The following is a 144179-nucleotide window of genomic DNA, read 5'->3' as shown; positions in this document are numbered from 1 at the left end:
TGTCAAATCAGGGTCTCCACCAACTGGCAGTAATAGCTGGAAGAACAAGAGCTTTCCATTGAGGTCAAGGTGGGGCCAATTACATGTGGTCTTGGACCAAAGCCTTGCTGCCAAAGCAAGAGCAAGGTTAGGAACGGGCTGAAGACATCCCAGTCTGAGAGTGAGTCCTCATTTCTGTGACTGTCCCCAAGTGCCCACGTGGTTTTGCCTCAGCTTTCCTGGATAAAGGTTGTTAAAGTCATTGCGATTGGGATGTTTCTACTTTCCAGAAGACTTCTCCAGTACCTTCCAGAATTTGTCTTGTTCCTATGGAAGAAAACCTAGGAAAATGAAGAAGAAAGAAAGAAAACATGAAACCTGCCTCTACGTATGTTCTCTGTCCTCCCAGTTTGTGATTGCTTTACTTCCGGTCTTATTCCTATTTCTGTTCCTTCTCCCTGACTTTTTTCTTTCCATTCTTTTCCATTCTTCTACTTTGAAGGAAAAATAAATTTGCACTAATAATTCAAGAAAACAAAGTCTAATATTATGAAAAACACTGGATGCACAATTTTGAACCCCAAATTCTTATCCCAGAAACGTCCGGGAAGAGCATGACAAACCTGTCACCTTCCTCTCCTGCCATTAATTTTGTTTATTTGTTTATTCATTTTTTGACAGAGAGAGAGAGACTGGAGGGAGGGGCAGAGGGAGAGAAAGAGAGAGAATCTCCAGCAGATTTTCCGCTGCACGTGGAGCCTGACATGGGGCTCGATCGCACGACCCTAGGAACACGACCTGAGCCAAAAGAGCTCGAGTCGGAAGCTTAACCAACTAAGCCACCCAGGTGCCCCATTTGTTTGTTTGTTTGTTTGCCATTAATTTAGATTTGAACTTGAGTATTAACCTATCCATTTCCTTGCCAAGGAATCACAAGGGTTTCGGGGATATATTAACACTATGTATTCTAGGAACTTTTTTTCGCAGAGTGGACAGCCTTCAGCCCTGCGACTTCCCATAGTACGGTATTCCAGGAAACATGTAACTTGTCTCTTCTCCAATTCCATCACAGCTGTGACAAGACCCAGTTGCCCTGTCTATGTCATTTATTGCCAGGTTGACATACAAGGATGAACTCCAGGGCTTAGACCATGCAGAGATAATAGGAGTGTCTGAGAGAAAAGGAAGTGAGGGATTAACCAAGGAGATCTATTAAATAAAGAATTAATTATTTTTTCTGACTTATTACACATGGTATCTTTCTCCCCACTCCAAGCTTCTCCCCTAAGCTGCCCTCAATCAAGCCAGGAGCCTATGAAAGGGAGAAAAAGGTCTCTTTTATTATCCCTAAAGTTAATATTTTCTACCCAGAATTGTGAATGTTAGTTAATGACAGGCAAGGTGCTGGGTTGTAGGGGCATTTGAAGCAGAGTGTGAAGGACAGGGAGACAGAATGGATTTGCCGGTTGCTTTGGTTATGCATCCAACAGAAATTCTAAACACGTAATATCTATCCTTTTTTTTTTTTTTTTTTTTTGCATTTCACCAAGTGATTAGCCCCTAACATAGTGTCTTATTTGGGATTTTTCTTTTTCTTTTTTTTTTAAGATTTTACTCACTTATTTGTGAGAGAGAGTGTGCTCACAAGCAGTGGGGAGTGGCGGACAGAGGGAGAAACAGATTCCCCACTGAGCAAGGAGCTCAATGCAGGACTCGATCCCAGGACCCTGAGATCATGACCTGAGCTGAAGGCAAACACTCAACCGACTGAGCCACCCAGACATCCCTAGGATTTTTCTTTGAACCGAGCCTGAGTAAGGAATCCAGAAGCCTGAATACACAAATGAGGGAATGGAAAGAGGAAGACAGGGAGGAGGGAAGGCCAGGAAAGTGCATTTCCAAAGTCCCTGGGCAAGACAAGAGGGTTGGGCTCTGCAGGGAGCCCTGGGGAGTGCACACAGCACCCTGCAACTGAGCACTGGGGCACATACCCCTGCCTCCCATCCCATCTTGGATAGGGCCACTGTGAGAGGTATTGACTGCCTCCAACCCCACTCCCAGCTGCCTGGAAGAATGCCTTGACTGCAGGTGGGATGCAGTGGCCACCACTCAAGCAGATACATGACTGTCTAACTCAGCCACAGCTACTACTAGAGATGGATCCACCGGCATGTGACGAGCAACAACAAAAGGGTCTGCCACACACAGACACATATCATATCCCCCATCTGCTCCTCTCACCTTGTGACTTTTGGGCAATCTCCATGGAGAAGAATTAGCAGGTGTTTCCAAATGAAAAACGTGCATACCACTTGATCAAGAAGTTCAGTGATTTGCCCTATGAATACTCTTGCTCATGTGCGAAATGTCATACGTACAGTATTTACTGAAGCAACATTTGTAATGGCAAACACACTGGGAGGAAAATAATTCAGCATCAATCAATACGGAACCAATCAAATAAATAATGATATACCCACGGAACAATGGAATTGTGACGATAGTTAACAATGCTTAACAAGCTGCATGAAATGGTAACTGACAAATTAGACTGGACACTCAACTGACAAAAAGCCAGGTGGCACACCTGTAAGGATGCAGAGTAGCTGAATGTCAGTCACGAATGGCAAGCCATGTGACCTCCCTCTAGTCACAGTTCTGCTCCTACTTTAAAGTTGATTTTAGATCATTGTTCAGGTAAGAAGCTCAGGCTGCAAGAGCAACCATCTTGCCCTCAGTTCCCCTGGCTCAATTCTTCCACCCTGAGCACAGCACGGCCTTCCTAAGCACTGAATGTCCATGCTTAATTAAAGGGTGAATGGAAGAATCTACTCAGTACACTAGGCTTATGATGCATTTATTAGTAGAGTTGATTTTTTTTTTCCTGTTCTGCTCTCCATTTTATTCTAGATTTTTAAGCAGCTGATTGAATTATAAAGCCAAAGTCCTGCATGTGAAAGGCCAGACCTCACAGAGTTAAACTAATTCCCCAGCAGGACCACTTCATCAAGAAACTGATAAATCATGCTCAGCAGGGTTATTTCTTCTTCCTGATAGCTTTCCTCTCAGGTTTCATATGCAAACAAAATTATACTAGCCTGAAGAAGAAATGTCCAGAACCTGGAACACTATTCCGTCTCCCCAGTGGGAACTAAGAGCCTGGAGAGCTCTGTCCAGCCCCATCTGAAACCAACCTCCCCATCTGGCTTCCTGCATTCCCTGTCTTTGAAGGCAAAGAAAATTCACCAAACTGCACCATGGCTTTTAAATCTCAATAGAAGCTCACCTAGAATCCTATGCCTAAAATCGTGCCTTATTTTCAAGGTGAAAAATAAATTCTGGTCCTGGATTGGACCCTCCTGGGGAGTGAGTTAACCCTGCAGGGTCCCTCCTGCACCCACATATGTGGTCATCCCACTTTCAGCTTCAACATGTGTTCAGCTGTGGACAGGATATCAAGAGATTGGGATACATCCAGAGCGACCAGTAGGATTTAGACTGTCAAGAAAGCAAAAAGCAGTCCCTGTCTCATGTCCTGTCTGCCATTCTGCCTTTTTTTCCCAGTGGGAAGAAATCCTGAAGATAAGAGGAAAACTTCCCATATCAGGATTAATTCCAGGAGAGGTGCAAATTCCACACAGTGTAGGAGAAAGTCTCTGTCCATTAAAAACATCTTTCTTCAGCTGGACGTTTTATGAAGAACTGTGAACAATCCCATAAAGCAAATGCTTCCTCCCCCCTCCTTTTCCCAACCTTGGAGACAAGAGTTGGGATTCAGAGCAGCTTACAACAAAGCACATGATGAGAAGGCTCATTCATCACACTGACAAGGACTGAGGTAAAATTTTAAAGAATTGGGCACCATTCAGCAATGTTCACGGGGGCTGAATATGATGAAAAACTTGTTGAATTGAAAGACATAGCTGAAAGACGATGGAGCCCAAAGAGCCATGGGGAGGTTGGGAGGTGCGGAGGGAGGTGAAGGGGAAATGAATATACAAGCCAAGAAGAGAGGGGCATGTGCTGACATCTGGTTGGAGCATCAGTTTCCAGACAGGCTCATCCTGTTTCCCTGTCTTGTCTCTGAATCTTGCCCAGGACTGAAACAGAGACAGAGATGCTGAGCTCATCTCATGAACTCAGAAAAGTCCAAAGTGTAGAAATACAACTTAGGCATTTCCTGCCTTGATCTTATAGCTAATGGAAGGGAAACATGACCGTTCTTTTTTTTTTTAATTTTAAAATACTATTTAAATTAGTAGAGGCAATGTCCCCTCATTAGGACCCTTATTTTCCATTAGTCATTTGGAATATTTCAGATTACATAAAACAGCCCTGTTCTCACCCATTAGATTCTCTTTCCTCCCCATATCCCCCATGACATTTACTCCCCATTTAGTGACTTTTCCCACGTATGCAACCATACTTCAGTTACATAGGTATAGACAGTTGACCCTCGAATAACATGGTTTTAAACTGCAGGGATCGCCTTATGGATGGATTTTTTTCTCTTTTGAGAAATGACAGCAAAATCTACAAGGCATTTATTCACAACTGCCCACCTCAGTGTCCACGGAATCAAATGGAAGGCCACTGCCATGGAGGTTGTACCTGCTGCCCTCTGAGCACCTGGGGAGGCCCCTCAAGGCCATCAGCACCCCTGGGGCTACCACCAGTCAGAGCTGCAGGATCCCCTTGTCCGTGCAAAAGGGGTGGTGGAGTCAAGCATGGGGGCTGACGGGCAGGACACTGGGCTGAAGCAGAGCAATGTGTCCAGAGGGCAGAGGTGGTACTGTGCGGGGACCCCAGCAGACCCAGCTTCCCTGCCCTCTCTCCTCCCAGTGCTCCATGCTGGGCTGCACAAAAGGGGCCAGGGCCCCAGATCCCTCCTGGATTAGGCTTGTTCCCCTCCCTGCTTCTGCACCCCACCCCCTCAGCCTTCTGGAGGCGAGCATGCTCATGAGTGGCCATAGCTGTCCACGGCCACAGGGAGGGGGTGCACCTCCAGGCAGAGGAGAGAGCTGTACTGTGCCTCCATGCCCTGCAGCCACCTGTGGGTCTGCCCCCCAGCTGCCCACTGAACCAAGACCTCCAGGCTTAGGAAGATCTCCATCCCAGGCCCCCTGCTACCCGCTACTGCCCCTGTCCAGCCCACCCAGTTCGGCCTGCCTACAGGCAGATTTTCTTTTCAAATAAATATGCACACATGTATTTTTCTCTTCCTTATGATTTTCTTAGTATTTTCTTTTCTCTATCTTACTTTATTGTAAGATACCAGTATAGAATACATGTAACATACAAAATAGCTGTTAATGGAGTGTTCATGTTATCAGTAAGGCTTCTGGTCAACCGTGGGCTACTAGTTAAGATTTTTAGGGAGTCCTAAATTAATCCCGGATTTTTGACTGCAGGGGCATCAGTGCCCCTAACCCATGCATTGTGCAAGGGCCAACTGTACTACTAACTAATACCTCGTGTAATTTTGCAGGCATTTAACTTTTAAAAGATACACATACTTCCTTCTGCATTTGATATTCACCCATATTGATACAACTCCTCTAGTTTGATCTAGCTACCATCACTTCCCCTGCTGTGGGTATTTAACTTGTTTTCAACTTTTCACTATTGTGATAAACACACTCAGCAGGGACCCCTCCTTGGGGCTCCATCTCACCACCCTGAGATCATGACCTGAGCCAAAATCAAGAGTCAGACGCTTAATGGACTGAGCCACCCAGGCACCCCATTGTGATATGTTTTTAATGAAACAGTACATCTTGGAGATATTATCATGCCTGTCCATGTTGTTTAACTCATCGTATAACATCTTCATAGCATTCTAGCTTAGGAAAGCACTATTTCTAATCCAGGTTTATTGCTGGACATTTATTTTATTTTTATCTAATTTTTTTTAAGTAGTCTCCACACCCAGCACAGAGCCCAATGCAGGGCTTGAACTCACGACCTGAGGATCAAGACCTGAGCTAAAATCAGGAGTTGGGTGCTTAACCGGCTGAGCCACCTAGGCTCCCCCATTGCTGGACATTTAGATGGCCCCTTCCTTCATTTGTGTTGTTAGCAACCATGCTCACACATCTCTGTGGACACATGTGATGTGGCTCTGGAGGATGTACCTACAGCTGCAATCACTTGGTCACAGGGTGCATGTACTTGCAACTTTGCTACATATTGCCAAATCACTCTCCAAAGTAGCTCTACTCAGTTGCACAAGCACCAGCGGTACATAAGGATATCCACTGTTCTACCACCTCACCGTCTCTTAGCATTGTCGGTCTCCTATGTTTTTACTGATGGATGGATTTAAAATCACATCCCCTAATATGTATTTTCATTTATATGATTAAGACTGAGGATCTTCTCATGTGTTTATTGACCATTAGGTTTTCCTCTTCCATTAATTGCATGTCCATATTCTCGGTTCCTTTTCCTTTTGGATGACCCTTATAAAAGTCTATTCCAAATAATTCCTATATTCTATTTGCTTTAGAAAAAGATAGTCCGTGGAAAGCTTGATTGAGAAAAATCTAATAAGTGAATGATAAATAAAATAAGTCTAATTAGGTAAATAATTGAAAAATCCAATAAGTAAATACAATTAATTCACATCTGCTTCTCATAGCTCTGGAAACTCAACAGTGATGACTGTACTGAATGTGAAAGATAACCCCCTGAGGAATGTGGGTCTCTGGTTACAGTGGGAACTTGACACTGCTTCATGCCCTTTGGGCTAAGGAAATAGGGAAGGAACTAACATTGTTGAATATTGACTCTTTACTCAGTTTAACAGATAGCACCTCATTTAATCTTTGGAAAAAAAAAACTGTGAAAGAAGTATTATTTCTCTCCCTTGAGGATGAGGAAATGGAGTCTCAGAAAGAATAAATGTTTATCCTGAGGTCACAGACTTTGCATTCAGCAGAGCCAGAATTGGACCCAGCTGTTTCTGCCTCTAAAGCACATGCACTTCTCACTGTACAAAAGGATCATAATCTTTATGGATATTGTAGTTTGAAGAGGTTAGTATGTAGAGTGGCAGCCATTCTTTCAAAAATAATTATTTGGGGGAGGGGGCGGAGCTAAAGACTATGCCTAACCTTTTCTGAATCTAACCATTAGAGATTTTCAGAGTCGCATTCTCTCCCCACCACACCCCCAAGAGGAAACTGGCCATTGCATTATTTTTCAAATATTGTACATGCTGTGGGGAACTGATATGCATTCCTTTCTTCTCCTTCCCTTAGACTACTTGTCGTCCTGCTAAGAAAAGAGTGGTTAGTTTTTCAGGAAACAGCATCAGTTACTTCCTCAGGGGGTTGATGATTTGACAAGGCATGCTAAGGGGGAGAGATGAATCAGGCTTTGAGAGAATATAAAACAAGTTTTAGTTTCAAAAAATGCTAGAATTTATTCTGAAAAAATTAAATCACACCCAATGAATATATTACACACTTTTTAAAACCAGTGGTTTATTTCTCAACTACAATTGTTGGGTGGCTACTGAAGGAAGGCAGACTGAGCCCGACAGTATGCAACTGTGGGAAACTTCAGGAACTTCTGAAATGGTTTTCATAGTTCTTAAGATGTTTTGAACCCTGGGAAACTCCCCATGAGGTTTAGGGCAAGGCATTCTTTTTCACCCCAATGGGTAGATGGCCAAAGCTCTCTGCATTGTACACAGTTACCTTCAATGTGATTTCAGCTGAAGCTCTGCTGGACAGTTCCCACTGCACCGTCCCACCTCCCACAAACCTTTCTCCACTTTCTGCCATAAGATTCTTTCTGAAGTCAGGGACACCTGGGTGGCTCAGTCGTTAAGCATCAGCCTTCGGCTCAGGTCATGATCCCAGGGTCCTGGGATGGAGCCCGCATCGAACCCTGCATCGAGCCCCGCATCGAGCCCCGCATCGGGCTCCCTGTTCAGTGGGAAGTTTGCTTCTCCCTCTCCCACTCCCTCTGCTTGTGTTCCCCCTCTCGCTGTGTCTCTGTCAAATAAATAAATAAAATCTTTTTTAAAAAGAGTAAAAAAAAAAAAGATTCTTTCTGAAGTCAAAGAAGCTGGCTCAGCCTTCGTACAGAACAAGAAATTCGAGAGAGTTCATGTCTCTGGAGGTAACCCTCATCCAATAGAAGACTGGGCTGATAAATAAATGCCCCACCTCTAGCCCTTCAAAGGGAATTTGTATGGTGTATTCTACATCTCATTCACCAGAGCAGTACTCAGTTCAATCTTACACCTTTCTTGGCTTTTCTTCCTTCCTTCTCTCATTCTCCCTCCTCTCTCAGTCCTGGGATCAACTCCCAAATAAACTAGTTCTTTTCTCGGGTTCTGCTTTTGGAGGAACCTAAAGCAAGATCCTCAAATTCTCATATGTACCCATGATCACTTTATATATAACCTCCACCTCCAGGAAGCTTTCTCTGACCTCTTCTAAGTATAAAAAGTGTAGCTGAACTTCCCTTTTTACCAAAATACATATTAATTTACTTTTTTAGGATATTTATTTATTTATTTGAGAGAGAGTGAGTGAGAGAGAGAGAACATGAGCAGGGTGGAGGGGCAGGGAGAGAGAAACAGACTCCCTGCTGAGCAGGGAGACTGACCCAGGGCTTGATCCCAACACTGAGCCGAAGGCAGATGCTTAACTGACTGAGCCACCTAGGCGCCCCTGTGTTGATTTACACTTCATCCATATTCTTCACTAGCCTGTGAGCTTCCTGAAGATAGGGATTGCATGCCTAGCTCCTAGCATAATATCTGGCACATAGCAGGCACTCAGTAAATATCTGATGAATAAACAGAGACAGTAATGTATAGGTACTGGGCTAGGTACTGGTTAGTCATATACCAAGATGAGCAATATTCACAGCATTCCCTTTAGTCAAGAGGATTCAGTGCACTTTGGAAGTGACAGATTAAAAAAATAAAACAGATAAATTACAAAGCAACATGTTCTTTGTTTGTTTGTTTTTTAAAAGATTTTACTTATTTATTTGACAGATAGAGAGAGAGACAGTGAGAGAGAGAACACAAGCAGGGGGAGTGGGAGAGGGAGAAGAAGGCTCCCCGCTGAGCAGGGAGCCCAATGCGGTGCTTGATCCCAGGACCCTGAGATCATGACCTGAGCTGAAGGCAGACGCTGAAAGACTGAGCCACCCAGGCGCCCCACAAAGCAACATGTTTTGAGCTTCAAGAGACACATGAAACATTGCCTAAGCTGTACCTTGAAAGGCCAGGAAAAAGGTCTCAGAAAAGATGTTTGAACAAAGACTTAAAGAAATCTGATGTATCTTAATGAAGTGAATAGATAAAAACAATTAAAATAACTCACATTTGTTGAGCCCTTATTCTGTGCCTGCAACTTGTACAAAGGGCTTTCTAGGCATTATCTTATTTAACCTCCATAGTTAGATACTGAGCAATTCTATTTTCCAATTGAAGGCTGCGGTTCATGAAGTTAAGAATTTGTCTGGATTTGCACAGGCAACAAAGATAAAACCATCATTCTAGATTATTTAATGCCCAGACTCTTAACCTAGCATTTATTATAATAAAACTTGTTAATGGAAAAAAAGAGTCAAATCACAGGTTATTCTTCATATGCCATGAATTCTCATGTGAAAGAGCCTATAGCAAAGATAAAGAAAGCCTCAGGCAAAGAAGTATGGTGTTGTCTTTGCGGAATGACAAACACTCCCACGCACTCCCACTTATCCCCAGCCACATGCTCACCCCACACCAAAGCTCACATTTATCCTTCTGTAGTTGGAGAGTTTCAGGGTCTGCTTCCCTCTCTAATTAGAATGGGGTGTACCAATCTCTTTCCACAATCTCCCTAAAATGTGGTTCTACTTGGAATCAGCTTGTAGTTCTTCAAGCCCTTCTCAATCATTTGAAATCAGTCCTCAGAACCTCCCTACAGGTGCATCTGTGCATACTACACACATACACACACAAGTGCAAACACATACACAGAAAGATGCACCAAAAGAATCTCCAACAACCACCTGAGTTATACATATAAGGTGTGATTTAGGAATACTAGTCACTAATTAGGACCTGCAAATTAAATGCAAAATATTTGAAGGTGAAACTCTCAAATCAAGATTTCGAATTTCCTCTCAAAATCTGATCAACCCTGCTGTAGAAACAGATTATTTTGTGTGTTTCATTCTCTGTAGATTCAGAGTACTATTCTGGCCACTCCTCAGAGGTGAAATTATGCTTAACATGATCTACGGAGAAGTCACTGTATAAAAGTGAGAAAAGGAAAAAGAGAGAGAGAAGGCAGGAGGAAGGGAAGGAGCCAGGAAGGGAGAGGAGAGGAGAGGAGAGGAAGCTGCTTGTTCTCTAAGGGGATTAAGTGTAGCTACTGAATAAAAAAATAAATGGTAGGAAAACAAAATCCATTTTCGAGATTTCTTTTCCATGAAAAAAAAGGAGGAAGCTTCTTACATTGCCTCTGTTCTGCAGCACATCAGACCGGAGGGAAAATTCCAGAGGAGAAAAAATATCTTTGCCCTGATTTGAAATGTAGTGTGAATAAATGAAGAAATTGAGATCTTCTAATGGCCCAGGGATGGCAGAATTGATTAATTGAGGAGACCAGGATGAAATGAGTGCCTTCACTTTATATTCTTTAAAGGAACTGACCCAGACTCAGCAGAGAATGGGGAGACCCATCAGGGAGTGGCAGGCAGTGATCACTACCGTTGTATCAAAGGTTTGTGAATCGGATCGTGGAATGAGAATGGGACTTCACATTGGTCTAGCTAAGGACGGTAAGAAGCTCTTCCAGTAAGACTCTAATTCCCACAGGATTGAAGAAAGTGATGGCACTGTGTAAAACATGACCACAATTTATGGCACACTTTCTGGCGAAGATCTCAGGCAGCCCCTGAGGGACCTACAAAGCTATGATTCCATGTTAATTGATGCAAAGGGTGCTGCTTTCCAGATGACCTCACGCCTAATTGAATGAGGCAGACACACTTACCACATGTGATCATGTTTATTGCATGCATTATCATCACGTAGCATTTACCGCCCTTTACCAGTAGCATGGAATGGTTAAGAGGAGTGGGTCTGAAATCCAACGGACCCACACCCTATAAAAAAAAAATTAGCTCTGTGAATTCAATCATCTTCAAAATGATGGCAAAGCACAGCATCCACCATGAAAGGTTGCTGTAAGTGAAGGAGACAAATGTGTGAAAAATATAAAATCAGGCATACACTAAACATTTGTAAGTAGGACTATCATTTGCATTTTCTGAAAGCATTATGGATGGGTGTATTAGCTAGACTTCGCTCCTTGGGCATATTCAACTGATATTTTTCAGGCACCTATTTTGTACATAATGCTAAATTCTTTCACACATGAGTTTTAGTCCTCACAGCATTTTGGTGAGGTAGGCATTATTATTCCAACTTAAAATCTAGGAAAATTAAAGCTCAGGTAGGACAAAATAATTTTCCCTTCATCACTGGGCTGTAAAGTTGTAAAGCATTTGATGTGTGCTCACGTCTCTGACACATGGACACTTGCACTCCATCGTACTGTGTTCAGACCTTTGACATACATGAATTTTTATAGCCCCTGCAAATTCTATCCATCAGTGTTCTGATAAACCAACTCTCCAAAGAACAAGTCCTGATTTGTCACATTTGCCAATTTTGGTGGCATAAATACTCTCCCCATGGCTAATTTCAAGCTACCACCAGCCAACTTGGAAAAGTCTTCAGGGCTTAACAATCTGCTCTCACTAGCCATTATAAGGGGATGGACAGGGGCTGGATAGGGAGAGGTTGGTAAAAGGGTATAAACTTTCAGTCATAAAATGAATAAGGCCTGAGGATCTCATGAAGAACATGGTGACCATAGTTGATAAAACCATATTGTATCATTGAAATTTAAGTAAATTTCAATGTTCTTACCAAAAAAGGGGGGGAAGGGGTAAATATATGAGGTAATGGATGCGTTAATTAACTCAGTGGAAGGAATCTTTTGACAATGTATACATACATCAAATCATCACACTGTACAGTTTAAATATCTTACAGTTTTGTCAATTATAACTCAATAAAGCTAAAAAAAAATTAAATGGGATAATAATAAAAAAATAAAAAATTAATTATTATCCATTAAAAATAATAAAAACAGGGGCATGTGGGTGGCTCAGTCGGTTAAGTGTCCAACTCCTGATATCAGGTCAGGTCATGACTTCGGGGTCATGAGATCAAGCCCCGCGTTGGGCTCCATGCTTATCGTGGAGTTTGCTTGAGATTCTCTCTCTCTCCCTCTTCCCCCACCTCCGTCAAATAAATAAATAAATCTTAAAATAATAATAATAATAATAACATATCCATTTAGCACTAAAATTTGAACTTCCAACCAGTAGTTCTCAACCTCGACTATACAGTATAATCACTAGTCACCTGACAAGCTTTCTAAAAATGTTTGTTGCCAAGGCTACACCCCAGACTAGTTGTATCAGAATCTCTGCGGATGGGATCTGGTCATCCATATTTCAAAGTGCCCACAACCACACCCTCAGGAGTTAAAGCCTGACCCAATTGATGCCTCTTTCTGCCTATTGCTGGCTGTGTTCTTTCTTGCTCCAGCCCCCCGACCTTGGGAATGCAACACTGGAGCCACTTTGGTGAGGCAGAAGTGTGTTAGGGGGCCAGGCCAGCACCAGGGCAGAGCTAGCTCATAAATCAGGCCCAACCGACAGCAGAGAGGAAGGAGGCAGGTGACATGAGGAGACCAGTGACTCAGAAACAAGACAAGCACCAGAGAGCAAGGGAGGAGTCCAACTCCAGACACAAGGAAAGGGCCCAAGGAGCTGAAGAGGCACAGATGCTAAGTGATGGGTGATCAGATGGGGGCTGCCAAGACTCAGGGTGGGAATCACACAGACTGGAGTTCAACCCCCTGCTCATCACTCCTCACGGTGCACCTGTGGGCAGCTTTTTAAATTCTCTTTGCTTCAGTTTCCTCTCCTCTAAATAAGAGCAATGTTATCTCATGTAAAAGATCCAACGATGTAAGACCACCTCTCATGTGGTTGAATTCAGTAAGATTAGGCCTTAAAAATGGTCTTATCACTGCTACGCAGGCCAATTCTGCCTCAAGCAGGAGAGACTGTGTTTGTTTTACTTGACCCCATTTTTCGCGCTCAGGTACAGATCATTGAATTGATCATCTTCTTAAATACGTGGCACACTGTTATCCGTTCTGCAGGGCACTCTTTTCAGATTGTTTTCCACCTTCTTTCTTGCCCCAATGCCATTCTCTTTCCCACGTAGACACCGCCACTCTGGTAATTAAATCTCTAAGCTGCACGTACGTTTATTCAACTGCCTTCATATCTATGGACAATACAAATATGGCTTTATAGTTACATGAATACCATCGTCTTACCTAGCTCGGGCTGCTAACACAAAATACCACAGACAGAGTGGTTCCAACAGCAGATGTTTCTCACAGCTCTAGAGGCTCGAGTCCAAGATCAAGGTGTCGGCAGGGTTGACTTCTTCTCAGGCCTCAGGTTTTGGTTTACAGATGGTGGCCTTTCGCTGTGTCCTCACATGTCCTCTGCATGTGCACATACCTGGTTTCTAAATTTCTTCTTCTCGTAAGGACCTCACTCAGTCAGATTGTATCGGGGCCCAGGCTAAAAAACCTCATTTTAACTTAATTACCTTTTTTAAGTCTGTGGCACTAAATATGGTTACATACCGTGGTCCTGGCGGTTAAGTCTTCAACATATGAATGTGGGGGGAACACAGTTCAGCCTATAGTAATTATTGTTCTGTTGTGGTGGATTGTTGCAGTCCTGGCGGCCAGGGAACCACACACACCTCCTTGTGTCCATGCTTTCATGTGACTCCAGGGGCGGCACATAACTTCTCTGGGTAATAGGACATTAGCAAACACGATTAAGCAAAGGCTTAATAACACCTTGTGCTTTGGGGCTTGACCTCTCTTGCTGCTGGCAAGTCTCCTGCTACTATGTGAGAAAGTCTAAGCTAGCCTGCAAGTTGTAGCAGACCTGAATGAGGCCCTCCCAGACAGAAGGAGCCAACATCAATGCCCAGATGGGCAGGTGAAGCCATCTTAGATAACCTTGTAACAATTGTTCCAATTGCCAGCCAACTGCAGAGGGATGAGCGAGCCCAGGAGAGAGCAGCAGAAACGCCCTGCGCGTCCCCACCCAAAATGTGGACTCCCGGCCTTGCGAGCTAATGAGCAGTTGTTATAAGCCAGTGAGTTTGAGTTGGCTTGTTAGCAGCAACAGATCTCATTCTATTTCCTACTATTTTTCATTTAACATTATGTATTTGAGACGTTGTTATTTGTAGATCTGCTTCACTCCTCCTGGCTGCTACATAGCATTTTGTCACATACACATGTTATATTATACATACTCATTCTTCTAAGGATGAACAGTGGTGCTGCCTCCAGCTTTTCATGCTACATTTCTCATCATCCGCTTGTGCAAGAGGTTCTCTGGATACACTACTCAGAAATGAAGTTGTTGAGTTGCAGGGAAAATGATTACTTAATGGCACTAAATATTGTTGGATTGGTCTTCAGAATAGCTATAGCAATTTACACTCCTTCCAGAAGTGAAGGAGGGTCAGCCAGGGATTTTTATATTTCTTATTAGAGCAGGAATCATTCCCTGATGGTGGCTAGCTTTCAGCATGCTAGAGAAAGTAAGTACAAGTCCCTAGCTGGAATAGCAAAGAGTGGTCCAGAAATCAAAGCCCAGCCGCGGCCACAAGCAGATCTTAATACTCTTTCCCTCTACTTCTCTTCTTCACTAGCTTTCCTTGGGATGGACATACTGTTGGGTTTTGTTGTTGTTGTTGTTGTTGTTATTCACCTGATATATTATCAAATTCAGTTTCTGTTCTCTAGTGTTAGATTATAATTTTGTGATTTTTAATATTTTTATTTCTCCATTATAAAAGATCTAAAAGGTAACCAGAACTTACTGGTAATAGACAATTCTGCTAAGACAATTTGTTCAAGTGCTTGATATGGCTGAAATCATGTGAAGATTTTTTTTTAAATGCAGTTTTTGATAACATTCTAAAAATTATATAATATTGTTAAAAGATAAATATCAGGATGCAGAGTATATGGAAAACAGTCATAATGTCAAGAGAAAAAAATCAGGATACAAAATATGCAATGAATAATCACAAGTATAATGACTGGAGCATTTGCTCTGAGGTTATTTGTCAAAGCAAACTGCTTAGACTCTGGTCCTAAGACTTTGCTAAGCAAGAGGGCAGAAGCTCAGGCCAAAAGCCTGCCTGAGGTTGGTATTATAATAGGGCGTTATTATATTATTATTATATTATTATTCTTTCCCTCAATAAGCATGACCCTGAAGGATAGGGGCAAACCAGATCAAAACCATCTACAATCCTCTCAGACCATAGATATGCATAGCCTAGCATAAGCCAGGAAGCCTCAAGCTTCTAAGGCACTCTGGAGGAAGATACATTTACCTTTGACCTCAGGGAATCCAAACAAATATTTTTCAAGCGCAATGACCAGGAAGTTGGCAAAGGTAACCAGCTGTACAAGGAAGAAAGGCAATATAAAAGAAAACCAACAAAAGGAATAGAACAGAATTGCATGCTGATTATAAAAACCATGACCATTACACCTACAGAAATAAAAAGCAAGCTTGAAAACATTCAGTGGCAACAGAAAACTGTAAGAAGTGATGCAGTAGATCTGAAAAAAAAAAAAGACCAAACAGAACTTCTGAATATAAAATATACAGTAAAAGGAATTAAGACTCATGAGTTGTATTGGACAGCAGATTGGACATAGCTGAAGGGAGACTAGGAAAGAAGATGATATTTTCCAGTGTCTAAGTCACTGGGGCTATTGTAACAGAATACCACAGACTGGGCAGCTCATAAGCAACTGAAATTTATTTCTCACAGTTGTGGAGGGTGGGAGTCCAAGGTCATGGTACCAGCAGATCCAATATCTGCTGAGGCCCTACTTCCTGGTTCATAGATGGCATCTTTTTGCTGTGTCTTCACATGCAGAAAGGGTTAGCTAACCCTCTAGAGTCTCTTTTATAAGGGCAGTGTTCCCAATCACAAGGGTTTGCCCTTATGACCTAATCACCTCCCAAAGGCCCCACCTCTTAATACCACCAACTTGGGGTTAAGATTTCAACATATGAATTTGGGGGGAATGCAAGCATTCAGACGATAGCATACACATCCAACACAGAGACAGAAGGAGAGACAGAAAGACTGGTGATTATAGTCTCAGAAGGAGAGGAAAGAAAATGGAACAGAGGCAATATTTGAAGAGGTAATATCTGAGAATTTTTCAGAATTGATGAATGGAACTAACCCACAGATTCAGGCTCAGAAAACCCAAGCAGGATAAATAAGAAGAAATTACTATCTATATGCAACATAGCCAAACTGTAACAAAAGACAAAGTGACAAAAATGAAGAAAAGAAAGAAAGAAAAGAAGGAAGGAAGGAAGGAGTTGATAAAAGATGAATAAAGATAGATTAGTCTCAAAGTTTAGCAATGGCTAGAAAACTGACTTCAACAGCAACAATGAAATCCCCATGTACTGAAAGAAAATTAACACAAGCCTAAAATTCTACCCTCAGCAAAATTATCTTTGGAGAATGAGGATGAAGTAAACACTTTTCAAGCACTCCAAAACCAAATGCATGATCAAACATCTCACTGACAAAGGACATATTTCAAACAAAAGGAAAGGGATCCCAGATGGAAAGCTGATATTACATATCAGGGAATGAAGAGCCAAGAAAGTGATAAATATGTAGGTAACTACACACAGTACTCTCTGGTCACATATATACATATAAATACTGTCACACATATATGCATAAGCATAACCCACAAAAGCACATCCCTGGAGAGTTAAAATACCATATAACAATAAGATAAGGGGATGGGAAACTGAAGTTGAAGTATTCTAAGGTCTGTCAAGGAGGAAGGGAAAAAATTTTATTAAATTTCAATTTTTAATAAGTTAGGTGTGCATGTTGTGATTTCTATGGTAATCATTAACATAGTCATGGAAAAATAATAGAATGAAAATAGAATATCTAGATTAACAATTTGATACTTCTATGCATATAAACAGCAGTTGAACAATTAAGTAAATGGATGGATACTTGGAGTCAGGTTTCTCACTGTTGGAGTCTGAGTCTATGGATAAGCAAGGGAAGAAGCTGGAATGATCCATGCAGTAATGCACAAAAGCTGAAGACACCAATAAGAATTCACGTTTAGCTTAATATACATATGTTTACATAGTAGCAATATTTATAGATATGTGTACACCAGCTAATATACACACACATATTTCTTCCTTGCTCTGTCAGCTAAGAGGAAGTAAAAGAAATGATACTCCAGTAGCAATAAGTGCACATAGAGCCCAGATTTTCATTCCTAATATCATTCTCCATTAAGAGGAACAAGGGCTGTTTGGAGACATGATCAATTCTAGGATCAGCAAAGGAAATACATAAGATGAACCTGGAATATCTTCTATTGCCAAGAAGTAAGGAAGTGTTCAAACACACACACACAGAGAGACACACACACACACACATTGATAAGAGCATGTTAAGGAGACACAGGAGACAACTGAAAGGGCTCCCAATGGCCAAAGATGCATAATTTGAGCAATAAAGTAGTATCGTATTATAGTCCAAAATACAAAATAAATATCCATGAATCAATACTGACATAAAGACATAATTGAATAAATTAATAAATGGAAAATAAGAGATAAATCTGTACAGAAGAATTCCAAATAATGTCTGTGGTTACTCAACCCTGAAGGAGGGGGGAGTATACCTTCTCACTGTTTAGGTGTGAACTGCCCATAATATGTTTCTTCCAAAGAAGACAGTGTGGAAAGAAGGGAAAAAGAGTAACTTTACAGGGGTAGAATGATGAATACTACCTTAGCCAGGTGACCAAGGTCAACATCAACGGTCACAAATCACCTGAATGGTGTATACTTTTTTTTAGATGACATGATGATGGTATCACTTTGTGCAATCTTCCTCCCCAAAACCCATAACTCCAGTCTAATCATGATAAAAACATCAAAAAAAGTTCCAATAGAGGAATGTCCTACAAAATACCTGACCAGGACTCCTCAAAACTGTCGAGGCCACCAAAAACAAGGAAAGTCTAGGGGTGCCTGGGTAACTCAGTCGGTTGAGCAACCAACTCTTGGTTTCGATTCAGGTTGTGATCTCAGGATCCTGAGATGGAGCCCTACATCGGGCTCCACACTCAGTGCAAAGTCTGCTTGAGATTCTTCCCCGCCTCTCTGCTCCTCCCCCCTGCTCACTCTCTCTCTCTAAAATAAGTAAATGAATAAAAACTTTAAAAAAAAAAAAAACAAGGAAAGTCTAAAAACTGTCACAGCCAAGAGGAGCCTGAGGAGGCATGACAATTAAATGTAATGTGGTGTCATAGAAGGAATTCTGGAACAGAAGAAGGACATTAGATGAAAACTAAGAAAATCACAAAAAACTATGGACTTTAGTTAATAATAATGTATCAGTATTGGTTCATTCATTGTAACAAGTGTTACAATTAATGTATAGTTTAGGGACACCTGTATAGATAGTAAAACTATACAGAGATGCTAAAAAGTTACAGTGATTATCCAAAAGGAAGGGAGGAGGTTGCAATCACAAGAGCCATAGAGGTATTTTCTGGGGTGCTTATAATATTGTATTTCCTGACCCAAATGATGGATATTGGTGTTTAAAAATACTTGATTTAGTAATATGCATTAAGTTTTATTACTGTATGTTAAGCTATACACATACGTTTTATATACTTTTATCACCATAAAAATTTTTTTAAAAAGTGGTATGAAATGCACTGAAATCACAAAGGATATTTTCTCTGAATGCTGAGATCATGAATATTTTTTCTTTTTCTTATGTTTTAAAATATTTTCTAATTTTTCTGCAATGCTCCTGAGTGCCATTTATTATCTGAGAAGAATAAACTCTACTTGTTAAAGAAGGAGAGAAAATCAGACTGTCAAGGAGTATCTGGCTAGGAATAGTCTTTTTTTTTTTTTCCATGTACAGCTTTTTGTTGTGCTAAGAGTCGACTAGAAATATGCCAGTTATGATCATTTAAATTGCATACCAAACGGAAATGTAAGGTAGAGTACAATGCCTGAAAAATCTAGAAATGCTACATTATAGTTTTCCATAAGTCATTCTAATGCCTTAAAAGATTGTTTTCATAATTCCCAGTTTGGAAATCAGCTAACAAACAACAAAAATACAATGACTTTGGAGGAGACACAATGACCCACAAAAAAGATGGCAAAAAGTTGCTTATCATTTCCCAGCCTCCATTTAGAAGCAATTAAGCATCTGGCCTTGTGCTTTAGTTTGTAATGTCAAATACCAGAGGGGAAATTATATGTGAAATAGACAACATCCTCAGCTTGATTTTGTTCAGGCATTTCAAGGGAACCACTCCACAAGATGTTCATCCTTACAGAAGTCCAATATTGAATTAATTTTTTTTGATTATATGCGACCTTCTGCAAGTCACAGAGGCCTCCCTGGGCCTCTGTGTCCTCATCTGTAAAATGAGGGTTCCAAGAAATGACCTCTAAGGACCCTCCCAGCATTACAATCTCTGGCTGAAGCCTATCCAACATACAGGAGGATAGGTCTTATGCTAAAATCAATGGTGATGGTAACAGCATGGAAGATTCTGTAACATTTTAATCTGTAACAGTGTTTTTCAATTTATGTTCATTTTATCTTCAACAACTTCTTTTTTTGGTAGGAACAGAAATGTCTTTGTATCTGCCTTGAAATGAGAAAGCTGAAATGAAGTGGATATTGACATAATGCAATAGAAAGTAATATCATGCAACATTCCAGTGTATTCTGAAAACTAGGACCTGGCACTAAATAACTGTGGGCTCTAAGCATTCTGGATCTCAAGGTTTGTTTTTGTTGTTGTTGTTGTTTTTCCCCATCTGTAAAATGAGCAGGTTGAATGAGGCTAGATGATCTCTACAAATCTTTATATTGTGACTACAACAAATTCACATTTGAGTAAGTAGAGGTGTTTATGCCAAAAGCAAGGTCCTGATTATAAAAATAGCCTTCTAATCAATGTACACCTTACAGATAGCTCAGAAAACATTGATGCATGTGGAAATCAAAGCAGAGTAATGATACTGGCTCATGTGGTTCTTAAAGTTCTCCAAATTTGCTTAAAAAAAACAGTCATTCTACCCCACTCTTTATTGCATTATTCTCTGTTAATTTGAATATGTCTTCTCTCCCCAGTTTGATTATATACCTTGCATTCCACTCCACCACTAATTATCTCTTGACCCTGGACAAATTCTTTAAACTCTCTGTGCCTCATTTTCTTCATATGGTTGTTGGGGGGACCAGAATGAGTGTGCATGTGCCCATGTACAGGATACAGATCAGTGCAGAGGGCAAAGTGAGCCCTGTATGTGTTTACTATTATTGTAAACTTCTTAAGGAAAAGGACACTGAATAGATATGTTTAAATAAATGGTTATCTTATAAAGGAATTGATTTCTTGAAGTAACTAAATTCAATTAATAATAGAGGCATATAGCTCATAGAGTTAAAAACCTACCACTGCTCACTTCCTAGGAAAATGGACTGACCTGACTTAGCAGAACTAATGAATTCAGTGTTTGCTCACAAATACATTGACAAGTTGCTGGTTTTCATGCTTATTTTTCATTTTCTCAACACCTTCGCCCTTCTTCTGACAACCACCTCCTGCCATCTGACAACTCCATCCAGATGGCTACCAGGAGAGCCCCGTGAGCCAGGCACCTCTCCTGAGTTAAGCTGATCGAAGGGCTGGCACGGGAACCTTGCAAACTAGAACCAAGAAAGAAAGTCAGTCAGTCCTTGAGTGGTTTACTGTAGGATGGGGTGTGCAGGCTGGATTTATATTCTACTTTCCTATAATGGAGACTAAAGAAATGAAGGGACCACTTACACATAAAAAGGGGAAAGAAAGAAACTGGCATGTAAAGAGAATCAGAAGGAGTTTGGGTGGTGTAGTCAGGTAAATGTCCAACTCTTGATTTCAGCTCAGATTGTGATCTCAGGGTTGTGAGATCAAGCCCCATGTTGGGTTCCAGGAATACTGAGCATGAAGCCTGCTTAAGATTCTCTCTTTCCCTCTCCCTCTGCACCTCAGCCCTTCTCTCCCTTGATGAGGGAAGGAAGGAAGGAAGGAAGGAAGGAAGGAAGGAAGGAAGGAAGGAAGGAAGGAAGGAAGGAAGGAAGGAAGGCTGGCCAAAAGAGAGAAAATCAGAGATAAAAAAAAATAGAAATTGAATTTGGAGAGCATCTGTGTTTCTGATCCCAGGACCTGGTCATATTTGTGTTCCTGGGTTCTGTGAAACATCCCAATATCCTTAAAATAAATCCCTCTTTTGTCTAATTTAGCTAGAGTGATTTTCTTCCACTTGTACCTGAATGACCCTAAATTAAATAGTGTGTCCACCCAAGGCAACTACTCCGAAGGTCATCGTTCATGTAGGTGTACTTGAGACTATATCCAGCATTCTCTAGTTACTTAGGTTTTGTTTTTACTTTAAAAAGATAGGGCCATAAAAGTCTTCATCTGAGATGTAATACCCAAGATGTTCAGTTCTTGAAAAAGAAAAAAAAAAGGGTTTAGTGAAATTGCAGAAGGTCAAAATGTAAACCTTTCATAAGGCCCGCAGTCAGTAAGAAGAATTAATGAAAGAGACAGGCTAGCCCAGGCACAACCCAGCTTGTTCTCTAGTTCAGCTCTGGGCTTCTGGCTTCAGGATAAAATGATACCTCAGCCTCCAGTGAGTGCTGCACATTCAAGGACTCTACCCTATCACATGAGGGCGCAAGACCCCGATAGACAACCGTGACCTCAGAAAAAGAAGTCTAAGACAAGGAAAAAAGAAAGATGAATAAAAAAGACAAAGCTTCTTTTGGGCTCTTCTCAAGAAGTCTTAAGCCACATTTCCACAGTCCCAACCAGGCAATCAGAAGACAAGCCTCTAGGGTTAGTGCCGATGGAGGAGGAAGATCCACGGGCCAGGCTTGGAGCTGCTCCCAAGAGTGGCCCTGTGTCAGCCCTTCACAAGCCAAGGTTATGTTATATTCTCCACTGTCCAGAAGAGTGTTAGATGCTGCTTTAACAGGCGCTTCCTAGAACTAACAAACCATAATCTGGGTTTAATGATTTCCTCCTTATCTCCACAGTAAAGTTACCAAAAAAAAAAAAAAATCAGGAAGACTTGCTAATATGGCTTTAGACTCCAGATTTCAAAGGGAAAACCAGGCAGCCTATCTCCTTCGGCTGATACGTTCTATCTCACTGCTCCCTCCGACTGAAGACCTAAAACTTAAACCACCCTGAGATCAAGAGTCACATGGCCTTCCAAGTGAGCCAGCCAGGTGCCCCCAATTAATTTTTTTAATTGTCCTTTTGTAATGTGTAAAAGCCCAAAATTTCACAACATAACAAAAGAGAAGAGAGAAAGGGGTGGTCTGTCTCAGGAAAGCACTAGAGTGGCGGGGGCCGGGGGGAGAGTGATCATGAGAGGTTCTATAGCAGGACCTTTGACTTAAAGACCTCCAGAAGATACACTTATTTATCTCAACTAGTTATAAAAAGAATACATTATGACCATGTGGCCCCTTGATATTAACTGTTGAAGTGGCTAGAATAGGCGGTGGTTATAAACTCTATGATGCATATAAATAGGAAGTTAGAGCTACTTTTTTAATTCACTCATCTTATAAGAGTTCTCATGTTAAGCTCATCAATCCTGCCTTAAAAGTCATACTCCTTCAGGGAAGAGCCTGAGTAAAGAGTCTATGAAAACTGAACTCATCACTGTAATTCTTCTGGGTTGGCGTTCCTAGTTCCTAAACTCAAGGCTGAACCCCCAGCTCCACCACTGACCGCTTATATGACCTTGGACAAGTCACTGAATCTCTCCAAGCTTCATGACCATTCAAAAACATGAAAACAAAAAGCAAGCAGGAATGAATGCTTGCCTAAGAGAGCTGCTCTTTGCTCCTCTATTTGTTCTTTTAACCAGCAATTATGATTCAATATGATAACTTCAATAAATAGATTTGAACAAAGAAGGCACAAAGAATTGATACTGTCTGGAGGAACTGTATGGGTATTCAGGGAAGGCAGGGAGCACTGTGCAAGTTGAGGCTGGAAGTTTGGGCCCAGATCTGGTGCACTTGGAATCAAATGGGAAACTGCATGGGGAAACATTTTCTAAATTGTAAAATGAACACGAACATCTGCTATTATGATGACTTCTTCTCCTCTTTCCTTCCCTAGTCTTTCTTAAGTGCTGCTGGAAATGCCAAAGTCTCCCATCAGGGTTTCACAAAGAGAAGCTTCAAAGCCTTCAAAACTGTGCTTGAACCTTAGCTCCCCATACTCGCCCCAGGAACCTCCATCCTCTGGGGATGATAATACCGACTCTGCAAAAATGTTGAGGATGGTAAAGATCACTCACTTATATGAAATGCCTGGCACATTCTAGGTGGTCAATAAATGGTAGCTATTAGCATATTTTTATTAGCAATAATGTATCCGAAGTGCCAGGATCAATGACTGGCACAGAGGAGATGTTAATAAATCCCCTTCATTTTCCTTGGAGGTGAAAAGGGCAGCTTCTGAATTAGCATTGTTTGAAAAGAGATCAGAATTCTACTTCCCCTGACAATTCTCCTCATCTGAAATTTCCACTCTCATTCAATAGGTTATGGGGAAATGTTTCCAAAGTGTGTTTTTCAGGCAAATTAGCTCTATGGTCTGAATATGTATTAGAAACACACACACACACACACACACAGGGAGAGAGAACAATGCAGCATTTCCCAAATTTAGGTGACCTCAGAACACTTTCCTCTGTCAAGCCACTCAGTTGGAGAAAAGGCAGATAGGGCTTTATCTGCTGGAGGCCCCTGTTAACACTCAGGCATCTTATCCAAAAGGAGATAAAACTTGAACATCTTATAGTAATAGTGATAATATCTACAATTCAATGTCCTTATATGCTTAGAATGGTGCATGCATTATCTCATTTAATTAATGTTCATTAAGGTATTAAGATAATAATGGCCACACTTAAAGATTTTATTTATTTATTTGAGAGAGAGAGAGCATGAGCAGGGGGAGGGGCAGAAGGAGAGGGAGAAGCAGACTCCCTGCTGAGCAGAGAGCCCAACACAGGGCTCAATCCCAGGACCCTGAGATCATGACCTGAGCCGAAGGCAGATCCTTAACCGACTGAACCACCCAGGCACCCCAATATTGGCCACATTTATATAATACTTTATACAATTATATAACCATCATGTCATTTATCCATTGACACAGGGATCCACTGCGGGACATGTAAATCGAGGCATGAAAACAGAAGAAATGCTTCACAGGGAAATTGAAAGATGCTTGTGAGAAATATGATGAATACTCAGAGCATCCTCTGAATTTCCTGGACAGACCTGAAACAAGGTATAATTACGTCTGGAGAGCTGGTTATACAGTAGAGGTTGGGACACACAAGAAGCCAGTCTCATGTCCACAAGACCCTGGGCAGTTCACAATAAAATGTTTATCAGACAACCCTAAACAAAAGAAGTCCCTTTTCCTGCCTAAACTGAGTCCCTAATTTGACATGAGGCCTCTGGAATCTAGTGATGGAATTAGTCTTAGCAATAGTGGCTTGCCACATGATTCCCCCCGACCAAAGACCAGCGACTTGCTGCCCAAACTGTCCCTAATTGGACTAAACTTGCCCAGGGAATGGGGTTCACCTGCTGCTCACCACACTTACTTAGCTACTCCCTTGTTAAACCAATTCTAGATCCACTTCACTTACTGCTTTTCAATTTAACAAATGAGGCAATATGGCTCCTTCATCGGATTTGCAAAGCCACACAGATTCAGTCCTACATCTGGCTAAAATATCTTAAAGCACAAAATCAACTCGGTGGGGCTGCAGCCGGGTGCCCTGTGTCATTGTCATTGACAGTACCTGCAGATGGCTTTGTTTTTCGTCCCTCAGGCACAGTCACATTAATATAACATTGAGGACTTTATTACTTTTCCTGCATGCTTGCTTGTCTTCTCAGGGAAGAGAGGATTTATAGGAGCTCAAGAACCCCCATGCCCTGAGACCTTCCCTGCCATCACTCAGCAGGTGCCAATTCTCCGAAACCAACAGGACACCAGCCCAGATAACTGATGCTCAGGCTAGAGGCTGCAAAACCTCTCCATGAAATCGTTTACCTCATGTGGTCCAGCCGAATGATAAGCTATCACACAGCCTCCAAAAGGGATTATGAGGAAAAGAGTGAAAGAAGTGTAAAACAATGTTTTGATGTAAGAACATTTAAAACAGCAAAATTTAGAGTGTCTCATAAACTCTGGATGCAACTATGCAAAAGTGTCTATGCAAGTAGTATTTAATAGGTAATGTGAAAATCATTATCGTATTAGGGTGCTGGGAAAAGAATTTTTTAATTTATGGTATACACTTTTTTAAATGTTTTCAGTTTGATCAACACTGTATAAGATTTTGAACATAAAAGAGTCATATATTCTGTGATAGCTTTTGTAAAGCAAGGGAGTTAATAGCCATTGCTTATGTACTACATGCCAAGGGATGTACATACAATATTGCAATTAACGCTTGAAACAAAATTACAAGGTATATACTATTATCTCCTTCCTTCAGATAACACAAAGTAACTAGCTAGCAAATGACTACAATAGACCGAGGGCTGGTTCCCAATCTTTACTCCAACCCCAATAACAGGATCATACATCCATTCCTGTTGCCATGTAAAGGTTAGTGCCCCTTTGACTCTGGGTTCAGTTACATGACTTGTTCTGGCTGATGGGATGTTAGCAGACAGGATGCAAGCAGAGGCTGCAAAAGTGCTTTTGTAGTTGGGCCTGTTTCTTGCACCTCTGCCATCACCAGCCTAGTTTTCTGGTTCTAAGAAGACACATGAAGCAGAGCATCCCAGCTTAGCCAAGCCTTGGTCAGTCTACCCCCTAAACACCCAACCCTCATACTGTCCCACACACAAGTGAGCTAAATTAGTCCTTACTGTTGGGCACTACTGAGATTTCATGAGTGGTCGTGATTTAGAATTATTGTGGCCATTGTCAACTGAAATGGTGACTAAATCAGAATTTAAACTCAGCCACACACTCCAAATCCATAGTCTTTTTTCTGTGCCATACTAGCACATGGTCTAAACTTCTACTAAAACCACACTTGATATATGGGAAATTGGGCTGAACCAAGTGGAATACTGAACAAGTTCATCTTTGTCATCTTTCTCTTTTCCCACTATGACCTCCCACACTTAAATATTCGTAAGACAATGAATACTATTAAACCTATTCCAGCACAAGTATTTCCCTGAACTTCTAAAACTGGACTAGACATGGCTGGAAATAAATTTTACATAGTAATGTCTGCTATTAGATAAACAGAATCATAGCTGTTAAAGATCTAGCAGGGAAATGATTGAATAGGGAAACAGCTAAATAAATTGTGGTACATCCAAACAGTGGAATATTATCCCTCTATTTTATATACTTAAAAAGCTAAATAATGTATATTTGCTTATTTTTGCATGAGTTAGAGAAAAGTATGGAAGGATACACACCAAATAGTGGCATTGGTTGCCTGAGGGTGGGTAGGGAACACAGCTGTGAGTAAAAGATTAGCAGCATTTACTTTATACATCATCATATCACTTCACTTGCTACAACAATCTAATGCAACTTCTAAGCCATTATATTTTTTAAGTATTTTATTTATTTTTTTATTGTTATGTTAATCCCCATACATTACATCATTAGTTTTAGATGTAGTGTTCCATGATTCATTGTTTGTGCATAACACCCAGTGCTCCATGCAGAACATGCCCTCCTCAATACCCATCACCAGGCTAACCCATCCTCCCACCCCCCTCCCCTCTAGAACCCTCAGTTTGTTTTTCAGAGCCCATCATCTCTCATAGTTCGTCTACCCCTCCGATTTCCTCCCCTTCATTCTTCCCCTCCTGCTATCTTCTTCTTCTTCTTCTTTTTTTTTTCCTTAACATATATTGCATTATTTGTTTCAGAGGTACAGATCTGAGATTCAACAGTCTTGCACAATTCACAGCGCTTACCAGAGCACATACCCTCCCCAGTGTCTATCACCCAGTCACCCCATCCCTCCCACCCCATCCCCCACTCCAGCAACCCTCAGTTTGTTTCCTGAGATTAAGAATTCCTCATATCAGTGAGGTCATATGATACATGTCTTTCTCTGTTTGACTTATTTCACTCAGCATAATACCCTCCAGTTCCATCCACATCGTTGCAAATGGCAAGATCTCATTCCTTTTGATGGCTGCATAATATTCCATTGTATATATATACCACCTCTTCTTTATCCATTCATCTGTCAGTGGACATCTTGGCTCTTTCCACAGTTTGGCTATTGTGGACATTGCTGCTATAAACATCGGGTTGCACGTACCCTTTCAGATCCCTACTTTTGTATCTTTGGGGTAAATACCCAGTAGTGCAATTGCTGGATCATATGGTAGCTCTATTTTCAACTTTTTTTTTTTTTAAGATTTTATTTATTTGCAAGAGAGAGCACAAGGAGAAGGAGAGAGAGGGAGAAGCAGGTTCCCTGCTGAGCAAGGAGCCCAATGTGGGACTCGATCCCAGGACCCTGGGATCATGACCTGGGCCGAAGGCAGCAACTTAACCAACTGAGCCACCCAGGCATCCCTATTTTCAACTTTTTGAGGAACCTCCATACTGTTTTCCAGAGTGGCTGCACCAGCTTGCATTCCCACCAACAGTGTAGGAGGGTTCCCCTTTCTCCACATCCCCGCCAACATCTGTCATTTCCTGACTTGTTAATTTTAGCCATTCTGATTGGTGTGAGGTGGTATCTCATTGAGGTTTTGATTTGGATTTCCCTGATGCTGAGCGATATTGAGCACTTTTTCATGTGTCTGTTGGCCATTTGGATGTCTTCTTTGGGAAAATGTCTGTTCATGTCTTCTGCCCATTTCTTGATTGGATTCTTTGTTCTTTGGGTGTTGAGTTTGATAAGTTCTTTATAGATTTTGGATACTAGCCCTTTATCTGATATGTCATTTGCAAATATCTTCTCCCATTCTGTCAGTTGTCTTTTGGTTTTGTTGACTGTTTCCTTTGCTGTGCAAAAGCTTTTTATCTTGATGAAGTCCCAATAGTTCATTTTTGCCCTTGCTTCCCTTGCCTTTGGCGATGTTTCTAGGAAGAAGTTGCTGCGGCTGAGGTCGAAGAGGTTGCTGCCTGTGTTCTCCTTTAGGATTTGGATGGACTCCTGTCTCACATTGAGGTCTTTCAACCATTTGGAGTCTATTTTTGTGTGTGGTGTAAGGAAATGGTCCAGTTTCATTCTTCTGCATGTGGCTATCCAATTTTCCCAACATCATTTGTTGAAGAGATAGTCTCTTGGAAAAATTGGATATTCTTTCCTGCTTTGTCAAAGATGAGTTGACCATAGAGTTGAGGGTCCATTTCTGGGCTCTCTCTTCTGTTCCATTGATCTATGTGTCTGTTTTTGTGCCAGTACCATACTGTCTTGATGATGACAGCTTTGTAATAGAGCTGGAAGTCCGAAATTGTGATGCTGCCAGCTTTGCTTTTCTTTTTCAACATTCCTCTGGCTATGTGGGGTCTTTTCTGGTTCCATACAAATTTTTTACATCTTTGAAAAAAGTGGATGGTATTTTGATGGGGATTGCATTGAATGTGTAGATTGCTCTAGGTAGCATTGACATCTTCACAATATTTATTCTTCCAACCCATGAGCATGGAACGTTTTTCCATTTCTTTGTCTCTTCCTAAATTTCTTTCATGAGTATTTTATAGTTTTCTGAGTACAGATTCTTTGCCTCTTTGGTTAGATTTATTCCTAGGGATCTTATGGTTTTGGGTGCAATTGTCAATGGGATCGACTCCTTAATTTCTCTTTCTTCTGTCTTGTTGTTGGTGTATAGGAATGCCACTGACTTCTGTGCACTGATTTGATATCCTGCCACTTGACTGAATTCCTGTATGAGTTCTAGCAGTTTTGGGGTGGGGTCTTTGGGGTTTTCCACATAAAGTATCATATCATCTGCAAAGAGTGAGAGTTTGACTTCTTCTTTGCCAATTTGGATGCCTTTGATTTCTTTTTGTTGTCTGATTGCTGTGGCTAGGACTTCTAATACTATGTTGAACAGCAGTGGTGATAGTGGACATCCCTGCCGCGTTCCTGACCTTAGGGGGATGCTCTCAGTTTTTCCCCAATGAGAATGATATTCGTTGTAGGTTTTTCATAGATGGCTTTTATGATATTGAGGTATGTACCCTCTATGCCTATACTCTGAAGAGTTTTGATCAAGAAAGGATGCTGTACTTTGTCAAATGCTTTTTCTGCATCTATTGAGAGGATCATATGATTCTTGTTCTTTCTTTTATCAATGTATTGTATCACATTGATTGATTTGCGGATGTTGAACCAACCTTGCAGCCCAGGGATAAATCCCACTTGGTCGTGGTGAATAATCCTTTGAATGTACTGTTGGATCCTATTGGCTAGTATTTTGGTGAGAATTTTTGCATCCATGTTCATCAGGGATATTGGTCTGTAATTCTCCTTTTTGATGGGGTCTTTGTCTGGTTTTGGGATCAAGGTCATGCTGGCCTCATAAAATGAGTTTGGAAGTTTTCCTTCATTTCTATTTTTTGGAACAGTTTCAGAAGAATAGGTATTAATTCTTCTTTAAGTGTTTGGTAGAATTCCCCTGGGAAGCCATCTGGCCCTGGGCTTTTGTTTTTTGGGAGATTTTTGATGACTGCTTCAATTTCCTTCGTGGTTATAGGTCTGTTCAGGTTTTCTATTTCTTCCTGGTTCAGTATTGGTAGTTGATACATCTCTAGGAATGCATCCATTTCTTCCAGGTTATCTAATTTGCTGGCATAGAGTTGCTCATAATATGTTCTTATAATTGTTTGTATTTCTTTGGTGTTGGTTGTGATCTCTCCTCTTTCATTCATGATTTTGTTGATTTGGGTCATTTCTCTTTTCTTTTGGATAAGTCTGGCCAGGGGTTTATCAATCTTGTTAATTCTTTCAAAGAACCAGCTCCTAGTTTTGGTGATCTGTTCTACTGTTCTTTTAGTTTCTATTTCATTGATTTCTGCTCTGATCTTTATTATTTCTCTTCTCCTGCTGGGTTTAGGATTTATTTGCTGTTCTTTCTCCAGCTCCTTTAGGTGTAGGGTTAGGTTGTGTACTTGAGACCTTTCTTGTTTCTTGAGAAAGGCTTGTATTGCTATATACTTGTATGCTAAGGCTTGTATGGCTTTGTGGGGTCTTTTCTGGTTCCATACAAATTTCCTCTTAGGACTGCCTTTGCTGCATCCCAAAGATTTTGAATAGTTGTGTTTTCATTTTCATTGGTTTCCATGAATTTTTTTAATTCTTCCTTAATTTCCTGGTTGACCCATTCATTCTTCAGTAGGATGCTCTTTAGCCTCCATGTATTTGAGTTCTTTCCGACTTTCCTCTTGTGATTGAGTTCTAGTTTCAAAGCATTGTGGTCTAAATATAGGCAGGGAATGATCCCAATCTTTTGGTACCGGTTGAGACCTGATTTATGACCTAGGATGTGATCGATTCTGGAGTGCCCATTCGTTCCATGGGCACTAGAGAAGAATGTGTATTCCGTTGCTTTGGGATGCAATGTTCTGAATATGTCTGTGGAGTCCATTTGGTCCAGTGTGTCATTAAAAGTCTTTATTTCCTTGTTGATCTTTTGCTTAGATGATCTGTCCATTTCAGTGAGGGGGGTGTTAAAGTCCCCCACTATTATTGTATTGTTGTCGATGTGTTTCTTTGCTTTTGTTATTAATTGCCTTATATAATTGGCTGCTCCCATGTTAGGGGCATAGATATTTACAATTGTTAGATCTTCTTGTTGGATAGACCCTTTAAGTAGGATATAGTGTCCTTCCTCATCTCGTATTACAGTCTTTGGTTTAAAATCTAATTTGTCTGATATAAGGATTGCCACCCCAGCTTTCTTTGGGTGTCCATTAGCATGGTAAATGGTTTTCCACTCCCTCACTTTCAATCTGGGGGTGTCTTTGGGTCTAAATTGAGTCTCTTGCAGCAACATATTGATGGGTCTTGTTTTTTAATCCAATGTGATAGCCTGTGTCTTTTGATTGGGGCATTTAGCCCATTTACATTCAGGGTAACTACTGAAAGATAGGAATTTAGTGCCATTGTATTGCCTGTAAGGTGACTGTTACTGTATATTGTCTGTGTTCCTTTCTAGTCTGTGTTGCTTTCAGGCTCTCTCTTTGCTTAGAGGATCCCTTTCAATATTTCTTGTAGGGCTGGTTTCTTGTTTGCAAATTCCTTTAGTTTTTGTTTGTCCTGGAAGCTTTTTATCTCTCCTTCTATTTTCAATGACAGCCTAGCTGGATATAGTATTCTTGGCCACATATTTTTCTCATTTAGTGCTCTGAATATATCCTGCCAGTCCTTTCTGGCCTGCCAGGTCTCTGTGGATAGGTCTGCTGCCAATCTAATGTTTCTACCATTGTAGGTTACAGATCTCTTCTCCCGAGCTGCTTTCAGGATTTTCTCTTTTCTCTGAGACTCGTAAGTTTTACTATTAGATGTCGGGGTGTTGACCTATTTTTATTGATTTTGAGAGGGGTTCTCTGTGCTTCCTGGATTTTGATGGCTGTTTCCTTCCCCAAATTAGGGAAGTTCTCTGCTATAATTTGCTCCATTATACCTTCTGCCCCTCTCTCTCTTTCTTCTTCTTCTGGGATCCCAATTATTCTAATGTTGTTTCATCTTATGGTGTCGCTTATCTCTCGAATCCTGCCCTCGTGATCCAGTAGTTGTTTATCTCTCTTTTTCTCAGCTTCTTTATTTTCCATCATTTGGTCTATATCACTGATTCTCTCTTCTGCCTCATTTATTCTAGCAGTTAGTGCCCCCATATTTGATTGCACCTCATTAATAGCCTTTTTGATTTCTACTTGGTTAGATTTTAGTTCTTTTACTTCTCCAGAAAGGGTTTCTCTAATAACTTCCATGCTTTTTTCAAGCCCAGCTAGTATCTTTAAAGTGATGATTCTGAACTCTAGATCTGACATTGTACTAATGTCTGTATTGAGTAGGTCCCTGGCAGTCAGTACTAGCTCTTGTTCTTTTGTTGAGGTGATTTTTTCTGTCTTGTCATTTTGTCCAGAGGAGAATAGATTAATGAGAGAACAAAATGCTAACAGGGTAACTACGTTCCCAGAAAATATACTCTAAACAAATCAGAAAACACCTGAAGCAGTGGGAAAAGAAAGGGAAAGAGAGAAAAAAGAAAAAGAAAAAAAGAAAAAAGAAAGAGATAAGATAAAAACAAACAAAAACAGAACAAAACAAAAAAAAACAGAATGTGATCAAATATGATCAGGCTGGTATATAGATCAGTGCCACACACTAGATTTTGGGTGTATTTTGGTCTGTTAGAAGAAAGTGCCTTCCAAAATTTTAAAGAAAGAAAAACTTATATATGTACAAATATAAGGGTTGATATGATGAAGGGATGGAATATGACTGTAAAGATGGAAATTATAAAAAATTTTATAAAAGGAATTGATAAGAAGTTGTTTGAAAAAAAAAGAACAGGATTTTAAAAAGAAAAAGAAAAAAAGGGAGAGAATGTGATCAGGCAGGGGTAGAAAAAAACCATACACTAGAGATTTAGGGTATATTTTGATCTGTTAGAAGAAACTATCTCAAAATTTTTAAAGAGAGAACAACATATATATATGCCAAAAATACAGGTAACTACTATGAAGGGATAGAATATGACTCTAAAAATGAAAAATAAAAATGTTTTTTAAAAAAGGGATTGATAAGATGTTGGTTGAAAAAGGGAAAAAGAAAAATTCAAAAAAAAATTAACTTTGAAAGAATAAAGAATCATGGTAAAAAAAAAGCCATGAATTCTATGTGTAGTATTCCCCTAGCGCTGGAGTTCTACCGTTCTCATTGATCGGTAAACTTGGTCTTGGCTGGCTGTTCTCGCTGATCTTCTGGGGAGGGGACTCTTGCCGTGGTTTCCAAAAGGCTTTGCCAGAGGCAGAATTGCCCCGCCCTTGCCCGGTCGGGACTAAGTAATCTGCTCGGGTTTGCTCTCTGGAGCTTTTGTTCCCTGCAAGCTTTCCGTTCAGCTTTGGAGGCCGAGAGTGAAAATGGCAGCCTCCCAATCTCCGTCCTGGAGGAGTCCAGAACTCGGGGCCCGCTCCTCAGTGAGCCCCCAGAGAAAAGCCATCAGTCACTCCCGTCTCCCCGGTCTCCGGCCTCACTCCGTGCTCACCCAGCCTGTGACCGCGTGTTTCTGTCTGGCACCCAACCCTGTGTGGAGTCTCCAAACCCAGCAGATCCCTGCGGTGCGCTCCCGCACAGCTCCTCCTGGAGGAAGAAGGTGAGTCTCCCTGGATCTGCCGCTTGTTGGTTCCCTACTAAAGGAGCAGTGGCCCGACTGTGCTGCGGATCACGGTTTATGGCCACCCCGAGCTGAGAGCCCGAGCCTGGGCTCTGTCTCTGCAGTCGGCTTCCCCATCCAATACCTGGGAGCTCTGCCGCACTCAGGTACCCCTGGTCTTTCTGTGACCCCGAGGGTCCTGAGTCCACACTGTCCCATGAGGGTTCCACCCCCCGCTTAGCCACCTGAGTGACGTCCCTCAGCAGAGCAGACTTCTAAAATTCCAATTTTGTGCTCCATGGTTCTATCACTTGCCAGAAGCGGCCGACGGAGGCCCCTCCCCCGCCATCTATCCTCCCGAATGTCACCTCGGATTCACTTCTCCGCACGTCCTACCTTCCAGAAAGTGGTCGCTTTTCTGTTCAGAGAGTTGTTGCTCTTCTTTTCTTCGATCTCCTGTTGAGTTCGTAGGTGTTCAGATTGGTTTGATCCCTATCCAGCTGAATTCCTGAGAGGAGACAAAATCCAGGTCTCCTACTCCTCCGCCATCTTGCTCCGCCCCTCACCTCTATTTTATTTATTTATTTGAGAGAGTGAGAAAGAGCATGAGCCAGGGCAGGGAGATGCAGAAAGAGAGGGAGATAGAGAATCTCAGGCAGACTCCACACTCAGCACAGAGCCCAATGCAGGGCTTGATCTCATGACCCTGAGATCATGACCTGAGCCAAAATCAAGAGTCAACCATGCTTAACTGACTGAGCTACCCAAGCCATTATTTCTTTGAACATTTTCTCCTTTCTCTCTCTCCTCTCCTGGGACACCCATTACACATACACTGGTACGCTTGACGGTCCCCATGTTTCTCTAAGATGTTCCTCATTTTCATTCATTCTTTTTTCTATTTCTCATCTTGCACAGTCTCTTTTAATCTACAAGTTTGATAATTCTTGTTTCTGCCACGTCAAATTAACTGTTGAGCCCCTGTAGTAAATTTTTATTCCAGTTATGTATTTTTCAACTCCAGAATTTCCGCTTAGCTGTATGTTATAATTTCAATTTCTTTTTGAATATTCTCTATTTGATATGACATTGCCATCACACCTTCCTTTACTTCTTTAATCGTGGTTTCCTTCAATTCTGTGAACATATGGACAAAGGCTACTTTGAAGTCTTTGGTTGCTAAATCCAACATCTGGTCACTCCCACAAGCAGTTTCTATTGTCTTCTTTTTTTCACCTCATATGTAGGTCCTACTTTCCTGTTTCTTTATAGGCCTTTACCAACTTTCTGTTGGTAACTGGACATTTGAGATTATATATTTTAGCAACTCGGGGTACTGGTGTCCCCTTCAACGCTTGTTTTGTTATTTGCACATTTTTTGGTGTCTGGATTTTAGTGAAGTCTATTCCACACACCCCTCCCCACCCCCAACACACACACTCAGCGTCAAGCCTCTGGGGTTGCTCCTCAGGGAGGTGCAGATCTGAGGAATCCCACAGTCATTCCAGGATAATGAAGGTATTGGTTGGGCTCTCTTTCTCTCTTCCCCTGATTTTGCCCCCCTCTTAAACTCTACTCCTTGTCAGTTGTTTTCAACAATGCCAGATGGCATAAAGTGCTCTCTCCGCTAATCCAATCAAATGGTGACCCCTTTGGAGGAAACGTTTCTGTTTGTGTCTGATATTCGTTCTGACCCCAGAAGGGCTCCTCCCAGCTGTCTTTATTCCCCAGTTCTCTCCTGAAAACTAGCCTGCCTACACTTTGTGCTGCATCTTCATTAAATTCATGAGTCTCCCCCCAGTTACCTTTCACCACAACCTTCTCTGTCCTTGAGAGCGCCCTTAGGTTTGAACTTCTCCACACTGGCCTGAAGAGATTAGGAGCTATCCGTCCTATGGTCCGTTTATCCCCTGGGCAAATCTCTGAGTGACATCCCTGGAGCTGGTGATGAGGAGGAGGGCAAGCTTTGATAAGAGTGCACTTGGCTGGATGTGCTGAGCATCAGGTTGGGGTTGAGAGGGAGGTACAGCCTCAAGTCTCCTCGGCTTGCCTTTCCTGGTATGGAACCACCACCTCATATGCTCTGGCAAAGGCAACCCCAGTACTGACAGCACACAGTGCCCAAGGTAGAACATTGTCCCACAAGTGGGGGCTGGGCAGAAGAAGGGAGTCCCTACCTCCCACACCCACTCACCTGGATCTTAGCTGTGTGGAGCCTGGACTGGAGTCTCCTCTTTGCTGAGCAGGAGTGGTGAGAAAGGAAGTGGTCTTGATTCAAATGCTACACACTCTGCCCTTTCTTACCAAATTTTCATAGGTATTTTTTTCAAACAGATGTTTTTTTCACTTGCTGCTTGCCCATAAGACCATCCCCAGAGGTTCTTAATGGTTGGGTTTTTAAAATATTTTTACCAGTTTCACAGGTGAGTGGATCAGTGGAGCTCCTCACGCTATCATTCCAGACGTCTCTGTTCAATCAACTGACGTTATACAACATTTGTAATTAATGAAAATGTAAAATGACAAGCAAAAGATCTGGAAGACTTTTTACCCCAAACCTGATTATTTGCAGGTGTAGAACCTGAGGCCTCAAGGCAGTGGTTCATCCTCATCCTCCTTCCTTTTGTTGTGTTTCCCCAAAGTTGTGGCATGCTTGGGAGCCCAGGCAGGCCGAGAAAAGATGGGGCAGGTACAGGCTAGGGGAGGATGATGAGAATTGTCATGTTGTCCAGATCGTCCCCCCTCATTCAACAAGGTTGCTCCCCTTGAAGGGATATTTTATTTATGTGGCACAGAGACCCCAGCAATGCCAGTTAAATCCAGCATCACTGTGAAACCAATTCCCAGATTTCCTTAAAATTATTACATTCAGTCACTGCTCCTTCCATGTTATACTACTAAAGATAACTCTGCTTTGTTTGACAAAAATGCATCTGGAGTACAGAATCTTAAAAGAGAATGTGCCCAGATGGTAGTGGTATTTAAGGAAATACAGTTTTCCAATTTGGGAACTTGTAACCCCCTCTGATTTCATTTGTACGATTTTTCAAACCCTCCTTTTGCCCATACACTGTTCAAGTTGCCAGGGGAGTTTCATGGTGTAGTCATGGTAACCATGAAGCCTCACTATGATACCCACCCCCCCCACACACACAAAAAAACATGCACACACTTGACATGTTTTACCCACCAACCACAACTCAAACTCCAAAACTCATTTATGTCCTGAAAATGAGTTTAAAATAACAAATACCAAAAGTTGTACGAACCACCACATGTTGTGTTTTCGTCACTATGTCTAATTACTATTCACACCGAAGGTAAAAAATATAAATGGAATTCAGTAGCAGATTGCTTGCTGTTGAGGATTTCCTTTTTAATAGGAGGAGAATGGGGGATTTGTGCATTCCCGGCTCCGCTTGGAGGAGAGCTGAAATTGAAGGTGGTTTTAAAGATGTGTCCCTTCCTGATTGTTTTTACTTTCCTTGCCATAATAATTATTCTTGGCTAATAATGTTGGTTTTTAAAGCAGGTAATTAGTGCTTCTAACACTGCAATTGAATTCTCTGAAAGCCAAGATCTGCATTCAACAATCCGGGTCCCACCTATTGGACCAAGAACTAAATCTCCAAGACAAGAGGCAAGAATTCCCCTGCAATTGCTTTAGTCGGGCCACAGCTGGTGGGATGTCTGGTGCTCAGGAGACCGATTCCAGGGGAACATTGATGAATAGATCTGCATTCATGAGCTAGAGGAAAAGTCCATGAGCAGATCTGGAAACCATATCTTAAAACTAAGCCCAGGAGAAACTGAGAGTCTTTGGTATGGAGAAACGTATATGGGATTTTAAGTCTGAAAATCTGTGTTTTATGTGAAATGATCTCTGAAGAGCAGGGAAACTGAAAAAGGAGTGTCCTTAACCAGGGAGAATCCTGCCTCACGCATGTTCCACCCCTCCAAAGCAAAGGATGGAGAAAGTGTCCTCATTGTTTGTCCTGATGCCCCTCCTACCCCTAGTCCCCATGGTGATAGGTATGTGCAAGAAACCTTCCCAGGGAGGCAATCCTTATCTCCTTCTCACTCAGTCTATTATTTTGTGTTAGCCTGGAGTAGAGCCTGAGACAAAGGTTGACGTCAGAGTTGTTTATTTGGGAGAATGATTCCAGCGAGCAGGACTGAGGGATGGGGGAGGGAAAGGAGACTAAGGAAACCGACACAAAGAGGCATTTGCAGGGGCACCTGGGTGGCTCAGTCGGTTGAGTGTCTGACTCGATTTCAGTTCAGGTCATGATCTCAGGGTTGTGGGATCGAGCCCCGCAATGGGCTCCATGCTCAGCAGGGAGTCTGCTTGAGATTCTCTCTCTCCCTCTCCCTCTTCCTCTGCTCCTCCCCCTTCTTTCTATCTCTCTCTCTCTCTCCCCCTCAGATAAATAAATAAAATCTTAAAAAAAAAAAAGAAGTATTTGCATTCTGTAATTGGCCCTCACTCCTGGGCAACTTACTCACACACGATCACCTGAGAAGTCATGAAATGTGTCTCTGAATCATCCTCCTGGGGTAAGAAAGGGGAAAGCATTTATCCTAGGTTACTGTCCCCTGATGGCCCAGGGCTTCCCCTGCAGGGCATGGACTCCCCTCTATTTCAGAGTGGAGCATTCGTGAGTACTAAGCAGTTCTTTGGGTGTGCCGAGCTACGGTGTCAGAAATGTCAGAGGCAGCAAGCAGTAGGTTCACAGCAGGGACCGGAGGAGGGTGCAGTCAGGTCACACCTGCAGGAAACTGCAGGAAAGCCTGTGTGGATTGATTCCCACAGCATCATTATCTGAAATGAGGCAAAGTGAGGATTCAAAGTGGTGCCCCAGAGGTAGGCAATCCCCCCATCAGAGGAGTCACAATGAGGGCAGAGGATAGGCAGACACTGTTCTGGAACACCTGGTCATTCCTTGGGCATGTGGTATTAAACACCTGACTGTCCATCTCTGATCCAGGGTGCAGTTCCCCATTTCCCTCTTTAGAATTTTCTCCAAATACTCTACTCTGCTGGATGTACATCCATCGGAAACTGTCTGCAGCCCCAGACACGAATCCAATCTGTTGGAATGCACTGTGGTGACCTAAGCCTATAATCTATGATTCTGCACCTCTTCAGTTTCCCCTGTTGGAGGAATCAGAATTTCTGAACCCGCTCTCCTTCTGTCTTCCTAGAATTTCTCACAATGACCTCTTTTTTGCTTCTGTGTGCACCACCTGCTGTCCCTTCTGACCTGGCCTTCATCCATGTCCTGGCCTCCTCCTCGCCTTCTGTGCTCTTCTGTTCCCATCACCTAATCTCTCTGTCTCTCCTTTTGATCCTCTTTCCTTTAGGCTAGTTTCCCCAGGGGGAAAATCCTCTATGCAGTGAAAATTACATCGGAGAACTTCATGCACGTATGATATTGATTTTTAAGCAAGATTATGTAAATTGTGGATAGTCCATTATCTTGCTTGCCAAAATTCCTTTAACAAAATCATGAAGTTGAAGTTCTTTAATATAAGGCAGGCCAAAAAAAAGGAAATACGTATGATCAAATCATGAAAACATGCAATTCTGGAACATTCTATTGGTGTCTCAGGCATTGCATTCAGACTCAATGAGACCCTAACACCAGAGTTTTGGAAGAGACAGCAGTTTCTGCTGAACTTCACTCAGTCTTCTTACACCCATTTTCTACTAGGAAACCTGAATCTCCCTCTGTCATTCTTCACATGGCGCATGGCCTAGGTCTCTAAGTTTCCTGTAAAGTGGGTCACATTTACAGTAATCAACTACGTCTCTTAAAATTTTCTCCAGGCTGTTAATTTAGGATTTCCAATCCCATTAAGAATTTTACCTGGTTATTTCTGGAAGTCCACCTGGTTATTTCTGGAAGAGGTGCCACACATTTGCATATAAGCGCTTTTCTCAAGTTCATCTGCCAGCTTTGGTTCCCCATTTTGATGTACAGCCCTCCACAAAGCTGTCCCCACTAGCACCATTGCTAGGGTTGCTGTTCACAGCCCCACAGCCTCCCCATCCCCCCGCCCAAGGCTCCCATGCAAGTCCAAGGAGTATCCAGTGACCGATCTCTGAGACAACATTTTCTTCCCCACCCTTCTTTCCCCCAGGCATGGTACACACAACTGTCTCTTCTTCTCCAGCCAAAAAAGATTCTGCTGTGCAGACTAATGCCAGGAAGGTCCACTTCATGATATACACCAGGACTCATGCTCAGACACATTTCCAGATCCTTCACCCATCTGTCTTTCTGGTCTCCTTTCTCTGTGTGCTCATCTTTAGCTGTGGAACATTCTGCAAATGGCATGGTTTTTTCAGGCCAGACTTAGTGTATTGTGATTTTTCTACACTTGCTTGCTGGGTACTCTCTACCCACTGGCTTCAGAGAATTATTTGTACTGAATAGATGAAACAGGAAACACTTTTTTTTTTCTTAGAACTACAAATTCAAGGGAAGGAAGGCAAAAGGAGGAAGCAACTAACATTTACAGACATTGAATGAGAAAAAGGAGACTCAGAGAGGTCTCTCACTTGCCCAAGGTTACTCATCTAGTAAATGACAGAACCAGGATTTGAACCCTGGGAATTTCTAGCTACACATCTCTCTCTCTCTCTCTCTCTCAATTTCTGGCCTGATTATCTCCATGTTATAGCTAAATAAAGTTTCCTGTCGCTATTTTGTAAATATCTCAGTTAACATCTGAACATAAATCTTCTCCATAGAAACTTCATTTTTCTTTTTTTCTTTAAGTTAGCCCTGAGCCCAGATTTCAGATTTCCCTCCACATTACACTTAGGATATCTGCAGCTTTTTCCTTCAGCAGAAGTCACTGTGGGGAGCAAGCAAAGTACATCCTGTCAATAATTTCAAAATGAAACATACCTAATATTACATTCATCTTCTTCCTTGTGTCCTACCAAGAATAGCACTCAAAAATTCTATTTCTGTGTTTTGCTTTGTAAGCCTTCCCTAAGGTACATTGTTCTCACTGTAGAAAGTCAAAACTTGGAGGGGCCTTACACCCATTTCTCCACCTCTTCTATCTTAAAGATGAGGAAATTGGGATTAAGCAACCAGCCCAAGGACTCACAGCCTTTCCCTTGATCACGCAAGTTAGGAAGGGAGCCAAGAACCTCTGGGCTTCCAAACTGAGCTTCTCCTAGTGTATCTGACCACCTTTCCATGGATCAGTTGTGCTGGAAAGATTTGCTCCCATGAGCCCAGTTAGGGCAGTGGCTACACGTCTTTAAATATGGTTAATGTCAGGGCCACCTCCCATACATGGAAGAGCTCAATCTTTGAGTACGCATGTTATGAATATACAAAGCACCACTCACTTCTGCATTCCCATTTATAACACTTCATCTTCTCAAGTTCCCAGGCACACCCCGAGGTTTTGCCTATATGAAATCACCCAGCAACAGTAAATGGAGAAGGACTCGTTAAATAAGCATGGGCTAAATGCCAGCCATCTGCTGGGATGGTGCTAGGTGTTTCTACATGGGCATTTAATAAATGTTTGCTTAACCTGATCTAGATGAGTCCGCCACCAAGATTAGGAAGGTCTTTCTATGTCAGGCTGGAGTACATTGCACATGGTTGAAAAATACCCTGGGCTCTCCAGCAAATGTGTTCTGGAATCATCTCTACATTTGGATGCTGTTAAAGAGGGGAAATATGCACGGTTTTGCAAAAGCTGTCTCATTCCACTTGACAGAGACTGGGATGAAAGGCTTATCAACCCTGGAGTAGAAACCTGTTTTACATCTTCAAGGTAGTTACTGCCCTCTAGTGTTATAGGAATCAAGCAAACAGTGTCCGTGGTAGAATCTGAATCCAACCTCTCACAGTTTTTCAATTAATGGCAAGTCTCAGCAGCCTTAGGAAGTCCTTGGAAAACACCACCAGAAAGAGATACCACACTGGGATTGACCAGTTGCGGCCCCCAAGGTTTCTACGCAGTCAATTCACACTGGTACTTCCATACTTGTTAAAATACTGAAATGCTTCTATACTAGTTGGCAAAAAGCCACCACCCTATGCCTCCCGTACCCCCACCACCACCCCAGAACCAGGACTCTCCTTTGGACGCCCCCTGGAGCTCCCCACCATCCAATAATGCTTTGATGCTTGGCGAAGCAAGGGACCTCCTAGACTCTGATCCAGAGCTATGGGTGCAGTGTTAGGCCAGTGTTTGAATCCATCCAGCGATTAAATATTTTAAATGTGACATTTAACTGCTTCTCACCACCCAACTATTGTGATTCTTCATCTGTCCATTCATCATTAAGCAAGAAGTGATTATTAAATAATCACCGTTCTGTGGCATTCTCTGAATTTAAGATGGCATCTAATTTGGTTAATATCGTCTTGGTGGCCTGGAAACATCTGCAGCCAATGACTAATCTACACCCAGGCTTCTTTGGGAGGAGCTCAGGGATATGATTACACTATATTGTATGCCCAGTGATGAAGGACCAGTCCTTGGCCTCACCTCTTAACAGCTCTTTGGCCTTTGGCGAGTTATTCTGCCTTTCTACATTTCAGATTCCCCATCTCTCAAGGGAAAAAAAAAACAAAACAAAAACCCAACATTTACATCATTAGGTTATTATGATAATTAAAGGAGGTAATCTTTATCACATTCCTTGTCATACAGTAAGTCCTCAAGAGGGGTTTGCTAATATGTGAATCACAAAGTATTAAAGGTTAAAATTTTCGTCACCAATCACCAAATCAAATGTTTCTACTATTTTAATATACTAAAGAACAAAAATGCTTAGGTCATCATAGCAATTCCACTTTCCACGGACAGTCAGATAGAAAACACTTAAAGACAGAGGGAAACTAGAGCGTGAAAAATAGGAAAACAAAAATGGCTCTGGTCACTCCGTATTCGCAGTGTGAGCTTAATCGTTCAGTGGATGCATTCACTACACATGGCATTGTTGACAGACGTATCCAAACAGCTCTAGATAGACATATGGCCGAGGTTTATCTAGCCAGTCATCAAGTCATTGCAACCTTTGGTAATGGGTTTCTCTGCCCATCACCTGCAGACTTTCTTTTCATGGTTTACAGCATGTGGCTCTGTTCTCCTCATGGCCATGGGACGGACAGGTCAGTATGACACAGGTCTGTGAAATATACCTGACTTTTCATCATCTCAACTTGAAGGTGCTTGGCAGAAAGATGGCAGGCTTCCAGAGAAACACCTCCTTCCTCCCCTGGCTGTGTGTCAGCGTATTTCATCAACAGCGATGGTTTTACCAGTGCCTTCTATCCCACAAAGTATTCTTTACAAATCTTAGAGCACTCACTGAGCCACCAAAATACCTGGCGAGAGTGCCTTTAACTTTTTCCCAGACACCACTGTTCCGGGAGCAAACTGCTATGGTAGACATCACTGCTTAACCTCTATGCCTGGCCGGCTAGGAAAAGTGTCTCATCCAGTCCAAGGACTGAGATAGCCGCGTTTGTAGCAGTGGCTGTAGAAAAGATTCAGAACTGCTGGCCAAATATTCAGGAAGACCATGAATAGTCACCCACATCTGAATACTTTTGACCTCTCCCCCAAAATGGCATGTCTCTCGGCCCCCCTCCCACCAGAGAATAAAAGCTCTTAATTCCCCCAGCATCGCTCTTTGGAACCTGGAGGCTTAGTTTGGACTTTCCAAATATAGCCTACTACTTTGAAATAGAAAAAAGATTCATAAGCACAAATTGGTATGGAAAGATACACCCGTACACTTCCTAATACCTCAGCCTGCTGTATCTACCTAACCCATCACATCAAGAACAGAGAAGGGATAACAAAAGATACAGACACTCCTTTCATCTCTCAGATTTGGGGACCTCCGAGATTCAGATGGACCAAAAAAGCTGGGGCCAAATCTCATGCAGAAAAATAACCTTATATACTCCTCCATTCCTGAAACCAGAAATGTACAGATCAGCTATTTTAATGTTTGACCTCATTTGAAATGTAGTGGAATTGACAAATCTGTGTTTAACTACTTGATCAGTGTTTCACACGTATAAATTTTAAAATATCTTTTAGATGTTATCCCTTATGTGAAAATAGCCCAAATCAAAGCTGTCTAATCCATGGCATGTATATTAAACAATAAGAGTTTTCATATCTATGCTGTGGGAGTATTTTGATATGTCACAAATACCTCCATCTTCCCCCAAATGTAATTTTAAAATGTTGAGAGCTATCTTTCAAAATAATGTGTTAAATGTGCTGGATACACATCAATACCCTTTTTATGCTTTACTCGTGACAGCCTGAGTTCTAACACACATCTCAGCAATGGACAACCTATATTCTAATTGCGAATCTTTGGGGTACCTGGGTAACATAGTCAGTTGAACGTTTGACTCTTGGTTTCCACTCAGGTCGTGATCTCAGCGTCGTGAAATCAAGCCCCAAGTCTGGGTCTGTGCTCAGCATGGAGTCTGCTTGGTATTCTCTCTCTCTCTCACTCTGCCCCTCCCGCTCATGTTCTCTCTCTCTCTCTCCTTCTCCCAAATAAATAAATAAATCAATCTTAAAAAAAAGCTTTGGTTTATAGGTTTTTTTCCACTGTAAAATATATAGACTTGGCAGGTTTCTGTAAATTGTCCTTATTAAAATCATTAGTACAAAGACCAGCAAATCAGCTATCAGTGATCCACTCCAAACATTTGTTAAACTTGGGTTTTCTTGACTCCAACTGACCAACTCCAAGTTAAAAAGCAAGCTATATCATAAAACATATTTTAAAGTTTAGTTTTATCACTTTCAAGTATTTTTGAGGTCGATGGAATTTGCTTTGTAATTTTGGGGGAGAAACACATTAATAAATAAGAGTTACTTAAAATGTGTTCATCTTTAGCTTACTACTTGTTTTTCTGAGTATTTTTAAAGCAGTCGTTTGTGACATAGTCCAAAGTCTGATTTTCCTGCAAAGACATTTTTTATGGGTCTTCTATTCATGCGCTATTGAAATCACACAGGCTGATTTTGAGAAATCAGAATAACTGAGATTATATATTGTATATAAGAAGTGGAGGACGGGACAGTGGGTTTGAGTGACAGTCACTGAGTAAACAGACCCCTCTTCCCAGCAAAATTATCAAATGTGGCAGCCACATTAACTTGGATAGAGGACAGTCCCTTTCTGAAGGAATACATATTTATCATCTCCGAAATTTTTTTAAAAGATTTTATTTATTTATTCATGAGAGACAGAGAGAGAGGCAGAAGCAGAGGGAGAAGCAGGCTCCCCGAGGAGCAGGGAGCCCGATGCAGACCTTGATCCCAAGACCCTGGGATCATGACCCGAGCCAAAAGCAGATGCTTAACTGACTGAGCCACCCAGGCGCCCTATCATCTCTGAAATTTTAAAAATCATTTAAGCCAGCAGGACCAGAGGTGCACGGACAGCTAAGTATGTGTTTCAGGTGAGGGGACAGGGACTCGGCTCATGGTTCAAAATTTCCAGGTGTATTACAGTCCTGCTAAGCAGAGCCCCTCTTCATTCTGTAATTAGCAATGATGTAACTTTTATTCCTCCAGTTAACCTTTTTGGATAGCTCTAGTCTCTGTTTCATTTCATCATTAATCTTTTTAGAAACTTCATTGCTGTCACCAAAACCATGCATATAAATTTCCTCCCCATACTTAAGAAAATTAAATGAAATGGGATTTAAGCTTGCCTTAAATGCAAAGGGATTTATTTCCAAACTGTTCCTAGGGCTGTACCTGAACACAACACAGCTCCCCACAAAAGCACAAAGCTTTAGCCGGGGTCAGGGGGGTGGGGACCACTTAAAGGTAGGGACCTGTGACCACGGGACACACGGGAGCCATCCTGTAAATATGTGTTGAATGAGGTCTAAGTAAAGGAATTTATCCCACTCTGACTTTCTCTTACCTAAAGGAGAAATCTTTTCTCCTTTTTCAAGAAACATTTCCAAACCAAGTTCAGGTTGACTGTCAGCAGGTCAGGGTCGCACCTAGGTATGTCTTTATTGCCTCCTGGGCACCCCTAGACAGGAGAAAACTTCTAGTAGCAAAGAGAACCAATATAAGGCCTAGTGAATGACAATGTGCCACAAATACATTTGTGTCTGTAAAAATCATTACCACATGGAAACAGGCAAAACAGAGCTCATTGACCCCAGGTGAAAGGGTGTCCACCCTCTGCTGAGCCTAGGAAATAATTAGAGGCCTACAAATAGACATAGGCTCATAAGCTCAAGGCCTGAGTGAAACCAAGCAGTTTCTAGGGAAGGAAGTATTTTTATTGATGCTCTTTAGTTACTGATCACTGCTACTCACAGAGCGTCTCCGAACTCAAGGAAGATAGTGAGCATTTTTCATGAGCAGCTAGCTTTTGTGAGTTTCTGGTTGGGCTAGATTTAAATGATCAGGGTACTAGAGCTTCCCCAACAAATCAGATTGGCAGGCTGTCAGTGCTGCTCAAAATATGGCCCAAGGACTGACACAACATCGCTTGGGAGTTGTTAGAAATGTGTATTCTCCATTTCAGCTGCGGGTGGGGCCCAGCAGTGTGAGTTTGAATGCCCCTCCAGGTGATTCTGATACACACTAAAGTTCAAGAATCATGAGCCACCCTATCCTTTCTCCCCTCTTCCCTTAGTACCAGGATCCTCAATTTGGAGGAAGGATGGCAGTGTTCCCAGGGAAACGGTGTATTTCCCAGCCATTTCAGGTCGATGATATACATATGGAAGCAACTGGAAGGAGCATCTAAGAGAATAGTTTCAAGGGAGGTGGGCTTAGGTGGGAGGTGCCGCCCCTTTGCCCCTTGCCCTCCCTTCTGCTTCCTGCCTGAACTGTGGATGTGAGGACCAGCTGGAAAATTGCCATCCCCGTCCCTGAGGCAACCTCATGGAAAAAGTGCACTAAAAATTGAGGAGCCTAAAGGCAGGAATCTGTTCCCAATAATCAGATCACAAAGCAACCATACCAGCTATGGCTTTCTTTCCTCCAGATTTCCTTAATACAAGAGAGAAATAAACCTTTAACTTATTATGAATATACTCTAAACCTGCTGGTTGGGGTTTCAGTTGTATGTTATCCAACCTAATCCTAACCAAACCCCAAAGATTGGTCAGTGTTAGTTCAGATGCCCCCTAGAAGAGCCAACTGTGAAAGTGAAAACCACTTTCCTGGGACTACTGGGAGCCTTGCCCACTACCCAATGTCCTGCTTGCATTCTGGGCCCCCACCCCTTCTTCCATATACAACCCTCTGCAAAGTTAATGAAGTAAAAACGGAGTATTTTCTGGAGAAAATGAGCTGGGGTGCCTTTTCCCTTACCTGGTTTATGAAGATAAGAAATTAGCACACTCCTTGAGGAAAAGAGAAACAGGAAAGAAAACAATGAGATTCAGAAATCCACAATTGACTGGTAGGGAAATGAGAATCCTCTTACAAGCAGAAGGTGCATTTTACTGATGATAAAATCATCCTACGTTGTTTTTATTGCCAACTTAATGACCATCTTGCCCACTTGCCGTAAGTAGAAGGAGGCAGGGACCATGACCAGGGTTTTTACCAATGGATCCCGGGACTTAGCATGGAGCCCAGCACACGGTATGGGCTCAGTAAGGATTTATTGAATAAGTGAATGAATCAGTGACTAGATGGATTAATAAATACCATTCTTTTCATACGTATGATGATCCTTCCATTTATTCCAGGTGAGACAATCAAGTGAGTTGTCTATGAATGGCCTGTGGGAATGGAGGTTAAACATTTGTCTCACCATCCCATTCCTCAGAGACTCAATGGGAGGCCCTGCAGTAGGGGATTACAAACTGAGAGATTACTCCAGAATTATAGAGAGAGCATCACTGTAGGCCTTGTAACCCACTCCCAGTGCTACCTGTCTCCTTGGTCACATCATTTGATCTCTCAAGGTCCCCATATGCAAAACAAGGTGAAAGAAATGATTCTCAACAGGCCAACCCCAACTGATTCAATCAACTTAGGAATCCAGAAGAAACCTTAGTGTCTGGAAATAACCTCTAGCCTCAGTTCTTAAAAGTTTGTTTATAATTATTTTTATTATTATTTTTAATGAGCTAATACAAGGTAGCAGGGGACCCTGGGAATGTGGTTATTTATCACATGACCTCAGGTGCATGTGCTATAAACTTCACAAATAGGCACACCGCTTTCACTAATTATTTCCAATAAAACAGAAGGTCAAAACTCAGCATCAAGAGATGACACAACACTGTTGAGGCTGTTAAAAGTAACAAAACAGGCATCATAAAATACATCATGAACCGTGAACAGCTTTGCTCAGTGAAGGAGAACCTCCTCCTTCCACGCCACAAGGATGCCATTGGGAGTTTCTCAGGATAGAACACGAAATGAAAAAGAAGGGCCTGGCCAGGAATGCTGTACATTATCCCCCCAATGACCTGCCACAGAGACTATTTTTAAAGAAGCATTTATCTCAGCAGGAATGACAGCATTTAAGAAGAGGCCAGGTACCAGCGCCAGGCAATTCTTCATGGACAGGGAAGGCTGCAGAGCTTGGCTGCACCCTTTACAAAGGCCTAGGTGATGGATGACACAGGAACTGCTCTTGGTTGGTTAGGTGGTTGGTTTAAGGAGCCATACAGTTAATGCAGATATTAGAGCTCGAAAACCCAAATGGAATTGACCCCCAAATTACGGCAGCCATCTCTACACTCAAAAATTAATCGGATGTGAGATTTACAAGATCCACCTTAACTACAAATGCAGACTCTACCTGCTTTGTAAATTTCTTAAGTGGTAGCTGCTCGTTAAATTGTATCATCCCATTGAAGAATAATGTTACAAGGGATGTGGCCATCTCCAGGTTACACAATTCTCTTGAACAGACCTAGCCACTGTATTTCATAGTCAGAATATGGAAAGTAGATTACAGCTATGTTACACTGGGCCTCTCATTACTGATGTAGCCTTTATGTTATGCAACTCCTATAAAACACTGAGAGAAACATTAATACACAATAGTATATTTATATATTTGGGGGGATCAGGGTGTCAAATCAGAGTTGACATGCCTTCTTTCCCTGTAAAGAAAAAAAAGAGTGAATAAAGAGGTTGGAGACAGGAGAAGCAGAGTCAACATTTTAACCATTAAAGCTGATCTCAGATCCAAGGTGGAAAGGTGTCGTGATATTTACTCTTTCCTCCTGTCTACCTGTTACTCCAGAAAACAACGGAAAGAGGGCCTGAAGCTGTCCTGGGACCCAAGTGTCTCCCCAAAGCCGAGAAAACACTCCATGTGGTCATCATTACCCTGCTTCGGTTTTTGGAGATGCCTGGTAGGGAGTGTGTAGCACCTGACAGCACTCAGAACATCGCAGATCAACTTGAAGCATGAGTTCTTGCAAACTGATGCTCACCGGGCCTCGGCCAGTCCGACTCCAGGGACGAGAGCTCATAGCTCACTCTCCTTCCAGGCTAGACAGTTCTGGTGTATGAAACCTTCCTTTTCTGTGTCGTCAAGACTTCAGTCTATTGCTGACCCTTGCCAAAGCAGTTTTCCTGGGTTCCCCACCCCCATCCCCACCCCACCCCCATTCATGTTCCAAGCAAGTCTCAGAAAAGAATTCACTTGGAGCACTGAAGGGAGACGTACTTGACATCCACTGCATGCCCTGATTCCCATGCCAATGACATCTGTTTTCAAAGGTCCTGAACCGAGACACATAGCATAGATTTCTCATGGGACCTGACCATGATAACAAATATGGATCATGTTTTACAGCTAAAAAGAAACAAAGAATTTATGCTTTGGAGAACTGTGATTACTCTTCCCCATCCCTCCCTCAATCACTCATGTTGTCCACTGTGTTTTATTCTTGCCCATAAAGAGAATGCCAGAAGCCCCTGAACCCTTCTCCTGTTGTTTCTGGGGGTGCAGCAGCATCTAATGCTGGTACCCACGATGGTGAGCTTGTTTCACAAGTGATCTGTGTAAGAGAGAAAAGTAACTACTCCACCTACACAAAGAAAAGTGCCTGGACTAAATGAACTGTACAACACGAGTTTACGAAGTGCATCCTCCTGACAGCAAGTTAAATGGCTATAAGATATTGTGGTTGCATTTCATTCAATCAGACCTAATTTCCTGGGACCCCAAACACCAACTCCTCCCAAAATATGGCTAAAAGACTGGCAAATATTTGCAGGTACCATTTCTGCAAATTAAACCCAGATATAGCTATGTACAAAGTTAGTTTACAGAATACCTATCGCATTAAGTTTCTTTGAATAGATCAAAACAGGAATAAATAACATCCTTAAATTTACCACCTAATCGTCATGGAAAACTTAGGACACTTGGCTGAGGGGGAGCAGATTTCTATAGATATTGATCAAATATTTGGTTTTCTATATTAGAGTATCTTCAATGCTATTGTGCCAATTTTCAAATGGAACATAGGCTCGGTGATACTCTTAAATGCAAAAATATAAGTATCTTGTATTTCAAGCCCAATATTTATATGATGACTCTAACTTCCTGACAAGTCAGTGTGTTAGGTCATTGGGCTCTGAGAAACTTTATGGAGGAGGACCTTAAATGTTTCTCACCCTCAGATTCATTTTGAAATGCAAATAAGTCCTTGCACCTCACTAGGGGGAATACACAGTCCTTGCTCAGCGCGTGCACCCACTGGAAGGTGTGATCCTTCTTCCCCTGCTTTGGGCTGGGGAGACCCGAAGCCAAGAACACCACTCTGGGATTCTAAAGGTGATTCAGGACACCCCCAAATCAGTCACCTGAGTTACAAACATATTGACAGCTGAAATGGGTCCTAAACTAGGAGTCACAAAATCAACTTCTCCTCCCGTGTCCTCTGGACAGTGACAGGAAGCATGGGTGCATTTAAGGTTCTTGGATAAAGTTCTTCCAACATCTTCTTTCCCCAGAGGTTGTTCACATCAGGACCTGTTCTCGGGTCTCTGGCAGCCGAAGAGCAATCAGGCCACCCCCAACGAGAGACGCAGCGGCCAGAAGAATGGGAACCACTTTGGTTATCCCAACAAAAGAAGAAAAGATGGTGTTTCCCAGGATGGCACCAAATTTGCATAATCCATTAAGGATGCCAAAGGCTGTCGCCCTGTAAAAGAAGACGAAAGTCAATCATTCTAAAAGATGAACCAGACCTCCTTGGCATGAGCAGGACTGGGTCCTTTCTTTCCCCTGTTGTGAGGGAAGGTATAGTGAAGGTGTGGGAGGGAACTTTTGTTCCTAAATATAAAAGTCAAACATTCTCATTTTAATCAAATTTGGAAATACAGAATAACATAAAGATGCAAAAGTATATAACCCCACCACTGAAAGGCAATCACCACTATTACCAGTCTGGAGTATTTCCTTCACACTTGTTTCTTTCTCTTTTCAAATGTTATCTCTTTTTGAAATTGTCACAGATAGGACATGCATATTGTGAAACACTGAAAAAACAGAGAGAATGAAGCAGAAAGTGTCACTGTTCCTCCTCAATAACACCCTGACCCTCTTGTGGCAGATCACTGTTGGGTGTCCCTAACTAGCGTTTTTCCAAATGTAGACTACATTTCCCAGACTCCCTTGCTGAGGAGTCTGGCCATGTGACTATGTTTTTAGCCAATGAGATATAAGTGCAAATAGCAGCTCCTGAAAAATTTCCTTGAGAGATGTCACGAGTGGTACTTTTTGCTCTCTTCTCTTCCGTTTTTCTTCCTTCCATCCCACTTCCAAAAATGTAGATGGTCTCATCTTGGCCCATGGCTGAGCTCATGAAAGGGTGAACAACAAGATAAAAAGAGCCTGCAGTCCCTGGTGTGGACTTCTACAGGAGAGAAAAAGGAAATGCCTACCTTCTTAAGGCTGCAGTTATTTGAGATTTCTGTCACCCATGGCAAAACCTAATCCTAATTATTATCCCTCAATCACACTTCTGAGGGGCAACTATTATTTTTTTTTAAGTTCATTTCTTTTTCTTAGTAATCTCTACATCCAATGTGGGGCTCAAACTCACTACCCCAGTGATCAAGAGTCACATATTCTACCAACTAAGCCAGCCAGGTGTTCCCTTAATGATAACAGCTACTAATCATCTGTCCTTTCTTGACTCCATCTGTATACAGAGACTATATTCCCAACACCAGCTCTCTTCAACTGAAGCAAAATATTTCTTTTTCATATCACAGGTTTACTAAGAATGTGTCTACATTTTTGTACGTTAATTTTTTTACATTTTTAATCACTTTATATATAACTAGCCCCCAGTCCCTATCTTTTTGTTTTCAGAATCTGCTTGGATATTTTCACATGTGTATTTTTCCAAATGAAATTTCCAAAGTTGTCCCAAGTTTCCAGAGGAGGGGGGAAAAAATCTCATTGAATTCTGAATGGACTCTTTGAAGTTAGAAGGAAACAAAAGAAGATTTGAAATTTGTGTAAGAATAAATCTTCTTAGAATTTCATAAGGTATATCTTGACATATATGTAAGTCTTCTGTTTTATCTCTCAGTAAAGCTTTATGGTTGTCTTCACATAAGTGTTTCATCTTTCTTATTATCCCTTATATTCTTATATTCCTAGATATTTTATGATTTCTGCTATTATTAAATGGAATTCAATTTTACTTTAAAATTTTTGGATACATTTTTAAATCCCATAAGTTATTAAGTTAGTTTTATTATTGGCCACCTTATCAAATTAGTTTTCTGTTTTGAGCAGTCTCTTTAGTTAATTATTGTCTTGGGTTTCCTAGATGTAAAACCATATACCTTTGAAATAATGATAATTTTTCCTCCTCTTATTTTTTGTAAAACTTAGAAGCTCTTTGGTTCAGGGGAGAGGGCCTCCAAATACGGGATGCTGTGCTTTGCCATAGCTAGCCATATTCTAATACCTCTGTCACCAATTTGGGTAATATCATTAAGATTTTTTTGCAGAATTTCATTTACCTGCCTTCCACATCACTTCGCACTCCTTTTTGACCATAGGGCCACTTACCTGCCATCCTTAAAATTCACAATTCCCTCTCCATAAGGAGAGATAACTGCTACATAATGGCTTTGACCCCATGCCTTTCAACCAGGCTTCTTCCCACATGGCTTGCACAAAAATAAAAGTAAGCACTGGGCATTCCTATCACATTCTCTGCTAATGCCCTAGACCATCAGGACTCACCCCCACCTTTATCTGCCCTTGCCACTCCTCCACCCTTTGTTTATCTAGTTCTTCACCTTTCCCCCCCTCTCTCCCATTGGAGGTCTGTTTTCACCTCTCTCTGGAGTGCATGATACCTGTGGTATCACCCTCATTTCTCTCTCCCGAACATGGTTTGCACTTATCCTTTGTACCTGACCCCTCACCCCACTCCATCAGGCTTTAGCCTGCTCACCTCCATGCCTATACCAGCCCCCATACAGGAGAAACTCAAAAACCAAAGAGATGCTTCCTTGGTCCGTGAAACACCAGAAGACCAAAATGGTTGTGGGGGAGTATGTTGGAATGGGTAGACTTCCGGCCAAAGAAGTCCGAACAAGTCCCAGAGAGAAGCCCACGGCAGAACTGACCTCTGGTTGGTGGGATACAGCTCCACCGTGATCACATCCAGAGCATTCCAGGCTGCAATACTCGTCCCACAGAACAGGCACTGCCAGCCGATCATAGCAGACTCGCTGTTGCCAAAAAACAGGAAGAAGCAGCAGACCGCCGAGATTAGCATGGAGCCACCTACAGGGGGAGGTCAAGGGCAGAAAAAAACCCAAAAACCATGAAGCCCATGTCTTAGACAAGACTGTCACCCATAGGTCTTTCCCCTCTCCTATCCTCACAGGTGTGCCTGAAGTAACAGGTCACCTCAAGTCACAGGTCCATCTCTACACAGAGAAAGCATAGCTTGAACCCCCCACATGGTACTCCAGCCACAGGATTAGAGCCTTTTGAGTGGGTCATGTCACCAGAATTAGCCTCCCAGAAGGATTTTGAAATCCTCACTCTGTGGTGCTGCCCAGCCCAGAATTATTGGGGAGGAGGCCAAGGGGACATTCCTTGAGAATCTATTATATCCCAGACATTGTTCTGGGTGCCTGAGATACATCAGTATCAAAAAATCCTCTTGGAGCTTATGTGCTACTGAGAACAGAACTGTAAATGGGCTGCGGAAGAAAACCTGAAGGGCCTTGATCTTTATTCTCCATTTATCCTATCTCCACCCCAGACATCTGATCTGCCCTTCTCAGCCCTGACTGTTTCCTGAGAAGCTAGCCCCCAGGGACTGCATACCTGCCGCTCCCTTACCAGCTGGGAGCAGATAGGGGTTGGAGTATTTCTTCCCAATTCCCGTCCTATCTATAAAGCCCTTTTTTGGTCATGGCTGCATCCCCCCCCAGGACTACAGTTCTTTCCGGGAGCCTCCACCTCCATGGTTCCTGCTCTCCCTGGGCTCGGTGAGTGCTCTTCTCCCTGCATTCATCGAGGCAGTACCTGCTGCCAATTTTGCTAGCATGTGGGAGCTTCATCTGCCTTAGTTGTTCCCATAACCCTGTCCCCAAATAGCCAGTGAGGTAGGTACTATTTTTTTTTTTTTGCCAACATTTTATGGGTAGGGAAAGTGAGCCAGCACAGAGAGGTTAAGAGACTTGCTCAAGGTCACACAGGGAAGGAAAGGTGTGACTTGAACTCAGGCCTCTCCATCACGAGGGAAATGAGAATTAACCAGGTAGAAGTACAGTGGGCCACAGGGATCTATAGTAGGATTACCCCCCAAAGCCACATCCCATCCCTAAAGTCTCTTCACTAGAACTCTCTGGGGTGGATTCTTTTTCCCACCAACACTCTGGCTGGTACAGCTCATGATAAGAGGTCCCAAATCCATTCCATCCAGCCCAGAAGAGCTTGGGGAGTGTGGAGTGGATGCAGGGCATGGACCAGGGTATGGCTGGAAATGCAGTGGGAATAGATAGCGGAAAGAAAGAAAGCAGCTTCAAAACAACCAGCTGGGAAACAGTCCAAGGGCTCCCCTTCCAGGCATCAGGACCCTGGGGTACCTGTTGCCAAGGAGCCATGTTGGTGGCCTGGCCTGACCCACAAGGGCCTCCCTGGTTGGGGGGCTGCCACCTGGAATATCACCCTCAGAGCTCGAGCTGTCAATATTGATACCAAACCCTGCTGATGAGCTGGGACATGGTAACTGTCGCCTGGATTCTGCTGATTCTGGGAAGGGGCGGGGCTGTGAGCAGGTCACCTGGTAATGTCTTTCCAAACAGCTAGGAAAGAGACAAACATCTACGGGACCACAAGTGCCTTGGGAACCATATCACCTAAATGCATGCCTCCCTCAAAGTGGCCAGCCATGGCGCCTACCTTAGAATAAATGTTTATTGGATACAAAATATTACCATCAAATAAATCAAGTGATATTCAGGGAACTGACCTCTCAACTATGTCAGACAATCCTACTATAAGTCCCTGTGGCCCACTGTACTTCCACTCAGTTAATTCTCATTTCCCTTGTGATGGAGAGGCCTGAGTTCAAATCCCAGCTTCCCCTCCCTGTGTGACCTTGAGCAAGTCTCCTAACCTCTCTGTGCTGTCTCACTTCCCCTATCTGTAAAATGTTGGCAAAAAAAATAGTACCTACCTCACCAGGTTATTGAGTGTTAAATATGTTAATATTTACGAAATGCTTGGCACGAGGCCTGACCTATAATACATGCTTTATAAGTGTTTGTTCAATGCAATTTCTAGTTTATGTCTGTCTCTCCCAATAGATCATTTGCTCTCTGAGTATGAGGATGCTGTCTGTCTCAGTTACTGTTGCCTTCCCATTGTTGCCACACAGCCTGGCAGAGAATAAGTGCTGCATAAATTATCGCTTATTGAATGAATAAATGAGGACTAACAGCTTCATCAGGAAAACTACCCTGTTGTTAACAAGACACTACTTCTACCCAGGAAAGAGCGCGGCAGAGTAAGCAGGACAGATTCTGTGCCCCGGCAGATTCAAGAGGGAATTTTTCTGAGGAAATAGCTCTTTCCGTTCATGGAAAGACTATTTCAAAACAGGTCACCCACATCCCACCGAGCTATTTATTGAGCATCTAGTATGTGCTGAGCATCACTGAGAATATCACAGGTAACCCACCTCGCGCCAGACCTTCTACTAAAGATCGAAGAAAGAACTGCCTGAGCTCTTAACAGTGCAGCTCAGAACCAAAATACAGACATTAATAAAAGAGTGGAATACAAAGAATGAGAGATATTCATTCCAGCTGTCCAGCTGGGGGAACATGACAGGAATCAGTTCTGATCTGGAATACACGCATGATGCCAAGAAGGACTGCAGTGGCCACAAAGCAGATGTCCGCTCTCTGGCTGCCCTGCCTCCTTCCCACGCCCAGCCTTCCCTCTGCCTCCATGGGGGAGCGTGTGGTTGTTCCAGGCAGCGGGCCACGCCCCTGCACACCACCCCACCCCTCGTAGACCCTGCCTTCCCAAGGATGTCCTGGGCTACCCCCAGGGCTCAACCACAGCATTCGCTGTTCAACTGGGGCTGGAAAGGCCAGGGGCAGAATGGCAGAAATGTCACCCGTCTACTCTCACACACCTTATCTCATTGGAGCAAACGGAGGTATTACTTTCACAATTGTGAAACAGAAGCTCTGAGAAGGAAAGGAAGGTGTGTAGACTCATAAAGCAAATGTTGGCGGAGATGGCCACCTGACTCCCAGCTGCTGGTCTTACACAGGGTGTAAGCTACTTTCTGCCAAAAAGCTCAGGAGTTAAGGAGTTAGTCAACGCTGCCCTTCCCTCAGGGGCTTCAGGTCTAACCATCTGCCATGCCTACACATGACTTCATCCTCACCACAAACAGCATTCATGCTACTTTCACAATAATAATATTCAATGCGCCCCACACCAGCAAAAGCTTCCCTTGCCAAGCTCTGACCAATGTGCTCTTCTCTGACAAAATGACTATGTGATTTATTTTGTTTCCCTTTGAGCTTCGCTGGGAATGAGTTGGTATTAATTTTCCTGATCAACTACATCCCTAGAACAGACCCTTCATGTCATATATATCAATGTGTTGTTCTCATCCCCACCCTGGCCTTACAATATATACATTCTGATATGTTTTCCCTGGCCCTGGGTGTATATGTTTTGTTTCTTATTTTCCATGCACAGCATGTGTTTCTGCAGCAAACTGCTGAGGATCCTGGTGCAGTGAAGCAAGGCATGCGTGAAAACTTCTACCATTTCAAGAACCTACAGGGCACCAAGCACTATAAGATGCTCTGGCTACATCATGCTCAAGCCTCACAAAACCCTACCAGCTAGTTATAGGTACAGATATGGAAACTGAAGCCTGGAGAAGTAAAGGAACATGTCCAAAGTCAAACAGCCTTTAGGTGATAGGACTCGGACATGAGTCTGTCCACCTCCAAAGCCTAAGTGTGATCACTATGAAATTATAATAAGTAATGCAATCTATTTTAAACCCATCAGACGAACCAATGTTCATTGAAGAGCATTTTGTATTTTTTTCTGACAAAAATCTTACAAAGCAGGTAGAATGGGCATGTTTAATATCCTTACTGAAGTACTAATAGCGTAAGTGACTACCACAGAATCGCTCAGTCAGGAAATGAAGATGAGTCCCTGACCTGGACCATAGGTCTCAAACTATGTCTGTGGAGTCCTGGGGTTTTGGAGACATGCCTGCCTCCTGGGCTCCACACCAGCAGATCCCGTCTTACCTGTTTGGTTTCCAGTGCAAGATTTCTTTAAGAAAAAGAAAAAAATCCTCTTCTTTAATACACTTTGGAAGCCATGATCCCTACCTACTGGAGGAGATGAGGCATCCCTAGCTACTCACCAATCATCTTGAGCCTTCCAACTCTATCCATGAGCAGGGCAGAAATGATGTTCCCGGGCAGGACGGACAGACTGCCGAGGAAGCTAACGAGGTAAATCAGGAAGTCATTATCCTGCTCAAAGTCCATGTGGCAGCCCTCCTTCTGCTCCAGAAATGAAGTGTTGATAAACCGGCAGTTGATGAATTTATGCTCATAGAGGTCTGGGGAGAGAAGGACACCTTGGGTTCATTACAGTGAGCAGGGGCTGGGGAGAAATGGGGCGGAGGCAGGGATGGAGTCATGCCCCTTCCCTGGGCAGGATGCTCCAAGCCTCCGGCAATCAGATAATCTCAAAGTCAAGGTGACGTGTGGTCAGGTGTGGATGAAGAGAAAAAACTAACAATGTAATGACTGCTTCAACTTCCCATAAGCAAAGGGAAATGAAATGAACACTCCTGGAGTGGCGTGTCTGAATACATCATCTCTCAAGTAGGAAATGGTCCTGTTTTTATCAATGAGATGACACCAGGGTCCACACCAAGGCAGGGCTACTCCTCCGAGGCTACCCAGCTTATAGGAAGCAGAAGACAAGAGAATTGGGTCTGGATTGAGGTGACCACTCCAAAGCCCATGCAGAAACCTGAACATTCTTCAAAATAAAAACCACTTGCAGGGCGCCTGGACGGCTCAGTTGGTTGTGTGTCCGACTCTTGATTTCAGCTGAGGTCATGATCTTGGGATCCTGGGATCGAGCCCCACATCAGGCTCTGTGCTCAGGGGTTGTCTGCTTGGGATTCTCTCTCCCTCCCCCCGCTTGTGCTCCCTCTTTATCTCTCTCTAAAATAAATAAATAAAATCTTTAAAAAATAAAAATTAAATTAAATTAAAAATAAAATTAAAAACCATTTGCTCAGTATTTTCCAGGGTGGGGAGCTGGGGAGATGAATGTGGAAAGCACAGAGGATTTTTAGGGCAGTGAAAATACTCTATATGGCATGATAATAGTGAATATATGCCATTACACACTTGTCCAAGCCCAAAGAGAATATCCAACACCGAGAGTGAACCCTCCTGTAAACTCTGGACTTGGGATGATTCTGAGGTGTCGGTGTAGGTTCATCAATGGTAACAAATACACCACTCTAGTGGGGGGATATTGATAATAGGGGAGACAGGGGCAGGGGGCAGGAGTTCTATGGAAATCTCTGTACCTTCTTTCTAATTTCATTGTAAACCTAAAACATCTCCAAAAAAAATCAAGTCTTAAAAAAATATAAACCATTTGCTTTGGACCTCGTTCCCAAGTCTTCCAACACCTTCTAACACCAACTGTTTGTGCAGAAAGAGTGCCTAAGCAAGCTCTCATAAAATCTGGGTTTCGGGAACTGGCTCTGTAGCTGACCCTCTTTAACCTTCCTGAAACTCCTCCTACAAAATTAGAAAAGTACACCTAATTCTCTCCATCACTTCCCAGCACTGACATTTCATGAGTACAGGTGTTTGCAGAAATCCCCACGTGACAGTATGCAAACAAAGAGGCAACTTAAAACTTGAAAGAAGAAACTAAAAGATGCATCAGGTTTTAATGACAAACAGGCAATGTATAAGCCTTTTTAAGTTCAGGCTAAAAAAAAAAATTATGAGGGTACATCTCATAATGGATCACTTAGAGACGGAGGGATATTTGGAGGCCAGATATTGAACATTTTGGGGCTGACCTCATGGAAGAAGAAGATATTCTTGCATCAACCACAGTGCTGAGGCCCGGGAGAAAGCACTAATATTGGCACAATGCATGTTGTTCAGTGGAAAGATCACAGACTTTAGAACCAAACAACTCAGGAATGAATCCAAGCTCCCTAAGCTTGCTAGCTGTGGCCTTGGACAAGCGCTTAAGCCTGGGTTTCCTGAACTATAAACTGGGAGTAAATGTACATTTCTTACTGGAGACAATGTAGGTGAAGCCCCTGGTAAAGCTCAGGTAGTTTCCTTACGTCTCAATTCCCCTTGGTATGTTATTAACGTATGATGAGAGTAGTAAAAGTAACGAGGAGGGATAGAGTGGTGGGATTTTGTGACTATTTTTTAATCATGGAAGTCCAAAATGGTGCAATTTTAAAATATGCTTCTCATCTCACTTTATGCACAAGGCTTGAAAAGATACAATTTTCCCTTTTCCTTTATTATTGTGAGGACAGGAGCCTTGAAGTTTGCAAGATTCAGATTACATGAGGTCTTTGAGAAAGCACTCCACACATAAAATGCAGCCTTCCTGAAATACTGGCTTTTCATCTGTGTCATAGTGTGTTCCTACTGAAGACCTGCAGCATACAAGCATCAGTCTCCTTGAGACCAGAGCACTCACCCAGAAATTTCGTTTCCACTTCACATGTGATAAAACATGCAGACAAATTAAATGCATTGGTAAAGACGGTGCAGCTAATCCGTGCCATACCTGGGGCTAGAACCCATTTCTCCAACCTGACTCTCAAGAACCATGTCTGTGTATACCTTCCTTCTCCTAAAGCTTATGACTGAGCACTTTGCTTCTTAAATAAGACCAGTCCACCCTTGATACCATGCACCTACACCACCCATGTTCTCACCTGTGTTGTAGAAGATGGTCGATTCAATGGTGCAATTTTTGAAATAGGTATCAGTAGATGTAACGTCTTCAAAATAGCACTCGTCAAAGAATGTGTCCTCAAAAAGTACATGTTTAAAATACATCTTTGTGAACCTATGGGAAAGACATTAGTCCCCGAGTGATTCAACCAGGAAGAAAGAAGACTTGAGACCAAATTGGAAAGCACAGAAAGGCAGAAAAAGGAGAACTTCAAACCAAAGGGTGCTGAAACATTATTTTCCAAGGTTAGTTCCCTATTCTTTAGCTAGTGTTTATAAAGGAGGGAGGACAGCAGGAGTGTGGAAGCTGGTATCTGGCCCAGGTAGATACGGGGGTACTATGCAGCAGCCCGATGATTCCCAAATGCAGTCATGGACCTTCTGCATCAGACTCACTGAGATATGGAGTAGCGTGAAATGAAGGTACTGATCACGTGGCACTTTATGAGGAGCTTTAAAAACATGCAGGTCCAGGGCACCTGGGTGGCTCAGTACGTTAAGTGTCTGCCTTTGGCTCAGGTCATGATCTTGGGGTGCTGGGATCGAGCCCCACATCAGGCTCCCTCTCCTCTGCCCCTCCAACCCCACCCCCTGCTCCTGCCCTCTCTCTCTCAAATAAATAAAATCTTTTAAAAAAATGGCAGGTCCCTCAGCTGGTCTTAGTAGGTTTGGAAGCAATAGATTTGTGAGGGACTGAGAATCTTCATTTAAAAATTTCCCCAACAAAGATTTAGAGCAATAGGCACTTTCATTCACAGAGTTGGTAGAATATAATTGGTGTAGCCTCTTTGGGGAGCAATTCTGCAAAATTTTAAGTGCGCACTTGCATTGACCTAGAAATACCACCTCTAAGAATTGACCCTATCTATACTTGCTCATGCATTCAAAGAGATATATTCACTGATGCTCAATGCAACATTTCTTATGGTAAGGATTGATTACTAGACGGATGATGGGTAGGTAGGTAGACAGACAGACAGATACCACGCAGTGGAATACCATGTGGCTGTTACAGTTTTTAGGTAGATCCATATGCCTTAATATGGATCAATCTTCAAGGTATATTGTTAACTGAGAAAAAAATCAATGCAAGCTGTGACCATTCATGTAAGAAATTATATGCCTCCAAATGCATAGAATATGCCCCAAGAGTTACACAAGAAACTGGTCGATGTGTGGCCCTGGGGAGGTGCACTGGGATGAGCTTAATTTTTCCCTTATACCAAGCATACATATTATTTCTTCACTGAAAAATAAAACAAGGGTGGAAGCACCTAGGTGTCTAGGAGGTGCAGCCACATTTGGGAACCACTGCTGTACTCCAACTCCTACATGAACTTAATAGGAAAAAAAATATTACATTCAAAACCATATACTGACATACATTAACATCATCCTCTGCTGGACCTTTACCAAGCTTGGTCAAACTTTTAAGCTAGAAGCCTTGGATCTGGTTGTTTTTTGTTTTTTGTTTTTTATGTTATGTTAGTCACCATACAATACATCATTAGTTTCTGATGTAGTGATCCACGATTCATTGTTTTCATATAACACCCAGTGCTCCATGCAGTACATGCCCTCCTTAATACCCATCACCAGGATAACCCATCCCCCCAAACCCTCCCCTCTAAAACCCTCAGTTTGTTTCTCGGAGTCCATAGTCTTCCATGGTTCTTCTCCCCCTCCGATTTCCCCCCTTTCATTTTTCCCTTCCTTCTCCTAATGTCCTCGATGTTATTCCTTATGTTCCACAAATAAGTGAAACCATATGACAATTGACTTTCTCTGCTTGACTTATTTCACTTAGCATAATCTCCTTCAGTCCCATCCATATTGATGAGAAAGTTGGGTATTCATCCTTTCTGATGGCTGAGTAATATTCCATTGTATATATGGACCACATCTTCTTTATCCATTTGTCTGTTGAAGGGCTGGATCTGTTTTCATTTATGAAGAATTACAACTCATTCATTTGTCTATTCATTTATTTATACACTCAGTCTTCAGCAAAATTTAGGTACATGGTATTAGGTGCTATGCATACAGAGAGGAAAGACAGGGTCCCTGCTCTCAAGTCTAATTGGGGGGGAAAAAACAAGCAAACAGACAATAATACATGGAAGTCACCATGATAGAGTTGGCACAGGCTGCTGAGGGTTATTGTTTCTTTCAGGGCCACCACATAATTCAGTCCATGACCACATATGATGACCAGTTCTCCTTTCCCTTCATGCTATATTATATTCTGCTAACAACCCTACTCTAGAGTCACCTGTCATGAGCTTCTGCAAAAAGACCTCCCCCCACCCCCGCCCTGAGTAAGAAGGCCTAAGCAAGTGTTTCTCCAAAGAGAAGTCCCCAGAACACTTGCATCAGAATAAAACCAAAGGTTGTTATGAAAGATGCAGTTTCCTATATTCCTAGATCTCTTGAACCAGAATCACTCAGGTAGATGCCAGATTATTTTTAAAATGTGAGAGCCATTGGTCTAGAGAAGCCAAATTATTTTATAGAATTTTTCACAGGGTCAAATTTGCTACAGACTTTTCAACAGGGGCCTCCAAAGGCTATCACTGAACTCCAGATTTCCATGGAAATTGGTAAGCCTTGTGTTACAGGAAGATGCCTTTGATTTCAAAATTAATGTAATTTGTATGCTGGATATGTTTACTCAGGAAAGCTATTCCTGGAGACTGTCTCAGGTCTTTGCCTTTCTTAATATATCTTTCTCTTTAATATAGTAATAGGCTGCTGATGTGACCCTCAGATATATTTTAATGTTCTGCCAAGGGTGGGTGAGGGAGCAGAGCCATAAATCATAATGGGCCTGACATAAGCAGACCTTAAAATGTATTTCCAAGTGAGTTATAAAAAGCCAAAGTTATAAAGAAGGAGATAAAAGGAGAAAGGACCAAGGCATATTTTATGAGTCTTTATATAAATCATCCCCTGTCTCTAATTTATATACTGAACTGACTTGAGATTCTTCATTCATGAGAGTTCAAAGGCTGAAAGAAAAGTTAGCATAAGTATCTTATGGAACTTGTCCTGTAAGAAAACATGAGCCATTGGCAATCCAGAATCTATGGCAGGATTATTAATACAAACACTTTATCTCAGTTACCCTCAGGCCCAATGGCTAGTCCACCAAATGGTCTAAACTATGCCAAAAATTTTATCTGCTTTGTCACTGTATTTTACCTGATGGCATCCTCAAGAAGCTCTGTCTAATTATTCTTCTAATAAACAAGAAAATTGATCATTAAAATTTAGTGTGATAATTATCAAGATAGGGGTATATTCTAGGATCACTTCAAAGGGGACACTTATGATCCGATTGGGAAAAGCATGAGATGACATATCCTGAAGGACAAGTAAAAGCTATCCAAGTGAAGACATGGAGTAACTGCAGTCCAGGCAGAGGGAACAGCATGTGCAAAGACATGGAGGCATATTACATACACCCTTTAACTGCCTTTTTTGAAAAGTAGAGAGTTCTCTCCCAGATAACTTAAATCACTTTTTGGGGAGAAAATAAACAAAGGGTACAGTTCTCCAAAGGTTCCATACACATATCCTACTATCATATACCTTCCAGCTACAGTAAAATGAAACAGAATGGTTTGGAAAAGAACTGGAATTCTAGTCTCTCACATATTATCTCCTGTCAGATCCTAACCTGAGGTAAAGCAGAGCATAAAGAAAAGGATCATTTGCTTCAGAAAACATGTGTGGACCTATTTTCTTTAAAGAGAGGAAGAAGGTGGAAATCTTGCCTAAATGCTCCACGTAACTTGTTAAATTCTCTAATGTCATCATCAGGCCTGTCCCCCACTTCTGATACCACTCTCCAAAAACTGACGAGTGGAGTCCAACTTTCAGAGCTTAATCACCAAGAGAGCTCAGGCAAGTCTTTTCTCCTCTCCAGGCAGGCATATAAAAATCTTTAAAGTAGGGGTATTGAGGAGGTGGTTTTTTCTAGCTCTATATGGTTCTATAAATGAGGAGTGTCTTAACTGTGTGTTGCCTGAAAAGAAATAAAAGAGTGGACCTAGGATATGGCCATCTTTCTTCTCCAAATGATGAAAATATTATTTCATGGAAAATAAGAAGTATTCATGGAAATAATGGAGCTAATGTCAATCAAATAGACTCTCTAAAAACATATGTTCTTGAGCCTCAGTGAATCTGCCAGTAAACCCAACTTCCTTTCTTCCTTTTCTTTTACACTCAAGGCTACCCAAGTGCTGAAATTGCAAGATTGTATCCTGTCCCTTTTACAAAGATCCTAGCACATGTACAGCCTTTGGGAATGTAATTTAAGAGTTTATTTTATGGGAGAGTACTATTCCATGGTATAAATGTGCAAAAACATGGATAGATCTAAGTGCATAATGCTAAGTGAAAAAAATAGGATTAAAAGGCTTCATATTATAGGATTCCATTTATGTGACAGAGAGAAGAGCATTGTTTGCCAGGGACTGGAGATGGAGTAAGGATTGACTACAAAGTGGCATGAGGAAATCTGGAGAGTAATAGTATCTGGATTCGTGATGGTTACATGACTATATGCACTTGGCAAACTCACAGAACTATACTATAAAAAGGGTGAATTTTACTCTATATAAATTATAAGTTATACTCCAATAAAAAGGAAGTCCCAACAAATTTCTAAAGTAATAATATCTACCTCCAAAAAAACCCAAAACAAGTTCAAATGCTGACTAGATTGACTCAACACTCCTACACCCTATAAGTGCTTAGCATAAGAGATGTACCCATTCCTACAAAGGTCTCTACTGTCCTACATATCTGACTTTCAACCAAAAATTACAAGACACACAAAGAAGCAAGAGTAAAACAATATTATGTCAAACAAAATAATATTAAAAAACCAGAAGTAGATATGACATCATTGCTGGAACTATTATGTAATTTAATATAACTATCATTAGCATATTAAAGCCTTAATGGCAAAAGTGGATAACATGCATGCATGGTGGAGAATTCCAGCACACAGATGCAAACTATTAGAAACAGTCAAATAGAAATACTAGAAATTTCTTAAAGCAGTAAAACAGATTAAGAATACCTTTGATGGACTCATCAGTAGACTCATCATGTTTAAGGAAGGAATTTCTTAGCTTGTATATAATTCAAGAGAAGTTACCAAAACTACAACATAAAGGGGAAACTCCAGAAAAGACTTTGGGAAGCTATCAAACAAACTTAAGTGTGACTGGAATTTAAGAAAAGAGAAAGAAAACTTGTCATAAGACATTTTTGAAGGGGTAGCTCAGTTGGTTAAGCGGCCAACCCTTGATTTTGATCTTTGATTTTTGAACTCAGCATCATGAGGTCAAGCCCTGCATCAGGCTCTGTGCTCAGTTGGAAGTCTGCTTGAGATTCGCTCTCTCCCTCTCCCTCTTCCCTTTCCCCTGCTTACATGTGCACTCTCTCTCTCTCTCTTAAATGAATAAATAAATCTTTTTTAAAAAATACATATTTGAAGAGATAATGGCCCAAAATTTTCTAAATTATTGAAGCAGGTCAAACCACAACTCCAAGAAACTCACAGAACCTCAAGCAGAGTAAATACAGAATAAGAAGAGGAAGAGAAGGAAGAGGAAGAAGGTATATCTAAGTACATTATATTCAAATAACTGAATACCAACTATAAATGGAAAATTTGGAAGGGAACAAGAGGGAAAAGTCACACTACATTGAGAAAACCAAATTTAAGAATTTAGCAGACTTCTCATAAGAAATTATGAAAGCGGGCGCCTGGGTGGCTCAGTTGGTTAAGCGACTGCCTTCGGCTCAGGTCATGATCCTGGAGTCCCAGGATCAAGTCCTGCATCAGGCTCCCTGCTCGGCGGGGAGTCTGCTTCTCCCTCTGACCCTCCTCCCTCTCATGCTCTCTGTCTCTCATTCTCTCTGTCTCAAATAAATAAATAAAATCTTTAAAAAAAAAAAGAAATTATGAAAGCCAAAGACACTTGGGTGAAATCTTCACATTTCTGAAAGAAAAAAATTGTCAACCCAGAATTCTATACCCAGCAAACATATCCTACAAAAAAAAATGAAGAATACTTCTAAGACAAGCATTGAGAAAATGTATTCCCACCATAATTACACTATAAGAAATAGTAAAGTTCCTCAAGCATAAGGAATACAATATCAACTTACATTTGAAACTTGGATCTTCATAGAGAAATGAAAACCTCTAGAAATGGTTAAATTACAGGTATATCTAAAGACATTTTTTCTTTTTTAAATCACTCTAAAAGAGAATTGAGTGTCTGAAGCAAAAATAGTAGCAATGTATTGTGTTCTTATAGCATACATAAAAGTAAAATGCATGACAATAGCATAAAACATGAGAGAAAATGAGTGTTCTACTGTAAAACTCTCACACGTGAAGTTAATATATTATTTGAAAATAGACTGATTTATTAAAGATGTATATTGTAAGTTCAAGGCAACCACTACATTTTTTAAAAGATGAGTAAATAATAAGCCAATAATGAAGGTAAAATGGAATAATGAAAATAATCTAAATTAGAGCAGAAAAAAAATTTTTTTTAAAGAATAGAGCAGAAGATACAGAAAATAGCTAGCAAGATGATAGAAAAGGTGGATCCCAATTATATGCTCTCTACAAGAAACCTACTTAACTCTAAAAACATAATAAATTAAAGGAAAAAAATGGAAATAGTAAACACCAATCAAAAGAATACTGGAGATTCAGTATTTATCTGGTAACATAAGATAAAGTAAACTTAGTAAACAAGGAATATTATCAGGGAATAAGGGGTGACTTGCATAATGATAAAGGCATCAATTCACCAATAAGACACAACAAATATAAATGTGTATGCACCTAACAACAGAGCTTTAAAAATGGAAGTCCTATATCATACAGACTGCATTATCTGTCCATAACATAAATATATATAAATGATCAATAATAAAAAGCATTTTGCAGGGCACCTGAGCGGTGAAGTCAATTAAGCATCTGACTCTTGGTTTAGGCTCAGGTTGTTGTCTCAGGGTCATGAGATTGACCCCCACGTTGGGCTCTGCACTCAGCTGAGCATGGAGCCTACTTGAGATTCTCAATCCCTCTCCCTCTGATCCTCCCACTTGAGCTCTCTCTCAAATAAGTAAATCTTTTTTAAAAATAGCATTTTGACACTTAAAATGCACTTCTAAATAATTTGTGTGATGAAGAGTAAATATTACCAGAAAATATAAAATATATATTGGTAAGCAGAGAAAGTTGTTTGAAGGAGCTAAAGCAAAATTGGAGGGAAATGTACTTAATTAAATTCATTCACTTTAAAAAAAAATCAAGAAACACAGTAAGGAAACTAAAGAGACATAAAAAAATTAAATCCTAAGAAAGAAACATTAAAGAAAGGAATATTATTACTTAAATATAAAATATGCAAAACTCCAGTAAGACTGATTATAAAATAAGACCAAAAGCACAAATGAGCAGTATTAGCAATAAAAAGGGATGATTTATTATTGCAAATCTAATAAAAACTTCATAAAACAATGTTATGAAGAACTTTATGACAATATATTTAAAGCTTAAAAGAAATAATTTTCCAAAAGAAAAATGAGCATACTCGAATATATTAATGCCATTTAAAAATAAATTGGTAATCAAAGTCTGCTGCCTCAATTAATGGCAAGCTGATATAGTTATAGCAACTAGCTTTACCAAACCTTCAAGGAATCAACAACCCCTACCTTACACAGTTTGTTTTAGCAAAAAAGGGGGTGCACTATAAACTTGATACCAAAGTTGAATGAGAACAGTATAAGGAAAATATACACCAATTTCACTTACTCCTACATAGTACACTAGCAAATCAAATTTGTAAATGTATTGCCTTGAAAAAAAAATAACAATGAATTAGTAAGATATATCTCAGGAATCACATATGGTTGAAAACCAGAAAAACTATTATTTCAATATGTCACATTAGTAGGTCCAAGAAGAAAACCACATAGTTATCGTAATAGATGCAGAAAAACATTTGACAGACTCAATATACTATCATGATAAAAAAAATCTCAGTATACTCAAAAGAGAAGAGAATTTCCTTAACTTTCTAAAGACTATGATTCAAAAACACACAGAAGATGTTATATTTAAGAGGGAGACACCAAAAGCACCCACAGAGGTCAAGATACCCATTGGCACTATTCCTATCCATCACCAAACTGGAGGTCCCAATCAATGCAACACAATGAGAACACAATTACAGGGATAAGAAAGGAGGAGATAAGACTGTCATTAATATTTGTCAACGTGTCTGCCACATACAAGAGCCAAGCATATCTACCAAGAAGCTATCAAAATGAATAAAGAGTTGGGCCAATGTTTTAGATCCCAAAAATCATGTATAAAGGAAAAAGGAGGAGGAGGAAGAAAAGAGGAGAGAAGCAAGAGAGAAGAGGGAGGAGGAGGAAAATGAGGAGGAGGAGAAAGAGGAGAGTGTAAAAGCCCCACTCACAACAGCACCAGGAGCAGTAAAGCATCAGCAAATAAGCTTCACAAAATACATACAACATCGATTTTTTTTTTTAAGTAGACTCCACACCCAGCGTGCAGCCCAGTGCAGGACTTGAACTCACAAGCCTGAGAAGGAAACCTGAGCTGAAATCAAGAGTTGGACACTTAACCAACTGAGTCACCCAGATGCCCCCATACAGAAACTTTATAGAGGACATTATAAACCATTATGGAAGGACATCAAAGAATGACTAAGTCAACAGAGAGAAATACAATATGCAATGACTGGGAGACCCTATACTCTAAAGATGTCCCCCAATGAATCTAGACATTCTATGTCATTCCAATCAAAATCCCAACCACCTGTTTTTAATGGGATTTTAGAACTTGATCCTAAAATTCATCTGAAAAAGCACAGGGGCAAAACCAGCCAAGAAAAATGTTAAGAACAAGGTGGAAGACACTAATCCTCCTGGAAACACAACAAAACAATAAAGTTAATGGCAATGAAGTCAGTATGGTAAAGGGAGAGACAAATAAAACCATGGAACCAGAGAGCCCAGAAACACGGTGATACATAAGAGGAACTCTGACTTACCCTAGAAGTATGACTATATACCAACAGGGAAAAGATGGGCAATTTTACAAATGCAGAAATAATTGGCTATTCACATGGGGGGAACATCAAAGTATTCCTCTCTCATAGAGATCATATTCAGGTAAATTAAGGCCTTGCATGTGAAAAGAAGCTTTAAAAAAGAGAAACAAACTGAAAATGACTTTTCTCACTTCAAACATGAAAGATTTCTTAAATAAGAGCCAAAAGGCACACACCTTAAAGGGAAAGGTGACAAACCTAGCATTAGAATATAGAGCATCTGCCCAAGAAAGGGCTCCTGAAGTGAAGTAAAAAAGCAAGCCACGGACTATCAGAACCAAGAGGAACCTGAGGATGTGATGTGGTGGCCTGGGTGCGATGCTGGGATAGAGAAAGAACAGTGGGTAAAAGGAAATCTGAGTGTGGGTGCCTGGTGGCTCAGTCAGTTAAGGATCTGCCTTCGGCTCAGGTCATGATCTCAGGGTCCTGGGATGGAGCCCCTCATCAGGCTCCCTGCCTGGTGGGGAGGCTGCTTCTTCCTCTCCCTCTGCAGCTCCCCCCTGCTCATGGTCTCTCTCACTCTCTCTCTCAAATAAATAAATAAAATCTTTTTTAAAAAACCCTAATTTTATACCAAAAAAAAGTTGCAAAATTTATAGTATAATTATACATTTACATATACAACATGGTATGATATTTATCTAAACTTTAAACCATACAAAAGAATACTGTACAACATTGACAGATATAGAAACACACGGGAAAAGTACAAAAACACCCTTCAATGTAAAACGCCAGGTTTATTTTTATTTTTACTTGTTCATCTCCCACTCCAAATCCCCCCCTTCATTCTTCCCCTCCTGCTATCTTCTTTTTTTTTTAACATATAATGTATTATTTGTTTCAGAGGTACAGATCTGTGATTCAACAGTCTTGCACAATTCACAGCGCTCACCATAGCACATACCCTTCCCAATGTCTGTCACCCAGCCACCCCATCCCTCCCACCCCCCACCACTCCAGCAGCCCTCAGTTTGTTTCCTGAGATTAAGAATTCTTCATATCAGTGAGGTCATATGATACATGTCTTTCTCTGATTGACTTATTTCGCTCAGCATAACACCCTCCAGTTCCATCCACGTCATTGCAAATGGCAAGATTTCATTCCTTTTGATGGCTGCATAATATTCCATTGTATATATATATACCACTTCTTCTTTATCCATTCATCTGTCGATGGACATCTTGGCTCTTTCCACAGTTTGGCTATTGTGGACATTGCTGCTATAAACTTCGGGGTGCATGTACCCCTTTGGATCACTACATTTCTATCTTTGGGGTAAATACCCAGTAATGCAATTGCTGGGTCGTAGGGTAACTCTATTTTCAACTTTTTGAAGAAACTCCATACTGTTTTCCAGAGTGATTGCACCAGCTTGCATTCCCACCAACACTGTAGGAAGGTTCCCCTTTCTCCGCATCCCTGCCAACATCTATCATTTCCTGACTTGTTAATTTTAGCCATTCTGACTGGTGTGAGGTGGTATCTCATTGAGGTTTTGATTTGGATTTCCCTGATGCCGAGTGATGCTGAGCACTTTTTCATGTGTCTGTTGGCCATTTGGATGTCTTCTTTGGGAAAATGTCTGTTCATGTCTTCTGCCCATTTCTTGATTGGATCATTTGTTTTTTGGGTGTTGAGTTTAAGAAGTTCTTTAGAGATTTTGGAAACTAGCCCTTTATCTGATATGTCATTTGCAAGTATCTTCTCCCATTCTGTCGGTTGTCTTTTGGTTTTGTTGACTGTTTCTTTTGCTCTGCAAAAGCTTTTTATCTTGATGAAATCCCGATAGTTCATTTTTGCCCTTGCTTCCCTTGCCTTTGGCAATGTTTCTAGGAAGAAGTTGCTGCAGCTGAGGTCGAAGAGGTTATTGCCTGTGTTGTCCTTTAGGATTCTGATGGACTCCTGTCTCACATTGAGGTCTTTCAACCATTTGGAGTCTATTTTTGTGTGTGGTGTAAGGAAATGGTCCAGTTTCATTCTTCTGCATGTGGCTATCCAATTTTCCCAACACCATTTGTTGAAGAGACTGTCTTTTTTCCATTGGACATTCTTTCCTGCTTTGTCAAAGATTAGTTGACCATGGAATTGAGGGTCCATTTCTGGCCTCTCTGTTCTGTTACACTGATCTATGTGTCTGTTTTTGTGCCAGTACCATACTGTCTTGATGATGACAGCTTTGTAATAGAGCTGGAAGTCCAGAATTATGATGCCGCCAGCTTTGCTTTTCTTTTCCACATTCCTCTGCCTATTCGGGGTCTTTTCTGGTTCCATACAAATTTTAGGATTATTTGTTCCATTTCTTTGAAAAAAGTGGATGGTATTTTGATGGGGATTGCATTGAATGTGTAGATTGCTCTAGGTAACATCAACATCTTCACAATATTTGTTCTTCCAATGCATGAGCATGGAACGGTTTTCCATTTCTTTGTGTCTTCCTCAATTTCTTTCATGAGTATTTTATGGTTTTCTGAGTACAGATTCTTTGCCTCTTTGGTTAGATTTATTCCTAGATATCTTATGGTTTTGGGTGCAATTGTAGATGGGATCGACTCCTTAATTTCTCTTTCTTCTGTCTTGTTGGTGGTGTATAGGAATGTCACTGATTTCTGTGCATTGATTTTCTATCCTGCCACTTGACTGAATTCCTGTATGAGTTCTAGCAGTTTTGGGGTAGAGTCTTTTGGGTTTTCCACATAAAGTATCACATCATCTGCAAAGAGTGAGAGTTTGACTTCTTCTTTGCCAATTCGGATGCCTTTTATTTCTTTTTGTTGTCTGATTGCTGTGGCTAGGACTTCTACTACTATGTTGAATAGCAGTGGTGATAGTGGACATCCCTGCTGTGTTCCTGACCTTAGGGGGAAAGCTCTCAGTTTTTGCCAATTGAGAATGATATTCGCTGTGGGTTTTTCATAGATGGCTTTTATGATATTGAGGTATGTACCCATTATCCCTATATTCTGAAGAGTTTTGATCAAGAAAGGATGCTGTACTTTGTCAAAAGCTTTTTCCGCATCTATTGAGAGGATCATATGGTTCTTGTTCTTTCTTTTATCAATGTATTGTATCACATTGATTGATTTGCGGATGTTGAACCAACCTTGCAGCCCAGGGATAAATCCCACGTGGTCATGGTGAATAATCCTTTTAATGTACTGTTGGATCCTATTGGCTAGTATTTTGGTGAGAATTTTTGCATCCATGTTCATCAGGGATATTGGTCTGTAATTCTCCTTTTTGATGGGGTCTTTGTCTGGTTTTCAGATCAAGGTAATGGTGGCCTCCTAAAATGAGTTTGGAAGTTTTCTTTCCAGTTCTATTTCTTGGAACAGTTTCAGAAGAATAGGTATTAATTCTTCTTTAAGTGTTTGGTAGAATTCCCCTGGGAAGCCATCTGGCCCTGGGCTCTTGTTTGTTGGGAGATTTTTGATGACTGCTTCAATTTCCTTCGTGGTTATAGGTCTGTTCAGGTTTTCTATTCCTTCCTGGTTCAGTTTTGGTAGTTGATACATCTCTAGGAATGCATCCATTTCTTCCAGGTTATCTAATTTGCTGGCATAGAGTTGCTCATAATATGTTCTTATAATTGTTTGTATTTCTTTGGTGTTGCTTGTGATCTCTCCTCTTTCATTCATGATTTTGTTGATTTGGGTCATTTCTCTTTTCTTTTTGATAAGTCTGGCCAGGGGTTTATCAATCTTGTTAATTCTTTCAAAGAACCAGTTCCTAGTTTTGTTGATCTGTTCTACTGTTCTTTTGGTTTCTATTTCATTGACTTCTGCTCTGATCTTTATTATTTCTCTTCTCCTGCTGGGTATAGGCTTTATTTGCTATTCTTTCTCTAGCTCCTTTAGGTGTAGGGTTAGGTTGTGTACTTGAGACCTTTCTTGTTTCTTGAGAAAGGCTTGTATTGCTATATATTTTCCTCTTAGGACTGCCTTTGCTGTATCCCAAAGATTTTGAATAGTTGTGTTTTCATTTTCATTGGTTTCCATGAATTTTTTTAATTCTTCTTGAATTTCCTGGTTGACCCATTCATTCTTTAGTAGGATGCTCTTTAGCCTCCATGTATTTGAGTTCTTTCTGACTTTCCTCTTGTGATTGAGTTCTAGTTTCAAAGCATTGTGGTCTAAATATAGGCAGGGAATGATCCCAATCTTTTAGTACTGGTTGAGGCCTGATTTGTGACCTAGGATGTGATCGATTCTGGAGAATGTTCCATGGGTACTAGAGAAGAATGTGTATTCTGTTGTTTTGGGATGGAATGTTCTGAATATATCTGTGAAGTCCATTTGGTCCAGTGAAACACCAGGTTTATTAACAATGGTAATCATTATGCTTTAGGAAGGAGAGGAATCACAACAAGGCTCACAGAGTGAGTAATGCTTAATCTATTTTAAAATCTGAAGTAAATATAGCACAGTTGATGATTTTATAAAGCCAGCTGCTCTGAACTGGGTTGTTTGCATTATTCTCTATTCTCTGCATATTTGATGTACTTCACAATGGAATAAAAAAGAGAAGAAAGGAGACAAAACAATGGCTATTTGCAGATGATGGGATCATACAACAATAACAAAGGGGAACTGTTAGGACTAATGAAAGAGCTTAGATATCAAATAAACATCCCCAAATCAATAGGATTTCTATTTATTTGCAATAACCTGTGTAAATATTCGATGGGGAGAAAGCAAACCAATTTTCAGTAGCCAGTGAGGTTATAAAATATCCCGGAAGTGTCTCCACAAAGATCTTTGCAGGCCCTATATTAAATTGAGAGATTTGATCAACTCTGAAGCATGAGGTATGTTATCTATTGATATTATGGCTTTCAGATGTAGAATTGGAGGCTTACGCAGGTCAGAGATGGCTCAGCTAGTCTCTGACCCATCGAGGCTTGAAACCCAGTCCCTCAAGCTACTTCCCCAGACCTGGAAGCCAGAAGGTGAATTTACACATTTCCCACCCATGGGAGCTTCATGGGACTTAACTGCCCTGAAACAGACCCACTGCAGCTAAAAAAATTCTTATTTCTGCCTCACTCAAAGGAGTTTTGAACAGTGTAGGGAATGCCTCAGTGTGATGCATGAAACCAACCTTCTTCTCTTTTCTGCTAAGCCATCCTCATTTCAGAGTTCAACTCCCTGACCTTCCATGAAAACTCATGAGAGCTTTTCTCCTATTTTTCTCCTGGCTGATTATCTTGTATCATACTCTTCACCATCCTAACCCTCACAGAAATTAGCCCTGCCAAGCAGAAATGTCTCCCCAAGCAGAGAGGGTAATTAATTAGTTTATACATGATCTCAGGAAAAAAAAAATAAAACTATACTGCTTTCAATTAACAATATGAGAAGCCTAGCCTGACATTTTGGCTCAGGGTTTAAAATATGAACTTTTTCTCTTGCCTTTCTTGCATTTTCTAAAAACTTATGAGTTCTAGAGCAAAAGCAGGATGAGAACTCAGAGCCACCCGGTCCCATTAGATGCACCAGGAGAGCTGCAGATACTGCTTGGGGAACAGGCCCAAACTAATCTGTGTACTTTCATTTCTTCTTGGGGCCAAAGGGATTGTCTTACAACAGGATGAAGTTCAGGCTTCAAGAGGTTCTCCTTTATTGACAAAGTCTGAGGGTGAAGTCTGAAGCCCTACTTACACCAAAGTCATTTTCCCCGGTGTGCAACAGTCAATAAGGTAAATAATTGCTTTTTAAATTTTAAATTAGCAAAGTGTGGATAAAGTCAAAGGAGGAATACAGGGTACATATGGAGAAATGTGGCACCCCAGCTAAAGTTAACTCTCCAAGGAGGGTTAGGGTTTTCAAAGATGAGGCGCTTTCTAGCCCATGATCAGCAGGTGGCAGCATAACTCAAGAAAAGAAACCAGGTTCCTTCATTCCTTAGCTAAGTTTCAAGATTCCTAATCTTCCAAGGAGAAAAACACCCTTTATATTCAGTTTGCTGGGGGTAAAAATGATGGGTTTCATGTGATAATGGTTGTACTTTTAGGATCCATTGGTTAAAAAACATAAATGAGGGGTGCCTGGCTGGCTCAGTCAGTTAAGCATCTGACTCTTGATTTGGGCTCAGCTCATGACCTCAGAGTTGTGAGATCAAGCCCCCAGTCAGGCTCCGTGCTGGGCATGGAGTCCGCTTAGGATTCTCTCTCTGCCCCTCTCCCTGCTCTCTCCAAAATAAAGCAAAACAAAACAACCATATAAATGACAAGTTAAAATTAACTCACTGCAACTTCTGAAGGAATTTATATTTGAATAATTACACCAAACAACCACATTCTCTTGAAACATAGAAACATGGCAGCATATCTGTGCATGCAGAATATTCACATCTACTCTCAGATGATCCTTGGCATGACTGTGCATTCCCAGACCCTTGGCAATAACTGTATGGTGCCAGGGGAGGTCCTGGGTCCACAGGAGACCACTGCTTTCAAGAACACTTGCTTCCCCCTCACTCCCACCCAAAAGCTTGATGAAAGCTTCCAGAGGCTGAGAAAGATTAAAAGAACAGAGTGGATCAGAAATTCTCATTTTTTATGTAGCTAAGTCTAAGAACTACAAAACCGGCCTGTTGCAAACCATGAGGATGCTGGCATTGTGATGAACTTTTTAAATTTTTTTTTTTAAGATTTTATTTATTTATTTGAGAGAGAGAGAGCATGAGCAGGGGGGAGGGGTAGAGGGAGAGAGAGAAACAGACTCCCCACCGAGCAAGGAGCCCGACACGGGGCTCGATCTCAAGACCCTGGGATCATAACCTGAGCCGAAGGCAAATGCTTAACCGACTGAGCCACCCAGGCGTCCCACGATGAACTTTTAAATGCAGAAGACACCATATAACACAGGGCCTCTGTGGGAATGGGGAGTTTCCCAGTGAGACAATATCCAGTTATTAAGGGTATGGGATTGGAGTCCGAATGCCGAGATTGGGAGAGACATTTCTATTTATATTAGCTGCGTGATTTCGGCAAGCTACTCAGCCTCTCTGAGCTTCTATTTCCCCACCTGTACAGTGAAAAGCATATGTCTTGTCTCCTGGAGGCTTCCTTCATTTTTGTGAGGATTACATAACAGTCTATGAGGGTGCTTAAGGCAGCTGCTGACACCTAGAAATGCTTTATGATGTTGGCTGCCATGGTTATGATTATGAGCCTCATGATCAATGTCATACTATCATTATTTATTACTAATATCACATGAGAGTGTCAATGAACATTGGAAACTTCATAAATGCGGGGCGCCTGGGTGGCTCAGTTGGTTAAGTGACTGCCTTTGGCTCAGGTCATGATCCTGGAGTCCCTGGATCGAGTCCCGCATCGGGCTCCATGCTCGGCGGGGAGCCTGCTTCTCCCTCTCACCCTCCCCCCTCTCATGTGCTCTCTGTCTCTCATTCTCTCTGTCTCAAATAAATAAATAAAATCTTTAAAAAAAAAAAAAAGGAAACTTCATAAATGCGGTCTCTTTTTACTGAATTTGTCTCTGCAGAGAATGGTGTCATGTCATGGGTGACATCTGGCCATCCATAATGTCCCTTCGTCTTCAACATTTCCAAAGTGTTCTTTGGGCAATATTTCTTCATGGGCAATGTCAGCACAAGATCTCCCGACTAGTGTCATATTAGCCTCTGGATTTGCTTCTAGAGAAGCTTCCGAAATCAAAGAAAAAGCTCAAAAACCAGGCGGTGGATTAGTATAGTGTTCTCAACCCTCTAGGCCCTCTTTATAGGCAGGCACCAATAGGAGGCCACAGCCCTGTGCACATCTCCATTAAAGGTGTGAGGTCACAGGAAAAATGGTCTGATTGCCTCTCCTCAGTCAAATGTCTCTATCCTTGGATGAATCAGTTCTAGCCAGGTGATTAGGGATGACCGGAGGCCAGCAGGCCTCATTGTGTCTCTGAGGTACCACAACAGCCTTGGAGCTCATTCACCTGCCCTATTGAATTCTCTTTCCAATGGCCCCTCTCCCAAGAACAGTCCCCACAGACCATCACCCCGATCTGGGGAAAGCCCGTGGTCTCTGTCACTTACTTGTCATTCACAAGCTTCCCATGTTGATGAATCTGATTCTCCATCGTGAAGTTGATGGTGGCTCCATACACGTGCTCACCGAAAAACACCTTCATTTTGGACTTGTATGCTTCGTCTTGAAAATACCGGATCATATCAGGGAACCAAACTGTCAGTCCGTAGTAGCTGTAATAGAGAAGACAGAATATTCAAGCAGCAACAGGCTTTATTCTTTCGTGATCAGAGTCTGTATCCCTAACCTGATATAAATCAGGCTCATTTTAAATGTACGAATATGGTTCATTATTAGAAATTAAAGCACTTACTAAGTGCCACACTATCACTCGTCATATGAACAGATCTAAGGAAAAAAATCATGAGCATCTCCATAGATTCTGAAAAGGCATTTGATTAAAAAAAATTCATTCCTGATTAAAGAAAAATAGATTGGGAATTGGTGGGCACTTCCTTTACATGTAAGAAAATACATACCTCAGCTCAAAGGTAGAATCTTACTTCATGAAGTAGAGGCATTTCCACTAATGTCAGCGACAAGACCCAGACACCCATTATCACCACTACTCTTTACCACCACATTGTAGGGCTTAACAAACTCAGTTAGACAGGAGAAAGAAATAAAAAATTGCAGGAATACAAAATTGCAAAGCAAGAGGCAAAACTACCTGAATCTGCAGATGATATAACTTTATACCTGCCGAACTCAAGATCTTCAACTCAAAAAACTAGCCACTAAACATTTTAAAAAGATGCTCAGTCCCACTCATAATAGGAAAAATGCAAATTAAAGCCACACCATTATCATTCTCAACTACTAGGTTATAGGTAAACAGATGCTCTCATACACCGCAGGAAAAATTTGTACAATACCATATGGAGGAGAGGTCAATGTCCAAAAAAATTTACTGATGGCTTTACCCCTTTGACTCCATAATCCCATTTCTAGAAACCTATTCCATTGATCAGCTCGCTCAAGTACAAAGTCGCCTACAAACAATTACTCATTGTGGTATCGTTCGTAATAGCAGAAGTCTGAAGACTTCCCAAGAGTCTAGCAATAAGGCCCTGTTTGAAGACTGTGTGATGCTACATTATGGAAAGCTATGCACGTGTATTTCTCTGTTGTTTCAACATTTGAAATGCATTACCTAATCAACAAAATTAAATCAGCTATAAGTAAATATAAACAAGACATATTTTAGAACTCAGTGAATTGACTCCTAGTGTCTACCATCTTTGGCTTCTGAGATGTTCCCTCCTCACTTAGACAGAATAAGTGGAGGGGAGTAGGGTCTGGCTTCCTCTTTACTTTTACCCACTTGGGTCTCCATGAATAGGTATTGAAAGAAATCAGGTCTCCCCATGTTCCTCCATGAATCAAAGAGGTCATTAGACCCCATTTCATTTCCTTTGGGCACAGGTGATGGTGAACCAAGCAATTTCACAGATGGAAGTTTTAAATCTCATTGACAGTTCCTCGCTGATAATAGCAATTAATTGAGCACTTACTAAGTGCCAGAAATTATTGCAAGCACTTTCTTTATACAGTAAATAGCTTCAAGACGCTTTAAGTGGCTTAAGTGACATAAAGAGGGTCATGATATTTGGAGGTGCATGAAATGACCTACCAATTAAGAGAAGAGCCAGCTAATCACATTCCCATTACACTAGCTCTTCCTTATTGTAGGGCACAGTACTGCAGAGTCTCACTGCTTTATCCCATGGCCATAGTGCAAGTGACAGCTGCCTACTCAGCACTCGTTCCCTGCTCATTCCTCAGAAACTAGATTTTGTTTGGGTATCAACCCTCAGGGAAGGTTACGGTATCTTTGGCTCAGACACAAATCCTGATTAGTCTGAAGTCACTGGGAAATCCCATCCCCTTCACCAGTTAGTTTGGCACTAGGTATGTGACACTCATCTGGTTAATAGAGAAAAAGGATGCAGGGGTTTTCGGTGGGGGGCTCCTAAGAAAGCTTTCCTTGCTGTTACAAAGAGAAGCTCAGAGAGAGGCAGCCTCTTCCTCCTTGGGACATTTTCCCACATTGATGGGATGCCAAGAAGAGCACAAGCATCTGGCAACCACCAAGAGACAGAGCCTGGGGCTGAAACCCCACGTGGAGCCTGCCTCTCTATGGAATTCTTGTTACAAAGGACAAGACGTGTCCTTGCTGTAGAAGCCACGAGAGTGGGCTGCCTGTTACTTGCAGCCGAAAGCATCCAGACTCTAGGAGTTAGAACAAATTGAAATCTCTGGTTTATAGATGAGGCGCTGGAGGCATAGGGAAGTTAATGAAGTTAAGTAAGATAGAATTTACCTTAAAGCCATGGTGAACCAGACCACAGACAGAATCAGCGTGTTCATCCTGTAGGGCCCCATCACACAGTACATAGCATTATCCCAGACCTGTAACCCACACACAGAAGGGTTATTAAAGCAAGAGACTTGTGACTTGAAAGAGCTCATTTCTAGGATTTTCTGATAAATTTCCTAGGACCCCATGAGAGAATGGAAAACCATGAACTCCCAGAAGCAGCAATTCTGTTCAAATAACAAAGACTCTTCTCTTCTTACTGCCTGGCCTCAGCCTCCAACATAATAGTTCTGGAGCATCTTCCCTGGGAACACAGTAATACATCATCAAAAGCACACTGAGGTGGGATTTCAAGACACTAGAAAACCTTGAGTAGTGAGCTCTGCTCCTTGCCTGTGGGAGTGGGTGATATTCCCAACATTTAACAACCATTCAACCATTCATTGGCTGCCTCAGTGCTTGACATCTGAGTTGCCTACAGGAGTCACTTCTCCAGAGAAATGGCCTTGCCCTTCATGGAGACTTTCTCAGAAACCACCAACACACCTCAAAGGGCCATCTACTTCACTCATTCCTTTCTTCCTACAGATTATGTAAAGAGAAGATGATAGAGAGAAGGATGTTTACTAAGAGTAGACAGATGTTCTGCCTGTGTTCAAAATCTCTCCTTGGGAAGGAAGAGCAAAGAAAAGAAACTAAGGTTTAAAGAGTCTGTGGCTCAAGTCACATGGTGAGTGAGAAGCAGGCACAACTGTGTCCCAAACATTCCATCCAGGGCACTCCCTCCCCATCAAACTGCCTTGAGTTGATGGGGGTATTCATGGTCTTTATCCTTCATCCACCAAAGTTACAGAATTTCAGACATCCTCCCCTCTCATCTCCCACATGTTCCCAATCATACCTGCTTGAAAGTGGTCTTGAACCTGACCAGCCAGCGTTGGTACCAAGTTCCTGTTGAACTCTGGATCTCAATGAATTCATCCATTTGCTTGGGAGTTTTGATGTGGGAAACCTGCAAAACAAAGATGGTCTAGAGAATCATAACCCCACTCTGTGTCAGACTTTTCAATCTTTAATTAATGTAACTGAATTTATGTCACATATTGAAGGCTACAGGAGCATTGGATGACCCTCTAGTTCAGTGATTCTTAACCAAAGATGTACATGGCCTCTCTTCAGAAATCTTTCTCAGGGAGATATGTCTCCCTGCAGACAAGATGAATCCATCTTTTCACTAGATCATGCTTTTGAGAAATTTATATTCGTCAGTCATAATATGCTGAATTCCCATGTACATCTGATTTGCCCACAGTAGAGTTGACTCCACCTTAAAATTCACAAGTCTATCCTTAATAGATATTAACAATTAACATCACAGAAGTCTAGAACCCATGTAAGCAATGGTGTGTGTGTGTGTTGCAGGAGAGGGTTGTTACTTAAGATTTTTTTTTTTAAAGATTTATATATTTTAGAGAGAAACTGAGGGAGAGAGAGCGTGCATGCACAAGCAGTGGGAGGGGCAGAAGGAGAGGGCAGAGACAGAATCCTCAAGCAGACTCCCCACTGAGCATGGAGCCCAACACAGGGGTCAATCCCAAGACCCTGAGATTGTGACCTGAGCTGAAATCAAGAGTTGGCCACTTCACACACTGAGCCACCCAGGTGCCCTACTACTTGAGATATTTTTAAAACACAGCGGAATATGAAAAATCATGTCTTCCTTGCTGTCTCTGGCTTTCCTAGTGGAAATCAAAGAAATGGGGAGTGGGGATAAGGTTATATATCTCAGTTCTCCCCCTAAAGGGCCCCAGAAAATATTGATTTATCCAATGTCAGCAGGTAGCCCCAATGTGCAATCCTGACTCACCAAGACAGTGACTGTCAAGTTACCTAGTGTTTAAAGCAACCACTGAATTCTATAACTAGCCATCATGTTAAGGAGATGGCTATCCAAGTTAGCAAGGTCCATGCTTGCAGACTTATTCAGAGGAAAATGGAGGAGCACACTCAAAAAAATGCAGTTTCCATCACCCCCTCCAACGAACTTTGTCTAAGGAAAAAGATTTTAGTCCTACAAGCATCTCCATCACTTTCTTCAGCCATCTGAGAATGTGAGGAGATGGGAAGAGAGAAGGAAATAAGGCTGGTAATCCACAGGGAAAAAAACAGCCCTTGGGTGTGGACAACAGACTCATTAACTCTGAGCATGAGGTCTAGGACGGCATGGCTGTGCTTTTCTAAACCCTAAAAATAGTAGTTCTTAAGCTCCTGGCATGTCCTACCATCTGCAGGTGTTCCTCCTTTGCAGATCTCTCCGCCTGGGCTCTGACAAGGACATGGGGGAGTGAACGCACAGGCCCTGCCACAGAACTCTTGGCTGGAGCTCCATGGTATCAAATATCCCCAGGAAGCCATTGAGCCCTTGCTGTCGCCAAAAGAGGCCAGAGGGCAAGGTTGACATCAAATCAGGAAGCATGTCAAAAATCATACTCCAAAGCATTAAGATATCCACTCAAATGCAATGTTTTTCTTTTTGGTGCTCCTAGGGAAAATAACATTCTATTCCCTAGGGATTTGGGAGTGGTATATGGACAACCTCAAACAAAATTACTCTAATTTACAATTAACTAAGATACTTATCTTTGACTGGGTCTAAATCAGAATATGGCCTGTGTTCACCCTAGCCCTGCAGAACATTTTACTGGGGACACCTGCCAGGTGGCAGATCAGAAACTGTGTGGCAGCCAGCCAAGGGGATGGCTGAAACCTAGGGCTTTGTAGGGGAGGAAGATGTTTTCCTCGCCCCTCTTAGTTAGTTTCCAGTCCCCTGGGGCAGTCAGGGACAGGCGTACAAATGAGGTGGAGAGCAATCATCCCTCAGGACTCCTCTCAGGAGAGCTGTGGATTTGCTTGGAATAAATAGGCTAACAGACTGCTTGACGGGTCAGGGAATGCCAGGGAGGACGAGTGCGTGAGCCGTGCATGAGCCAAGGAGAATTTGCCATATTCCAGAGGGAGAACAGGAGAAAGAGAGGGAAGGCGAAAAGGGAGGAGGAAAAGAGGGGGGTATGGGGCAGGGAGGAAGTTCCTCAAATTGTCATGAAGGTTATTAAACTCGCAAATGCTTGGTATGAGTGAGGTGTGTCTGTGTGTCTGTATGTATGATGTGTGTCTGTGGATGTGTGTGTGTTTATGCATCTTCGTGTGTGTTTCACACGAGGTTGATGTGGCCCACAATCCAACCCAGCTGATGTGGATTCAGAGGCTTGAGTCAGGGACAGACCATGAAGATGTCTCTCGGGAATAAGCAGGAGCTTGGAGAGCAGTCTGTGGAATGGGTGGGGGTGCGGGCAGGACCGAGCCAAGCACACCGAGGTCCTGGAGTGGGGCTCTCTGCTAACATCTGGGGTCCACACCTGCAGTCCAGCTGCAGCATTATAATCCGCCACAGACAGCAGTGGGGATAGGGGACTTGGGAGAACCATTTACACCCTTAACATCTTTCATCTGGACTATTACTGTTAGTTGTGCTTCTTAATAAATGTTTGTGATAAAAGCACCAGTCCCGTATTTTAGATATTTTTAGGAGCATTGGAATTGAGAGAAATAGGTGACTGAACAGCAATAAAATTCATTGCTTGAGTTAATTTAAGAAAAAATATGTCATATTTTTTTTAAGATTTTATTTATTGGGGCGCCTGGGTGGCTCAGTCGTTAGGCATCTGCCTTCAGCTCAGGTCATGGTCCCAGGGTCCTGGGATTGAGCCCCACATCGGGCTCCCTGCTCTGCAGGAAGCCTGCTTCTCCCTCTCCCACTCACCCTGCTTGTGTTCCCTCTCTTGCTGTCTCTCTCTCTCTCTCTCTCTCTCAAATAAATAAATAAAATCTTTTTAAAAATATTTTATTTATTTATTTATTTGACACACACACACACACACACAGAAAGAGCACAAGCAGGGGGAGCAGCAGAGGGAGAGGGAGAAGCATGCTCCACACTGAGCAGAGAGCCTGATGCTAGCTAGACTGGATCCCAGGACCCTGGGGTCACTACCCGATCCGAAGGCAGATGCTTAACTGACTGAGCCACCCAGACACCCCTATGTCATAACATTTTTGAATAATAGTTAACATCTATGTAGCCCCTACTCCAAGGCAGGCACTGGTTTAGGTACTTTATTTAATCCTTACCATAACCATACTTAGAGATATTATTACCCCTCTGTTCCCAGTAGAGACACTGAGGCAGAGGGAGTACCCTGCCTAAGGCCATACAGCTAGAAAGTATCAAAACTGGGATTTGGGCCCAGACTGTCAGGCTCCAGGTTATGGATTCTTAGCCACATGGTCCTGCCACGTGGCCCAGCCTGAGAATCAGGGCTTCTAAGCAACAGTGAACAAGGACAAGTGTGTTGTCCAGAATCAATGGCAGAGGCCAAAGCTGCAAAAGCAGTGAATCGGAGTAGGAGGGGGTTAACCCAGGAGGGCTTCCTTGTGGAAATGGATTTGAAGTCAGCCTGGAAGGGAAGTTATGCAAAACAGGGACCCAGGGCACGCATTCCTCCTTGGCCACAGAGGGTTGTGGTTGGGGCAACACAGATCCCGGCAACTAACAGGACATCTTCATGGAAATCACCACTCACTAGTTTTTCAAGCAAGAAACAAAATCCAGGCTAAGCGCCGATGCTGATAAGGGTGGAGGAGAGAAATGGCTATCCTGTTGCCTATGACACTATAGATTGGCACAACCCTACTGAAATGTAATCTGGCAATATAACTCAAGAGCTGTAAAAATACTAGTGCTTTTTCAGTCAGTCATTTTATTTCTAGGAGTCTATCTTGGAAAACAAACCGAGAACGTGAATGGGAAGGAACTATGTGTGTGAGAAGGTTTACTGCAACAATATTTACAGGGACAAGGTAATAAAATGGGGTCAAAAAATTTCTAGCATTTGGGGCATGTTTAGGAAGACTGTGTTAACGTTCCCAACATTAATGTTGGTTAAAAGGATAATTACGAATGCCACAAGACAACATACAGAATGCTTATGGGTACTTTTTAAAATATATATAGATGGAGGGGTGCCTGGCTGGCTCAGCTGGTTAAGCATCTGACTCTTGATTTCAGCTCAGGTCGTGATCTCAGGGTTGTGGAATGGAGCCCACGTGCTGAGCATGGAGCCTGCTTAAGATTCTGTCTCTCTCACTCTTCCTCTGCCCCTCCCTCCCGCCCTGCTCACTCACACTCTCTCTCTCTTAAAAAAAAAAAATGTAGATGTAAATATATGCACATATGCTCATCCCCATATGAACACAGCTAGTTTTTTCCTTCAGCATTTTTTTTAACAATTAGCAGTAACAAGGATATGCATCAAAATGAACAAATAATTATGACATAATAATAGGACTGTCAGGCTTTTATTCTCCCTCTGATACATTTTCTTTGTCAAATTAATAAATATCATAATATAATAAAATTCTTAGCAAGCCAAAACAGTAAAGAGGGGAGCCCCCCTTTGTTGGCCCAGGTGCCGCACACTCACTGTGAACACCTTCTCGGGGGCCCCCTTCGCCCTCATGTTGGTGTCGTGGACTTGCTTGAGAATCATCCAGGCTTCGTCGTGTTTGCCCATCTGGTGGAAGCAAGGAAAGAGGCATAAGAAATCCTTTCCTGACGAGGGGTGGAAACCCAACGGGGGGCGTCCAACCCTGAGTGTGAAGGGGTTAGACATGGATGCAGGGCCACTCAGGTCTTGGGAAGGACTGGGACAAGTCTCTGTCCCCAGCCCATCTTGGAAGGATACTAAGGTAACGCCTCCGGGGCGTAACGTGTAAACATTACACACTATTCCCACTACATGGTACAACACGCCTAGTCATAAGGTTGAGTGACTGTTGGGGGAGAGCCACGTTCCTCCCTGACCAGAGCAAGCAACGAAGCAACGTGTTACAGATTGAATTGTGTCCCTGCTGCCCCGGGCACCTCGGAGTATGACCCTATTTAGAAATAGGACTGCTGTCGATGTCATTAAGACGAGGTCATACTGGAGTAGGGTGGGCCCCTAATCTAGTTCGACTGGTGTCCTTGTAAGAAGGCAGCATGTGAATACGGAGACACAGGAGGGGAGCACGTGAGAGGACACTGGCAGGAAGCGTGGTGCAGCCGCAAGCCAAGTGGTGGCCATCAAAGCACCAGAAGCTGGAAGAGGCAAGGGAGGACTCCCCTACAGACTTCAGAGGGAACGCGGCCCTGCTGACACCCTGGTTTTGAACGTCCAGCCTCCAGAACTGTGACACAATTTCTGTTACTTGAAGCTACTCAGTTTGTGACAAAATCCTTTATCACAGCAGCACTAGAAAACTAATACACCACAAAGGGTAAATTTTGAGAGATCCCTGGTTAAAAAAAAAAAAACTCCCTGCGGTGTCTGCCCCTGGTAATGGGACACAAGGGAATTTGACAAGGACGATCACTCTGTAGAAAGATCTAGGAGACGCAGAAATGGATTCAGAAATGGGGGTGTAGAAGCCTTCAAGTTCCTATCAGTCCTCTGCCAGTCCCACCCAGTCTGACCCCTGCAAGCACAAGAGGCCCCCCAAGTTGGAAGGACTCTTCTCTCAAGACACCAGGAGCAGCTTTCCTGTGGGGAGGGGTCCTGATGGGCTTGCGGGAGACTCAAGTTTTCCCACAGATCTCACTGTAGCAACTTGAAAAAACATGCCACAGTTTTGAAGAGCCTCTGGAGAGAATGGGAGCTGGAAGCAGCCTCTGACAGTCCCTGAATCCAGGGCATGCAGCCATCAGACAGCAATAAAGCCAGACGTGATGATGGACCAGGCGGGCTGACATGGGGGTGGTGTGCAAATGCAAGCAGAAGGGGGGCGGCCAAAGGGCTATCGCTCTCACATCGGGTGGGGGCGGCGGGGGTGCTGACTCACCTCCAGCAGGAACCTCGGGCTCTCCGGCATGAACCTCAGAGCCACCATGGACACGGTGCAGGGCAGCACGCAGATGATGACAAACACTCTCCAGCTGTGGAAGTGGTAATTGGTACCCATGCTGAAGCCCCAGCCTGTGAAGAAGCAGTCAGAGGATTTGTGACATGATCTTAGAATGACCTTAAATCACTCACTCTCAAATGAGGGCACTAGAGCATCACCTGGGAAGCAGGTTAAAATGCAAAACCCCGACTGTCCCCAAACCTTCTGAGGCAGAAGTCTGGAACAGGCATGGGGAACATGCATCTCAAGAACCCCCCAGGGTTGGCCAGGCCTGACATTTACAGGGTCTTGGGCTGCATCCCATATTTCTCCATAGTCATTAAAACGTAAGCTAACCAACGGTTAATAACAGATGTTCTAGCCCCTCGCCCTGACAAATAAGGAGCTGGAAGTCCAGGCCATGACCTACCCTTGTGAGACGTCTTTCATTTCTTCTCCTGGCCCCTCTCACAGAGTGAGGGGCCTCGTGGTGATATATGTGAACACTCTACCACAATGAGAATGGGCATCTTTGTCACGATTCCTTGAGTTTAGTGGGAATTCCTGGGTTCTGAGTACCCAGAGCATGATCTGGATGGAAGGGAGGGTGATCACACACCTCAGGGACCCCTTGCCTTCTAGGAAAGAAAACCAGATCAGGACCTTAGGACTGTAGGGTTTTTTTAATTTTAAAGAGACAGGGCTTCTAAATTCAAATGAATTCTATCATTACTGAAATGGAGAGATGACTAGCTCCTACTCAGCATTCATTATTGAAAGCATTTCTTTTTTTTTTTTTTTAAGATTTTATTTGAGAGAGAGAGAGAAAGCAAGCACAAGTGGGGGGTGTGGAAGGGTAGAGGGAGAGAGAGAAGCAGGCTTCCCCCTGAGCAGGGAGCCTAATGCGGAACTCGATCCCAGGACCCTAGGATCATGACCTGAGCTGAAGGCAGACGCTTAACCAACTAAGCCACCTAGGTGGCTCTTGAAAACTTTTCTAAAATACATTTTTAGAAATTGCCTCTGGATCTACAAAACATTATTTCAAACATCCTCATGGGTCTCAAAAGTCTCTCTTTTAAGGAATGGGTAGCACAGTGGAAAGAGCCTAGATCTTCATAGTCACGTATATCAGAGTACAAATCCTGGCTTTCCCACATCATTGTGGTATTGGTGGATTTTCACAGAATGCAGGTAACAATACCACCACAGATTGGCTAAGTGCAAAAGCTCCTGACAACCAATAATAATTCATCTACTTTGAGGGTAGATTTGATTTGCTTAGAAATAGCTACATGACATTTAGTGCCAAAGTTGTTGACTAAAATAGATGAATATAAGCAAAAATCAGCAAAATAATTGCTTTTTTAAAAAATCCAAGGTTATGGGGTGCCTGGGTGGCTCAGTCTGTTAAGCATCTGACTCTTGATTTTGGCTCAGGTCATGATCTCAGGGTCGTGGGATTGAGCCCCGCATCAGGATCTGCACTCAGTGGGGAGTCTGCTTGAGATTCTCTCTCTCCCTCTCCTTTTGCCCCTCCCCTCACCCATGCTCTTTCTAAATAAATTAAATAAATAAATAAATAAATAGGGGCGCCTGGGTGGCTCAGTCGTTAAGTGTCTGCCTTTGGCTCAGGTCACGATCCCAGGGTCCTGGGATCGATCCCGCATTGGGCTCCCTGTTCCGCAGAGAGCCTGCTTCTCCCTCTCCCACTCCCCCTGCTTGTGTTCCCTCTCTTGCTGTGTTTCTCTCTGTCAAATAAATAAATAAAATCTTTTAAAATAAATAAAATAAAATAAAATAAAAAAATAAATAATAAAATCTTTTAAAAATAAATAATCAGATAATCCAAGGTTATAAAATGGCTTGGTTTTCTCATGTCACTCCAAGTAACTCTGAAGATAATTCCAACAGCATTTTTTTTTTAAAAAAGACAAAACTGTATAATATAAGTGAATATATTGATTTCTAAAGTTCAGAGGATATCATTATTGGGACATAAAATCTCTATTCCATTTACTATCTGCGAAGCACAATGAAGTGAAGTGCAATAAAATGAGGTAAGTCTATATGTAAACGTATACCATGTGATCAGCTGCAGTGGTGAGCAGTGAACGTCTTGAACACTATTACTGCCCTTTCGACTCCTTCTACTCGCCCTTGACTCTTAACCCATTGCGCTTCTATTCGCTCTACCTGCACTGCTCTTTCTGCTGTTATTTCCTAGTCTGTGCAACTAAAGGACATGCCAGAGGGAATGCCAGGTGGGGAAACATGGGGCTGAAGCCGCTATGACACGTTGGGCCACACAATACACACATCATCCAACTTTCTCAACCAGAATCAAATCTCTTTTTTCACAGCATGCTCTCTCTGGGGTCTGTTGGTTTTCATTTTAATTAAAAAAACCTTTCCTTTCTCCTGATAGCAACACTAGAAAGAGGAAGATAAAAACATAGTAATATTGACACATTTTACAGCTCATGTCCAAAAGCTACTCTTGAATAATTAGAAGTCAAGTTGATCAAAACGACACAGCAGTCAAACTCAGGTGGATAGTGAGGAAAGGAGAGCAGAAGTGGGTACATTTATAAAGTATTCTGCCCAAAACAAATTTTTTTCTTTGTGATAATATGTGTAAATTATCCCAGATACGTTATTCCCTCATGCCTCTGTGGTTTTTATGGTGATTTTAGTAATCTCCATTTATCGCATTCATTAGGCAGATCTTTGGGACCTGAAATTAAATAAAATTAAATAGTGAACTGCTTCCAAATATATGGAACAACTATTAATTCGGAGACAGGGGCGGTTCTGTTCACTGATCTTTTAGCTTGCCCTCCTTTTCACCGTCAGGCTTTCACAAACAGCTGGTGCTGCTGACTACAATGGGAATTAATCTTCCATAATATATCTAATTTTTTCTGGGCTGTGACCATGAGTTCCCAGGAAAACATTCTGAGATTTGTAATTTTCTTTCTCAATGACTTAGTCACCGGAATTCCTGGTGCCAAGACCTCCCATCGCTTCATTCCTGAAAAAGCAATTAAATGGGTTTCACAAGCAGTACACAAACATCAGTCTCCTTTCTGCAGTTACCCTGGCATTTGTCCCTGCTGAGTGGAAGGGTGTTAAAGGATTAGTGTCTTGGGCACATTGAGAAAGAGCATCAAATGTCTGGTTCGCTCTGGACAAAACATCTGTTCCTGGTAAAATGAGGCTTAAAGTAAATAATCACTCCTGTTATACTGTGATTCTAATCTACCGTGTTTCTTGGGTGGCTTCCCCCACTCCCCGCCCAGCTAATGCTTGTTTCAATGGAGCCTAAACACCCAGGAGGCTTGGATCTTAAAAACGGACATCAAAGTCACAGATTTCATACAAGCAAGCAAACAGGAAAAACATCCTGTCTGTTCGGGGTAAAATATTGAATCACAAGCCCTGATGTCAGCCCGCAGCAGCACGGCCCCTCTGCCGTGGACATCCCGTTCAGTCTCGGTCAACACGCTCCCATTGAATCCTCGCATCGCTTCCTTAGCAACCACACCCCCAGACGTGGGTGTGCGCTTGCGTGCGTAAAGCAAAGTGGAAAAAGTGATGCCGCACGAACTGACTATTGTGGGTGGCCCCTGTCGTAACACCCCGCACCCTGCGGGCTCCGCTGTATGGCAGACACGTGGTCTGCATGGGCCTGACCCTGCCCTGCCCCACCCCCTCCCGGTGCCGGATTTGTGGAAGGAAGTGTCCGCCAGAAACCCAACCAATCAGGACCCCGCATCCTCTGCGGTGTAGTGATTGGCTGAGGTGGGCACATGACCTAAGCTGAGCCAATGGGAGGCTCCCTGGTCACGTGTGAGGGCAAGGTTCCCTTGGGGGAAAAGCAGGCTGCAAATAGGAGGCTGACATTGTTGATGCTCCCGGGAAGGGAGCGAGCTCGAACACAAGAATTGTTTTAAACGTATTCTCAGCACTCTCCTTTTTACTGAACCTGAGGGCTGGCGTGATCGCTACAGTCTGCTCTTCTTGCTTCCTTCCCTCTCCACTTTATAGGTGAAGGAGCCACACCAGACAAGAGGGAGCGACTTGTCCCCAATCACAGGGCACCACTATTTTGGCTCAGCTTTTATTAAGATTTTATTTGTCCCCCACACTCCCCAAAAAGATTTTTTACTCACTTAATTTAAATGTGGAAATGGTTTCTTACCACTCACACATTTGGACCAGTTAACAGTTGTAAATAATACAGCAAGAATTGGGGGGAGGGTAAGCGATTTCTCTGACCCATATAACCAACATGGAGTGTACTGTGTGTGTTAAGTGTGCCTTCGGGTGAAGGGCAGAGAGCAGGAATTATGTTAGAAGTAATATGATTTGTATCTAAAATGATGGAGAACTGCTCTGGGTGACAGAATTATCTGGAAAACTCTTCAGCTGTTTATTTCATTATTCCTGTTCATATTTCCTCTCTGTTACTTATACAAAACCCAGTGGGTTCTCAAAGACTAGACAGGGCAAAATTACTTGTTCCCAAATCCATTTACTCTACTTTCTCGGCACACAGCAAGATAGGGGTGATCATATTACAGATTTGGGGACCAGTGGGTTGTAAGTAGAGAGGACACAGTCCACTTCCCAGCCTGTCCTTCAAAATCTCCATGTACAACTGCCTATGATCTTTCCCCAAGCAGAGACGTCAAGCCACATGTTAAAGATGATAGAATCACATGGAGGAAAGAGTCTGAGCCCCAATATTACTGATGGAGCTAATCTGAATGTTTGTGCAGATCAGAAACATTCACCATACTTTACAAGTGGGGAAACTTTTATTGTGTTAAACCACTGAGATTTCAGGGTTTATCAGATTACCAGGATAATACACCCAGCATTACATTAACCAATAGTGTAGGCATTGTCTACACCAAAGCTGCTTCTTAAAGAGATGTACATGGAGCCTCCATCACCTCAGAATACACAAAGAGGATGAGGTTTCAAACAAGGACACCAAGGAGTTCAGTGGGTAGAGAAGTGTTGGTTAGCTTCAGGGCAGTTTTCTGGTACCTTAGAGGTCGGCAGGATTCTAAATGATGACAAAGCCTACACCCATAATCACTGGTTTACCGAAAAAAATTTTGAAGGATGCTGATAGCATTTATTGCCCAGGATGCTCAAAAGACATAATCAAATTCAAAACTGCTGCCTTCTCCCTACTTTACTCTTAACAAAACCAATTGTGAAAGTAAACGTTGCCAGGTCTCTGTCCAGAGAATCCGGTTTTTGCAATTACCCAGGATAATAAAATTGTCCCAGCTGAATCCAAGACCTTGTCTGTAAGGGCTCTCCACTTCTGCAGCCAAACAAGAGTGACAGCAGGCACTAGACTGGAAAGTGCACAAGAGTTCCGCATGGGGACAGGGGGCAGACAGAGCATCAAGCTTCAAGGTCATGCCAGGGACGTGACCTTGGCCAAGTCATCAACTTCTCTTGGCTTCTGTTACATCTTCTATTAAATGGGGTCACTGAAGCCTAACTGCCTAACTTGCTTGGGGGAAGAGGGCTGGGGAGATAAAGACTGACATTCTTTCAAATAAAGGAAGAAAAGAAGAGAAGAATGGAGAGGGAGGGAGGCAGGAAGAACAGACTGTATTATTTCCAGAAAGATAGGTGTATGGAAATTACATACATACGCCTGGGTGGCTCAGTCAGTTAAGCGTCTGCCTTCAGCTCGGGTCATGATCCCAGGGTCCTAGGATCGAGCCCTGCATTGGGCTCCCTGTTCAGCAGGAAGTCTGCTTCTCCCTCTCCCATTCCCCCTGCTTATGTTCCTTCTCTCGCTGTCTCTCTCTGTGTCAAATAAATAAATAAAATCTTTAAAAAAAAAAAAAAAGAAATTAGCGAGGTGTCTCCAGTATCGGAAGTTCTATAGAAAGATAAAAGTCATATAAGGGAACCGTGTGTGAGTACGGGGAATAAGGTTAAGGACAGAAACATTGTTGGAGGCAGGTGCCATAGTAAGAAGAGCCCCTGGGCTATATGAAGGCAGTGCACTCACCATAGTGTGGAATGATGCTCCAGGCCATGGCAGATGCATAGATGCCCCCCGTCATCCAGAAGATGCCCAGCCAACTAAGGTGTTCTCCTCGCTTCTCCCGAGATAAGAATTCCGAAAAATAGGCAAAAACAATGGGCAGAGCACCCCCAATCCTGCATAAAGAAAATGCCAAAAAGAAACAATCAAGTCATACACTAAAAATGGTCATAGCAAAAGCCTAGTTACCTTATACCCCACCCTTGTGAATTTGAAAGACCGGTCAAAGTAGTGTCAGGTTATTTGACCTTATACACTGACTTTACAACATTTTCTAAGGTTCAACTTTAATATAATATCTTTGAAGTCAAACACAAAACATAGTCCAAGGTTTTCTGGAGGTACCACTCAGAGCTCAAGTAGCAGGATAGATGGAACACTGGTCTACAAGGATCCAGCAAAGCCCTGCATTTACATACCCTATGCCTGAGAGGAGTCGGCAGAAGAGGAAGGCTCCATATCCCTGGACGAAGGAGGAGAGAGAGGCAAAGGAGGCGTTGAGGGCCAGAGACATGCTGAGAACTTTCTTCCTCCCCAGCTTATCAGCCAGGCCCCCTAGGACGAAGGCCCCAGCCATCATTCCTAGGTACACTATCAGCCCTGCAAGGGTTGGGGGAGAAAAGAGAAGAGGGGGTGGAAAAAAGAGACAAGACATTAGAAACCATGCAATGTGCCAGAAAATCTGATGCCTGTTTTTATGCATTCTAGAAATTCCGTGTCACAGACATAAAAGGTGGACTCTAACAGATGTTCCTGGCAAATTAGAAGTGCTGTACAAATTCAAATTCTTAAGAATGCTATTCAAAAAAATAGCCTCACAGATTGATACATATGTGCACATACTAAAATAGATCAACCGTAGCTCAGTCTTATGAACCTTTCTTGAAGATGGCTCTTTTAGTGGCATAATCTGCAGAAAGTAGCACTGTCATTTTATTTTTAAGCAAAAAGAGTGTTTGTGTTATAAAATCCTTACCTGCAGGGGTAGGTTTAAAGAGAGAATTTCCAGGAAAAAAGGACAAAATGGTGTAAGGATCATGGGAAGGAAGGAAAAGGTAGAAGTGTAAAACAGCAATTACCAATAAGCCTGGCTATTTTATTACTCCCAAAAAAGATCATCTCCATGCTACAACCGATGTTCAGCTTCCTTAGGGGAATGCAGAAGAGACCAGCAATGAGCCGTCCTTTCTTTAACACATGTAACTTGTACTTGCCTTTTAATAATAAGATCAGTTAATTGAAGATATCATATAAATATATTGTTGTTGACATGTTTATGGTGTTCCAGTGAAAGTCAGCATCCTCACAGACATGGGCCATCTCCAGAATCACATGGATAACTCCTTCCTGCTAAATATTGAGCTCTTACTAATTATTAACGACGGTGCTGAGTCCATATGTGATTTACGATACCTGTGAAGGAAACTTTGCAGACCATCACTTTGCAGACCATCCTTCACGAGGAGAAAATAACTGAATGCAAATTATGGAAGGATCCTTTCACCCAGCCTTAACTGTAAATCAAACAATAAACACAAATTGTCTTTCACAGAAAGGAAGCCTCTGGACCTACAGATGCTTTATTTATGCAGATGTGCACCAGGAAGGGCCGACATAAAGCAAAGAGCTTCAATTAGCTGGTTAATCAACTTGAAGGTTGGTCCCCAAAAGGAAAGATTTGAGCATGGCCTGTTTTATCTTACCCATGACAGAGTTCCTTCTTTTGTCATCTTACTCTACGAGATGAAAAGAAATGATAACTTTGGTGTTGTCAACGGATTTCACAAAGATTTTCTTCACTCACCTGGGTTGTAACTCTTAGCCTTTAAGTACGAAAGATGCTATTTTCTTTTATATTTTGGTATATGCTGTTACTTCATGGAATATGTCTATGAGTCTACAAAGTATCTATTAAATGTCTGTTACTAGGTAAATACTCTTGTAGTTACTGGGGATACAGCAGGGTCCAAACAGATGAAAATCCCTGCCTTCATGGAGCTTACATTCTAGTTGGGGAAAAGAGATAATAGATAAATGCGTAAAATATACAGTTAGTGGGTGACTGATAAGAGTTCTAGAGAAAAATAATAAGAAGGAGGGAAATAGGGAGAGCCAGGGTGGGAGGTGGCAATTTTAAAGAAGATGGTTCAGGAAGCCTCACTGAGATGGGACATTTGGGCAAAGACCTAAAGAAAGTCAACCATGGGAATGTCTAGGGGAAATTGCTGAGCCCATGCTCCTGGTTCTGCCATTTCTCTGCATCCTCAGAGGACCCACAGAGAAATAATAGAGTGAGGATACCCCCTCCTCCCTATTTCACCAGTTTCCCAGTCCAAAGCTCAGAAAATGTAGTGAGCAATTTCCCACTAATATTAGCTCACCAACACTTGTGTTTCAGAAAATGAGTCAAGACTTGCAAACACAACTCAGAGTATGTGTCATGCTGTGTTGCAATAATGTGTGGGTCAGTGTGCTCTGCTAGACTATGAGTTTATCTGCTATCCCACCCTGACCAACAAAGGGTCTCCAACATCTAGTTCCCTGCAGACTTAATCATGCTCAGTTCTTAGCCATTGTGAGTCGTGTCCAGCAGGACTGCCTTACTTACTGATGGGGGCTTAAAACCATCTTCTGTTGCCATGACCCATCCCCACCACATAAGCCTGAGTGAGGGTCAGGCTGCAGCCTCCCTGTTACTTTTACCTGTGGTTCCAGTCCACATGACTGGCTTTGTGCCTGGTCCTGAGATCCTGATCCCCACGCTAGTTTCTGATTAGCATCTGATACCCCAACCAAGACCCAAACTCTGTCCATGCCTAAGCAAGTCCTTCCCAGGAAAGAACTGGATTCTACTTCCCAAAGTAGAAAAGACCCAAAACTTTGTCCATGCCTAAGCAAGTCCTTCCCAGGAAAGAACTGGATTCTACTTCCTCTGACTTAGGTAACCCACTTAACATGATGGCCATAATCAGGAGTCCCATATCTGAGATGCTCTGTCCTTCTTCCCCCTTTCAGATAGACCACGGGGATGTCACCACCAGCCCAACACAAAGTAGGCCCTTGTACTTGGTAATTTAGATTTCTACACAAGAGGAGAGAGGGAACATCTTTTTCCACGTTAAGTCTGTTCAGCTTCCAAACATTTTTGGCCTCAGCTCAACTCCTTGTCAAAAATTTCCAATACTCCATTCAGCCGACAAATACCTTGTGGTTCTTTCATGATACGTGGTCAATCACGTTTGGAATAAAGACACAGATACTGAAAGGAAGAAAGGAAGGGAGGAAGGGAGGGAGAGAGTCCTGCCCAAATTGCAAAGTAAATGCTATGGGTGCTTTAAGCCGGTAAGTAATACAATAGATCATGAGAGCCTAATATATCACATCATAGCACCAAGGCAGCAAACGCAAAGTGAGCACTCACCACTAGCCTGGCTCCATGTGAAGCATTTCACAGAGCACTGTTGGTCCCATTTAATGCTCATAACAACCCAGTAGATACCACTAGTGTCCTTGTTTTGTAAAGGAGGAAACTGATTCACAGAGAGGCAAAGTAGTTCCCCAAGGTCCCATAATTAGTGGAAGTACCAAGATTTTGATCTGGGAATTCCAACCTCAGAGTTGATGCTTTAACTACTATGCTTTACTGTTCTTTATAGATAAGCATCAGACAGATCTGTTAGCTCTGTATTAGTTTATTCTTTCCTTGTTTGCTCATCCCCAGAACTGCTTGCTAAGTGGGGGCATGGTTCCTTCCTTTCAAGGAGATAAACAATACATTATATGATTATCTCCTGGTGAGAAAGAATGTTCCAATAAAGGCATATGCTGGGTATTATACAAACACAGAGAAGGAGCACAGCCTGGATGCACTTCACTCAATGTGGGAAGGCTTCCAAAAGAAAGTCATTGAGCTGTGGGTGAAGGACAAAGAGAAGCTAGTCAGGTTTCCATCTTGGTGGTGGGGGGAGTGCATCACAGGCAGTGGTAGGCAGCAGGTGCAAAAGACAGGGAGGCAAAAAGAACACCTGATATGTTTGGGCAATGGTGCCCAAGTAGTTCAGTGTGAGTAGAGCAGAGTGCACGTGGGGGGACCTGGTGAGGGACTGGAGTGAGGCAGTAGAGCAGAGACCATGTCATAAATGGCTAATGGGTGTGTGCGTGTCTGTGTATGAGGGAGAGAATACATATGCATTTTCGGATGCATGCTCATGTAGTTACGTGTGTGCACGTGGCTGTTGGCATCATGTGTGTGGGCCTATAAATTGGGAGGAAGGGAGACGAGAAATCAGAGGAGTGGTCAGGAGATTTGCTGAGAACCAGTCTGCATACTCCTTACCCTGGTTCCATCCCAGAGAAGAACACTAGCAGCCAATTAAAGTTTATTTTCCTTTTCTGAAAAAAGCTATCTTCAGCACTTCTCAAATGTTACTGTGCACACACAAATCATGGGAGGATCTCATTAAAATCAGATTTTGATTCAATAAGTCTGGTGTGGGGCCTAAGAGTCTACATTTGTTTTTAATTGAGAGAGAGAGAGCGAGCGTGTGCCAGCCAGGGTAGGGGGCTGTGCAGAGGGAGAGGGAGAAAGAGAATCTTAAGCACGCTCCATGCCCAGCATGGAGCCTGACGTGCAGCTGGATCTCAAGACCCTGAGATCATGACCTGAGCCAAAATCAAGAGTCAGACGTTCAACCAACTGAGCCACGCAGGCACCCTTGAGATTCTGCATTTCTTTTTTTTTTTTTTTAAGATTTTATTTATTTATTTGAGAGACAGAGAGTGTGAACAAGAGAGAGCATGAGCCAGGGGGAGGGGCAGAAGGAGAGGGACAAGCAGCCTGCTGGCTGAGCAGAGAACCCAACATGGTGCTCAATCCCAGGACCCCAGGATCATGACCTGAGCCGAAGGCAGACGCCTAACCGACTGAGCCGCCCAGTTGCCCCAAGATTCTGCATTTCTAACAAGACTGGTGTTGCTGATCCATGGACCACACTCTGAGCAATGGGGGGCCAGAGCACACCCATCTTCCTGGTAGCACAGTGAGGGGCAGTGATGAGAATCCTGGACTTAGCACCCCAAAATCTCCTTCGCTGGTTTTGAGATTTGGGAGGAAATTCTTGCACCCTCTGAGGGCCTTACCGCCACATGTGTAAACTGATTACTAGGTAATTTCCAAGCTGCCTTCCTACTCATTTGCCTTTTAAAAATGTAAATCATGAACGATAAAGTTGTGTGGGCTTCCCAGGAAGCACATGTTCAGATTTTAAAAATTAACCCAGACACACGTTTGATTAAACTATCATGAATGCCACAAGAGACACGTCTATGGATCATACGTGGCCAGTGGCCAGAAGTAGCTCCTAGACCACCAGTGTGCAATCTCAACCATGAACGTTGTGTCAGTTATTAAACTATTGTCATTCAGTCCCGAAACCACCCTTCCTATTTTGTCCACAAACACCTGCACGTTGCCGGCCAGGCGCTACTAGGTCCTGCCACTAGGGGGCACTAGAGGGGGCGCTGAAAGGCTGGAGCAGGAAGAAGGGACCTGTGCTTTCTGTTCCTATGAATTCCACCCCGGCTTTGTTCACCAGGCAGGAGCAAGGCCGTGCCACACGGGAGCAGCTGGGTCCAATTAGCAGAAGCAGCTACATCCTGCTCTCCCCTCCACTCCCACACCAACACCAGCCAGCGAGGGTCCCCTCTCTAGAGATCTGAGTTATAGCTCCCTGAGCTCCCTTTTCTGAGCTTTTGAGGTATAATAATTCCATTCTCTTCCCTTTTTTCCCCCCCGCAGTCCCGGGGAGGGAGCTGCTGCCTGCATCCAATATCTCAGTATCGTTTATCAACACGTTTCACTCACCCCACTCATCATTTTTTATATTCAATTCTCTCTGTTCCAATAACTGGTATGAGTTGTATCTCCTGACTACGCCCTGACCGATGCAGACACGTTGGCAAACTGATGTAGCATGGAGATTTGATATTGAATCCGACTCCTTCGCTTGGCTAGCTGAGGATGCTCAGCCCCAGATCAGGTCAGAGACTCTCCTGGAAGTTCCCTGCTGGCGCTGGGCTTCTGGTCTCCTGGCTCTGAGCCTGGTGCTTTTGCTACTCACTGTCCAAGGCAGAGGAGGAACTAGAAAGAATAAGAAGAGCTTTTCAAAATGCCGTTGCAGGGGATCAGAATATGCTGCCCCCAAAACGTGCCGTTTTGGCCTAAGGATTATTTTGAGCTGAAGATGGTTGAGAAACCACAGACTCCAAGAGAAAGCTCCCTGCCCTCCCGCACATTTGCCTGAAAAGCAGGCTTAGGCTTTTATTTATTTATTTTTTAAATTTTATTATGTTATGTTAGTCACCATACAATACATCATTAGTTTTTGATGTGGCTTTTAATCACCACAGGTGCTTACCAGCCCAGAGACAGGACCACGAGGGACCGACGGAACAATCCTTCCTAAAACAACCTCGTCTTCAGTCAGTTTGCCCCGTTTGCCCCAGCGAAGCCTAATCCTACAACCCTTTTCCTTTGTCCTTGTTCCTTCTCTACAAATAAATGTATTGTTCTTTGTGAAGCTGCTAAGACCAAAGTCCTAACCATCCCTTGGAATGGCACCTGCCTCTGTGCATTGCACATGCTAATAAACTGTTTTTCCCTTGCTAATCTGTCTTTTGTCAGTTTAATTCACAGGGCCTGCTGCCGGGAGGGCTGAGGAAAGAAGTTTTTCCTCCTCCGCACTTGTTGGCAGGCTCTGACAGGAAGAATGGAGGGAAGAAGGGCCGATCCAGAGAGAAGAGAAATATAAAATTAACAATACCTCTGAAATAGCTGTGCTATTAAACTCATTTAAAATCTGTCTTTAACAGAGGAAATTAAGACAATAAATTTGGAAAATTGAAATGCAATGGAGTTATCAAAAATTACTTTAGCACGAAGCAGAGAAGGGACTAGCTAGAAAGCTGGAAACTCTATCATCCTTTAGTTCCACTCCACAAGCTCGCTGGCATATTAAGGAAATGCCCCCCAATACATGAGCTTTTTAAGGAAATTAAAAACCAAAACTGTTACTTGCAGAGTAGGGGGGAGGGGGCCAAAAGGAGGTGGATGTGAGAGGATGAGAAAGGCCAGAGGAAGTGAAATATGCCTCCGTGGAAGAAGGAGGAGCCCACACCGAGGGAGAGCCCAGTCTTGATAGCGAGACGATCCGGCTCCTAATCCTGGCTCGGTGAATTACCCGCAGCATGACCTCAGGCAACCCATTCAGCTTCCCTGATCATTGCTCCTTCTTTATAAAAGTCAGATGATAGTGCTCATCTTGTGGAGTTGTTAGGATGACATGGCACAGCGGATTGAAAGTACCTAGCAGGATGCCTGGCACAAAAGTAAATGCACAATTAATAAAGGTTGCTACTGTGGTTATGAGCAGGGCAGCGGAGAACCGGCTGTGACCTAAGAAAGCCACGGAATTAGAAAAATGAAAACAAGTTGGTGGTATTTTAAAATCAAACCAACCATATGTTAAAGGAATTGGAGGCAAGAGGACAGAGACTAGCAGAAGAAACTTATTTATAGTAGCACGCCCTTTAAACGCACCTCCCTCTCTCCATACCTGAAGCAGAAGCCAGGTTCCAATAAAAAGCTTTTTTTAACTAAAACATTTTTCAGGGGCACCTGGGTGGCTCAGTCGTTAAGCGTCTGCCTTTGGCTCAGGTCATGATCCCAGGGTCCTGGGATCGAGCCCCGCATCGGGCTCTCTGCTCGGCGGGGAAGCCTGCTTCCTCTCCCACTTCCCCTGCTTCTGTTCCCTCTCTCCTCTCTTGCTGTGTCTCTCTCTGTCAAATAAATAAATAAAATCTTAAAAAAAAAAAAAACTGAAGCTTAAAAGGAAAAAAAAACATTTTTCAAGTTTCTTCTAATAAAACTTCACTGGGAATTGTTTTTTTTCTTTTTGCTAACTCATACTTAAGCTGCCAAGTTGATTGTCATCTCCTTCGAGAGGCATCCCTGATGTTCTTTCCAAACTAGGACTCAAACTTTTTCTGTTAAAGGGCCAGAGAAACATAGTTCACTTGTTAATAGTTTACTTTGCAGATGTCCTATGGTCTCTGTGACTTCTTCTTCTTCTTCTTAACAATCCTTTAAAAATGTACAAACAAAAACAGGCCATAGTTTCCAGAACCCCTGTTCCAAAGGAAATTCTGTCCTCCCTGCTGGTACTCCACCAACATACTGTTCCTTCCTTCCTATCACATATGTCTGTTTGCCATTATACATTTATTTCTTCAACATAGGTCCAATCCCTCAGACCACAGACTCCTGGAAGAAGGGACTGTGTTGGCTTTGTTCAAGTGAAATTCTCTCTGTGTCTCTAGCATCCAGCTCAGAGGCTGGCACTTCGTAAGCACTCCATTAAAATTCATTCTAGGAATAAAAAAATAATTCATAATCACTATAGAAAAATCTGAAAAATAAAAAAGTAGAGAAGTGAAAGCAAAAACTGTCCACCCCAAGCTGTTGTTATAGCTTGTTTTAGTCTTTGTATTTCTACTTGTCCACATACAATGACATATTCTATTTACATGGTTGAGATCATTCTGTATTGGAAGTTTCAGGACCTATTTTCCATTTGATAAATAACTCCACAAAGAACATCTTTGTGCATATGTCCTTGTCTGCCTTGCTGGTCATTTGTTCAGAATTGATTCCAAGAAATGAAATCATGAGGTCAAAGGGGCTCAATGAGTTTGTGGCTCTTGAGACATGATGCCAAATTTCCTTACTGAGAGCTCATACATATCACAAACCTCTTGGGATCTCTAGAGATGTTTTCACGTAAACAGAATATACCCTCTGAGCATCAGAGGCAATAGGATGAAGTACACAATTAACCAAGGAAAAGAAGCCATTTCTAATTTTTTTTTTTTGCTTGAATACATAGAAATTAAATGCATTAATTATCCTGGGAGGATTCTAAGCTCCCTTTCCCTGCAACCACTCATTTATTGGACTGTGCTTTTCAGGAATCAAAATCAGCACTTTCCAAATGAACTATCTCCATTCCATTTCTTTATTATTCAACCAAATATACCTTTTAAAAGGGCAATATTTTCTTGGACCAGGGCCTGGGAGGTTAATGTGCTAAAGATTTAATGTATGCGGGAATCCCCTAGTGAAGTCTCACTTCAGTATTAAGTCATGGAAGAACATCAGGCTATCTATCTGCACACCTCCATGAGATCAGATGCATTCGATGAAGTGAGCCAAGTTCTGTGTGTATATGACATGTGGATGCTTGGAAACTTCTGGGATGAATAAACACTTTCTTTTGGATCCAGGTACTTGGCACAGAAAAGGTTTGGCTCGTGAAAAGGTTTGTCAAGTGAAAACCAATCTGGCAATCACGATGTTGGACTTTTCTAGTACTTTATGTGTCCAATAAGCTCAAGTGAATGAATCTTTGGAAGTAGGTTAACTTTCCTAATCTATTAAAAGTTGGAACTCTTCCCCAAATCTCACATAACATATTTACTTAGAAACAAATGGGCAGAGGAGAAAGGAAGGAACAAAGGAACTAGTTAGTGTCTGTTTAGCTCCTACCACGTGCTAAGTACTACAGTAGGTGACATAAGTAATACTTTCAATTTGCCATTCCAACAGTGTGAGGGAAGTATTAATATCTTGATTTAACAGATGAAGAAATTGAGATTAAGAGTTTTCCTCTCTGACCACAGTTTTCTGATGTCTGATGGGAGAAATCCAGGCTTGCAGTTGAGTGACTCATCAATGACCCAGATTATGGAGTAACCCCCAAGAGAAGATACACCAGGACTATTCAGGGATACCTGGGTTGGATAAAGCATTTGTCGCTCTGGCTGAGGATGCATCACACTCACTCACATCTGGCCCTTCAGCTCAGGAGAAGCCACAGCCCTATGGAAGAGTAGAATTACCCCTTCTGGAAGTTCTAGATTCTGCATGTGACCAACAGGTCCAAAGATGGAAGTTTGCAGACTGGGGAGTCTGAGGGACAGAAGCCCCTTGCTTTAGCAACATCATGTAAGGGTAAGACCTTAAGTCAGGAAGGGCCTCTCTCTCCAACCATACTTATGGGAAATACAGACCCTGTGAGGCAGCCTGGAGACTTCACCCTCCCAGTTGTGTGTGTGTGACCAAGCTTAAGCCACGAAGCAACATCCTGGGCCAAGCCATGAGCCTGTGAGGAGACCAGACCTCAGATCCCTGGCCATGTCTTTGATGAGTGGAAGACAAGCCCACAGCCATAGCGGGAGCAAAGGCAACAGAAAGGATTCAGGTCACTAGTAAGGTTTCTGTCCACTAGAGGAGGGCATGTATTGCATGGAGTGCTGGGTGTTATACGCAAACAACGAATCATGGAACCTACATCAAAAACTAATGATGTAATGTATGGTGACTAACATAATAAAATAAAATTTAAAAAAAAACATATTTTACTCCAAACATATCAAGAACATAAAAAGAAAAAATAAATAAAGGTAGAGTCAAGAGAATGGATGGTATTTAAAGCAGAGATGACCAGAGCCCCCAAAGAAAGGGCAATAGAGAAGAGATCCCAGGACCGAGTGCTGAAATGTTCCAATGTTTAAGGGTCAGAAAGATGAGGAGAAGCCAGCAGCAGAGACTGGGAAGGACCAGCGGGGGGAGTTGGGGGGCAGGCACCAGGAAAACTACAAGGCTGAACATCGGTAGGGGCTGGAAAACTATACAGAGTGAGCTGGAGACAGAAGAAGGGGGCACTTAGGTATTAAAATATGTTCAGAGAAATTGCCCCCCTATGTACATACTCAACCTTAGGGGGTGGATCATAGTTAATTTAAGATGGCCATCTTCATCCTATTCCTCTCGCCAGTGATTTATTCAGGAGAGCAATAAGACATATGGGGATATTTGTCAGAGGCTTCTGGGCAATATTTTTGTGCCTAATAAAAGCAGAAATAGCACTTTCTTGCCACCATCTCTTACTTTGTGCTTGGAAAGCCAGTACGGGAGGATGGAGAGTTTAGAGCTACAGTGATCATCTTGTGACCATGAAGAAAAGGGAAGGAGGATGACAGAGATGCCAGGCCTTATGCCCTGATGTCAGTGAACCACTGACCCACCCCTGGAACCACCTAATTTGGGAATTCTTGATAAGTAAATAATAAACACTTCTACGATTCAAAGCCACTGTTATCAGCAACTGAATGCATCTGAGACACATACCGCCTCTTAAAAAAGAAATCATAGATAAAAGACCATCTGATTGATTTGTATAGTCTTCCTTAAGAGCAAAAGACAAGACAACTTGTTATAGAGGAAAGAGCTCTGTGCCAGGCCTCAGGGGTCCCAGGCTCCAGTCTCAGAGTATCTGACCTTGACCAACTCACTTGCTCTTGGGGCTCAGTTTCCTCCAATTAGAAATGAAGGGGATGCTAGGAGTTTTCCTTCATCCCTTTCACTTCTAGTATTAGATGACTCCATAATGTTATAATTAATGTCTTATGCCTTATAATTTGTCATCACATCTCCTTTCAAGGATAACACTTCCTTTTCTGGGACTCAAGAGAGGTGAGGCAGAGGGCCCAAGGAAAGGGTGAAACTTCTCTGGGACATTTCCTACACATCCCCAGCAGAGATTGATGCATGCCTCTCAGTCAGCAAAAATTCCAGCAGTGAAACAGAAAATGTTCATGTTTGAGCAGCCCCAGGTAGCCCCCATGGAGCGGAAGGTGTTCAGTCTGTTCAGTGGACCCCATGGGGCATGTCAAAGGTGATTACAATCCCAGGACCATCTATCTGACTCTCCCTTCCCTCTTCCCTGCCCTGATACTATCTGAGACTTTTTCTGGAAACTAAAACAATCCTTTGCAAAGTGAAAACCAGCTCATCTGGGCTTGTGCCATAAAGAGGGATTTTTACACCCACTGGCCTACAAAGGACCATTTTAGCTGAGCAGTTGTGAACTCCACATCTGACGTGATTCTTGGCAATGGGGGCATGGGGGAGTTCTTTTCACCTTTACTGCTCTGGTCTCTACAGGGTGATGGATCATTCTTTAGGAGCCCTTCCATGGCCTGATACAGGAGGACAGTGTTGTTCTTCACTCCCTGGACAGTCTACTTGGGCTGATGGTCTATGCCTCAGGGACTGCTGTGAATCCCCAGTAAAATCAGCACCTGCCTTTCTGGTGCAGCTGGTTGGGACATAGACTACATCCTGCTCTCACCTACAGAGATGGGCTGTACCCCACTCCAGCACTCCCAAGGGGGCCCCATGCTTGCATCATACTGGAGTGACGCATTTCACATAAAACGTTGTTTAAGGTTAACAGGCACTTAGAAACAACTTCCACGGATGGGACAGCAAGGGAAAGGAGAAGCAATAGACTTTGAAATCAGACCTAATCACTGGTCTCAAATCCTAGATGTATCACTAACTACTTTTGACAAGTTACTTCAACCTCTTGGAGCCTAACTTTTCCCATCTGTAAAATGCTGAAAACAATGCTTTCCTTGCAGGTTGCTAAAAGGATGAGAAATGTCATATATAAAATGCCTAGTACAGAATGGTTGCAAGGGAAGATATATTATCAGATTATAGCCCTTGGTGGTGGCAGTATAATTATTATAATTGGCTTTCAAATTAGAAGAAAGTTCACAGAGGTTGTACCAGGCACTGGGAAATAACTGACTTTTTAGCATTGGTTCTCCTTTGGTTTTCTGAATACATCTGTGCAAGAGAAAAGAACTGCCCAGCCTCATTACTAGAAAGTAGCCCCCGGTGAAGAGGAGTGGCAGTGAGTAACAAATAGGACAGGAAAACGGCTTTAGGAACTGAACTGCCGACCAGCATGTATCCCCTAAAATCTCCGACATCATTTCCCTCATCACGTAAATGGGGGATTATCACTCTGATAGTCTCATGGGGTAATTTAAAATTCAGAATATCCATGAACACCACTGAAGATCTGTAAAGCACCGTGCAAAAGGAAATGTGGTTTTTGGATGCAACCCCATTTTTTCATGCTGGTCAAGGTGCATGCAAACATCCCAACCATCATCACAAACATAAGAAGGAAGCCTTTTGGGGACAGTTCCTACAGAGCACAACAAGCAAAACCCTGACCTCTCAGCAGCTCCCACTACCTCTGAGATTCTGTAAAATACCTAGCTCTCATACCTGGCTGCACCCTGGAATCGCCAGGAAGCTGTTAGCAAAGCCCATGCTCACACCTCCCCCGTAGAGATTCTGACTTGATTATTCTAGAGCGGGGCCTGTTTCTTTTTAACAGCTCCTCAGGTGACCTAATGGCAGCCAGGGCTGAGAGTACTCATCTAGAAGTGGTTCTCCGCTGGAGCTGATTCCCTCACCCTCACCCCCACCCCTCCCCAGGGGACATCTGGCAACATCTGGATATAGTTTTGGTGTCATAAGTGGGAGTTGGGTGCTTCAGGCATCTGGTGGGGTAAAGGCCTGGGATCCTGTTAATAGCCTTAAATGCCCAGGACAGGGCCCCAGAGCAAAGAATTACCTAGCCCCCAAATGGCAATGATGTGTGCTGTTGAGAGGGGCCACCCAGAGAACTGGTTCAAAACAGTCAGTCGCTGGGACACCTGGGTGGCTCAGTCGGATAAGCGTCTGCCTTCGGCTCTGGTCATGATCCAGGAGTCCCGGGATCAAGCCCTGCATCAGGCTCCCTGCTCAGCAGGGAGTCTATTTCTCCCTCTGACCCTCCTCCCTCTCATGCTCTCTCTCTCATTCTCTCTATCTCAAATAAATACATAAATCTTTAAAAAAAAAAAAAAAACAGTCAGTCGCTGACTGTACCACACAAAATGGCTCAGCAATATTTCTAGTCCCTCCTCCTCCCTGCTCTCCAGAACCAATCAGGAGATGGGGTCTATTTCCCCTCCCTCTTGAAATATATATATCACATCTTCTTTATCCATTCATCAATCAGTGGACAATTGGGCTGCTTCCATAATTTGGCATTTGTAGATAATGCTGCTATATATACATTGGGGTGCATGTTTCCCTTTGAATCAGTGGTATATGTACACAATGGAATATTACTCAGCCACGAAAAGAATGAACTCTTGTCATTTGCAATGACATGGATGGATCTAGAGAGTATTATGCTAAGCGAAACGAGTTACTCAGAGAAAGACAAATACCATATGATTTCACTGATATGTGGAATTTAAGAATAAAACAAATGAGGAAAGGGAAAAAAAGAGAAGAGAGAGAGGCAAACCAAGAATCAGATTCTTAATTATAGAGAACAAACTGCTGGTGACCAGAATGGAGGTGGGTGGAGGGATGCGTGAAATACGGGATGGGCTTGAAGGAGGGCATTTGTGAGCCCTTGCCCAACCCTACACCTTCCCCTCCATTTGCAATAAATACACCAGTTTATTTAAGAATTCCCCCTCATTCATTCCTGTTGTATTTTTCATGGTCTGGGAATTATATTTTCAAATATGTGGATTAAGAGCCTTATGAGGTTTTTTTTATCTGCTGAAGTTTTCCATGGTAGGGACAATATAAATACAGGGAGGTCAATATAAATAAATAACTACAACATTTTTATGTTAATAATTAGTAAGTCGATAGTTACCAAACATCTTTTATTTACAGGGTCTCAAGGAATGTGCATATAACCATGGAGGAAAAAAAAATCCTTCAAGTCTTTGGAGGTCTTATTGCCAAAGGAGATGTTCTGTAAGCAGAATAGAAAGAATCTGCTGAGCTATCCTTACCCTAACCAAGGTTAAAACAAGTGAGAAGCTAAAACATCAGGTTTTGCAGATGGATCAGAGGAGCAGGATGAATACTGACTAAGCACCTACTGTGTGCACATCCCGAGCTGCACGGTTAGCCTGAGCTATTCCATTTAATTCTCCCAGCAACCCGGGGAGCTAAATACCATTCTCTACTGTGTTCTCCTTTCTCTCTCTGTGTCTCTATCTCTCTGTGTCTCTATCTCTGTCTCTCCTCCCTCTCTCTCTTACTCCAAGTAAAACTAAAAACTACACATCCATAAGCTCCAAATATCTTTGATTCAATCTAGATTAAAATCAGAGTATAACCCAGGATCCACAAATTTGCACCAGCAGTTAATAATTTGAAGTGGCTGACACAAGTGCTTTGAGACAGAGGTAGGTGCTATCCTTTGATGCAGAAGTGGAAAGGCACAGAAACTGAAACACCTGTAGACAAGTGGGAAAGTGCCTCACTCAAAGCTAAATCCATATTTAATCTATATCTCACATCATGAAAGTGAGGGTTTTCTTTGCAAGAAGTTCTCCTTGTAAGATTTATTTTTTTTAAACCCCCTTGGTTAATTATGCAAAGAACCCTCTTCATCTTGAGAACATGATGCTGGTTTTTTGGATGGATGGTTGGCTGGTGGGTTGGTTGGTTGTACAGAAAATTGTTTTATTCATTGTATGTTGGCTACAAAAATACTGGATTCACTCATTAGCTTTGTAATGGTCAACCCTTTGCTATGAATGCACTGATTTTATAATAAATACAACCAGCCGTGGAAAAGTGTAAATCTCTTAGAGAGGGGCTATCTTCTTTGCCTAGGTCCTCTGCTTCCTTCCTTGCATAAATTAAACAAGAAAAATGGTACTTATAGCAGAAATATTTTAAAGCTCTATATAAAAATCTTAATTTTTCAAAACACTCACATGGCATCTACTACTTCCTCTACATACCAGTCCAGAGACTGCATATTTCTCCCCTGGACTATTCTAGTAATCTTCTGTCATCTCTCCTACCTCTAGTTTCCCTGACAATCCATTCTTCATCAGTGTGGGGGTTTGCCAGTTGCTCAGTAGGTCTACCCCAATGACACATTCCAGAACTGGGGGAATAACCACAGGAGGGTTTTGGGACCCACTGAGCCCACTGTGAGAGGGACCTGAGCTAAATCTCCATTGATCACATACCTCCATGAGCCCCCACTCTGCCTGGTGGACCACAGAGATGTTTGGGTCCCCTGGAATTAGAGCCAGTTCACAGCCAATGTCCCATCATCTTCACAAGGTCTGATTATTTCCTTTTCCCCAGTGCACAGTTGGAAAGACTGGGAGAAAGCATGTTTTCAGTGTACCAGGATCCTTCCTCAAGGAGACTCAGCCTCTTCCTCGTTCAGGGGTTCTGGGGCTGTAAACTGGCTCAAGTCTGGAAATGGACATGACGCCGTTCTTACGATACAAGTTGGAGTTTTGTTCACGTTACCTAAAATTTTTCTGCTTATACAGAACAAGTGAGAATTTAGTACGCTTCTGACCTGTTTCACTTCTGGAAACACCACAGTCTCCACAAGTCAGACTGGTCTGATTGCTGCTCTGACTCCACCAAGCTCATTTTACTCATTAGTTGGACAAAAAGGTCCAAGGGATTCTGTACGTGGTCACCTTGCCTCTTTGAAGTGTTTCATTAGGAGTATCCAAGGATGATAGTTTGAGTATCTCTGTTGCCACATCACACCCGGGGCGATCAGTGATGTCTTTACTACTGGAATAGTCAATCGTGTCTATATCGAATCAGATTAGAGAGTCAATTCCAGAAGCTCCAGAATCAATTCAGACTCTCATCCTCTAGAACCACGCCCAGTACCAAAACCCCTGGAGCAGAGTGACCCTCCTAAAACACAGGTCCCAACTCGTCATCCTCTTCCTCAAAGGCGTTTGATAGCTCCTCATTAAACAGCCCCCCATTGCCTGTGGAATCAAGCCGAAATATGGCGGTCAGGGATCCCTTAGCTTTTCTTCTAAAGAATCCCATCATCTAAAAAATCTAAATAAGAACAACTGATATAAATAAAACACACACACACACACACACATATTCCTAGCAGTGGATTTCACCATCATTAGTATTTATTTTCACGGTGGTAGGTAAGTATTTACTGGGCACATATTTTGTGCCAGGGCCAGGGGCCCAGAGTGGCCTTCCCTTCAGGAACTGATACTCTGAATTCAGGGCTAATGAAAAAGTAGTTCATAAATCACATGTTCTGCCCTGATGTTCACCTTGAATTCACACATAAAACAATTAAAGAATAATTTTCCGTGACAGCAGAGTAGTAAGGGCACCTCTGAGCTGCTGTGGAAATCGAGCTCAAAATTTATTCTAATGAATCCATCCTGTGCGACATTGCTCTGCGTCTGCCCTATAGCTGATGCAGACACCAAGCCCCAGGGTCCCTTGTGAGGTTCTAAATTACTGCCTGAAGAATAGGACTCCCTGAGCTGTCACACTGCAGATGGCAAGAAAAACTAAGAGCCAATAAAATACATGCCAAACAACTAGACCCTTCCAGGAAATCAAAATCCTGAAGGCAAAAATGAAACTTTTGCCTGAAAATGGGACTCTCTTTCTTTTGGGCAGCAGGAAGGTGGGAAGAGTCCACTTTAAATCCAGCTGCTTAAGGAGTAGTTTTGCAATTGTGGAGAAACTTTGGCGTCAGTGGACCCAAAGCAGGCAAAGGAGGATGCTATCGGTATCCCCAACATTAAATGCAAGGGAACAAGGCACTGAGATGCCAACAAGTGGGTGTCATTGGAAAACACCAAACACAATCCTGAACTACCTACCTTTAACGTCAATTCTTTGAATGATTTTTTTACATATAACTGGAATATACATCAATAGGACCTGAAAGGGCATTAAAAAGAAATGTGAATTCATTCGTCCACCACCTAAGATCATGGACTCTCAGAGAAAGACTTCAGAGCAGCCTGATCTCAGGCTCCATCCCTTATAAGGCCTTTGTTTTCTTCATCTTTGGGCCAAAAGGATAATATTGGATGTGACACTGCAAGTGCCCCATGCTGTTTTATATTTTATATCTTTTGTGTGAGCTCTAGTTCTGCCTTTAGAATAAAACTCATTGATCTGTGTCAACTACACTTGTGTTAAAAAAAAAAGCAGAGCACGGGGTGTTACATACAACTAATGAAATCGTTGAATACTACACCAAAAACCAAGGATGTACTCTATGTTCACTAACTGAATTTAAATTTTAAAAAAGCAGAATGTAAAACTGCAAAAAAAAAAAATTTAATTAAATACATGGTACAGTTGGACATTAAGTATTGCATATCCTCCCCCCCTTCCCCAATTTTTAACTTTTTAAAATGGACTTTAAATAAGTAAAAGCATTTTGCTCTGTCCTGCAGTGTGCAGACAGGCCTTGCTAGAGCCATCTATTCTTGAAATGTTCTGAAACGCACTTTGAAAACAGTTACTGAAAGCACTGGGCTTGCATTGATTTTCTTTGATATACTGTTTGTAAGGAAGTCGTGGTTTTGAAAACAAAGTAGTTTTATTCCATGAAGAATACTTCTTAGTCCAGAAAAGTAGTATGCAGAGTTTTCCTTCTTGTTTTATAATAAACTACCAAGACGCCCTTCACGTAATAATGTTAATAAGTTAGCACACATATATAAAAGAATAAAACTCACTGAGTCCTATGAGTTGCCTGCTTTGTGTGGCCATCAGCCAGAGGGAATCCCAGGCACGTGATAATATTCAGCAGTTTTAAAAATAATAATGCAGGAAGATTTTAATTAACAAATGAATGCATTCTCCTTGTCTTGAAGGAGACCGACCACTTGACAGTAAGCAGGGCAGGGCCTTCAGTGCTAACAATATTTTCACAGACTTTTTCTTCCCCAAGTGAGACAATTCTAGATGAGTGACCCACTAAAATGCAGCACTTGAAGGAGCTCAACTCTCATCTTTCTAAAAGTTCAGGAGTCAAGAAGAGAATGAGAAGACAAAGTCACAGACTGGAAGAAAATGTCTGCAAAAGACACATCTTGTTAAACGACTGTTACCTGAAACATACAAAGAACTCCTAAAACAATATGGGAACAACCTAATTTAAAAATGGGCTATCACCTTAACAGACACTCACAGAAGAAGATACATATTTGGTAAATAAGTATATGAAAAGATACTCCATGTGGTATGTCCTCAGGGAAAGGCAAATTAAAACAACAAGGAAACACACCTATAAGAATGGCCAAAAACCAGAACACCAAGGATGCTAAAGGCTGGCCAGGATGTGGAGCAACAGGAAGTCTCATTCATTGTTGGCGGGAATGCAAAATGGTACAGCCACTTTGGAAGACAGTTTGGCCATTTCTTACAAAACCAAATGTATTCTTATCATATGATCCAGCAATCACACTCCTTGGTATTTATCCAGAGGAGTTGAAAAGCTATGTCCACACAAAAATCTGCATGCAGGTATTTATAGCAGCTTTATTCTAGTTGCCAAACTTGGAAGCAACCAAGATGTCCTTCAGCAGGTGAATGGATAAATAAACTGCGGTACATCCAGACAATGGGATTGTATTTAGCACTAAAAAGACATGAGCTATCAATCCATGAAAAAACATGAAAGAAATTTAAATGCATATTACTAATTGAAAGAAACCAATGTAAAAGGCTACATATTGTATGATCCAACTATAGAATATTCTGGAAAAGGCACAACCTTATGGAAACAATAAAAAAAAATCAGATGTTTCCAGGGATTGGAGTCAGGGAAGGGCTGAATGGGCAGAGCACAGTGGGTTTTTTAGGGTAGTGAAAGTACCTTGTATGATACTATAATCATAGATACATGTCATTATACATTCATCCAAATGCATTGACCATTTAACACCAAGAGTGAGCCCTAAATTGAAAGTCAAGTACAAGTTTTGGGTCACAATTATGTGTCCACATAGGTTAACAATTATAACAAATGTTTCACTTTGGTGGGGGGTGGATATTGGTAATGGGGAGAGACTAGGCATGTCTATAAGGACAGAGCCATGCAGGACATCTCTGTACCTTCTTCTCAAAATTTGGCTGTGGACCTAAAACTGCCCTAAAAAAATTAAATCTTAAACACACACAAGCATGCACATACACACACACACACACACACATACAGGGAAAAGAAAGAGAGAAAGAACTGGGTTAGCACAGAAGAGAGGGGGCCTTGTCACCAGCCCACGTAGGGCAGCTTAAAAGCCTGTAAAAAATAATTTGGCCTGAAAAAAATGGGCAATGTCATCACCTGAGAATATCTAGCCCTGAATTTGGGTGGCTCATCATTACCAAGTCATCAGTTTAGTAACAATAACAACTATATATAATAAACAATAATAATAATAACAAAACAACTAAGATATCTTGAGCACCAATTATGTGCAAGCACTGTTTTAGGCAAGTTAAATGCATAGAACTCATTGAATCCTCACAAAACCCTATAAAGTAAATCCCATTGTCATCTCCATTTTGCAGACAAGGAAACCAAGGCACAGAGAAGCTAAGCCACTTTCCCCAAATCACCCTAAGAATTGGCAGGGCAAGGACTCAAACCCAGGCTGCCTGGCTCCAGGGTGCATGCCACCCCATTATGTCATTGCAACTATAATTTGTCCCAAATGCAGGGAAGGAGAATGTCAAGATACAAAATAGCAAGAACTAACATTGTTTAGGCCTTATGCAGGGTTGGTTGCTTTACCAGCTTTATCTCATTTAGTCCTCACCAAAAAAAAGTATTATTACCCTATTCCACATATGGGAAACAAAGAGAATTTATGACTCGCCCAAGGTAAATGGCATAGCCAGTGGCCAAACCCTAGTGGCCAGACTCTAGCACCCACAGCATCATTTCTCACACCATGCCACCTCTCTGTTGGAAGCAATCTATGTTCCTCTAAGCAATCTATGGGGTGCTTGATGACATGGAAAGAAGGCCTGCCCCATGGCACAACCTCTTTTCCAAAGACCATGTAGAAAAGAAAGGCAGGATGGTGGAACAGAATGAGAGCAGACTTTGAAATCAGACAAACCTGGGTTAAAATCTCAGCTCCAGCAATTTCTATGTAACCTAGGATATAGCTCTCCATGTTCCCTGACAGGTACAAATGGGGTGAAACTCCTCTAACCGCCATGGTGACCATGAAGGTCAGATGAAACAGCGTGTGGAAATGCTGGTCCCTGGAGACCTTCCCATCATCTACCACCCAGATGCACTTCCTTGACCACACAGGGGGGCCCATAAGTGCATAGGAAGTCCATCTCTGCTCAGGTAGTCTGCCTGCCCTTCTTGGGCTGAGTCATAACGTCTTCTTGGCAAACACCAAAAGCAAAATTGCACAAATATGAGCTCTCTAGATTAGGACCACGTTCCCTTGACTCTGAACATTTGCCCTGGGAGCCATCAGGAGCTCCAACCATGCTGCAGCTCTGTTAATGAGGTTGCCAGAAACTGACGTGGTTGAGAGACCAAGAGGCGTGAAATCGTTACTGACATTGCCAATTTGGCCTAACAGGGACCCAGGGTTTCAGTTGAGAATACCACAAAGCAAATTAAGGCCTTGCAAATGTTTAAATAAATTGGGGACTGTATGGTTTTGTTTGGGACTTGGGGTTTGTTTTGTTTTTTGCCCTTACCAAAAAAAAAAAAAAAAAAAAAAAGGATTCGAACTTAAAAGCACAAAGCAGAATTTTTTCAATAAAAATACAATTTTAAAAAGCAACTAAAATTCTAATGGTGTTTAAAAATTTTGGGTGATAGCCTTGCTCCTTAAGTCATTCCTTCTGTTTGTACATACTCAGTCTCTTTCGGTTCCCTACTGGTCATATATGACACAGTTTAATCATTTTAAATGGCCCTTTAGTTAAAGTTTGTTCTTTAAAAGCTTCCAGGAACAACTCTTTATTGCAGGTGTTTATGTTATATCCCAATCTTATTTAGAGGGGCTTTAAATCAGGGCTGGCAAACTACAACCCACAGGCTAGATCTGGCCCTTTGTCTTTTTTCATAAATAAAGTTTTATTGGAACACAGTTATGCCCATGTGTGTTGTCTATAGCTGCTTTTGTGCTACCGAGGCAGAGTTGAGTAGTGGTAACAGAGACTATCTGGACCTGCAAAGCCTAAAATATTTACTATCTGGGTCTTTATAGAAAATGTTTGCCAACAGTTGCTTTTTTTTTTTTTAAGATTTATTTATTTTAGTGGGAAATTTTAGCATGGGTAGGAGGGGCAAAGGGAGAGAGAGAGAATCTGAAGCAGACTCTACACTGAGCACAGAGCCTAATGAGGGGCTCAATCTCATGACCCTGAGATCAGGACCCTGAGATCAGGACCTGATCCAAAACCAAGAGTCGGATGCTTAACTGACTGCACCACCTAGGTGCCCCTGTCAATGCTTTCTTTAAAGCAAGTACTAGAGAAGAGAGTCCTACAAAGTATTTCATAGCACTTACCTCTACAGTAATTGAATAACTCTCTGCGTCTGTTAATGCTTATTTGTCCTGCTGTGTGTGAGTCCCTTGAGAGGCAAGGACCATGTCTATCTGGTTCAATATTTTCTTCCCAAGGGCTGAGCACAGAGACTGGTACACAGTATACACATAATAAATATTTATTGGGTGAATGAATTAAGTTGTTAGACAGGTTTTGAGTTCTTGAGGGTTCTTAAGAACATGACTCATAGTAAGTTCTCAATAACTATATGTTTGCTAAATAATCAATTGCATGGACTTTACATTTAGAGAATGGATATGTTTCCAAGACATTTAATGATCAACACAAATCCTTGTCTGTATTATGATGAATCTCTTCTACACCACACCTTTGGTACCCATCCTCTCTCTAACTTCACAAAATCCTCTTTGTCTCAGGCCCTGATATCTGAGGCTTGGCTCTCACAGTACCAGTCTATTACTGATTTGCAAGGCTGGTCCTCCATCCTGTGGAATCCATCTGTGCTTCACAGTGTGATTCCCAGTGGCCTGCAGGGGATGTGGGGATAAGCTCAGCCCAGCATGCATCCCCAAGGTACATGGGCAGTTAGCCCACTGACACTTACATACAAGAGAAACCGGGAGCAGACGCCATCAGATTCTAGAAGGACACAGAGAGGGCTGAGAGGAAGAAGCTTTCTGGCCTACCACTCACAAAATGTATTTGCCGTTTCAATATGGAAGGTGGTTTAATATGAAGATGAGAGAGGTCTGACTCTCAAAAAGGCAATAAGATTTGGAAAAAGAACTAAGAACTTGAGAGTCAGACAGACCTGAGCAGGGATCCAAGCTCTAATACTTATTAACTGGGTAAACTTGAGCCAATTAATTTTCTCTGAGATAAAAATGCCTTAAAGGTAAAATGAGAGCATTGCAAGGGCATCGTGATAGATTTAAGGTGCCCAATAGTGACAGGTACTATATAAATTTAACTGCTCTTTCCCCTTCATAATTTAATGTCACAAAGAGAAGGATCTTTGGAAATTTCTACTTACCAAGCATTCCTTTTTTGGAACTGGACAGACACATGTCCTTCTCTGCACTGGGCAGGACAAAACTCACCACGAACACCTCCACCCCATCAGCCATCAGAGCCAAACCCAAGACAAAAAAGAGGATCCATTGGAAACGCCCGTGGCCACACTCATCAATGATGGTCTCATACTGGTGGGCCAACTGCTCCTCATCTTCCATCCTCTCGGCCATCAGGTCGGCCTGGCCCCGAAGGCCATCTGCCCTGGAGGGTGCCATCTTGGCCTGCTTGGCCTTGACATCATCTGGGTGAGGGATGCCCTGGTACTCGCCCTCATAGATCTCATCCTCCTCGTCATGGCCTTCTGTAACATCGCTCTGTGCATCCTCCTCTGGGTTGGACTCATTGCCACGGTAATAGCCATCATTGGGGGCATACCCCTCATAGTTGTCCTGATACTTGTAGTCATCCATTCCTTGGTTCCGGGACTGCCAGGTCGCCTCTCGAGCTATATCTCTTGCACTGTGGTAGAGGTTTGGGCTGTTTCTATAACCATCACCCATTATATGTGCAGAGGTGTTCAAGGTAGAATCTGTTCGTGTGACTTCTTGGGTGATTCTCCCCCTTATCTCCCAAACAGAGCAGATTTATGCAAAGACAATGTAAGTATCCTTTTGCATTCAGTGTATATTGGACGTTTTTGGAAAGTTTCAAATTCTGGTCTGGTCTCCTTCAGTGACCCAGCAGAGTTGTGTGGGGAGAGGTTGATTAGAAATGGGGTCAGCTGTTTTCCTTGACAAGGAGCCCACAGGACTTGGCAGCTTGCTAGCTGGCCTGATTTGTTCTGCTACTGAAGGTTATGCCCTGGGAGTAGAGAAAAGGGAGAGAGGAGTGTTACAAAATGCAGAAATTCTTAAAATACTCTCAGAATTATACAAATATGTTTACACATGCCAGCGCTTCAGGTGCTAGGTGGAGGAAATCTTGATTAGACATTTGGATTTGTATCAAATGAATAAGGACTGAATCAGTGAGACAAAGGGGAAGGGAAGAAACAACAGTGGTCAGAGAGGTCTTTGGAGGTGCTGATTAACCTATGAAAAGGGTCAACTCTTACAAGAGAAGGAAGCAGAAAGTGGGCAAGGGATTCTCAATACAAGACGATATTGTGTTATGGGATTTTGTTAGAATTTATCAAGCCTTTGGCAACAGGACAGATTTATTATAGCTCAGCTTCTGTTAGAAAAATGCCAGCTTTTCTAACTTTGTTATGAAGTGGCTATACGATTTTATATCTAGAATGCTGTGGCAAACCTTCAGGACCATTTCTCCGAAGGCCTGGCTCACTTGGAGACTCGGCACTTTGATGGTTTGAGGGCCCCTCTGACCTCGTACTTGGCTTAACTAGGGAGGAAAAGCTGCTGAAGACCCAGAGCCGGAAAGCTTCATGCTGCCACATCAGGGCTGTGTGACCATGCTCATGTCTCTCTGAGGCTCTGTTTTCTCATCTGTAAAATGGGGATAATCATACCAGCTACCTCATAAGGTTATTCATAAAATGCTTGGGACCTGCGTGGGAAATATTATTTTAGCCTTGACATGATTGCCACTCTTTTTCTTCCCTAGTCCCAACTGTAGAAACCAGGACCCAGTATTGCCAGAGCCAAAGCCAATCCCCGAGGCTACCTGCTGATACTCACGCCCAGCGACTGGCACACCCTGTCCCAATCACATCCTTCGAATCTCAGTTCTCGAAAGGTTTAGAGCCACCACTTCATGACGCCTACTGTGTGCCAGAAATTGTGCTGAATGTGTCATGTCCCTTCTCCCTAACTGTCACAACGATCAAAACAAAAAGAAGAAAGTATTTGTACTTTCATTTTACAGATAAAGAAACTGTGGCTCAGCGGGAGTTAGGTCAAGATCAAACAATGAAGACTCAACGCCAGACCCACTGATTCCCAAAGTCAGTTCTTTGCATGGTCCCTGTGCTTCCCAAACGCTATTCAGGGGGACTGTCACATAGATCACCTGGAGGGCTTTAGAATGCAGATTCCCGAGCATGCAGAGGGGCTGGTTCAAGCTCAGGGGTCTGAGTTTTCACACAGCTCCCCAGAGGGACACGGAGGCCCAGCTGCTCCCTGAGCAACTCTCAGGGGTGGAGGCAGGGCCCCTCCGAGACACCTGACCCCACTTCAGCTCTCCCTGGCTGCTGGACCCCTTCCCTGGGGCTGCCAGAGACTCACCTCGCAGCTCAACCCACCTACTGTTGTGTGTGTGTTGTCAACCTTTACAGGCCTCCCTGTCCCATCTGAAATCCACGCTCAGCAGATGCCATCCCACAATGGACTGGACACACTCATCCCCCTGCCCCACGTCTACCCGCCTGGCTCTCTTCACCTTCAGCCCTGGACAGACTCCAGCTCTGGAACTCAGTGACTCAAAAACAAAACACAGGGAAAAAACAAAACAAAACAAAACAAAACACAGGGGCACCTGGGTGGCTCAGTTGGTTAAGCAACTGCCTTTGGCTCAGGTCATGATCCTGGAGTCCCAGAATCAAGTCCCACATCGGGCTCCCTGCTCAGCAGAGAGTCTGCTTCTCCCTCTGACCCTCCCCCCTCTCATGTGCTCTCTCTCAAATAAATAAATAAAATCTTAAAAATATATATATATTTCTTCTGGGCGATGCCGGAGACGAGTGGTTCTCAAACGAAGGGTGGGCCAGAACCACAGGGGCTTGAGGGACTTATTAGAAATGCAAATCCCAGGACCCCTCCTCCAAAGACACAGAACTTGCAGAGTGGTAGGTGGGACCTGGAAACCTACATTTTCCACAAATATCCCAAGAACTCCAGTGGACGGCCTTCTCAGGAACAGTGTCATAAGAGACAGCAAGAAAGATTTACTAAGGACTGATTCTCACTTTATCTTTTCAGATTTTTCATCATCCCCAGTAAATAAATTTGTATTGGACCATGCTGGCCTGAATCATGTCAAATTAATATTCTAAATCTGTTTTTATTATATCCATTTAGGAACCACAGGAGGAATATAAATCACATGTAAACAGCATGAGAGTTTTGCAGAGTGCTATAAAAAAAAAAAAAAAAAACAGAGAAAGAATGCCAACTGCCTGAGATCTGGTGTGTTATTTCCATCCTGGGGGGCTCTACAAAAAATGTCATGAACCAGAAATGATAGATTTGCAATTCTAAAAGTATATGTGGGAAATGTCACAAGGGGCAGAGGTCGTGGGACTCGCTTTGTAGAAAGAAGGAGATCTTTGTCAATGCCAATTCCACTCATCTGATCCCGTGAAATGAGCTTCTGCAAATGGCAAGTGCATTCGAGTAGGGAGGAGTCACTGTTGGGTGTTGTGGGGTCGTTTTCTCTTCCATTGAGAAAGGCCAAGTTATTTTTCCAGCAAAGCATTTTCCAGAGAATACAACCATTAATCACTTTCAATGTTATGGGTTGAAATGTGAATCCCCAAGAAGGTATATTGAAGTGTTAAACCCAGTACCTCAGAATGTGACCTTATTTGGAAATACGGTCTTTCTAGAAGTAATTGAGTTAAGATGATATCATTAGGGTGGACTCTAATCCAGGATGACTGGTGACCTTATAAAAAGGGGAAATTTGGACTCAGACACCGATCTGAATAGAGCGAAGATGACATGACACGGGGAGAGCGCCATCTACAAACCAAGGAATGCCTGAGGCCACCCGAAGCTAGAAGAGAAGTCTCCCTTACTGCCCTCTGAAGAAACCAACCCTGATTTCAGATTTCTAGCCTTCAGAACCATGAGACGGTAAATTTCTTCATTTAAGCCACCCACTTTGTTGTACTTGGTTAAGGCAGCCCCAGGAAATGAATTCACTCAACAACATTAACAAGCCAAGTATTTATCACCTAACCAGCAATAACAGAATAAGCACGAGAGCACCTATTAACTGAAAAGCAATAATTGTTTATCCTCACAGCCAGTTGTGAAGCAAAACCATTCTCTCCATTTCATTGATGCAGAAAACTGAGGGTTAGGGAGGATTAAAAAAGGTGTCCAAGTTAACACACAGAACTGACCGTCAGGGATTGGATTTGAAGCAGGTTCACAGAGAAGCTTAGGGAGTGGGTACAATGGGAAGAGACTGGACTCCAAAGAGACAAGTCAAGGTCACACCTGAGTTGTCTACACAGCCAAGAGTAGCATCAAGCCTCTGACCCCCAGGTTAGGCTTTGTGCACCCATCCTCCACGAACATCCCCCAGAATCTCTGGTGCTTCAGGCAATGTGATAGATATGACATGACCTGAGCCCCATTCTCAAGACATCCACCCCTCATCGAAGAGTCAGATGGAACAATGCAAAGCATCATGCAATAATAAAAATGACAATCTTAATTATTACTAATAGTATCTTTTATAAAACTTGCCCTGTGGCTTTGTGCCAGGGACTAGACTGAGTGTATCATGCGTATCCTGGTCTTTTAACCAGGACAACAATCCTATGAGGCAAGGACTATTATTACGAACTCATTTCACAGTAAACGAGATTGATGCTGAAGACGTCACAATCGTAGGCTCTCCCAGGGGGTTCAGAAGAGGGACAGGTCGTTATGGGCTAGGATGTGCCGGAACAGCATCCTAGAGGTTGGAGACTGTCAAGGTCAGAAAAGGGCTTAGAGAAGCCAGAAGGAGAGGAGGCCACTGAATGCTGGAGACCAAGGATCAGCAAAGTCATGGAGGAGAACATGACTTAGCTTGTTTGGGCAGCAGTGAAGCACCTGCCTACGGCGGTCAATCCAAGAAGGGAGACTTAGAGTGATACAGTGGGGAAGTGAAGAGCAGTCAGTCCGAATGCCCTGCTCAGGGACTGGGAATCCTCCTTTGAGCAAAGGGAGCCATGACAGTTGTTGAAGTGAGCAGAGCAGTGTGTCACACAGAGCAGGAATCTAGAAAGATCTCCCTGGCGGGGATAGGTGACCTGGTTTTTAAGAGAAAACCTGGGAACAATGAAACTAGGTAGAAGTTTTCATGGCCGGGAGGGTAATAATCCAGAGGTGTGGTGAGGCCAGGACAAAGGTGGTGGCTGTGGGACTGGAAGAGAAGGATGGACACGAGGAGTCTCCCACAGGAGAACAGATGGTGCATTTCCTGTCAGTGGACAAGGAGAAGGTGAGGCGACCAGGAAGGTGATGATGTTCGGGAAGCAAACTCTATACTGGAAACCTTTCCGGAATCCTCCAGTTGCTGTATAATTAAAACAAACAAAAATCTTTTTCCAGACTTCTTTCAGATTGCCTTTTTAGTGGGGTGGTGGGACACAGAGCACAAACTCTGGCATCAGAGGGGGCCCAGAGGGGTCCCAGTTCAAGTCCTGACTCTGCCACGTCCTATGACCTGAGCTCAAGCTCTTCACCACTCCGGGCCTCAATTTCCTTATCTGTAAAATCGTTGTAATAAAAGCACCCACGTGAGGTAATCCGCGAAGAGCGCTTAGCATGGTGCCGGGCACAGATGTGATTGATGTAAATTTGATCTGATTATCTTTGTTGTTGCTGTCATTATGATCATTATCTGACTGAGCGTTGACAATTAAAGTGTAGCCAACATCTCAGCTTGAGCCCAGCCCAGCTCCACTGGAGATGTGGGGGTCCATCTGGGCCGTGCTGGGGAACCAAGTACAGAGAAAAACAAACTGACATTTCGTTCCTCATGAAAACCACTACCTCTCAGATGCAAGCCAGCCCTAACCTCGTCAGCCTCTTCCCTTACCTCTCAAGTTCTCTGAACCTCTGAGTCTGTGCTATTCGACTCAGCATCACTGGGTGGTAAACTCTTGTGTGTAATTAAATATCACCGAGAACAAAGCTAAAAATAATATTAGAATGGAATGATGTAATGCTTCCCAAAATGTATGCTCTAGAACATTAAGCCTTTCATAAGCTCATTTCAGGGGGGCAAAAAAGAGAGAGAGAGAGAATTCCAAGAGCTTATTTGAGTTTAGGAAACATGGCATACCCTATTCACTATTCTCTTCTGGAGATTCAAACTGCACATTGCTAGGTTCAAGTCTGTGAAAGACCTGAATAGATACTTATTTAACACCACAATGAGCTGCACCACATACACATCCGGAACAGCTCGAATCCACAGACAGACCATAGCTAGGGTGGGCTGGAATGTGCTGAACTGGAACCCTCATCCATCGGTGCTGGGAATGAAGAATGGTTCAGCTCCTTCAGTTTCTTAAAATGTTAAGTTTTAACATTTCTTAAAATGTTAAGCATGCACTTACAAAATAAGCCAGCAATTCCATCCTAAGTATCTACCTGAGAGAAATAAAAATTAAAAAAAAAAAACATGCCCACACAAAGACTAATACAAGAATGTTGATAACAATATAATTTATAACAGCCCCAAACTGGGAACAATACAAACGTCTATCACAAAATGGGTATATCCAGGCAATGGGATAATAATTAGCAATAAAAAGGCACAAAGTACTGATACATACTACAACACGGATGAACCTCAAAAACATACCAAGTCAAAGAAGCCAAATGCCAAAGGCCACATATCACATGAATCCACTTATATAAAATGTCCAGAACAGGCAATCCACAGAGACAGAAAGTAGATTAGCAGTTGCCCAGGGCCAGGGGTGGGAGTGGGGATTGACTGTAAGTAAACTTAAGGAAATTCAGGTGGGGGGAATGAGAGGAATGTTTTAAAATTGGATTATAGTGACGGTTGCACAGCTTCGTAAATTTGCTAAAAAATCATCGAGTTGTACACTCATGAGTGGATTTAACGTTACATATGTTATACCTCAAAAAAAGCTGCTGTTCTTTCCCCCACCAAAATAAATCTATTTCACTTGTTGAAATCAGTGTTTCCCATGACCACAGCCTCTTTGTCCCTGGAACCTGTGTTAACATCCATGAAATTCAGGCTTTTCCAGTTAGGTACTGATTTTATGCTTCGAGTCTAAGGTCTATTAATCCTAGGATTTTCTCATGTCTTGAGAGCCCAGTTGGCGAGCATCCCAAAGTCTATTTGCATGTGGGGCCAAGAGCTTCCTATTGTAAGAGAGAATCGGGGAGCACAGCCTGGTCACAGCCCAGTGGGTCACAACTGGAGGAAGGGATAACTCAGATTTCTCACCAGATTCGATCAAATCTTCATGATGTATCAAGAGCCTGGAATGTAGCAACTTTAGCACAAGCAGTAACAGAAGATGGTCCCCTTAGCAAAGATACGAGTGTCCTCAGCACCCACCCCTGGAAAGCTGGGCCCACTGGTTGTCCCCCTCAGCAGCAGCTGTGTCCTCAGTTGCAATTGGCCTTGAAGGGAGATTCACCCCAGTGAATCAAGGCAGAAGAAAATGGTGGATAACCTGGACCGGAAGGACTAGTACCCCAATACATGAGCTAGACTTGGGTACCCCTGAAACTATTTGACACGAGTTTAGTGGGAACTGAGGCATATAAAGGTATAACTTGAGTAAATGTTATTTTACATGAACAAGATAGTGAATTCTATTTTACATGAACAAGAGATAGTGAAGTCAACAAACTCCAATGAGTACTAATGAGATGTCCAATGTGTCAGTTAGCTTTGCAGACATCTCTTCCTTAAGTTTTCATACGAATTGTGTAGGTCATACCAAAAATGAGTACTAAGAGAGGGCAGGGGACTCAGCATAAAATATTGTATGCTGTGGAAGAGAAAGACCACTGGACCACTGGAAAGAGGACCTGAATTATAGTCTTATCTCTACCATCAAGTTACTGGGGGACCTTGAATGAGTCACTGACTTTCTGAGGTCCCTAAAAAGAGGGGCTGTACTAGGTGACTTCTTAAAGTCCTTTCCAGTATCAGACTCAACATTTTCTTCTGTATCTGTGACAATGCTTTGAACCATCAAAGTAATATTTAAAACATAATTGTTATTAGTTTAATATCTAGGAATAGTATCTGTTTTAAATTAAGAGCAACATTTACAAACTGATAAGCCATTTTTTGGAAATTTGATGGCTCTTTATTCTTAAATATTTAGAATTACTCCATGAGGTCCCATGATATCTCTATTATCGTATTTTATTGTAACTGTTTATGTGTCTCTCTGCCAAGAGATTGTAAGCAATTCTAGGATAGATAATGCACTGGGTTTTTACTTATTTTTGCATCTCCAACAACAAACACAGAGCCTTTAACCATAGAAGTCTTTGAAAATGTTTGCTCGTTAAAGGTTAATAGTTATTCAGTGTCAGGCTGAAAGCAAGTCTAAAACGGCCCATGGGCCAGAGTGCCCTTGCATTTGTTGTGAATAGACCAACTGGTTTACCTATGTTTAAAAAAAAAAAAAAAAGTCGGGTCATCTGACATCCTGAAGATGCCACCTTTCACAAGGACCCGTTCACTCCTTTGCTTCCCTAACTGGCCTTCTACTACCACCAAGTTCCCCGCTGAGATAACTGTGGTGCAGGGGTTCTCAGGAAGGCTTGAGTTATTTGTTAACAACTTCCTGACTGTAACATTTTAGCCACTTGCAGTGCTACTTGAAACATACTGCTTGATGATTCTGGCGTAGGTTACATCAATCCATGGGCTGAAAATACCAAGACTTCTCTGGCTGGTATTGGGAGACAGCGTTCTCTGAGTCTCCCCACAATCACTGCCCCTGTCCTACTTATAACAGCATTTGCTCATTAGTATGACATGGAAAGTACACTTCTCTCCCTTCTTAGCTGAATCACCCAGCTATTTCCATTGTGTTAAAACAGAAAGCTAGTTTCCAAGGTGTGAGAAACAATTGATTTTTTTTTTTTGCTTGATGAATAAGTTTATTATTGTCTTTATCTGAAAAATCTTCATAGATAATTGTGGTTTGGTTTATTAGCTCTCAGCAGCCTGCTCCTGAGCTCTAAGGAAGCTTGCCTTCTTCTGAGCTACCCGATCTTTCTTTTGGGCAAGAGACATTTTGGGACGGTTCCACCTCTTCTTTTTAACTTCTTTCTTAGGCTTCTTCTCATACACTGGATTCTCTCGTATAGCAGCATGAGCTTTCTTATACATCTCCTCCATCATGTCTGGAGTTACGTTGTTCTTTATGTATTGAGAGAATTGTTTCTTGTAAGCATCTTCGTCTTCTTCCGTTAGGTAACGCATATAATCTGCAACATTCTGACCCATGACGTGCTTTCGATGTACTTCTGCATTGAATTCCTTGTTTTCTGAATCATAACCAGGGAATCGTTTGGTACTGTGAGGGATAGACAAGCCTCCATCCACTGCTCCCTTGAGGGCCCCAAAAACTTTATTTCCAGTAGTAGTTCTGGCCAGCCCTGCATCCAAATAGCACGTGAAGGCACCAGGTTGACCATCAATGCTTTCCACATTGTATTCATCTCCAGTCACTTCCACTTGGCCTTCATAGAGCTTGTCCATGCCAAACCTACTGAAGAGCCTGCGGGCCAGCAGCAGGCCAGTACAATACGCTACAGCATAATTTGTCGGGCCAAACATCACACCATACTTTGGGAGTTCATGAGCATAAGCCGCACAAACTATCATATCTCCTTTGATTATTAAACACAAACCAGACCACCTGATCTTTCAGTGGGAAGAAAAAAACAAGTATTTCAAAGCAATACTAAATCCTTGAAAGTACTAGGGATGTTCAGAACAGTTCTTCATTTTAAAACATAAAGGCAAGAGAATAATGTATGGAGATATATGTTGATCAAAACGTTACTTAGAACATCAAACCTGGAAAACAAGCATGTATTAAAAATGGTAAATAAATGTTAGCATACTTATACAGTTAAATATTATGGCATTATAAAAATTGTGTTTTTGAAGGACTTATTAGGAAAGAGAAGAAAATGATCACATTATAATAGTAGTTGGAAATGCTAAGCAGATCATATATTCGTATCATTATACCAATAATTTCCATAATATTACATATTGCAAATATGTATTTATATTATGCAGGTTGATTTGTTAAGATGTTAATGTTTGCCTAGTACTCCCTGAAATGTTAATTTTCTCCCTCTTGGTTCTTCTGTGTCCTAAAGGCAAGCCAGTGTTTTCCACGGTGTGGTCCTCAAATCACCTGCAGCAGAACCATTTCCTGCCAGTTAAATACAGATTCCTGAGCCCCATTCCAAATCTTTTGAAACAAAAAGGGGACAGAAACCTGTTTTATTAGCAAGTTCTCCAGGTAATTTTGTGCTAACTCAAGGTCAAGAACCTCTGCCCTATGTTCTTCTTTCCATAGGAAACAGGTAACATTTGTGTGTGTGTGTGTGTGTTGATTCAAGGGCAAGGCCAAAGAAGCCTTTAACCAACCCTCCAGACAATTAGACTCTCCCAGGAGCTAAGCTAGAAGGGACGAGGAAGAGGGGCTGGTGTTTTGACTTATAGATGAGGTGCCCAAGCTCTGGGAGAGGGGGAACACTGAGAAGTAGGAAGTGAGTTCCCTGAGAGGAGATGGACCCCAGTCCCTCTTACAGGCAGCACTCTGGATGGAGGAGAGCTGGGAGGCAGCTATGGAGACTATTAATCCTGCAGCCCTGGGATCAGCAATGGGGTCCCACCCAGCCGTACAGTCTGTAAACAGATTGTTGAGTGGTGTCACTGTATTTATCCAGACCGGAATTGCCTAGCAGAGGGCGCAAAGCTAGCTCTTGCAGGCAGCCCTGAGTAGCAGGAAGAACAAGGAAAACCATGGTGGCCACAGCCATGGGCTAAGAGCCAGGCACCCCCACTGTTTGGGGGACCACTTAAGTGGTCCACCCACGGGAGTGGGGAAGGGAAACCTAACAAAGACTGATAATGGCCATCTACCAACACTACTGCGATTTGATTAAGAAAAACACTTTGAATGCACTTTCTTGCCTTGGGTGGTGTTGTAAAGCAAATTCTTGCCCACCGCATACATTTACAGATACCAGCTCTGCCACTTACAGGCTCAGAAAATCAGAGCAAGTTATTTAACCTTTAGGCTGCAGTTTCTTCATGTGTGAAATGAAGAGAATACAGATTTTTATTCACTGGGTTGTTATGAGAATTAAATGAGTTAATATGTTCAGAAACCTTGGGAAGAGCTCCATAAAAATAGCTATAATTATATAAATGCCCAGCACCCAGATCTGCATTTCTCCATATTCCCTCACCTCTGCAGCAATGTATAACACAGCCAAAAGCACAATAAGAGCCTTACCCTCACCCCACTTGAGCAGCAAATCTGCAGCCTTTGAGGTGAGACCCTCTGGATTTTTAGCACTCCACTCTGCTGCAGCCTGCCCTGAATCTCCACCCCCACCCCTCACCCCCAGGCCAGGTTCTTGACCACCCCTCCCCACCACCCAGTGCCAGCTCCCTTCTCTAGAGATCCTGACCATGACCCACATCCCTGCAGTCATGGGCTAATATTGTGCTCTCAAATGACTGATGATCAAGGCCAGCGTTTCCCAAAGTGGAAGATGCTATCTTTTGTGGGAACTGACATGATTTCAAAAGGTGTTCAAGCATAGCATTAAATAACACTGAATCACATAGAGAAAGTGTGATTGTATTTTTTCAGTTCTTTCAATCCCTTTTGATGGTCAAGGACATCAAAATCTTCTTTGGGGGACCAGCACAGCTCTACCACCTACCTGCTAACTCACGAATTGCCCTTTTGCAACAAAGTGAAAACAAGCCTTAGATTCACAGCCTTTAGCAGAGAACAGTATCTGGCTGAACAGCAGTAACATAACACTGTGTTGTTTTCATTGTGTTTGTTTTTATAGTTATCCTATGGTTATAGGATTGATATAGTCTCCTTCCTAAATAAATGTATTCTGTTAGTAAGAATAAGTTTTTTTTTTAATTAAACGGGAGTACAGGTGATGTTTGATCTTTGCCAGTGATATGGTAAAAGTCTCGAGAATCGTGCATGATTGTTGGAAAACTGGCAAATACCACCCAGACAGAAAACGCTGCCTTCCAAGTAGAAAAAAAGCAACACTTTCTCACTTGAGTACAAAAAATGTATCATCTCATTGAACTTCACAACAGTGCAAGATAGATATCCTTATTTCTCTATTCCATAGAAGAGAAAACTGAGGCTCAGAGAGGTCAAGGCACTTGCCAAGGTCACACAGCCAGTAAGTTTGAGAGTCCAGATTCAAACTCTCCACCTATACAAAGCTTCCTCCCCCATACACTTATCTCCTCTCCTGGAAACCAGTGCTAGCTCAAAGAAACCTTAAATGCGCACAGGAATCTATTGGCTACAACTGGAAGGGCCTGCCTGCCAGACAACTCAGAGTCCCCAACCCAGGTCCTTGGGATCTGGCCTCCTCTATTCTATACCAGAACATTCCTCTACAATTCCACTTTACCTTACAATCAAGTGCATTCAACAGAGATTATACACTATACACCAACAACTGAGCACATCCCTGTGTGTTCGCTTAGGAATATACGTGCCCAAGTAAATGCTCAGACTGACAAAATTATACAGTGAATCTTGCAAATTTGGGTAATGCAGGGGTGGGAAATTTTTCCATTCTTGCCTTCTAGGTTCTTTGGCTGGCCTAATAATCGACATAAGACAGATTAACAGGGGAAAAAATTTTAATTTTGTATGTACAGGAGTACCAAAAAAAAAAAAAAAAAAAGAATAGGATACTCAAGCGACCAAAGCAGGCAGCTTATATACCTTTTAGACAAAGAAACAATAAATTTGTAAAGAATTGACCAGATGAAGGGGTTTGGGCTTGGGGTAGTAAATTAGTTTAGAAGTGACAAGTGTTCTTTATACAGCCCTCTTAGCCCTAAATTCCCTATATCTGGTGATGAGGATGCCTCCTACCCTGCTGGTACAAGGAGCATACCTTTCACAAGGGGGATTTATTTCCAAAGGAACAAAGGAGGCTCCACGGATCCTTCTTGCACCAACTATTTCTTAAGTAAGCTCAATTCAAAATAATCAATTGGCCAAGGTGACATCTTTTGGGGTGGCATATTCTGCTCTCCTTCAGTGATGCCAAATTACCTAATGATGTGACTCCAGAGAAGCTGATGAGTCAAGAGGGAGCTTAGGGGGACCCTGGGAGGATGGCTGGAGATCAGTGTGGAAAAGAAGTTAGGGCCAGATTGGGAAGGCCTTTGAGTGACAACAGAGGGTGTTCAACTAATTGATGCCTCGAAGCTTGAAGAATAAAACTGGCACAGACAAATTTTAGGTTAGGCTAGAAAAAGGGAAAGGAATGGAGGCAAGTTTTTGGGTTTTTGTTCGTTTTGTTGTGTGGGCTTACCCTGAGTCCCCACCCCCACCCCTCAGCCCCAGGCCAGGGTCTTGACCACCTCTCCCCACCACCCCGTGCCAGCTCCCTTCTCTAGAGATCCTGAAGAAATACTTCCTTTGGGAAGAAAAGAGCCATTAAATGGAACCCCTGTGCTATGCAGATCCACCGGGGGGCTCAGAGAACACAACACGGGATTATCTAAGGGAGCATTTCTAAGTAGGTCACGTTGCTGGTGGACTTCAATCTCCCAGAGCAAGAAGAGCTATTAGAACCTGCTGGGCCTTTCAGACACATTTTTGTCCTTCCCCAAATAGATGTGACTCAAAAACAATTCTCCTGGTTGAAAGACTGGCTTGAAGAGAAGGAACAAACAGTTTAGACAACTACTCCAATAAAAGAATTGAATGTGTCTTTGAAGACTACCATGGCCATATCAAAGAAAGCCAGAGATCCCCGTCTTGTGTGGCCTGCAGATTTTGCCAGCTGACCCTATTCGCTTTTAACTTTTGACACTATGCTGAACAAACAAGGTCTGGAGACATGCCCTGCACTCCGTCCCACTGGCACTGCCTTAGCTCATCGCTTAACTGGATTCCCTCAATGCGGTCAGCCCACCTCCATGCAGCCTATCATCTCCTAAGTGGCTTCTCGAGACCTTCAAAACACTGTCCTTAATTTGGCCTTGAAAGACCTTCATGAAACACCTACTCCACCTCCCCAGCTTCATTTCCTCTCTTTCTGCATCCTCGAGCCTTACTAAATTGTCATCATGACAGTTGTTCACTATTTCATGAATACTTTGGGGGGCTCCTAGTACATGGGAGGCGCCCTGAACCCCAAGGAGAATATTAACAAGATCATATCCTAGTTGATAGACATGTTTACTAAGTCTACAAACAACGGGCTTGCTGTTTGTTAGATCCATTGGAAGTATACCCCCAAAAGTAAAAATACAGAACTGGCGTGAGACAAATGTGTTGGTCCAGGAGGGGACACTGGTTGAAAGTCTGGATCTTTAAAAACTTTGTAGATTTAGATCTGGGAGGAACATAAAGACTGGCAGATGGACAAACTGATGTAGGTGATATTAAGGAGGATCCAAGACCTTCCGAACTTGCCCCAAAGGCAAGTCAGAGAGCCATGGCAGGCTGGGGGAGCGCTTCCTGGTGTCCTGGCGTCCTGATTCACCTGTACTCTCCTCTTAGCGCTCCTGCATGTGTGTTTTTGTTTTTGTTTTTTTCCTTGAAACTAACCAGCTTTTTGCTACAGTCTAGCCTTGCAATTACCCAGCTCTGGAAATGCTCCCTCCTCTAGGACTACCTGCAGTTCCCACCTTCTGTGGCTGGGGCCCCTGGACTTAACCCACACTGCTTGGCTAGGGTCACCTGCTCTCTGTTGCCCAGTTATGGCTCCACCCTGGTCCCCATCAACCTGCAGCTCTCTCAGCCCCAGAAACCTCCCCACACTTCTCACTTTGGGGAAACCATAAGTAGAGGCTCATAGCTAGCTCATCTTGTGCTTATCAGTCTCATGTATTTCCCTGAAATAATTTTTTTAAATTATTCTGGGCATGTCTGAATTCCTGTCTGCATCTTCTTATTATCCTGGAATTACTCAGCCTCTGGGTGTGATTGGCCCTGTGGTTCTCCTCCACTACCCTCCCCCCACTCCAGTGTATTTAGTCTCTATAATTAGCCCCCCCAACTTCTCTCTGTCCTCACCCCTAATTCAGCTTTGGCAAAGTATAAACTTTGTAATTAGAAAGGGCTAAAATGTTGCCAGGATTGCAAACATATTTAGTGCTGGAGCCTAGCATTTTGTGCAGTTCTGGGCTCTGCTCCAAATCCTAGAGTAACAGGGAAAGGACAGGGGAGAGGAAGAAACCCTTTAATGAGCTTATAGTATATGTCGGGAGTTTTCTCACTCAATCTCATATAATCCTCACAAAGACCTAGGAGGTGGGTTTGGGAAACAGGAGCTCAGAGAGGCCAAGAGCATTGTCCAAGGTCACAAACCTGGAGAGAGGCAGCGCTATATCTCATGGCCTCTGCAGAGGTCTGCAGGCTTCCCCACATTATCACAGAATATCACATATTTATCTCTCTGGCATCTCTGGCTAATCGGGGGATGCAATTCTTCAACACACCCTTTTCCACTGTTTGGCTTTACTGTTGAAATTCCTCCTACAAATTTAGCAAGGGCAATTTTCAAATGATGTCAACATTTTAAAGAACTCTGCTTACGCCACCAAAAGTAGTATTGCTCCCATCACGTACTCTTGCAGCTGACCGCCTAGATTGTAAGCACTTTGAGGGCAGGGTCCATCTCGTATTCATCTTTGTCTCCTAGGTAGTAGGTGGCAGGACTTTGCATTGATAGGCCCTCAATAAATATAATATTACAAAAGAAAAATAAAGAGGAGATTGGACGCCTTCCCAAATGAAGCCCAGGGCCATGGAGACCCAAGGAACCCATCACAGCATCCTTTAAACTGCCCTTGAGATGAAAATGAACTCTGAGAGAGCGATGTCCTGGCATCCTGAGCGAGAATCAAAGGGAGGGGCAGGTAGGAGAGAATCTGGGTGACAGGACCATCATTTTTTTTAAAAGACGGGTCTTTACTGTCCTTCTATTCCTAAATTGCCTTATTATATAGAGGACTGTCATAGACAAGGAGGGAAAAAGATGAATTTCGAGAAGACCTGGCAGGGATATTTTCATGGGCTCCTCCACAGCTACTAGAATCATCTTAGAGACAGATGGCACATCACCGCAATATATCACATGAAGGACAGCTCCTCCTCGGGCCTCATCCCGGGTCCACCTCCAGAGCAGCCTGCTGTTGTCATCAGGAGCCTTGAAACCAAATATACGATGTCGTTCTGTGTTCCGTGAATATGAGAGTGTCATTAGCAAAATGATCTTTGGGAACTTTCGCCCCTGAAACCAGCTCACCCAGTGCTGTTTTCCTTTCAAAGGGGAAAATAACACTTTCTTCTTCATCATAAACCACACAGGAATGATTCCCCCTAGAGATCTAAGGAAAGAGAGGTAATTTGCAAGCTGTTGTGCATATAAATAGAAGGACAGGCACACAACTTTTTGCAAAATGGGAGTGGTCTCTGCTAGGAGAATTGGAAACCAGCAGCTGGTCAATTTCTACCAAATCAGAAAAGCGACCGTTGTTTCCTCTGGGCTCAGAGACCCCAGCTCAGCTGTCGATCTCAAGCTGACCACACACACTTGAGAGACGTGCTCCTAAAAAATTGGCCCTTTGTTTGCATGAACTGAACAAATCACTTCCCTGGTGGGCATCACACAGGCCACTTTCAGATACAGAGATTAGAAAGATGCCCCATTGGGGCAACTACTGGCTCTCGACCCAGGATGCTTTCTACAAAGGTATTCTTCAGCCCCACCTTTTAAAATTTGCAGCAGATGAATGCTTTCAAGAGAACTGTTCAACCAAAGTGCCCCCTTCTCGCTCTCCCGGGCCTCTTTGGAAGACACACATCCCCAGACCTGGGTCACAATCTTCTTTCCTACTTGGGGTGATGCAGCAAAATAAGCGATCCTAACATCAGAGCATCAGCCTTTCAAACTTCTCGATTGATCTGAGGACCCATTTTCCCTCCTCTGGACACCCCTGACTTTAAACTTGCTCTCTTTCAAGTACAATCAAGTGCAGAGGAAAGATAACAGGTACTAAGCAGGTCTAACATTTACAGCTTCATGAACACATCAGTTGACAAACCAGAAGACAACCCCATTATCCTCCTACGAAGTCGTGGATCCTCTCCCCCTCCACTCCCATTCACTCAAAGCAATTGTGCGACTATTAGCTTCCCAGTGGGAGTTGTACACTATGTCCCCTTCTGAAGTCCCTGGCAAACTGAAAGTTTTCAATCTGATTATAATTCAGAGAAATTCCTGAAGGGGTTTCTGACTTTTCTGAACTAAAATTCAAAACAGTAGCCATAACCAGGCCTCTGAAGAGCAGCCCCCTATGGATCAGTGAATCATCCATATGTAGAAATAACATACATATGTCTATATGCACGGAGAACCTGCTGGAAGGCTGAATTTTTGGAACAACATATTAGCAGTAATTACCTCTGAGAAAGGAGACTCGTGTGCATTGTACCAAGACAATAAAGCCTTCTAGAAGAGGTAGAAGAGGATACAAAAGAGGGAGAAGAGAAAATGGAACAATAAAGAATCCTTGAACTTCTTTCTAAAGTACTTTGAGTTGGGGAGCTTTTAGCAAATACTTATTCACAAACAAAAACTGGGGCCCCTATTTTAGCATTACATTAACATGGGTTGGAATCCAAGTTCAGATCTGCAAGTTACTTGACCCCCTCAATGTCGGTTTGCCCCTCTGTTAAAACAGGTTTGGGGCACCTGGGTGGTTCAGTCGGCTGAGTGTCTGACTCTTGATTTCAGCTCAGGTCATGATCTCAGGGTCATGGGATAGAGCCCTGCATCAGGCTCAGCAGGGAGTCTGCTTGAGAGCTCAGGTCCCTCAATGTGGACACTTGACCAAGGGCAAAAGGCAATCTTAGCTTAACACTATCTGCCCCCCATCTCCACCAGGATCCTGTAAGTCTACTTTAATATATAAAAATTCCTTTGGAAACTCCCTTGGTTCCTCCCCAAGATATATGTTAGCAATCATCTTCCAAGCATATGGCCCACTGATATACATCTAAAGGGTCTCATGACTGAGTTTTTACTGAACAGTAATAAAGGACCTTTTCCTTTTTTTTTAATTTTTTTAAAATTTTTTTTTATTATTTATTTTTTTTTTAAGATTTTATTTATTTTTTAGAGAGCGAGCGAGAGAGAAACAGCATGAGAGGGGAGAGGGTCAGAGGGAGAAGCAGGCTCCCCGCTGAGCTGGGAGCCCGATGTGGGACTCGATCCCAGGACCCTGGGATCATGACCTGAGCCGAAGGCAGACGCTCAACCATCTGAGCCACCCAGGCGCCCTAAAGGACCTTTTCCTAACAATAGCTAGCCCCCTCAGGATCTTGGAAACCTTCTTTCCAAAATTCCCTGGAGGCTTGTGCTATCCCTAAACCCCTCCCAACTTGAAAGTATATAATCAGTCACCTGTCACAACCCCAATGCAGTTCTTTCTGCCCATGGGTCCTGTCCCTATGCTTCAATAACACCACCTTTTTGCACTGAAAATATCTCAAGAATTCTTCCTTGGCTGTTGGCTCTGAACCCCAACATTTCTGCATCACCCCTTATAGCAGCCACTAGCCATGACTGGCCATTGAGAACTTGAAATGTGGTTAGTGGGATTGAGGCACTGAATTAAATTTAAATTTAAATTCAAACAGCCACACAGGGCTAGTGTTGGACAATGCAGATCTAGATAGAACCCATTCCACCAAGGGGGCAATGAGCTTCAGAGACAGTAAGGAACTTGGCAGAAGTTCATCACCTTCCAGAACACATCTCACACTAGACTCCACTTCTCTAGCCTCAAGGCCTGGTTCTACTGGACCCCAACTCCCCGCAAAGAAAATGTCCAAATGAAGAAATCCAGACTCTTTTCACTAAAAGCATAATCTTGTTCTGGTTCAAGTTGAACCAGAACAAGATTACTGCATTTGGAATAATTTAAAATGGAACACTTAACAGTGTTTTTGAATAAAGATAAAAAGGTATTTCATCATGAAGGTTCAAGTCTTTAACTTTCACAGAGTTATTTGCATTTCAACAGGACACTCTTGATGCTTTTTTAAATGCTTCAGTACATCATGGAATTCTAATGGTAGAACTGCAGGTGGCAAGGGGATTTCCTTTAAATGGTACCACACACAAGCCTGCTGACCCTAGACCACTCAAAGGGCTCATTCTGTTTTGTTCTAAGTCACTTGAGCACAGGGGATGAGGAAAAACCTGCTGACATTTCAGTCCTGTCCTAAGTCATGGGGCATCTGGGCACGGCCCCCACTTGAGGAAGTCTACAGGGAGAAAGGCTTGTAAATCCAATCCAATCCTAAATCTTTGCAGGCAAGCCGAGACTCTCAAAGGGTGGCATTTGCCCTGTGCTTGATGGGCCCTAGAATAACTGGAGGTTCTTAGCAGGCAAGTGATTGCTAGGCTAAGGCAATGCAGTAAGAAGGTGTGATCTCGAGCATTTCCTGAAGTTTACTGAAGGGGGTACTGGCATGCTGCACCCAGATCTTCACACACATCTAAGACTGCAGCCCTCCTTCCCCAGCTGCTGGGAGTATGGGTGGCTGTCAGCCTACCCTAGAGAATGGCCTTGCCCAAGGCTGTGCCCCCTTCCAGAGAAGCCTGAAGCCAATGACTTAGTAATGGGAGAGACAAAGGCCAGGCACAGTTGCCCCAGTGCAAGCTGATTCTACTGGGTCCTTCGGGCTCCTGCACTCCCAGGAGTAATGAGACTGCGGCGACCTCCTCCCTCTGGCTACTCCTGCGTTTTTCTCTACTCCTTCCCGTGATGCTCCCAAAAGCACGAATCCTGCACGCTAACCCCCACCTCCTCTGTTTCTCAGGGAACCAACCTGGGACAGGAACTGTGTGCCAAGCACTGTTCTCAGGATTTATATGTGCTTGAACTCTTAGAAGCAAGTAATACTATTATGCTCATTTCAGAGACAAAGAAACTGAGCTAAACGGGGGTAAATAATTTTTCCAGAGTCACCTAGGGGGCCTCAGAGGGCTTGTGAAAGAGTGAAAGAGATGATGTCTATAAACATGCTTTTGATAGTGACTAGCACAAAGTAGTCACCTCATTCATTAATGTTCTTTGATCTCCCTGTAAATATTTATTGAGCATCTTCTATATGCTAAGTGCTATTCTCAGCACTGCAGACGCAGCATGGAGCACAAGAGTCCGTCTCTGCCCTCATAGAGCTGACATTCTAGCCAGAGCAGCAAGAAGTATACAAATAGGGCACCTGGGTGGCTCAGTTGGTTAAGCGACTGCCTTCGGCGCAGGTCATGATCCCAGGGTCCTGGGATCGAGTCCCACATCGGGCTCCCGGCTCGGCGGGGAGCCTGCTTCTCCCTCTGACCCTCTCCTCTCTCATGCTGTTTCTCTCTCACTCGCTCTCTAATAAATAAATAAACAAAATCTTTAAAAAAAGAAAAAGAAGTATACAAATAAACAAGTAAATGTAAAATAGGTGATGTGCATAAAAAGGAATCAGGTTAAGGGGGATGGAACCTACAGCAGTAACAATGGGGTTGTTTTATGTAGGAAGGTGAGGGAAGACTTCTCTGGTGAGTTGATATTTGAGTAGACTTGGGAAGTAAGGAAGGGAGTGAGCCATGTAGATATTTAAAGAGTATTTCAAGTAAAGGGTGCAAGTATAAAGTCACGAACAATGAAAGATATTGAACAGAGGTGTGACACGATCTGACAGATTTCAAAAGGATCACTCTGGCTGCTGCTGTGTTGGGAATAGGCCAGGGGTGGGGGAAACAAGGAAGGAAGCAGGGAAGCTAACAGGAAGAGTGTCCTGCCATCATCCAGGCCGGCAATAACAGGGGCTTTAGCCCAGCACAGCCACAATGGAAGTGTTAGGAACTGCCAGATCTGGCTCGATGCTGAAGGTAAAGCCGTCCAGATTGCAGATGAATCAGATGCGGGTGTGACAGCAAGGAAAGAGTCAGGGAATCAAGGATTTGTGGGTCTGAGCAATTCCAAGGATACAGGAGCCATGAACAGAGATGAAAAGAAAAACTCGAGGGAGGACCAGCTTTGGCTGAAGGTGAGACAGGATCGGGAGATCCAGATGGATGCAAGGTAGCTGTTATTAGGCTGTAGCATTTAGGGACAGGTGGCGTGGCACACTGGTTATGAACGCAGATTCCATAGGCAGAGGTGAATCTCAGCTCTACTACTATGAGCTGTGTGACCTTTGGCAAGATACTACACCTCTCTGGGCTTCATTATTCTCATCTGTAAAACAGGGAGAATATTTGTACTTACCTCTTGTGGCCACTATGAGACTTAAATGAATAAATATATGTAGAAGTGCTTAGAACAGGGGTTCTATTCAATAAGCACAATATTTAAAAATAAAAACTATCCCCTCAATTGATGTCAAACTAGAGGATTCATATGCAGTATGTAGGGGAGGAAACAGCTTTCCTTAACCCTCTTAGGGTCCCTGGCTGGGTCTGAAAATTAAACTGACAGATTAACAGGAGAAAAACCTACACATTTATTTAATATACATTTCACATGACATGGGATCCTTTGTAAGGAAATGAAGACCCAAAGAAATACTTATAGCTGAGTATATTTATGCTAGCTTTGATGAAGAGTGGGCAGCCAGATAGACATATGATAGGTTATAGAACATGAGATAAGTTAGTAAACTGGGGGAAACTTAGTAAGGCCTATTTGCTGGGATTCTTCTCAGAGTTCCTTTGGCTTCAAAGATAAAGAGGCTCCTTTCTTCTGGGTATAGGGAGGATACTTCTCACATGCGGGTTTTATGACCTGTTTCAGGGAAGAAGGACAAAGAAAGGCAGGTCAGAATGACCTTCCTGTTTTTGCCATTTTCTCAAACTCCTTCATCTTAAAATATTCCATGTGCCAAGGTGCTATTTTTGGGGTAGCATGCCCTGAACCCAATCTAGTACAAGATGGTGCCCAGGAAGGGAGATTTGCTGTATCTGAAGACTTGCTTCCCAGAGATGAAACCTGATCTTGACTTTGAAAGATGAATAGGGGGTAGTCAGATGGACACAGGGTGTGGGGTGTGGGGGAGCATTTAAACAGAGGGGCCAGATGTCTATTTCCCCAAAACTATAGCCAACATGAAATAGTTACGACATTTGTATTAATCCTTCTCCTTGATCTCAGAATTGGCAATACGTCTAAAGAGAAAAATAATGGCTTTCAATTTATTTATGGAAAGTAAATTAACTCTGTCCCAGTCCATCGGACCTTCTCATGCATCTGCCTTTAATGAGTTGGGCCAGGTCTGCCACCACTGACCATGTGAAAGCCACCATTGACACACTGGAGTGCCCAACAGCTGCTAATGGCCCCTGCCAGCCCCTCTGATGTTTATTCTCTTATCCCCCAGACAAACGTGTTCAAAAAGTCATCAACAGCAGCTGACATTTGCTTTTCTTCTAACTGCAGGTATCCCCCACTTTTCGAAAGTTCACCTTACCTTACACCACTTTGCTTTTAAGAAAGACCTGCTTGTTTTTGCTAACCAAAAGAAATCTGGAGAAGAGTCTTGCTTTTGTGAAAAAAAGTGAAAATAGCATTCTGGGATTGTTCTGTGGCAAACCATTATAGAGGCAGCATGCACCCCAAGCAGCAAGAGTGCCCCCCTCCGCCAACATCCTTCCCCAGAACTACACTCAGTACCTAAGGACCAAGCGCCAGAGTTTTGAACTGTGAGCAGCTGTGCTTTATCTCGATTTATTTTGTGTATCTGTGAGCAAGATGTGTCCTAAGGTATCAGAAAAGCCTAAGAGAGGTTATTTGGGGGGTCTGGGAATGCTCAAAAAATTTTCCGTATAAATTAATGGTAATTGCTTCTTTATTTTACATCATTTTGGTCCAGGAAGGATTTCATGGGAATGCTCTACTTTCAAATAGTGGGGAGAACCTGTATATTTGAATACGTTTCAAGACATATGGTTCAATAATTATCCCTAAACTCTCTGTATCTCACCATTCTTATCAATTCTAGAAATAGCATTTCAAAGGTCAAAAGCTTGATTCTGACAGAGCAATTCCACCTGGATCTCAGTGAAATGGCCACAAAGACTAGACACAAAAATAAAGCATCTGATTCCCTCAGCAGAAACCTTACCTCTTCATAAATTATCAAATATCAGAACATAAGCAATAGGGAAGGCCTGAACCTGTGTAGGATCAAGACAGTTCCCGGACTTTTGAATGCACCTCAGATATAGAAATATGGAAAGTCCTAACCAGTGGTAACAGTTCAGAAGAAAGCCAGACTCTGGTAACAGTTCAGAAGAAAACCAAGAACTTGCCTCCCTAGCTGGCCCACACATCTGAAGCCCCTCAGCACTCAGGCCCAGCCCCATCTGGTCCCCAGTCAGTGAGAAGCACACCTAATCATCCAACTGCCACAATACGTTCTGAAGGGCAGCAGAATGTGCCATGCACAAATATACCACTTTGGCATATTAATTGTTTTGAGCTGAAGACAATTGAGAAGAAGCATATACAAGAAAAGGTCTCTGTCCTCTCTCATTTGCCTGAAAGCAGGACTTAAATTTGTAAAGGTGTCCCCTCTTTCCTCTCTACCAGGAAGAACATAATTTCATCACCAGAGACAATTCTAGACACTTATCAGCCTAAGGCGGCCCAGGAGGAGTCTACATAACTAATCTTACTAACAAGTCCTTCCCTTCCATTAGTTTCCCCCATATTTGCCTTCCCACAATATGCCACCCTAGAAGCTCAAAGTGTTTCTCTTTTGTCTTGTCACTTCTCTCAAAATGTATTGTTCTCTTCCTTAAGATGCTATATAAGCCCAAGTTCTAACCATCCCTTTGAGTTCCTCATTGCTGAACACACCTGTGTGCAATGCACTTGTTCCAGAGCTTCAATTTATTTCTCTTGCTCACCTGTCTTTGGTCAGTTTAATTGACAGGGTCCTGGCCAACAAACCTAAGATGGATAGAGGCAAAGAATAATTTTCCTCCTCAGTAGTTCAAAGCTACTTCCTCATCAGCAAGTGGGCCTGAAATTAATAGCCTTCACCCAGAATAACCCCCCAAGCCCTCATCCCCACTGTGCATGTCCAGAAACTTCCACTGGGCCTCTGCTCCATTACCTGGCTTACCCGTCACCCTACCTGGGCACTGAAACCTGCATCCCTTGATGGATTCCTCTCAGCCCATACTGCCTGTGGTCCCAATTCAACAAGAACAGGCCTGGAAACAGACAAGGAAAACCACTACCTACAACTGGAATTCTCAAAGCATTTGCTCTGCCCCAAAACACCTAAGGGCCTAACATTTCCCCAGAGGCACCCTGGTTTGTGACAGCAGCATTTAACAAACAGAATCATGACCCACCCACTCACCCCAATTCCAGGTGGGGAGTTCTCACTGAGAGCACACTTTGCTTGTCAACCGCTCTCCACCCACCTCCTCCCCCCTGCTCCTGCCCTCTCATCATCACCACCAAGATTCCGGTCCCCTGAGCATGCTCCCTACTCTTCCAACAAATCTCATGGCCATTCATTCCCAAATCCTCATTCTTCCCCGCAAGGACTGATGGGGGCAGTTAAGAGTCAGATGATTTCCTGAAAATTCTTCCCCCAAGATCTGTTGAGTTTAACTTTCTGCAGTTTACATGACAAAAAGAGTATTTATGCTCAAAATAGAAAGTATATCTTATAACGCACTATTTCCAACTTTAAATACACATGGAGATGGTGACAGCCCTAGAGAGAAATCTCCGCATAGTTAGAATCCTTGCTCCTGTTGCTCCCTCCGCCAGCTCAGGCCAAATGCACACTAGCCTGCGTCAGTCTCCAGGTTTGAAAATTAGAATTAAGATCTCCAGCCACTCCCCTGGGGCAAGATCACCACAGCCAGGTTCCTGCTTTCCGCTCTAGCTCACGCTTACCCCTTTGATGCCCTGCATCTTTTGTGGCCTAGGCCCATTACCAAGAGCATAAGCCCTTCTCTCATTAAGGTAACATATCCTGCCTTTCTTTTAAAGAAAATATGCTTTCAGGTTTCTGGTATGAACATAATACTCTATTGGGACAAATGTGTCCACTTCCACTTAACAGACCCCCAACACTCACACTCATGCACCATGGATAAAAACCAAAAGCTGCCACTGGGAAGAAAAAGCAATTCAAATTTTCCTTCAATGTCAAAAGTAACATCTTTGTTTGAGTAGGCCTTGGTGCCCTGGTTAAAGAGTGTCCTTTTAAAATTTTCTTGTATTACGAAATTTCTCTTTCTCTTCAGAAACAGGAAGAGAAAAATAATATAATGAACCCACTGCTGGCTTTATATAACTTAACATTTACCTCACTGGCTTTGTTTTCAAAACAAAGGAAGCACTACAGATAAAACTGAAGCCCCCTGTGTAGACTCTTCCCAACTTGTCCCTCTCTCTTCCTTCCAGAGATTCAACAGTTTTTATATCTTCCTACATATTAATGTCTGTGTCCAGTATGTTTTGGATGTGTTTTAAGCTTTCTATAAATCGTATCCTATTTGTAAGTATCCTTGGTTTTCAGCCCAACATTATATTTTAGAGATTTATGTTACTTTTATTTAGCATATATGTAGCTAATTAATTTAACTGCCATATCATAGCCCCCTGTACATTTCTCTTTAATGATCTGTTCTCTTCTTTATGGCAAGGTTTTTTGCTATTAAAAACTAGGATGAGAACATTCTTTTACGTTAACTGATATTGACTCTCTGGGAAGAAGTATGATATTTTGATAAGGCCAGCCTCACTCCTGTATCTATCAGAAGCAGGTTATACAGGCTTTCCTCATTTGCTACCATCTAAGACCAGCATCTATGGGCTGACAGGCTGAGCAGAAGAAGGGCAAGATCCCATGGCTCTGGGATTAGATCTCAACTGCCTGGTGTGGAAGGGCTGAGTGTCACAGCCGGGCATGTCACTGGCACTATGTGAAAAATAGTCATTGTTCTTATTACCTGCCTGACCCTGTGCTTGGCTAGAATCCCAGGGCTCCCCTCCTGCATCTCCCCTTTCCTTTATACTTACCCCATGGAGACATTTCTACTTGTTAACAGTCCCAAATGGCATAGCCCTTATTCTAGTGCAATATCATCTGGACAAACCTCAGTAGACACACCTTGTTCAGTCGGCAAAAAAAAAAAAAAAAAGAAAGAAAGAAAGAAAGAAAAAAAAAGCTTTCCTTGATATATAAATAGAGGATAGTTCATAACTTTGCCAATTTTCCTTCCTCTCTGTCTCTGGTGTTTCTCCAAGGCATATGTGCCAAATGCATATGACTTTACAACATCCCTCCCTTGGCTGCAGAATCAAATCAAAATTCCCTAACTCGGCATGGAGGGCCTTACAACTAACCTCAGCTACTTGCCTCATCTGTAGCCACATTCCACAGCCTGTCTCCCAGTCCATGCCTCCTTCTACTCCACAGGGTCCCCCATATCCAAGGGGTGTCCAATTAGCCTATAAAACCCAATTCAAATGTCTCTTCCTCATCAAGGCTTTGGCCAAGACCCACCTAGACATAACATGTCCCAGCTTTTCCATGTAATTATGCGATACAACAGCACTTACAGCATCTTATTTTCATGCTCTAATTCTTTATATAGAATTATATACATCCTCTAGACCGATGCTTTCTGCATCATTTTATGCTTGTGTCATGCCCGGGACATAGGAGAGTGAATAAATGTTTCACAAATACATCAAATGTGATTTTTCTTTCCATGACTAATTTCTAGCAAGAAGAAGAGAATTTTAGTATCTTGGCCTATGTGTGAACTATTGATTTATTTTTGAAAGAAGACACTTTTAGTAGCAGATCTTTAATAAATTATTATGAGCACAAAGCCTAAAGCACTTAAACAGTTTCCCTTGTATGGATGTTTTCGGGGCCTGCAGATTTTCTTTTAAAGAGAGAGACATATTTTGTTCCAGCTATAATAGAATACAACTGCAGAACACCAGCCCTCCCCTGTGCCGTCCGATCCCAATGCTGACAGAAAATGTACCTAGTTAACAATATCCACATCCATAACCTAGTGAAGGCAGCTAGAGCAGGTAACCATCAAGTGTCAGGCACTCTGCTACTCTTTATCTGCACTGTTGCATTTAACCAGCCCAGCACCCTAGAAGGTAGGGAAAGTTTATTTTATGTGTTAATTGGACCGGACCATGGGGTGCCCAGATTAAATATTATTTCTGGGTGTATCCATGAGGGTGTTTCCAAATGAGATTACTCTCAATCGCCCCAAACTGGAAGCAACTCAGCTGCCCAAAGGCATTACCCCAACTTTATCAAAACAGGAGCTGAAGTTCATGAGGCCTAGAGACATGTGTGGGCTTGCCCACGGTCACACTTTTACAAGGCGGAGCAAAAGGGGGGAAGCCAAGCCTTCTCGTGCCATGAGCATGGCACTGTTCATTGTCCTTCAAGTGAGAGAGCCAGAGCTCCCTGCTTCTCTATCCTGCCATTTCTGCTTAACTGGAACATCATCTTCTCTCTAGAGTTCCCCTAGTACAAGACACTAATCAAAACTGCCCTCATCTAATCTCAGCTGACTCAGCCTAAATACGATCCTGTCCTGCACCAGCTATCCATTCCAGCATCCCAGTGCCCTGGCCGGGTTCCTATGAGAAAGAAAGCTCTCTGACTCATCTCTCCCTTGATGATTAGTTAACTAACACAAACACAGGTTTGCAATTCCCACATTTCCACTATAAAAGGAGGGGAAAACTTGGTGGGTCCTCGAGGTTATAATCTAGGTTTGATATATTTAAACATGCCATAATGTGGAGGAAAACAAATAAAATATTTTTTCTGGCCTGCTGTTTCTGAGCTGATAAGCACATTCATCCCACTTAAATCTATTCCAGTGATCTCTTTTGGGGTCATTGTACAAGCAATTCACTGGAGAATTAGTCCTCATGTTAATATAAATGGACAGCTACAAAAGCTGAGTGCTTTCCAGAAGTAGGATGTGAAGC

General features: G+C 42.6%; 2 protein-coding genes across 2 annotated transcripts; both read right to left on the bottom strand.

Annotated features, from left to right (window-relative positions):
- Positions 1 to 49318: 49318 nt before the first annotated feature.
- Positions 49319 to 117068, bottom strand: SV2B (synaptic vesicle glycoprotein 2B). The gene is made up of 12 exons (XM_045899462.3): positions 116176 to 117068; positions 93247 to 93427; positions 92792 to 92943; positions 86701 to 86834; positions 85305 to 85394; positions 80666 to 80776; positions 79768 to 79856; positions 77453 to 77617; positions 60193 to 60326; positions 57607 to 57807; positions 53303 to 53462; positions 49319 to 50850 (listed from the first exon to the last, which is right to left on the bottom strand). The coding sequence occupies exons 1-12, from the start codon at positions 116714 to 116716 to the stop codon at positions 50667 to 50669; spliced, it is 2142 nt and encodes a 713-aa protein (XP_045755418.1). The 5' UTR covers positions 116717 to 117068; the 3' UTR covers positions 49319 to 50666.
- Positions 117069 to 124978: 7910 nt separating this feature from the next.
- Positions 124979 to 125737, bottom strand: LOC123862035 (large ribosomal subunit protein uL18-like). The gene has a single exon (XM_045901695.3). The coding sequence runs from the start codon at positions 125733 to 125735 to the stop codon at positions 125058 to 125060; it is 678 nt and encodes a 225-aa protein (XP_045757651.2). The 5' UTR covers positions 125736 to 125737; the 3' UTR covers positions 124979 to 125057.
- Between the last annotated feature and the right edge of the window lie 18442 nt (positions 125738 to 144179).

The sequence above is a fragment of the Mirounga angustirostris genome, unplaced genomic scaffold, assembly GCF_029215605.1.
Source record: "Mirounga angustirostris isolate CCGP_5_RB_7025 unplaced genomic scaffold, mMirAng1.0.hap1 SCAF_9, whole genome shotgun sequence".
NCBI lineage: Eukaryota > Metazoa > Chordata > Mammalia > Carnivora > Phocidae > Mirounga > Mirounga angustirostris.
Note: the sequence above shows the minus strand (reverse complement) of the source record. Positions and strands in the feature narration are given on the sequence as shown.

Bases quoted from the DNA above. Each gene is read 5' to 3' on its own strand.
- SV2B (XM_045899462.3), bottom strand. From the start codon at position 116,716: ATGGGTGATGGTTATAGAAACAGCCCAAACCTCTACCACAGTGCAAGA. The intron at 85,395-86,700 runs GTGAGTCAGCAC...TGCTTCCACCAG, and splicing joins GCCCGAGGTTCCTGCTGGAG to ATGGGCAAACACGACGAAGC. The intron at 53,463-57,606 runs GTGAGTAGCTAG...CTCCCCCTGTAG, and splicing joins TGGAAGGCTCAAGATGATTG to GTGGCTCCATGCTAATCTCG.
- LOC123862035 (XM_045901695.3), bottom strand. From the start codon at position 125,735: ATGATAGTTTGTGCGGCTTATGCTCATGAACTCCCAAAGTATGGTGTG.